The sequence below is a fragment of the Vulpes vulpes genome, chromosome 2 (genome assembly GCF_048418805.1).
Source record: "Vulpes vulpes isolate BD-2025 chromosome 2, VulVul3, whole genome shotgun sequence".
NCBI classification, from domain to species: domain Eukaryota; kingdom Metazoa; phylum Chordata; class Mammalia; order Carnivora; family Canidae; genus Vulpes; species Vulpes vulpes.
The window spans coordinates 32900277-33010071 of NC_132781.1; the positions used below are offsets into that span (position 1 = coordinate 32900277).

General features: G+C 43.0%; 3 protein-coding genes across 13 annotated transcripts; all 3 read right to left on the bottom strand.

The window, feature by feature from the left end:
• Positions 1 to 201: 201 nt before the first annotated feature.
• HSF5 (heat shock transcription factor 5) lies at positions 202 to 47469 on the bottom strand. The gene is made up of 6 exons (XM_025996240.2): positions 46842 to 47469; positions 40823 to 41197; positions 29218 to 29315; positions 26359 to 26880; positions 23732 to 23909; positions 202 to 2463 (listed from the first exon to the last, which is right to left on the bottom strand). The coding sequence occupies exons 1-6, from the start codon at positions 47467 to 47469 to the stop codon at positions 2393 to 2395; spliced, it is 1872 nt and encodes a 623-aa protein (XP_025852025.2). The 3' UTR covers positions 202 to 2392.
• Positions 47470 to 48734: 1265 nt separating this feature from the next.
• MTMR4 (myotubularin related protein 4) lies at positions 48735 to 76411 on the bottom strand. 5 transcript variants are annotated; one of them, XM_025996023.2, is made up of 19 exons: positions 75126 to 76411; positions 73627 to 73665; positions 69915 to 70004; positions 69444 to 69560; positions 68833 to 68915; positions 66270 to 66430; positions 66057 to 66153; positions 65766 to 65879; positions 64438 to 64634; positions 64060 to 64188; positions 63505 to 63616; positions 62826 to 63021; positions 62410 to 62595; positions 62151 to 62321; positions 61859 to 62013; positions 53707 to 55105; positions 51581 to 51691; positions 51260 to 51348; positions 48735 to 51042 (listed from the first exon to the last, which is right to left on the bottom strand). In XM_025996023.2, the coding sequence occupies exons 2-19, from the start codon at positions 73627 to 73629 to the stop codon at positions 50865 to 50867; spliced, it is 3588 nt and encodes a 1195-aa protein (XP_025851808.1). In that variant the 5' UTR covers positions 73630 to 73665; positions 75126 to 76411; the 3' UTR covers positions 48735 to 50864. The 5 variants fall into 5 exon arrangements, with proteins under 5 accessions (XP_025851808.1, XP_025851807.1, XP_072603681.1 ...); XM_025996022.2 differs by lacking the exon at positions 75126 to 76411 and adding an exon at positions 74852 to 75025; XM_072747580.1 differs by lacking the exon at positions 75126 to 76411 and adding an exon at positions 74295 to 74860.
• A 132-nt stretch (positions 76412 to 76543) lies between these two features.
• On the bottom strand, positions 76544 to 98836 carry SEPTIN4 (septin 4). Of its 7 annotated transcripts, XM_072747581.1 has the most exons (14): positions 97255 to 98836; positions 96563 to 96607; positions 95702 to 95709; positions 82358 to 82651; positions 81890 to 81983; positions 81364 to 81450; positions 80749 to 80872; positions 78237 to 78371; positions 78007 to 78124; positions 77816 to 77917; positions 77539 to 77635; positions 77288 to 77450; positions 77026 to 77125; positions 76544 to 76759 (listed from the first exon to the last, which is right to left on the bottom strand). In XM_072747581.1, the coding sequence occupies exons 1-14, from the start codon at positions 98834 to 98836 to the stop codon at positions 76700 to 76702; spliced, it is 3009 nt and encodes a 1002-aa protein (XP_072603682.1). In that variant the 3' UTR covers positions 76544 to 76699. The 7 variants fall into 7 exon arrangements, with proteins under 7 accessions (XP_072603682.1, XP_072603684.1, XP_025851810.2 ...); XM_072747583.1 differs by lacking the exons at positions 95702 to 95709; positions 96563 to 96607; positions 97255 to 98836 and adding an exon at positions 87658 to 87904; XM_025996025.2 differs by lacking the exons at positions 95702 to 95709; positions 96563 to 96607; positions 97255 to 98836 and adding an exon at positions 84836 to 85467.
• Positions 98837 to 109795: the final 10959 nt, after the last annotated feature.

A 109795-nucleotide genomic window follows, 5' to 3' on the forward strand; every position in this document is an offset into this window, starting at 1 on the left:
TCCCACGTCGGGCTCCCAGCATGGAGCCTGCTTCTCCCTCTGCCTGTGTCTCTGCCTCTCTCTCTCTCTCTCTCTATGTCTACCATGAATAAATAAATAAAATATTTTAAAAATAAATAAATTTTGCTATTATTAATAATAGTCATGATGACTGAGGTTTCTATTGATCACCAATAAAACAGTAAAAACAAGCAAGACAAGTTGTTGAAACACTCACTTTATTGTTGACTGATTGAAATTTATCATACTTAAGGTGCTGAAATACTGAGGTGCTAGTCAGAAACCTTGTTAGTAGATGTCAGACCCTACTGGCTAATTCACACAAAGAATTTATTCGATCTTTTGCCATTTTTCCCAAGTCAGTGATGATAGCTTTAGTTGATAGGTAGCAGGCATGTGAGTATAGCAGGAGATCCAGCTCCTTGGTCTGTTTTGTTCATATATAAAAAAGTTTGGAAAGCTGATAAAGGTATTTCATTAATTAAGCCTTAAAACCACTGAAACCAAATCCATGCCAAGGTTTCTGTTTGACACACATTCCTCAAAAGATATTATCTCTTTCAACATATACAAAGCCAAAAGGCATATTAAGGGAAGGAATGTCACCTACACAGTTTATCAGCTTTGCGACATGACAGAAAAAAGGCACAATTCCTTCATTTGGAAATTGGGTCTCCTCTTCACATACTCTGTCAAAATACATAGTGTGGCTAAAAGATGGAAGAGTCTTAATAATTTGTTTATCTTTTAAACCTTGCTAATAAAGATGAATAAATGCCCATCACATGGACATCAACTAGTCTAATCAGATGGACCAAACAGGTCACTTTTCAGAACCTATTTTCATATCTGAACTGAGTCACTGTAGACCAATACAGAACTCATTCTTTTCCACAAAACTACTATCTCTGTAAAACTTCTACAGTTTGACATCATTGGGAAGGCACAATGCAATTTAAGAAATGTATTGTTACACTCACAAAGAGTAGCATAGTATTTATGTCATATCACTAAGTACCTTTTCTTTTTAGTTTCATATTCCTAGGCTTTCCTTTTGTTTCTGCAATTCTTATTAGAATAATTGAAACAGAATCCAATAAGAAAGTTCTAGCCAGTTTAAAAGACTTTAAAATCATAAAGTTTCTTGCTGTCATTGGATGGGCAAGTAAGGGATCAACCACATAAAGTGGACACCCCAGATACCTCTCCTAAAAACCGGTCCCACATCCTACTATTTAATTCAGAATCCTATAGAGGGGATAAAATAAAAATGTTATGGTCTATCCCACTATCCAAAATTCTCTCAGAAGCTTAAACCAGACATAAACTATTAAAAATGCCAGAGGTACAGCTTCTGGTGAATGACTATTAATCAGTTTTTCCCAAAATTTGCACACAATATCTCATATAGATGAGAATTTATATGTATTGAATATAAAAATCTAAAGTAAGAAAACAGTGTTAAATGGCTTAATGTTTTTGTTCACACATTTTCCCCTTCAAAATAAGTATCTTACACATGCATCCTTTATCCTTCTATCCTTCAGTATTAATAAAAATATAAAGTTTTAAACCTTTTAAATCTACCAGCATTTATAAATATAATGAACAAATTAAATACTTTTCTTTAGAAGACATTTAAATAAGTGATATATAACAAAACCTTCTTACCATTTATGATAATGTATCATTAAAATTAAAGAAAGATATGAAAATAGAAGAATGCTCCCATTAATATAAAAGAATCAGGGGCTGTTAAGTGTGATGGATGGTCCAAGTCTGGATGCCTTGCTTTTGAAACAGAATGCTGGGTTAGGAAGTAAGAGCATTTCCTGGTTAATCACTTAGAAAATTAGCTCTTTCTGAAGAGTTTCTTCCCTGGAATTCCTGACCCATTTAGATCTGTGATCTTGGTGACCTCACATGCCTTTGTTTCTCACACAATCTTCTCTACAAGGATCACACTGTGACTTGAACCAGAGAGACTGAACTCCCCACTGGAGTTGTGCTGATTACAGTTTAAGAGTGGCAAGATGGCAAATCAGCACACACATCAGATTATTCTTCAGTACCATAGATGCAGCAGTTTTTTTAGATGCTTCTTGACTGTAACAGAAGGCCAGGACTTTTCATTTGAAAGGGATCTGGGCAGCAAAAAAAAAAAAAAAAAAAAAAAAAGACTGCTAGATGTTTAGTAGTTTGTCAAGGTAAATAATCTGAACAGCTGCAGCAAATAAAAAAGTCCCAATTCTCAATTAACAAAATTCTCAATTAACAAAACAAAAATACTTTTCCTTAACAGAACTGAAAAAATCCCAACAGTGTGTCATGTGCAAGGCTAATCTGCTTCCAGCTACAGCTAGTGCACAATGTCACATTTGTCATCCATTCCTCACTCTTTTAATTCTTCCTCCTTTGGAAAGTGCTCCTGCTTGCAGGCCACGTCCACCAGCAGATGGAGATCTAAAAAGAAAGAAAGTTTGTTTACTCACTCTTAGCCTCTAGGACTACAGAATTCAATAGATAAGTCTTCAGACAAGAAGAACAAGTTGCTCATGTTTAAATGTAGAATTGGTTCTCAAACTATATTATCTCATCAGAGTCTCAGTTTTCGGTCATCCCTGTAACTCTAAAGCACACAGATGTAGGCCAATTGTTAACTGAGTAAGACCAACAAAGTATACAGTTTCTTTCTTTTCAGTGATGTGTCTGAGCCTCTTTTCATTTCAACTACCTTTTATTTTAAATGAAAAACTAAGAAGTGTCAAAGGGATCAAAGTGAAATGTACACACATAAATCAAAATTCATTCCTTTGATACTATAAGCATGAGTGGGTGGGTGGCTTGTGGGAATTGAAAAAGTGGTGCCTTCAGAAATACAATGTTAGGGCAGGCCCGGTGGCTCAGCGGTTTAGCGCCGCCTTCAGCCCAGGACCTGAGTCTGGAGACCCGGGATCGAGTCCAACATCGGGCTCCCTGCATGGAGCCTGCTTCTCTCTCTGCCTGTGTCTCTGCCTCTCTCTGTGTGTCACTCATGAATAAATAAATAAAATCTTTAAAAAAAAAAAAAGAAATACAATGTTAAAATGAGTAATCACTATTTTTCCAAAGTTGATTTACTCCATAAAATTTCCACTTACTGAAAACACAGCTGATCTCTTGTAGAAACACCTATCTGAACTGTCTGTAGAAAAGAAACACCCCTCATAGTCAAGAGACAGAAGGTTCACTAAAAATGGAAAGAACTAGGGATGCCTAGGTGGTGTACTTGATTAAGCGTCAGACTCTTGGTTTCAACTCAAGTTGTGATCTCAGGATCATGACCTCAGGGCTCCACCTCAGGCTCTGAGCTCAGTGCAGAGTCTGCTTGGGTTTCTCTCTCCCCCTCCCGTTGCCCCTCCCCATCCCAAATAAAAACATAAATCTTAGAAAAAAAAGAAAAGAATGGAAAGAACTAAAAAGTGAACTCTCAGCTCAGGTACTAGATTTTGCAATACAAAAAACTAAGACCATGTATAGAAGTAGAGCTATGGGGCATTAGTAACACTGGCAGAAGTAAAAAGATCCTGGGATCCCTGGGTGGCGCAGCGGTTTGGCGCCTGCCTTTGGCCCAGGGCGCGATCCTGGAGACCCGGGATCGAATCCCACGTCGGGCTCCCGGCGCATGGAGCCTGCTTCTCCCTCTGCCTGTGTCTCTGCCTCTCTCTTTCTCTCTGTATGACTATCATAAATAAATAAAATTAAAAAAAAAAAAAAAAAGAAGTAAAAAGATCCTAATGTGGCTTCTAGACTCGAGCTAATTAATTAGTTTTCAACTTCTAGAGCAACATACGTACTTCTAGTTTATATAACTTCTAGACCACGGAACCCTTTTCAGTTTGTTTTGCAGTTTACAATTTTGCTGTAGAACCATTTGGGAATTAAACTAAACTATATAGCATGACTCCTTTATTTAATTCTAGTCACAAGACTAGAATTATTACATTTATTTATCATTACATTTCTAGAACACAGCTTCTGTGGGACTGACCCGCTGATTCAATAAAATAATTCTACCACCACATTTGAGAAAATCCAGAAAGCATACAGAATAATAACTAATTTTTGCATACCTTGTAAGAGGCAGACCAGTCGCTAGGGGCAGGTGAACTCATCTGGTGAACTGCACTACAATCTATCCATAAAGAACAAGCAATTTGGATGGCTGGGTGGCTCAGTCAGTTAAGCACTTATCTGCCTTTGGCTCAAGTCATGATCCCAAGGTCCTGGGACTGAGGTCCACATTGAGCTCCCCATTCAGAGGGGAGCATGCTTCTCCCTGTCCCCCGCACCTCCTGCTCGTGCTCTCGCTCTCAAATTTAAAAAAATATCTTAAAAAAAAAGAGGGGATCCCTGGGTGGTTCAGTGGTTTAGTGCCTGCCTTTGGCCCAGGGCGTGATCCTGGAGTCCCGGGATTGAGTCCCACATTGGGCTCCCTGCATGGAGCCTGCTTCTCCCTCTGCCTATGTCTCTGCTCTTCTCTCTCTGTATCTCTAATGAATAAATAAATAAAATCTTCTTTAAAAAAAGAATAAACAATTTATCCAGATGAGCCTCTTATAGAGGGAAAACATACCATCAATTTATCACTTAAGATTCAGTTCTTGTACATCCATAATCATGGCAGCATTATTCACAATGGCCAAAAGATAGAAGCAGTCCAAGTATCCAAGGGCAGATGAATGGATTTAAAAATGTGGTATATACATACACTGAGATATTAGCCTTAAAAAATTACAAAATTTTGACACATGCTACAACATGGTTGAGCCTTGAAGATATGCTAATTGAAATGAGTCAGTCACAAAAAGATAAATACTGTATAATTCCACTTATACGAGTACCTAGAGCAGTCAGATTTATAGAGACAGAAAGTGGGCATAGTGGTTGCCACAGGCTGCAGGCTATTATGGGAATTATTGTATAATGGACACAGTTTCAGTTTAGGAAGATGAGAAAAGTTCTGGAGATGGATGGTGGTGATAATAGTGCAACAATGTGAATGTATTTAATGCCATTGAACTGTACAAAATGGTTAATGTGGTAAATTTTGTTATGCATATTTTACCACAAAAGTGCTACTTTATAGTCTATATAATAACAAAATACAGTACTGTCTTATATTTATATAACATTTTTTTCAAGTAAAGTGTATTATTATAAAGTCATTTAATTAATCCTTAGGGATAAATTGATACCAGGAGCAAGAAGCTCTCCTCTAAGCTATATGGTTAGTAAGTAAAGCCAGTGGTTTCTAAACCTTGTTGCACACTGGAATCACTGGGGATCTTTTAAAAAATATTGATGCCTAAGGCTCTTACCTTCCAACATTCTGATTTAATTGGTGTGAAGTGCTACCTAGGCATTAGGATCTCTAAAAGCTGACGGAAAGATGTAGGAGAAACACCTAATTATGAACATTCTTCAAATACCTCAGCTCCATATGAGAAGGAAGCACAGGCCATTCGGTAATGGAACATGTTAAAGGTAAAGGCTAGTAAAGCCACTACAAATTTCACAAAGGGAGGCAGACTGAAGAATAGTAGCAATGAACTCTCTTTTTTCGGTGAATAAATGTCATTCATCATGCTTATTATGACTTTATCACATCGATATGTTTAAATCATGGACAAGAACACATCACAGACAGGAATATTTAAAATAGCAATACCCTGCATGGCTCTATAACACCCTCAGAATGAGTTATGTAAAGTAATGTGAGCAACAAACCCTCTTAACCTTAATGGCTGGGCTTTAAATAGCATTTGGCACACAGCTTCTAATAACGAGCATCTAAACATAGTAATTTTATTAAAATGAGCTTCCTTCATTAACAAAGTTGCCAGTTGAAAAGAGTATAGTGACTAGGTAGGTATGTCTGGGTGGCTCAGTTGGTTAAGCACCTGCCTTTGGCTCAGGTCATGATCCCCATCAAGCCCCATGTTAGGCTCTCTGCTGGGGGGGAGGGGTGCCTGCTTCTCCCTCTCCCTCTGCCTCTGCCTGCTGCTTACCCTGCTTATGCTCTGTCAAATAAATAAACAAAATCTTTTTAAAAGTGTGGGGCCAGGGGATCCCTGGGTGGCGCAGCGGTTTAACGCCTGCCTTTGGCCCAGGGCGCGATCCTGGAGACCCAGGATCGAATCCCACGTCGGGCTCCCGGTGCATGGAGCCTGCTTCTCCCTCTGCCTGTGTCTCTGCTTCTCTCTCTCTCTCTCTCTCTCTGTGTGTGACTATCATAAATAAATAAAAAATAAAAATAAATAAATAAATAAATAAAAGTGTGGGGCCATAGAGACCAATAAAACTATGCAAAAATATAAACTAGCCTGGTGCTACTAGAGGTTTAGATGACTTCCTTTATTTTTTTTAATAAATTAATTTTTATTGGTGTTCAATTTACCAACATACAGAATAACACCCAGTGCTCATCCCGTCAAGTGTCCCCCTCAGTGCCCGTCACCCATTCCCCCCCACCCCCCGCCCTCCTCCCCTTCCACCACCCCTAGTTCGTTTCCCAGAGTTAGGAGTCTTTATGTTCTGTCTCCCTTCCTGATATTTCCCACACATTTCTTCTCCCTTCCCTTATATTCCCTTTCACTATTACTTATATTCCCCAAATGAATGAGAACATACACTGTTTGTCCTTCTCCGATTGACTTACTGCACTCAGCATAATACCCTCCAGTTCCATCCACGTCTGAAAATGGTGGGTATTTGTCGTTTCTAATGGCTGAGTAATATTCCATTGTATACATAAACCACATCTTTTTTATCCATTCATCTTTCGATGGACACAATAGCCAAATTGTGGAAGGAGCCTCGATGACTTCCTTTAGAAGAAAAGCTTGCATACTCATCAGAGAAGGTAAGTATTTGCGGATGACGGATGGACGGTAGCTCAGTTGGTTTGAGAGCTGAAAGGCCTTGAGGGCCTTTGCATTGCATCTACTTGTTGGGGAAAGTTCATTCCTATTGAGAGCACCCTCTAGGGCTTCGGAGTGATTATCTTAATGAAATCTCATCCAAAATCCAATAGCTACAAAGTGGGAAGATCGTTCTTTAGGAATGACAACAACTTTGCTTATAAACATTCCATTTCCTTCAACCAGAAAGTAAATATCCCATCAAAACAGGAATATAGATTCACCATAAGATTAATACTTAAGTAAATCCAGTTTAGGATGGTATTACAGAAATTGGAGGAGCATAAGTGAATCTAGTTTTCTTTACTTCTTGGTATTTTTTATCCAAACCATATTTTTTTAAGTTAACATGTGCTCAAAAAGCCTACAAACAGCATGGTAGTGACTGTAATTGACAATTTCCTTCTAACTAAATACAATCTATTGAAATCAAAACAGTCTGGATACTTAACTTGAAGTCTCTTATTTGAAAAAATTTCAAAGAAAGGTTAAAGTGTGAGAAGATGCTCCTACTTAAACAGGGCAGATACATTTTCTTTTTTTTCTTTTTTTTGGGGGGTAGATACATTTTCAAAATAATTCAGTTATAGAAGGGCACTGAGAAGTTCTAGAATACCGGATGCCTCTGTTCAATGGGATATTAAACAACATAATGACATTTCAACAGTTAACGTTAGAATCATAGTGTTTTAGATTTTGGAACCAAAGGAGTCTTCAGAGGTGATTTCATGAAATTTCTTTATTTTCTATCATAAATAATGTATTGTAAGAGTTGAAACCTTATTGAGGGGAGATAATCCTAATGATAGTGACATTTGAAATGTAAGGGATACTTTAGGAAGTTTACATTTGGTTCCTATCATTACTACTTCAATCTTGGAGTTCAATATCAAAATAAAAAACATTTGGTCATCTAAACTGAACACTAGTTGATTTTGAGCCCTCCTCACAAGTACCTCCTTACTCTCTTAAAGGTTTCTCTGGTCATCAAGGATTAGAAGCAAAGAACAAGGACTTCCTAATACAGGTGCAATAATAGACTGAATGCTTATCTCCCCGAAGTTCTTATGTTGAGACCTAACCCCAGTGTGACGGTGTTAGAAAGCAGGAACTTTGGGAGGTCATTAGGTCATGAGAGTGGAACTTTATGAATGATATTAATGTCTTTGTAAAAGAGACCCCAGATGGCTCCCTCATCCATCTGCTATATGAGAGGCAGCAAGAAGATGGCCCCCTGTGATCAAGAACACAGGCTCTCACCAGACACTGAATTTACTATGCCTTAATCTTGGGCTTCCCAGCCTCCAGAACTGAGAAATAAGTTTCTGTTGTTTATAATAAGCTAGCTGCTCTATAGGATTTGTGGTATAGCAACCTAAACAGAATAAGATACACAGTAGGCAAAATTTTTCTGTAAAGTGCCAGGTAGTAAATATCTTGGGCTTTGTGGTCCATATGGCCTTAACTGCTTAACTTTGCTGTCGTAGTGTGAAAGCAGTCACAGACAATATGTCAATGAACGGGTGTGGCTGTGTGTTCCAATTAAAATTTATTATAGACACTGAAATTGGAATTTCATATCATTTTTATGTGTCTGAACTATTCTTCTTTTGATTCCCCACCCCCTCCTGCCAACCATTCAAAATGTAAAAACCATGCTTAGCTTGCAGGCCATATAAAAACAGGAGTGCGCTAGATTGGTTCACAGGCCATAGTTTACTAAGTTGTAGCACTCACTAGGGCTATAATCCAGAGAGATTTAACTCAATTGGAAGATTTCATCAAATAGAATACTGCTATAATAGTTGTAAAAAAATGATCTTTTCTCCAAAGAAGATATACAAATGGCCAAGAAGCATATGAAGAGCTGTTCAACATCACTAATCATTAGAGAAATGCAATCAAAACCAAAACAAGATACCACTTCATACCTACTAGGATGGCTCTAACAATAATAAAAAGTGAAAAACAACAAGTGCTAATGAGGATATGGAAAAATGGGAACCCTATACATTGCAGTAGGGAATGTAAAATGCTGCAGCTATTATGGAAAATAATTTGGTCAATAGTTAGAATTACCATGTGACCCAGCAACTCCACTCCTAAGTATACACCCAAAAGACTTGTAAACAGATACTCAAATACATGTACACATATGTTCATAGCACTATTCTCAATAACCAAAACAGCCCAAACGTCCATCAGCCGATGAATGGATAAATGAAATGTGAAATATATATATGATGTAATATTACTTCACCATAAAAAGAAAACTGATACAAATTCTACAATGTGGATGAATCTTGAAAAGATTATGCTAAGTGAAATAAGCCAGACACAAAAGGTGATATATTGCATGATTTCATTTCTATGAAATATCCCAGAAGAGGTAAATCCATAGAGATAGAACACAGATTGGTGGCTGCCAAGGGCTTGGGGGAGGAAGCAATAGGAATAACTGCTTAGTGAATATGGGGTTTTCTTTTGGAGTGATGAAAAATGTTTGGGAACTAGAAAGAGGTAGAGGTTGCACATCATTGTCAATATACTAAAGCCACTGAACTTTGCGCTTTAAAATGGTTAATTTTATGTTTTGTGAATTTTATCTAAAAATGTATATTTTCCTATTAATTTAAAATAACCAAAAAGACAAGGAAAGCAGAAAATGGCTACAAAAAATAAAATTCATAATCAAACATATCTCAGTTTGATTGAATTAAAATACTGTATTTATTTATTCATGAGAGACACAGAGAGAGGCAGAGACACAGGCAGAGGGAGAAGCAGGCTCCCTACAGGGAGCCTGATATGGAACTCAATCCCAGGACCCCAGGATCACAACCTGAGCTGAAGGCAGATGTTCAAGCACTGAGCCACCCAAGTGCACCTATATCTCAATTTTAAATGTCAGAGCATAATAACAAGATATGAAATGGCATCTTAGCAAGACACACAATTCTAGGTTCCAGAAGAAAAGAACTATAGAAGACACTATTTGTATGTCCCTAGTGTACCCAGCATGGTACCAAGCCCATGGCAGTTGTTCAAATAAGTACTTGTTAAAAGAAACCTGGGGTGTGGTTTGACTCCTCATGTGTTCAAAATTTATCTTTTGGTGGTTAATTAAAAGATTGCTCAGAGAGACAGAAAGTAAAATAGTAGTTTCTAGTGGTGGGAGTGGGGGGATATGGAGTTATTGTTTAATGAGTACAGAGTTTCAGTTTTGTAAAATGAAAAGAGTTTTGGAGATGAATGGTGGCGATAGGAGCAGCACAATGTGAATGTACTTATGCCAGGGAACAATACACTTAAAAAATGGTTAAGATGGTAAACTGAAGGGCTATGTATATTTTACCATAATTTTTTAATTGCTTTTTTTCCAAGGATTTTTTTAAAAAGTAGATCAGTAAAAGTGGGGAAAAAGCGATTCATTCACTTAACAAACATTGAAGGCCACAGCTAACCTCTTGGTGTTGAGCTAGTCCTTGCCCTCATCAAGAGACAAGAAAAATAATAAATAGAAAATGCAAACTAGTGATAAGCACTATAAAAGAAAAACAAAAAGAGATAAAGAATAGAGATTGAAGGAGGGTAGGACATGGGGAATAGTGCTATTCAAGATAGCACGGTCAGGAAGATTTCTATGATGAGCTGGCATCTGAGAAGAGAACTGAATGAAATAAAGGAACAAGCCATGTAAATATCTGGGTGAAGCATATTTCAGGCACAGAGAACAGCAAGTGTGAAGGCAAGAATGTGTTTGGTGTGTTCAAAGACTAGTGAAGAGACTGCTGGGGCTTGAATAGATGAGGAGGACACAAGGTGGTAGATGAGGTCAGAGCAGTTGCCAGGAGCCATATCATTGAGCATCTTGCAGACCACTATAAGGATTTTTAGATTTTATTCTAAATAAGATATAAAACCACTGGAAAATTTTAAACAGGGAAATAATTAATGTTTTAAAAGGATGACTGCTGTGCGAGGAAAAGGCTTTAGGGGCCAACAGTGGAGCAGGAAAACTGGTTAAGAAGCTACTGTAGTCATCTAGATGGCAGTGCTCAGACCATGGTGATAGAATGCAAGGGTGTTAAGAAATGGTCAGATTCTAGACCTATACTGATTCTAAGCTGATAGAATTTGCTGATGGGGGTTGAATGTGAGAGAACAGAGTCAAGATTTTTGGCTGACTGGAGACTAGAAGTGCTATTTCCTAAAATAAGAAATTAGGGAAAGGGTGGAATATACTAAGTTTGGAACATATGGGACATGTCCTATGGAACATCTAAACAAAGATGTAGTTTAGGCAATAAGGTATGCAAATCTGGAATTCAGAGAAAATTGAGATTTAAGATATAAATTTAGGAGTCGTCACTACACAGATGATAATAAAAGCAATGAGACTGGTTGGAATTACCTAGGAACTGATAGAGAAGAAAAGAGGTACAAGAATGGAGTTCTGGGACTCATCAATAATTAGAAGTCAGGAAAGACAAAAAAAGATTAAGTAAAAGAAACTATAGAGTGGCCAGTGAAAGTGAAGGAAAACCAGGAATGGGTGATATTGCAGAAGCCAAGCGAAGAAAGTAGTTCAGGAAGGGTGAAGTGGTCTCTTCAAATGCCACTGAGGTACAGCAAAATGGGGACTGAGAACCTGGCAATGTGGCACTCAGTGGAAACCTTGATATGAGCAGTATCAGCTGAGTAACAGGAATGAAAAGTCGAATGAGGAAAGGATATGCTTTCAAGGAGCTTTTCTCTAAGAGAAACACAAAAAATGGAGTAATAGCAGGATGGAGATATGAATGAAGGAAAGGCGAAAGAAATTTCTTTTATCATAGAACCTAAGATGGCATGTTTGTGTGGTGATGGGAATTATCTTACATAAAAGGTAAAAAGCGATTATTGAAGAGTAAAGGGGGATAACTGTAAGTGCTAAGTCCATTAAGTACACAGAAGTAGATGGGATTCTGTACACGAATGGAAGGATGGGCCTTTTTTCATTGTAATAGGAGGAAAGGCAGAGTGTGGGGTTATAACTGGAGACAGAGTGATAGATTTGTTGGTAGGAAAATATGAAAATTCTCTTCTAGTTGCTTCTATGTTCTCAGTAAGAAAAGATCACAGCTGAGAATGAAAAGAGGAGGGTGTTAGAAGGAGCAGAGAAGATACAGTAGAATGGCTTTGGAAAATGGGGAATATCCTAAGGAAATATAGGATGCTGGCAACACCAGGAACCCACATGAATTTAAAGTGATACCAGTAGGGATCCCTGGGTGGCGCAGCGGTTTGGCGCCTGCCTTTGGCCCAGGGTGCGATCCTGGAGACCCGGGATCGAATCCCACATCGGGCTCCCGGTGCATGGAGCCTGCTTCTCCCTCCGCCTGTGTCTCTGCCTCTCTCTCTCTCTCTCTCTCTCTCTGTGTGACTATCATAAATAAATAAAAAATTAAAAATAAATAAAAATAAAAAAAATTAAAAAAAAATAAAGTGATACCAGTAATCTGAAAAGCATTTAACAGTAATAAACATAATAAGTATTATGAAAATAATTATTGCTAAAATTCCATTGTTACCATGTACTGGTTAATTTCTATGTACCAGGCACTATACCAGGCTGGTTATAGGTTTTATATCATCATTATCTTCATTTTATAGATGAAGAAACTGAGGCCCAGTAAAGCAAATATATCCAAAATTACCATGGTAAATGCTTCTAGATTTTAATTTAGAACTTTTATTTAATTTAGCTTTTAATTTTAATGTAGCGGGGTTTTTTATTACCAAAAGCTTTCTTCCTATCAACTATGCCATATCGCCTATAGTAGATAGTATAAAAATCGTAACACTGACTTTGGTTAAGGTCTTCTAATCCCATAGAACCTTATATACAGCCACGTTTTCACAGACTGTTAGGTTAAGTTCTAACAAGGTAGAATAAATGTATACTTCATGAATTGTATTTCTGCTTACATTCTCATTACAAAAGCTAACTTTTTAGCAAAGAGGTTCTAGCTTAAGCATAAGTCATTTCCTCCTTGCCCCTAATAAAATGGAAATGTGATTAGATGTTCTAATACTGTCAATATGTCACAACTCTTCTATTTCACAGCAGGAAGGCAAGGTCAATTAAGACTTAGCTATCAGGGATCCCTGGGTGGCACAGCGGTGCCTTTGGCCCAGGGCGCAATCCTGGAGACCTGGGATCGAATCCCACGTCGGGCTCCCAGTGCATGGAGCCTGCTTCTCCCTCTGCCTGTCTCTGCCTCTCTCTCTCTCTCTCTCTCTCTCTCTCTCTCTGTGACTATCACAAGTAAATGAAAAATAAAAAATAAAGACTTAGCTATCAACACCACTGACCAAAGGATAAGATTTTACTTAGGGGAAAAAAAAACCCAACATAAAGAATCAAAAAAGATAATTAATGTGTTATTTTATCAGTTACATCTATAACCATAATAGTAAAAGAGATGAAAATATTATTTTAACAGCAGGTACCAGAGTTCCTCTTGAGAAGGTAACTGTATTTGCAGATACCATATCTTTTTTTTTTTTTTTTTTTCAGATACTGTATTTTAACAGGTTGTTTTGGTTGGGGAAGATAAAGCCTCAAAGACATTAGGAAAGAGAAGAAACACCTAACTTCTCTCCTTAAGTAAGAAAAAAAAGACCAGAGAAGAGAGGGTATACTGCTAGTACAAGGAAAGATGACAACATGGTGAAGGCCATAGTGATTAGTGACAGGGAAAGGTGAGAAAGTGGTAAAGTAACTGAAGGCCTTTTAAAAAGAAAGATGGAGAGGTACTGGGTGGCTCAGTCAGTTAAGCATCTGACTCTTGATTTCAGCCCACGTCATGACCTCAGGGTCATGAGATTGAGCCCCGCGTTGGACTCTGAACTCAGGGTGGAATCTGCTTGTCCTTCTCCCTCTGCTCTTTACCGACTTGTGCACGCACATGTGTGCTCTCTCTCTCTCAAATAAATAAAATCTTTTAAAAAAAAAGATGGATAACATTCCATTTAAAATTATTTGCAGTATTCTAAATGCAAACCTTCCTACTTCTCCTAATCTTCAGAAAAGTACTGAACACATACAAATGCCTAATGTAAATGCTTAGGGGAGGGTAGAAATCAAAGGAGGAGGGCTAAGTTCTACATCTGGTACAGGATGGAGCAGACAAGAGAGAAGAGCTGTAAAAGGTGAGAAATGGATTCATTTGGAATAAAACAAACAGAAACTTTAAAACTAAAAGCCACTATAAGCTCTAAAAATTCTATAAAATCTTGGAAAAGCATTTTAGGTGTGAAATAAGGTCAGCTTGAGTCAATCATATCTAAACCTCAAAAGTCAAGTTAGTGAGATACAGGGACACGTGGTAGTGCAGTAAGTGTAGCATCTACTCTTGGTTTCAGCTCAGGTCCTGATCTCAAGGTCATGAAATCGAGCCCTACATCAAGCTCCATGCTCAGTGTAGAGTTTGTATAAGTTTCTCGCCCTCTGCCCCTCCCCACTGCATGTTCTCACTCTCTCTCAAATAAATAAATCTTTTTAAAAAATAAATGGGATATAAATGTTTTTCCAAAATATTATTTAAGGGGATCCCTGGGTGGCTCAGCAGTTTAGCACCTGCCTTCAGCCCAGGGCGTGATCTTGGAGACCCGAGATCAAGTCCCACGTCAAGCTCCCTGCATGGAGACTGCTTCTCCCTCTGCCTGTGTCTCTGCCCCAATCTCTCTCTCTCTCTCTTTCTGTGTCTCTCATGAATAAATAAAATCTTTAAAAAAAATTCTTTAAATTTCCCATTCCTATTATTTTGATGCTTATATACTTATACTACAGGAACACTTTAAAATATTTAAACAATTTTAAATATTTTTAATTCTTTTTCAATTTTAAAAATCTAGAAAAAAACAGAAAAAGGAGTGAAAATTTTCCATTATCCCACCATTGTGTATATCCATGTGTATGGCAAAATAGTTCCTCTCTACACTTCCAATTCTACTTTCCCAGAGGTAATCACTGTTACATGAATCAGTTCATCATATACTTCCATATTTTTTCTATAATTACATAGTATATACTTTTTTCTTTCTAGAAAGGAAGTTGTCTCAGACATACTGTGCTGCAACTTGTTTCATCCACTTAACATATTATGAACACCTACTATCTTTCCAGGTAACAATATACCAAGCTACTTTATACTCTTAAATGGTTGCATAGTATTTAATTTTTTCATAATATCTAGGTTCCTCTTGTCAGGCATTTATGCTTTTTCCAAATTTTTGCTATCGTAAATGACACAATAGTGAATTCTGTAGGAGATATTCCTAAGAGTGGAATTCCTAAATTCCCACCTGGGCTGTCCCTCGTTATAGTTTTAATCTGACTTCCCTGATGATTAAATATGTTATATTTCTTCATGTGCTTATTGCCCACTTGTATATCTTTTGTGAAACGTCTTTCATATATTCCTCCCATTTTTTAATTACTTTATAAGAGTTCTTGTTACATTCTAAACATGTCCTTTGTTTTGACATATGTGTTATCAATCTTTGTTATTAGACTATGGCTTGCCTTTTCATTTTCTTAATGGTGTCTTTCAAAGAGCAAAAGTCTTATATTCTGATGAAATCCAATTTATCAATTTTTTCTTTATTAATCATGCTTTTTGTGTTCTAAGACATCTTTGTCCACTCCAAAATAGTAAAACTTTTTTTCTTATTTTTTTTCAAGAAGTTTTTTTGGGATGCCTGGGTGGCTTAGCAGTTGAGTGCCTGCCTTTGGCCCAAGGCGTGATCCTGGAGTCCTGGGATTGAGTCTCACTTCGGGCTTCCTGCAGGGAGCCTGCTTCTCTCTTTGCCTGTGCCTCTGGCTCTCTCTTTCTCTCATGAATAAATAAAATCTTAACAATAAAAAAAAAGTTTTATATGTTTGGGTTTTATATTTAGGTCTATAATTCATTTTAAGTTAATTTTTATTTATGGAGGTATGGATCAATGCTAATTTTTGTTGAAAAGACTTTCTTTCTCCACTGCGTTGCCTTGGCATCATAGTTGAAAATCAGTTGACCTCATATGTACAGATCTATTTCTGGACTATTTTGTATCATTCATCTATACGTCTATCTTTTTTTTTTTATACGTCTATCTTTTCACCAATGTCAAACTATTTTAATTATTGTAGCTTTATGGTAAGTCTTGAAATCAGATAAAATCTCTTCTAACCTTCTGTTTTTGAAAATTGCCTTGGTAACTCTGACTTTTGCATTTTCTTTTAAATCTTAGAATCCGCTTGTAATTTAAAAAAAAAAAAAGAGTCTACTGGAAGTCTGATTGAGATTGCACTGAGTTTATAGATCAATTTGGAAAAACTGTCACTTTAACAAAATTGGATATTTTTATCTATGAATATGGCATATCTTTCCTTTTATGTCTTCTTTAATTTTTTTATAAGTATATTCTTTTTTTTTTAATTTTTATTTATGATAGTCACACAGAGAGAGAGAGAGAGAGGCAGAGACATAGACAGAGGGAGGAGCAGGCTCCATGCACCAGGAGCCCAACGTGGGATTCGATCCCGGGTCTCCAGGATCGTGCCCTGAGCCAAAGGCAGCGCCAAACCGCTGCGCCACCCAGGGATCCCTCTTCTTTAATTTCTTTCAGCAAAATTTATAGTTATCAATGTAGAGGTCTTAGATATCTTTTGTTCAATTTATTCTTAGGTAACTTATGATTTTGGTCTTATTGTGTTTGTTTTTTTTTTAATTTCATTTTCCAATTGTGTGCTGCTAGTTTAGAAAAATACAATTGATTTTTGTATATATCAATCTTATGTCTACAACCTTGCTAAATTCATTTATTTGTTCCAGCCATTGCTTTGTAGATTCCCTAGATCTTTTTACATAAGTAATCATATCATCTACAAATACTTTTACTTCTTCCTTTTCAATCTTTATGACTTTTCTTTTTCTTGCTATTACAAACCCCACCAGTATAATACTGAATACAAGTGGTAAAAGTGGGTATCCTTGCATTGTTCCCAGTCTCTGACACATATAGTCTTTCACCATTAAATATGATCTTTGTTATACATATTTTAGAGGTGCTATTTATCAGCTTGAGAAATTTTCTACTATTCCTACTTTGTTTGGAGTTTTTACTATGAATAAGTGCTGAATTTTGTCAAGTGCCTTCTTTGTATCTATTTAAGTCATCATGAGGATTCTTAATTTTGAGGAAAGTCTTTGATAACCAATTCAACTTCCTTAATAGATGTAGGACTATTATTCATCTGGCTATTGTATGAATTTTGGTAAGTAGTATTTTTCAAAATATATGTTTATTCCATTTAAGTCGTGTTCATTGATGTAAGACTATTCCCCAGTATTGTTATCCTTTTAATATCCATAAATTCTGAGGTGGTAATCCCTTTTTCATTCTTGATAGTTATGATTTGGGTTCTCTTCTTTTCTTGATCAGTCTAGCTAGAGGTTTCTCAATTTTGTTGATCTTTTCAAAGAGCCAGTTTTATATTTGTTCATTTTCTCAACTGTTTTCTATTTAATTGATTTCTGCTCTTATTTTTATAATTTCCTCCCTCGTGTTTATTTTGGGTTTACTTTCCTCTTTTTTTTTCTAGTTTCTTTTTTTTTAAGATTTTATTTATTTGAGAGAGAGAACATGAGCATGGGAGAGGTAGACTCACTGCAGATCAGGGAGCTTGACACAAGGACTAGATCTTTAGGACCCTAGGACCACAACCTGAGCTGAAGGCAGACACTTAACCAAGCCACCAGGCGCTCCTTTTTCTAGTTTCCTATAGTGAAACTTCAGGTCACTGATTTTAGGTCTTAGTTCTTTTCTAATACTAGCATTTAAAGCTATACATTTTGGGGCACCTGGGTGGATCAGTTAAGCATCTGGCTCTTTGTTTTGGCTCAGGTCATGATCTCATGGGTTATGATCTCATAGGTCGTGATACTGAGCCCCACATCTGGCTCCATGCTCAGTAGGGAGTCTGCTTGAAGATTCTCTCCTTCTGCCCCTACCCCCACTCGTATACGTGTGTGCTCTTTCTAAAATAAATAAATCTTTAAAAAATAAAAATGTGGATGCCTGGGTGGCTTAGTTAAGTGTCTGCCTTTAGCTCAGGTCATAATCCTGAAGCCTAAGATCAGTCCTGCATCAGGCTCCCTGCTCAGCAGGAAGTCTGCTTGTCCCTTGCCCATGCCTGTGCTCTCAAATTAATAAAATCTTTTTAAAATAATAATAATAAATAAAGTTACACATTTCATGCTAACATTGTTTTAGATTCATCTCACAAACTAACGTGTTTTCATTGTCACTCAGTTCCAAATATTTTCTAATTTTTCTTGAGATTTTGTCTTTGAGTTACAAATTATTTAGAAGTATGTCTGTCACTATATTTCCAGATGTTAGAGGTTTTTCTAGCTACTTTATTGCCACTATAAATCTTTTTTTCAATATTTATTTATTCATCTTAGGGAGAGCGAGGAAGAGAGCATGAGCAAGAAAGGGAGAGGAGAGACAGAATCTCAAACAGACTCCATGCTAAGTACAGAACCCAACACAGGGCTCAATCTCATGACCCAAAGATCACAACCTGAGCTAAAACCAAGAATCAGATGTTTAACTGACTATGTCACCCAGGCATTCAATTGTTACTGATTGCTAATTTAATTCTGTTGTATTCAGAGAATACACTTTGTATAATTATAATGCTTATGAATTTATTGATACTTGTTTTATGGCCCAGTATATGACCTATCTTGGTGAATGTACTACATGCACTTGAAAATAATGCATATTCTCAAATTGTTGGATACAATATTCTATAAATGCCAATTAGATCAAGGTGGCTGATTATGTTGCTCAGATCTTCTATGTCTTTACTAATATTTTTTGTAGGTACTTTATCAATTACTTAGATAGTATGTTAAAATATTCTACTATAGGGAAACCTGGGTGGCTCAGTTGGTTGAGCTTGGTTTTGGCTCAGGTCACAATCTCATGGGTCATCAGACCAGGCTCCACACTCAGTGGGGAGTCTGCTTGAAGATTCTCTCCTTGTGCTCACTTTGGCAGCACATACACTAAAACTGGAAGATTATCTGCTTTTGCCTCACCCCCCACATACACAAGATCCAAAATAAATAAATCTTTTAAAAAATATCCTACTATATTGAGGAATTGTCTGTTTCTCCTTTTGTCAATTCTTGCTTCATATATTTTGAAGCTTTTATTACACAGAAACACATCTATAATAGATATGCTTCTGTGATGAACTGTTCATCATTATGATACAGACCCTCTTAATAATACTGTCTTAAAATCTGTTTTATCTATTTAAAAACAACCATACCAGCCTTCTCATACTTCCTGTTTGCATGTTGTATCTTTTCCCACCCATTTACTTTCAACCTACATAGCCAGCCTATTATAGGAGTTTGCTTTTTCATCCATTCTAGCAATTTCTGCCTTTGAATTAAAGTTTTAAGACCATTTACATATAATCATTGTACTGGCTGAATCTAGATCCACCATTTTATGTTTTCTCTTTGTGTTCTTTATTTTCCTATCTTTCTTCCTCCTTTCCTGCCTTCTTTTGGATTATTTCTATTGTGTTGGTGATTTCCCTAGAAACTACAGTATGTACTCTTGATTCATCAAAGCCCATATTAATCAATACCTTTACCATAGTTTCCTTCTACCCAAAGAACACCCTGTGCAATTTCCTTTAGTGCTGACCTGCTGTGGCACATCTCTCAATTTTGTGTTTATCTAAAAGTGTTTTCATCACCTTGCCTTCATTCTTTTTTTTTTTTTTAGATTTTATTTATTTATTCATAGAGACAGAGCTAGAGAGAGAGAGGCAGAGACACAGGCAGAGGGAGAAGCAGGCACCATGCAGGGAGCCTGATGTGGGACTGGATCCCGGGTCTCCAGGATCACACCCTGGGCTGCAGCCAGTACTAAACCGCTGCGCCACTGGGGCTGCCCATCATTCTTGAAGGATCTTCTTGCTAGGTAGACACTTCAAGGATTGCAGTTTTCTTTCAGTATATTAAAAATGTGATTCTACCCTTTTCTTGTTTCCATTGTTACTGTTCAGAAAAAAAAGCTGTTAGTTTAATTCAGGTGGTGGCAATCTGACCTCTGGGTTAAATTGGGCCCAGCACCTATTTTTTTTTCCCAGCACCTATTTTTGTAAATAGAGCTTTACTGGAATATCACCACAACCATTCACCTATGTATTCTCTATTCTACTATAGGGATACCTGTGCATCCAACTCTTGGTTTTGGCTCAGATCACAATCTCATGGGTCATCAGACCAGGCTCCACAACCCAGGCTGGTTTTGTGCTACAAGGCCAGAATTGAGAGGTTAAACAGATCATATGGTACTAGCATACACACAAACAAATAGACCAATGGTCTAGAACAGGGAGACCAGAAGCAAATGCTCACTTATATGATCCAGATGATCTTCCACTAAGATGCTAACGCCACTCAATGGGGAAAAGACAATCTCTTCAACAAATGGTACTAGGAAAACTGTATATCCACATGCAAAAAAATGAAGTTGGACCCTATCTTACATCATATACAAAAATTAACTCAAAAGGGACTAATGGCCTAGGTTTAAGACCTAAACTATAAAACTCCTAGAAGAAAACATAGAGAAAAACTTTATGACATTGGACTTGGCAATGATTTCTTGGATAGTACACCAAAAGCACAGGCAACAAAAGCAAAACAAAACAAAAACAAAACAAAACAAAAAAACGTGAAATAACAAAAAACAAAACTACCCAATAAATACATAAATAAATACATAAATAAATACATAAATAAATAAGAAAGACTACATGAAACTTAAAAGTTTTGTGTATCCACAAAGATAAACTCAAAATGGATGAGAGATCTAAATGTGAGACAAAATCCATCAAAATCATAGAAGAGAACACAGGCAACACCCTTTTTGAACTTGGCCACAGTAACTTCTTGCAAGATACATCCACAAAGGCAAAAGAAACAAAAGCAAAAATGAACTATTGGGACTTCATCAAGATAAGAAGCTTTTGCACAGCAAAGGATACAGGCAACAAAACTAAAAGACAACCTACAGAATGGGAGAAGATATTTGCAAATGACATATCAGATAAAGGGCTAGTTTCCAAAATCTATAAAGAACTTATTAAACTCAACAGCAAAGAAACAAACAATCCAATCATGAAATGGGCAAAAGACATGAAGAGAAATCTCACAGAGGAAGACATGGACATGGCCAACATGCACATGAGAAAATGCTCTGCATCACTTGCCATCAGGGAAATACAAATCAAAACCACAATGAGATACCACCTCACACCAGTGAGAATGGGGAAAATTAACAAGGCAGGAAACAACAAATGTTGAAGAGGATGCGGAGAAAAGGGAACCCTCTTACACTGTTGGTGGGAATGTGAACTGGTGCAGCCACTCTGGAAAACTGTGTGGAGGTTCCTCAAAGAGTTAAAAATAGACCTGCCCTATGACCCAGCAATTGCACTGTTGGGGATTTACCCCAAAGATTCAGATGCAATGAAACGTCGGGACACCTGCACCCCGATGTTTCTATCAGCAATGGCCACAATAGTCAAACTGTGGAAGGAGCCTCGGTGTCCATCGAAAGATGAATGGATAAAGAAGATGTGGTTTATGTATACAATGGAATATTACTCAGCAATTAGAAACGACAAATACCCACCATTTGCTTCAATGTGGATGGAACTGGAGGGTATTATGCTGAGTGAAATAAGTCAATCGGAGAAGGACAAACAGTGTATGTTCTCATTCATTTGGGGAATATAAATAATAGTGAAAGGGAATATAAAGGAAGGGAAAAGAAATGTTGGGAAATATCAGGAAGGGAGACAGAACATAAAGACTCCTAACTCTGGGAAACGAACTAGGGGTGGTAGAAGGGGAGGAGGGCGGGTGTTGGAGGGGAATGGGTGATGGGCACTGAGGTGGACACTTGACGGGATGAGCACTGGGTGTTTTTCTGTATGTTGGTAAATTGAACACCAATAAAAATTAATTAAAAAGAAGTTTTGTGTATCCAATAATACAATAAACAGAATAACTGTGAGTAGAATACTAAGTACGTTAATTAACGTGTGACCTTATGTTTGTGAACAACTTACTTATCCTCTCCCAGCCTAAGTTTCCCAATCTTTAAAGTGATGACAATACCACTTTCCTTGTTTATGGCATAAAAATGGGTATGCAGTAAATATTTAGTTACTGTCCTTTTATAAACCACCTTCAAATTCTATGCCATTGTCTTAAACATTTTCAGTGGTGAGAAATCTTAATCTTTCATCATGATTGGACCATATATTCAACTAAAAGTGACAGTGCAAGATAAGTTTAATAAATGAGTGAGCAAAGATAGTTCTTCATCTAAAAGGTGTTTTGCAGCAAGAATCCTATGAGTCTAAGCAAGATCTTGATCATATCACTATTAGTTTACTTTTTGGAGAAATTCTCACAGAATTTCTCAATATTTTTCCATTTTTATAATCTAAAATGATTGTCTGACCTGATTAATTCTATCTGGATTGCATGCTTCTGACACATATATAATTTGAGATTATTAAAGTTGGCCACTGGAGACTCTGATGACTTGTTTTTGGATCACATAAAGAAACATGTTTTATTAGATGTTACTATTTTCTTTGAAAATGGTTTTGTCCAATTGCCTCAGAAACAGCAGTACAGGGGCACTTGGGTAGCTCAGTCACCCAAGTGACTGAGTTAAGCATCTGACTCTTGATTTCAGCTCAGGTCATGGTCTCAGGATCATGAGACTGAAGCCCCCTGAGCAGGGTTCATGCTGAGTATAGAGCTTACTTAAGATTCTCTCCCTCTGGCATAGTCTATTAAATGTCCGACTCCTGGATTTGGCTCAGGTCGTGATCTTGCGGTGGTGAGGTAGAGCCCCGCACTGGGTTCTGCTTTCAGCATGGAGTCTGTTTAAGATTCTTTCTCCCTCTGGCCCTCCTGCTCATGTGCACGTGCTCTCTCTCTCTCTCTCAAATAAATAAATCTTAAAAAAAAAAAAATGTTTTTCTTCCTTTGTCCCTCTCCTCTCCATTTGAGTGCACTCCCTCTACTGCCTAAAAAAATTAAAATAAATGAATGAATGAAACAGTAGAACCAACTCTATGTGCTTAAAGCAATCATTAATTCTGGGTTCCCACAAACCACAAGAAAAATGATCTCACTGATACAAAGTCACACTTTATATTATCTTTATAATGTGCTCAGGATAATGTGATTAATGACCATCTAATTCTTTTCTGCCACAATTTAAGCACATTCCCTCTTGCCCTACAGTCTGTTAATAAGAGAACAGGTACATCAATAATTACAAAGTCTTTGGCATCTGAAGCACTTATTAAATCACCCTTAATCCTTGCCTTCTCCAAGTTAAACAACCCAAATTCCTTTGCGTTTACTTAATATGTTTTGTCTCTTTGAAAACTCAAATTTTTACGTGCAATATTAGGAAAATAACTTTCATATACCTTATAAAGACAATGAAGAAAACATATAGAATTAAAATTATAGTTATGTAAAAAAGCAATGTGATAAGTATAGTATAATTGTGAATAAAAAATGAAGACTCAGAAAAAAACTGTCATTCATTTATTAATTCTACACCATGGTTCTAATTCTAGTATTCTAGAGCACAATAATCCTTACCAGGGGACTTTCCTTGCTGTGAGTTGCTTCTTCGCTCTCTGTATCTGGCTGGAGTGGATAAACCTGCTTCTTTACTAGGCTTGCTAGCAGGCCCCATTTCTGAAATAAGGAATCCCATCTGTTCTGAAGGCAAGATATTCTCAGGTGGATTGGTCTGGCATTTTATACTGGCATCCACCTAAAATATTAAACCCATTCATTATTCTGAATTTACCCCAATATCTACTAAAAGTTATATTTTATCAGAGGAGATCTAGTACAGAAACATGATCCAACAAACATACCTGTAAAAGGCTTTTCATTCTTATGAGTGATACTACCTTTGATTTTGTTGAACTAATCTGAATATTCAGTAGTAAAATATTTTTTCCCCATGCATAAACCATTAAAATGTATATGGAGTTAAACATTTACTTATGACCAGAGGAAGATTAACCATGAAGCTTATTATTATTTTTTGTAACATGCACACACACAATTGGTTAAGACCACTATCTTTTTCCACTCTGGTATCCCTTCCATCAGATTTCCAACTTGTTGGTAATATTGAAGTGGTCATTGGCATAATCCTGTTGGGTGAGGTCAGTGGAGCTCAGGACACTTAATTTTACTCATTTTGTATTCTTCGTCTTAAAGAGGCCTTCAAAATTATAGAAGCTTCAGCCTCTATAAAATCTAGATCTGTTCTGCTTATGAGATAGGAGTTTCTTTCTTGGAGTTCCTAAGTTTTCTTTGGAATGCAAATCCCTTCATCAAGGTGACCAACTTCTGAAACAATCTTATTTCTTTGAATTCATTTTAAATAAAACTATATAATGAAATAAAGCTAAAAGTTAAAAATATGGTTTTAAAAAGCTCTGATGTTTTGGATGCCTGGGTGGCTCAGCGGTTTAGTGCCTGCCTTCAGCCCAGGGCGTGATCCTGGGGTCCTGGGATCAAGTCCCGCATTGGGCTCCTTGCATGGAGCCTGCTTCTTCCTCTGCCTGTGTCTCTGCCTCTCTCTCTCCTTGTCTCATGAATAAATAAATAAAATCTTTAAAATAAAATAAAATAAATAAAATAAAATAAATAAAATAAAATAAAAAGCTCTGATGTTCAGGGGCACCTAGGGGGCTCAGTAGATTAAGCATCTGCCTTCAGCTCAGGTCATGATCCCAGGGTCCTGGGATTAAGCCCCACATTGGGCTCCCTGCTCAGTTTCTTCCTCTCTCTAAGTCCCTCCACACCCCCCACCTCCACTCATGCTCGCTCTTGCTCACTCTTTCCAACAAATAAAATCTTTTTAAAAGACTTAAAAAATAAAAGCTCTGATGTTCAAACATATTTTTTAAAGATCTTGAAAGAATTATGTGAATGCAATTTTAAGGTATGAAATCAAGTATTTTGGATGTGACTATGAAGGAACAAAGACAAATTTTATGTTCTTTTCACAATCATATCTGAAAGATAATGGGCCTATCTTTGGTCTGAATTTATAGTATTTATAATATTATTTTAATCATGATATACTAGGTCTTAACAGTTGGGTCTTGAAAAAGGATAATGGGTTGATTGATACCCTTAAGACACTTGGATCTAAAATTAGAGCTAAAAAAGAATGCATTAAAAAAACACAACTGTCAGAAAGTTATCTTGGGAATCTAACACAGTGATATTTTCAGTTCCATTAGAGAAAAAAAACCCAAAATTAAAAAATATATATACATATACACACACATATACATATAGAAGCCTAAGATCAAGAAAAAATAAAAGTAGGAAAATCTAAGTTAATTCACAAAAAGTGATCTTAATTTAGATGTACTTTTTATTTAGAATCAAACTTTATCCATTTTCTGGTCATAAACCAGCAGCAATAAAGGAATTTGCGTCTACCTTCAGAATATATCTCTCAAACTAGAGTCTGAATTCTGCTTTAAGAATGTAGAGAACAACAAAAATAATGTAGATATTAGTAGTGAAATTCAAACACAGTATGCTCATAAGTCAAAAGAGAATTCAAATAATGCTGTAAGAAAGTATGAAAAGACCTCTAACCATCTCCTTACCTCCAAGCTAGAAATGGCTAGGAAAGTCCTGATATTATTTGCCAGATAAACCATCCTTTCTGAGTAGTGGATTTTTAATCAGCTAGGCACACCTAGTCCATCCATATTGAGAAAGGAAACAAAACTCGAGGGATGCATTTAACATGAAATAAGTTTTATATCAAAATGCTCAGACTGCCTCTCTAGAGGTTGACTTCAGACTGTAACATAGTAAGAAGATGTCTGGTGCTTAAGGTTACCTCTTTCTGAATTTTTTGTGCAGAATCACTGGGACATGATCCTTCTAGAAAGCAAAATGGGAGCACCTGGGTAGCTCAGTCAGTTAAGCATCTGACTTTGGCTTAAGGTCATGATGGCAGGGTCCTGGAATCGAGCCCCACGTCAGCTCCATGCTCAGCGTCCCTCTGCGCCCCCTTCCCCCCGTGCTCATGCTCTCTCTCAAGTAAATAAAGCTTAAAAAAAAAAGCATAATGAACTGGTAATAAATCCAAATAAAATGTGGACAAACTCTTCACTAAAACGGTCTTTAGCAAGAAGCAGTAGGTACTTTGAGCTTTTAGGACTTTTTCTTTGACTTACCTGATGTGTGCTGAATGGTAGCCCTTCCTGCACAAACACTACTGAAGATGGAGATGGATTATGACTTAGCTGCTCCTTCAGTTTGACATGAGCTTGTTGGATGGCTGCAGATTCCTGCATTGTAGTATTTTCAACAGGCTGAGCTGTGTGGATGGTATAGATGTACTCAGGTGACTGTGGTAGAGAGCAATTAATTGCTTGTTCTGTTCCGACTACAAAAGATGTAATATCTGAGCCTACAGGAGTAAGTTGCTCCAGCTGGCTAGCCTGACTTGTGGAAGATGCACTGCTGTTGTTTGAATTAGCTAGGACATGTTGGCCTCTGTTAGATTGAGATGTTGGGCACTGATTCTCAACAGGCTCCACCTTCACCATCTCCAATTTAGGGGAGGAATGCAATTCATCTACTATCTGAAAAACAGCCTCTAGGTTTACTTCTGTCTTTTTATTTTCATCAGTAGCACTGCAAGGCCAATTAGAAGGCAGAAATTCAACTGGATAGGAGGATTGCATTGGAGGATTCTGGGAAAAGAGAAAATAGGACTGTTTGGATAGAAAATTGAATATGAGATTAAGGAGGAAAGCAACAAGGTTTAGGCTGACAAATGTTAAACAAATAGATTAAATTTTAACTACAGCTAAGAAAACTTGAACACCAATCAACTATTCAGCAATGGTAGCTTCAATTCTATTGTTAACATTTACTTAGCAACTAATATATGTCAACTACTATCCTAAATTTAATACTGGAAAGGACCAATAATTCTCAGGCTTAAAGTATACAAAATCAAAACACTATAGTACCGAAATGCCTATTTGCTGATAAGATGTCTATATACCTAATTCTTCCATAAAAGTTGACAAACAAAAACATCACTTATATCTATCATATGCTATTTTAGGAATGTAGTAAGGAAATTTCAAACACAGGATGCTCACAAGTCCACCAATGCTTCTACAGATTCAGGGGGAGGTACTGATATTCTGTTCCAAATGATCTGGGGAAAAATGGATGGAATATCGAATGTCCTTTGGTTCCTGAGATTGTTTATTTTTAATAATAAAACAACAGATTTTTAAAAAGCTGTCACTTTTAGATGTATTCTTCATATCTTTAAGATGTATTACACATAGTTCTTCGCACAGAGTAGGCATTCAATTACATGTTTGGTGATAATCTCAAGCAATGAACATAAAATACTGAAGAGTAATAATTAAATAAAACATGTAATGGGTTGATGCTGCCAAATACACTACAAAGAATGTGTCAATTATTTGAAGCACATTATGCCAAATAATGTAAAATTAAATAGTTTAAGCATCAAGCCACTTTACTATAGCCAATAGCACCATTTATTGAGTTCTTACTAAATGTCAAGTACATGCAAAGTACTTTATATATATTATTCCATTTAATCCTCTCAAGAGGTCTATAATGTGATCATCTCCATTTCCAAATGATGAAATTGAAGTTCAGAGAAACTCTGTAATTTACCAAAGTCACAATGAAATAACTGACAGATCCAGGTTTTAAGCATAGGTTGCCTGATTGAAGAGCTCTTGCTCTTAACCATTACACTATAATGATCATTCATGCACACTCTCACCAGTATCTATGATCCAACTAAACCAATTGCATTTATTTCCAGAATTACACCTAAAATATGTTGTATTTTTTTTTTCATTTTAAAAATGCTAGGTCTACCTATCTCTATTTTCCTGTAAGGAACATGTATTGTCCTAAATAAGAAAAGGTTCTTTAAAGATATGTTAAATAATTTATTTAAAACATAAGACATAAACACCGTCAGAGTATCTCCAGTATGATCCAAGGAATAGAGTATCTGGATTCTCCAAACAATAGCTTCTAATTTGTGGGACAGATACATCCCTATGGTGAAGATGAACAGATTGGACTATCATGCTTGATGGCACCTGCTATTAAAAATGTCCAACTAAGTCCCTTTGATCTGATTCTACACTCTTCAAACACCAGTTGGATTATAATTTGACTTCCCATGTAATTTTCTCAGTAAAAAAAAAAAAAAAAGGAATATTCCTTTCAGTACTGGAATGCCACTAGTAAGATATTCTCTTAGAAATAGAAGCTATTGGGACACCTGGGTGGCTCAGTGGTTTAGTGCCTGCCTTTGGCCCAGGGCATGATCCTAGAGTCCTGGGATCAAGTCCCACATCAGGCTCCATGCAGGGAGCCACCCCCAAAGCATGGAATTTAATCTTATCCTAGAAGTAGCAGTCCAAAACATTTAAATCAACCCACTCACTTCTCAATAATAATGAGAAAATAACTGAAGAATAGTATTTATAATATGGGGGCAAAAAGGAATCACCACTTAAATTTCTCATTTTTTATTTCATTTTTTCCTTTCATTAAAAAAAAGTAATTATCTGTATCATCTTAGAAGAAACTGTCATTTGGTAACTTATATACTTTTAAAGTTTATCTGATATTCATTTTACCATAGAAGAGCCTAGACCAGCAATGCTCAAACTAACTTTCAGATATGATGAAAATGCTATCTGTGCTGGACAATTTGGTAGCCACTAGCCTGATGAGACTTTGAGCACTCAAATGAATTTTATATCTTATTTTATTTTAACTAATTTAAATAGCCACATGTAGCTAGTGCCTACTGTTTTGGATAGTGCAGGCCTAGAATACTCAGATATAACCCCCCCCCCCCAATTTTTTTTTTTTAGAACTCAGAAAACTGAAGCCATAATCCACAGCTTACCTCTGGCTACTCATTAAGATAAAATTACACTTTAAAACTGTGCAAGGTCAATAATATTCCACGTGAAGTACAGAGAATGTGTCCATTGTTCCAAGAATCTTACCTGGAAGTAGTTGCAGTGTGCATAGGAAGAGGCAGTGGGAGTGACACAACTACTTAGAGCATCCATGTGGGTAGAAGGAGAACAGCACTGTAGCACAGCTGGGACAAATTCAAACAGAGAAAAATCATCAATCAAAATTAACCTCTAGTAGCATTTAAGGCACTCCCCTCTTTCAACTTGGAAAAATTCCAAAAGTTTTCCTTTGTGGATGCAACAAAATTATATTTAGTACAATTAGTGCTATTATTTGTGGAAAACAACATGGTAATAAACTAATATAAAAATCATTTTAAAGGGTCATGTCTACTTTTTTAAATGATTTCCTTAGCACTAAACATTTTGTTACCTTTTCTAACCATTTATTCTTATTGAAATTTCATTTTTACTGAAAATATCAGAACATATTTGGAATCCCAAAATAACTGTTTCAATTAATTTAATAATAAACATTTGGAGGAGGGTGTGTTTTAAGGATAAGTGAAATACTCTACAAATAGTCCTACCATTATACAATGCATCTAGTAAAAATCCAGACAAAAATGCTTTAACTATCTAAACAAATGGTTAAGAATTTGAATCCAAGAGCCAGATTGTTTGGCTTTGGAGCCCAGCTCCAAAATTTTAATAGCCATGCAAACTTGAGCAAGGTTAATCTCTTTGGGCATCAGTTTCCGCATCTTAAAAAAATAGGGGTAATAATAGTACGTGCCCTACTATGTTTGTTGTGAGGAATGAATGAGTTAATATGCATAAAGCACTTAGAATAGTACTGGCATAGAGTAGGCAATCAAAAAACGAATAGCTAATGCTGGTATTATTTTAACTAAAGAAGTTAGTTTCCAAGCTTTCTCTTTATAGTTAGGATACCATGAAAAGATTAACTCTTTGTACTGGGATAGTTATACTTACAGATGCAGTCTTAATAATAGGTTGAGTCTCCTCTTTTCCAGAGAGAGACTCTCCAGAACGAATGAGAATCAGTTATAACACATCACACCTTTGGATTAAACAGAGGATGACATTTATTGAGCACCTACCAGGCACAGTACTAGGTGCTTTACATATATTGCTTCATTTAATCCAAACAACAATTGAATGAGGTATTAACATTACTTTACAAAAATAAGGAAACTAAAGCTCAGAGATGTTAAATAATTTGCTGAAAGTCAAAAAGCTAATAGTGACAGTGACAGCAATCAAACTTTAAAGCACATGCTCTTTAATGTACAATACTTCCCTAACCATCCCTTTTTCCTAAAATGTAACATTTTAATTTTACTGGAACACCACTAGATTAATATTTTTAAGTTGTCTTTATCATAATGTGACAACTTTCTATATCCACATTTTTCATATTTTGTGTATACTAATAAAATTACTAAACAATCTTAATCTATAATCCTTGAAAGTAAATTAGCCTAAGAACTGTAAAAATTTATTGCAATGTTTGTCTATTGACTACTGATTTTTAAAATGTCAGTTCACAAAGGTATACTAGAAATAATTTTTTTCTAATATGTGCAATTTAAGCCATTAAATTTTGCATATGGAAGTAAAAATTTGAAATAATGGACAGAATTCTACTGTAGATACACATATAAGGGTTGATATTTTCTGACTTACATCATTTTAACAATTCCAGTGATTTAAAAAGCCAGACATTACTAAGATGGCCACACAAATTCCAGGCTCTTATTACTTCCAAAATAGGTTAGGGTAATAAGCAAGTTTTCACACTTTAACCTCTGGAGATTTATCCATTCATCTTTCGATGGACACCGAGGCTCCTTCCACAGTTTGGCTATTGTGGACATTGCTGCTAGAAACATCGGGGTGCAGGTGTCCTGGCGTTTCATTGCATCTGAATCTTTGGGGTAAATCCCCAACAGTGCAATTGCTGGGTCGTAGGGCAGGTCTATTTTTAACTCTTTGAGGAACCTCCACACAGTTTTCCAGAGTGGCTGCACCAGTTCACATTCCCACCAACAGTGTAAAAGGGTTCCCTTTTCTCCGCATCCTCTTCAACATTTGTGGTTTCCTGCCTTGTTAATTTTCTCACTGGTGTGAGGCGGTATCTCATTGTGGTTTTGATTTGTATTTCCCTGATGGCAAGTGATGAGGAGCATTTTCTCATGTGCGTGTTGGCCATGTCTAGGTCTTCCTCTGTGAGATTTCTCTTCATGTCTTTTGCCCATTTCATGATTGGATTGTTTGTTTCTTTGGTGTTGAGGTTAAGAAGTTCTTTATAGATCTTGGAAACTAGCCCTTTATCTGATACGTCACTTGCAAATATCTTCTCCCATTCTGTAGGTTCTTTTAGTTTTGTTGACTGTATCCTTTGCTGTGCAAAAGCTTCTTATCTTGATGAAGTCCCAATAGTTCATTTTTGCTTTTGTTTCTTTTGCCTTCGTGGAAGTATCTTGCAAGAAGTTACTGTGGCCGAGTTCAAAAAGGGTGTTGCCTGTGTTCTCCTCTAGGATTTTGATGGAATCTTGTCTCACATTTAGATCTTTCATCCATTTTGAGTTTATCTTTGTGTATGGTGAAAGAGAGTAGTCTAGTTTCATTCTTCTGCATGTGGATGTCCAATTTTCCCAGCACCATTTATTGAAGAGACTGTCTTTCTTCTAATGGATAGTCTTTCCTCCTTTATCGAATATTAGTTGACCATAAAGTTCAGGGTCCACTTCTGGGTTCTCTATTCTGTTCTGTTCAGCAAGAACAGGTCTATGTGTCTGTTTTTGTGCCAGTACCACACTGTCTTGATGACCACAGCTTTGTAGTACAACCTGAAATCTGGCATTGTGATGCCTCAGATGTGGAAGGAGCCTCGGTATCCAACGAAAGATGAATGGATAAAGAAGATGTGGTTTATGTATACAATGGAATATTACTCAGCCATTAGAAACGACAAATACCCACCACTTGCTTCAACGTGGATGGAACTGGAGGGTATTATGCTGAGTGAAGTAAGTCAATTGGGGAAGGACAAACATTATATGTTCTCATTCATTTGGGGAATATAAATAGTAGTGAAAGGGAATATAAGGGAAGGAAGAAGAAATGTGTGGGAAATATCAGAAAGGGAGACAGAACATAAAGACTCCTAACTCTGGGAAACGAACTAGGGGTGGTGGAAGGGGAGGAGGGTGGGGGGTGGGGGTGACAGGCACTGAGGGGGGCACTTGACGGGATGAGCACTGAGTGTTATTCTGTATGTTGGTAAATTGAACACCAATAAAAAATAAATTTATTAAAAAAAAAAACTCTGGAGAGTATTCAGATATACAATTTCAGTGTTTTGGATTTGAATTTGATCTCCCAGAATATTTGAAAGCATAAATATCCCGGAAAGAACTTAAACCCAAAAAGGAAAACATCAAGGAGGGGTCTGCTGTGTATGCTCAAACTGAAAAAAAATAGGACATTTTTCTAGTTTTAACAGCTAAGGAAAACCTAGCCCCCTAGTGGCAGGAAAAGATTTCAGTCAGGAGGTGTAGGTTTTCACTCCTCAGGGTACCATGAAATAGTATTTCATTACAAATAAATCAACAAAAAGTACTAGGTTTATTTTTTTTATATTGTTCTGATTCCATTGCTTACACATTTTAAATACCTGTAAAAGTGTACTTTAAAGTAAATTTCTTGGATAAAGTAAAATATGCAACAGAGAGTATATTAATATAGCTGACCATACTGGTATCTAAAGAAATAGCAAAATGTGAATATCCTTTTAAGTGTCCAGTAATAAATGGAAAGTGGAAAGCTACCTGCATAGGGGGACATGAATAGATAATCCAAAAAGATTCTTCAATGGCTATTTCCTCACCAGTGCAGTCCTACTTTGTATAGTCAACAAAATAGAACAAAGTAAGATACTAGTAAGTTTGCTAAATATGAAAAACAACTCTAGAAATGCAACTGTGTGCTTTAATACATGACAAATTAAGCTAGTGTATATTATGAAAGCATTGTGAAAGCAATGACATTTATAAAACTGAGTTTATCACTATATTCTAAGGCACATTCATCTGCATAGAGATCTTCCATTGTCTTCCTGAGGGTAGTAGTCACTTAAGGCATAAACTGCACATAGAATGAAAAACTGGTAATAATGGACAGAATTCTATTTCAAATGTAAATATAAGAGCTAATGACATTTTTTGAAAACAATTCTGGTAATTAAAAAAATCGAGGAGTACTAAAAATTATCTTAACAGCAAAAATTTTCATTCCCACTATGGATTAGGAAAACAAGAAACAAGTTCATACTCTTTTATCCTATGGAGGTAATTCAAATATAGAATTAAAATGTTTTTGACTTGAATCTACTCTGGAATAGTACAGTGTCAATGGTGAGAAAATGCCCAATATAAATGTTCAACAGGAAAAACATCCTAATAGTATATTTAACTTCAAGATAAATTACTATACATCTAGAACCCCAACACTTTCTCACTTGTAGTAAGGTAAAGGTCTTCTGGGCATATACCCCAAAAAAGTGGTAACAGGCACTCAAATATATATATTTGTGCATCCATGTTCACAGCAGCATTGTTCGCAATAGCCAAAAGGTGGAAGCAACCCAGTTTCTATCAACAGATGAATGGATAAATTTTATGTGGTACTTAAAATGGAAAATTATTCAGCATTAAAAAATAAGGAAATTTTGAGCCATGCTATAGTTCCAATGAACCTTAAAAACAGTATGCTTAATGAATTAAGCCAATCACAAAAGGGCAAATACTTTATGACTCCTCTTATATGAGTTTCAGAGAGTTGTCGATTCATAGAGACAGAAAGCAGAATGGTGGTTGCCAGGAGCCAGGGGGAGAGGGGAATGTGAAGCTGGTGTTCAATGGGTATAGAGTCTCAGTTGGGGAAGATGAAAAAGTTCTAGAGATGGAAGGTGGTAATGCTAGTACAATAATGTAAATGTATTTAAATCCACAGAACTGTAGACACTTCTAAAAATGGTTAAAATGGTAAACTTTGTTACTTATATTTTACCTCAATAAAAAGAAAGGCAAATATAATTGTGCTTTTGCTTGGTTTCTTCTGATAGCTAAAGAAAACTCCTGGAGTATTTATGCCAAGTCCCTCTTTCCATAAGAACAAAATCAGGCCTTTTCAAAGAAACTAACAATAGAGGCTGTCTGAGCACAAGAACAGCAACATTGGAGAGCTCTTATAACTCCAGGTTCTGTATTTGTTTATGAACACTATATAGAATTAAAAGCCTAAAATAGAATCCAAATGTACTTTAAAACAGTAAAGGGGCTCTCCTGGGTTGCTCAGTCAGTTAACCGTCTGACTCCTGATCTCAGCTCAGATCTTGATCCCAGGGTTGTGAGTTCAAGCTCCACATGGAGCTCCACGCTGGGCATGGAACCTACTTAAAGTAACAACAACAACAAAATCCACAATAATAAGCAATTCTTTTTGCCCAAGATTCAAGTAAGAATAATTTTTAAAAATGATATATATACTTTTCAATAAAAAAATAAATGCATATGTATCTTACAGAAGTTGTATATTCTTACAAATCACTGTATTTAGACTTTCAGATGTTACTATGTAGGTCCAATTTATTTTTTTTAAGATTTTATTTATTTGGGATCCCTGGGTGGCGCAGCGGTTTGGCGCCTGCCTTTGGCCCAGGGCGCGATCCTGGAGACCTGGGATCGAGTCCCACATCGGGCTCCCGGTGCATGGAGCCTGCTTCTTCCTCTGCCTGTGTCTCTGCCTCTCTCTCTCTCTCTCTCTCTCTCTGACTATCATAAATAAATTTTAAAAAAAGATATATTTATTTATTCATGAGAGGCAGAAAGAGAGAGGCAAAGACACAGGCAGAGGAAGAAGCAGGCTTCATGCAGGAAGCCCGATGTGGGACTCAATCCTGGGACTCCAGGATCGCGCCCTGGGCCGAAGGCAGGCGCCAAACCGCTGAGCCACCCAGGGATCCCCTAAAGACAGCTTTTAAAATACTTTATCCTTTCCGTGTAAATAGTGTTTTCAATTTTATAAAGCCTATTCACAAACATTAAATTCATTGAATCCCTGACTTGAACTACTATTGCCACTTTATAGGAAGGGAAATTGAGGGGGGAGTGTCATGAAATAATCCACTGAAGAGCACATTGAATGATTAACTACAAAGTGGAGACTGGAATTATTTCATTCCGTTCAATAGACTACTTACTAGGGAATCATTACAGCTGAGCACTACACTAGGTAGAGGGTTATACAGAAATAGAGGCAGCCCCACTCCTCAGAGGCCCAAACCAGACCTCCCACTCTAGCCATGGGAGTACATTCTCACTGCTTGGGTAGGGTGAGTCAATAATCCAGGGTAATCCCACTGCCACCAGTAGAAGGGTGGGTCTTGCAGTCATTTTCTGTTATCTATGCTATCTGGGAGTAACTTACTCTAGGAAGAGACATACCAGGAAAGAGTACCTCAAAAGATAAAACAAAGAGCCCTCTCTGTTATAAGAGGCAGGCTGGTAGTAGAGCACAATGGCCAAAAGAATGGACTCTTCAGTCAATTTGCCTGGGTTCATTCCTCAGCTTTGCCTCTGACTAGTCATATTTCAGTTCCCTAATCTATAAAATGAGGATAATTACATTTCTAATCTTGGAAGGTTGTTGTGAGAATTAAATGAATTGATACTTGAGAATTCTCAGAACAATGCTTGGCCATAATGACTGCTACATAATTAACATCAGAGAGGGAAAAAATGAACCCAAGATAAAGCAAGACTAAAAAGAGTCAATCAATACTGGACCTAAAACATGCTGTCTTTGAAGGAGTGATAAGAGTGGAAAACACGTAGTGTGCTAGGCAAAGAAAATATGCGCTTCAAGAGAGGAATGACAAATGTAAGCCAGGATTCAGATGAGTCATTTTATGAGTCAATCTCACAACAATTTTCCAGTCTCAATCTTTGGCTTTACTAGAGAAATTAATTTATAAAATATTACATAACATTCAAAATTTACTTGTAGACTATCTGAAGACTAGATCCAAATTTGCTATCAATATAATTTTTAAATGAAGTCAGGTGTTGCTGTTTACTAGAATTTGATCCAAACCTCCAATTCTCCAAAAGGATTAGAGGACCATCATTCCAAAATTAGTTACTTCAATATTACTTTAAAAGCTGGCTTTGGGAGTGATTATTATCCTGCCCCTGGGAGTGATACTCCATTTAGCTTTGGAAAAGTCATTTGTAATGTGCTTCATAAACAGATACTTGCTAAATATTGGTTAAATTGCTCACTTTTTGCTTCCTTCACCTAAAATTTGGAGCAAATACTTCTACAGTATTTTTATGCCACTTTCTTTTCCAAAGCAAGTCTTTTGTATTTAACAACACAACCTTTTACTTATATAGTATTTCAGAATGTTCAAAGAAGTTTTGCTTATTACAGAACATCATAGACCCACTCTATGTATTTGATAATCATCATGAGATCATGACATTTCTTATTCTTACAACCTCAGAAGTGTTATAGTCATTTCAATTATCTCTATTAAAGATGAAAAAACAAAAATAAAGATAACCATGATTCTATATCACATGCCCTGTAAGCTTTCAAAACATCAGCAGCACTTATTTGTTCTTTGAATATCTCTTTGCTAGTCCTTACCTTGAACTCTTGGAAACATTTTTTAATTTATAATTTTACATCCAAGCTAACAAAATATTTTAAAAGTAACATACCCTAAATCATAATAATTCAACAAGTAGTATTTCTATAAATACTACTTGTAGTATTTTCTGGTATGTAATACATAAGTGGTTCTCATAAAATTTAGAACCAAGTGTTTCTAAGAGGATTATCTGGGACTTGAAAAATACATTTTCCCATAGAAATATCATCACAGAGCAGCCCAGGATGTGGTCCTGGAGACCCAGGATCAAGTCCTGCACTGCGCTCCCTGCATGGAGCTTGCTTCTCCCTCTGCCTGTGTCTGTGCCTCTCTCTCTCTCTCTCTCTGTGTGTGTGTCTCTCATGAATAAATAAACAAACAAATAAATAAATAAATCTTTAAAAAAAAAAAACATCATAAAGGCTAATTTGGCTCCTAAATCAGATTACAGCTACCTGTACAGCAATAAGTGTACAACTAATACTAATACAGAACCTAACCACCATACTTAATATGTCCGTAGGAAAATGCCTCCAAAATTACAAACTGGAAGGTCAAGCACATTTCTACAACCCTCTTGCTGCAGTCCTTCCAAATTTAAACTCCCCAGAAGCTAAATAAATAAATAAATAAATAAATAAATAAATAAACAAACAAACAAACTCCCCAGAAGCTTGAGTCTAGTTGTTTGAGGAGGGGGTTTTGGAGGAAGTTTAGGAAAGAGAAACACTTACTGGTTAAAGGAAGGAAGGTATTAAAACCTAGAGGAAGGCTTTAGGTATTAATACCTAAAGGAAGGTATTATCTTGATGGGCTATAGAATGTAAAGCAAGTATAAGGAAGACACAGACTATCTCTCTATATATATGTATATACATTCTGTGCATACCTAGAATATAGCTGAAATTATAATCTAGATGTTAATGTCTTACCTGTTTATTATAATGTTGAATTAAACTATTCATTAATAAAAATCTGACTTTATTTGTCACTATACATAACATCTAAAACTTTTTCTTTTTAAAGATCTTATTTATTTATTCATGAGACACACAGAAAGAGAAAAGCAGACACAGGCAGAGGGAGAAGCAGGCTCCACGCAGGGAGCCCGATGTGAGACTTGATCCTCGGACCCCAGAATCACACCCTGAGCAGAAGGCAGAGGCTTAACCGCTGAGCCACCCAGGCATCCCAAGATCTAAAACTTCTAACATGGGATCCCGGGGTAGCTCAGCGGTTTAGCACCTGCCTTTGGCCCAGGGCATGATCCTGGAGACCTGGGATCCAGTCCCACGTCGGGCTCCCAGGACGGAGCCTGCTTCTCCCTCTGCCTGTGTCTGTGACTGACTCTCTCTCTCTCAAAAATAAATAAATAAAAATCTTTAAAAAAAAACTCTTATTATTTTAATATTAAATATTTTGGGAAAATAAAACAATCCCTTTTACTGCTATATTTAGGTAGAATGCAGTAAGTCAATAAGAGAATACAGTTGGATATTACAGCTAGAAAATAGTGAGTCCTGTTACAAACAAGTTACCAGATTTATAACTTGTAAAAGTCAACACATTATTTTATTCCCTTATTGAATTTACATTCCTTCCACTTATTTTAGCTTTTGATTTCCTCCTGCCAGGGAGAAATGGTCTAACAAAATACCATTAGAGATAGCTTCCAGATCTACATATTTGAGAAAATTAATATTCCTAGCGTCTTTTTTTTTTTTTAAGTTTTTATTTATTTATTCCTGAGAGACAAACAGAGAGAGAGAGAGAGAGAGGCAGAGACACAGGCAGGAGAAACAGGTTCCATGCAGGGAGCCTGATGTGAGACTTGATCCCTGGTCTCCAGGATCATGCCCTGGGCCAAAGGCAGGCTCTAAACCGCTAAGCCACCCAGGGATCCCCTATTCCTAGGGTCTTAACACAGGAATGCCCTCTTTCTTCTCTCGCTGGTCTTTTCTGAAAGCCTTGACCCTTGTCTTATTTCCATTGCCCCATTTTGTCACTCAGTATTAAAGCACTCTGCATGATGAAACACACCATGACTATATGGTGCTCCTGCAAAATTGAAAATAACATTTGAATGGAAAGCTAAGGCTATTATCTTGCAAAACTGCACCCCTCCCAAAAGACACTCTCTTCCCCCAAGAAGCTAAACAGAGGGTCACTATCATAAGGATTTCTGATCAGTGGCTTGAGATTTACAGTATATCTCCAATGCCCCTTGGCTGAGGTCTAGGTCAATTGTCATGGTCAGGTTCTCTCTGCTACTCCGCAGTTCTTAGTTGTCTGGGATTAACACTGCAGGGACTGCACTGTCAAAACATACCATCAAGTTTTTACTAAAAGAATATAATTTTTTAAAGATTTTATTTATTTATTCATAGAGACAGAGACACAGAGAGAGAGAGAGAGAGAGGCAGAGACACAGGCAGAGGGAGAAGCAGGCCCGACACGGGACTCGATCCTGGTTCTCCAGGATCATACCCCGGGCTGCAGGCAGTGCTAAACCGCTGCACCACCAGGGCTGCCCAAAGAATATAATTTAGTTTTAAGAGATATTATGCTTTTTAATTAAACTTCATTACTGGAACACCTCAGTAGCTCAGCGGTTGAGTGTCTGCCTTTGGCTCAGGGCGTAATCCCCGACCCGGGAATTTAGTCCTACATCGGGCTCCCTGCGAAGAGCCTGCTTCTCCTGCCTATGTCTCTGCCTCTCTGTCTTTCTCTCTGTGTGTCTCTCATGAATAAATAAAATCTTTAAAAAACAAAAACAAAACAAAACAAAAAAACTTCATTACTGAGATACTAAAATTTCATTATGATATAATCTCACCTATAACATTAAAAAATACAGTATATACAGTTGACCTTGGAACAACATGAGTTTGAACTATGTGGGTCCACGTTGTTTTGATACAGTACAGTATTGTAAATGTATTCTCTCTTTTTTTTTAAGATTTTATTTATTTATTCATGAGAGACACAGAGAGAGGCAGAGATATAGGCAGAGGGAGAAGCAGGTTCCCTCCTGGGAGCCTGATGTGGGACTCAATCTGAGGACCCCGGGATCATGACCTGAGCCAAAGGCAGGTGCTCCACCACTGAGCCACCCAGGCATCCCATAAATGTATTTTCTATTATGATTTTCTTTTTTTTTTGAAATATTTTTTTAAATTTTTATTTATTTATGATAGTCACAGAGAGAGAGAGAGAGAGAGAGAGAGAGAGAGAGGCAGAGACACAGGCAGAGGGAGAAGCAAGCTCCATGCACCGGGAGCCCGACGTGGTATTCGATCCTGGGTCTCCAGGATCGCGCCCTGGGCCAAAGGCAGGCGCCAAACTGCTGCGCCACCCAGGGATCCCCTCTATTATGATTTTCTTAAGAACATTTTCTTTTTTTAGCTTATTGTAAAAATACAATACTTAATACATATAACATACAAAATATGTGCTAGTCAACTCTTTGTTATCGGAGGTAAGGATTCCAGTCAAGAACAGGCAATTAGTAGTTAAGTTTAGGTGAAAGTCAAAAGTTATACACGGATTTGCAACTGCATGGGGGGTCAGTTCCCCAATCCCACATTGTTCAAGGGTCAACTGTAAAATATATATAATTTTTTGTTAAAAGAAACAAAATGCTGCACCAACAGCAAAGTTAAAAACAAGGTCCCAAAGTACTATGTTCTAATTTCATTACTAGGACACATTTCGAAGATACCAAATTTTCACTAAAAACCATATACTTTTACGTACTCAACAGAATTTTTACAATCCTTAAGAACACAATGAAATTTTATATATCGCTTAAAAATATGCCCTGATGAGAATTCTTTGGCGTTTCTTAGGTGAGTATTCCTATTTTTAAGTATGCAGAAATGCATTAAAAATATAAATGTTCATAATAAAGTACTTTAAGAGAAGCTATTGAACTTGAATTTTTCATACCTGTTGGATAGTAGGCTTGGGAGTACTGCGCTGAGGGTGTGTAGTTATTATATTTTTGGGAGGAGCTGACCATTGTTTGAGGACCTTGCTGAACGTGTACAGATGTGGCACTTGGCTGCAGGGTATAGGTAACCTCAGTTGGAAACCTCTGCAGTACAGGAAATGGAACCCCTTTATCTGAAAAAGTGGGAGACGTTTCCACTTGTCCTGGGTGCATTCCAAGGGAGTTCTGCCATGTTCTAGGAGGAATCGGAGTCCGATCTAAACCTTTCAGAGGGAAAGTACTGTGGTTGTGGGATGAAGTCGATACATAGGAGTAAGGAGACAAACTATCTCTCCGGAATGACCGGTGGAATTGTCCAACAGCCACTGGTCCTGCATAAAAAAAGGAAGAGCATATTTACTAATTTTACATTAGATCACTGAATTAGTAAACCAAAAGTCACAAAATAAGAATATTTTGAATTCTCAGCCATTTTTAACACAACAGAAATTTAGTTCTGGTAAAAACAAGCTGAGAATCCAGAATACAACATTACACACATACTGCTTAAAAAAATAATCAAATAAACTTTGGCTTGTTTCTCAGTATTATTGTCATAAGAGACAAAGTAGCCAAACCCTAATATTAAATCAAATGTTAAGTCAAATTCAATATTCAAAGCCTTTTATAGATGATTCAGTCATCTTACCTTTTTACCTCAAGTGATTGACCCAGATTTCTCCAACCTGTAAACTACTTCATAGAAGTTTTAGATTTCCAATCTTTCAAATAATTTAGAAATCTTAATAATAGGCACGAAAGTAGACACTCAACCATATACATTCAAGAAATAAGTATAGATCAAATAAGAACTATAATGCAAACCAAAAAGAAAGTTAATGTTCTTTACTCCCTTTAGAATTTTTTTTATGATAATCTTTGCCGAAAAGTCAGGCTTGAAAACTTTGACTCAGTTCTTTTCTTCCTTTCTTAAACTAATCAAAATTTTCCATGGTCTTTTTTTCTTCAGAGTATCTCTAGTAGAGTCCCTTCCTATATATCAGTGACTCTCAAAGATGGACTTACATCTGAAATCACCTGGAGAGTTTGTTAAAAATCCACATACCCAGTCCTAGAGATTCTGATACTTGCTTTCTCTCATCTAGTAAAGTAGAAAGGAATTAAAAAGTGAAGGTGATGAAGAGAGAGAAAGGGCAATTCTATATAATGAGGAAAAAGAAAATATACATGTGGCAAACTGAACTTATTTTTCAGACTGTAATTCTTGAACATAAAGCTAAGCTAATTTATTCCAGGAAGGGTGTTGTGTATTAAATTATGTGGTTCACAAATTCCTTTCAATTTGTTTCATTAAATCAATCTATAAAACAGGGAAAGTCTAATTTAGGTACTACTCATCTGTTAAACTACATGATAAAAGATGACACTCAAAGACCTACTTTACCAAATATTTAAATTGTAAACCCATTCAATGTATTATGCATCTTTCATTCTATCTCTATGGTGTTTAATTTCCTCTAAAGAATAAAGCAAGAGGTGGTATCTGTGTGGCTAGGTTGGTTAAGCATTTGACTCTTGATTCTGGCTCAGGTCATGATCTCAAGGTCATGAAATCAAGCCCCACCTCGGGCTCTGCACTGGGTGTGGAGCCTCCTTAAGCTCCTCTCTCTCCCTCTGCCCCTTAGGCTGTCTCTCTCTCTCTGAAAGAAAGAAAGAAAGAAAGAAAGAAAGAAAGAAAGAAAGAAAGAAAGAAAGAAAGAAAGAAAAGGAAAAGAAAAAAGAAAAGAAAAGAAAAGAAAAGGAAAAAAAAGAAAAGAAAAGAAAAGAAAAGAAAAAGAAACAAGAAAAAAGAAAAAGAATAAAGCATTAGGAGCACTCTTAACCACTTCTGGTTTGGCACTGTTTGAGTCAAGTCAATTTTTATAAAATACACTCTTAGAAATGATAAAAAATTTTTAAAGGAATAAAGCAGGGCAGCTCTGGTGGCTCAGCGGTTTAGCGCCGCCTTCAGCCCAGGGTGTGATCCTGGAGACCCAGGATTGAGCCCCATGTCGGGCTCCCTGCATGGAGCCTGCTTCCCCCTCTACCTGTGTCTCTGCCTCTCTCTCCCCCCGTGTCTCTCATGAATAAATAAATAAAATCTTAAAAAAAAAAATAAAAAATAAAATAAAGGAATAAAGCATTAATGTCAAAAACAAGACAAATACATACATATATACAAACAAATCTAAAGCCCTGGAAATCAAGAGGTCTAAATCTAATGGAGAAAAACAATCTTAAGTTCAGAAGACTGTATTCAAATCATATATACCCCCTAAAAACTGCATTTCTTCTTTTCCTCTGAAGTACAAAAAATAGTTTTTATAGTATTTGACTAGCAATTCCATACATATACACACTTTGAACTACCAATGCAATCTTTTAAGACCTAAAGAAATATTTTCTGCTCCTTAAAACAGGTGTTTCTGAAGTCTAAAACTACCCACCACTTGATTCTTCCTTGGATCCTTCACATGTTAAAACTACATACTGGTACACTGTGTAATAGCTAACCCTTCTTCTACCTTCTTTAGAGTTAAGCTATTAATGAATTTGCAGACTGTCAATAACTTAAGCAGCTACTTAAAGAATTCTCTTTGAATTCTCAAATTAAAATATAAATTCAACTTCTGTCACGATCTCTGAGTGACAGCCAAATATTTACAGATTTTTAGATGCTGCTAACATAAGAACACTGATAGCATTACAAGGGTATTCCTTTACATTTGTTTTCTAAAATTAAGAACTAGGGATCCCTGGGTGGCTCAGCAGTTTAGCGCCTGCCTTTGGCCCAGGGCATGATCCTGGAGTCCGGGGATCAAGTCCTGCATCGGGGTCCCTGCATGGAGCCTGCTTCTCCTTCTGCCTGTGTCTCTGCCTCTCTCTGTTTCTCTCATGAATAAATAAATAAAATCTTTTTAAAAAATAAAATAAAGAACTAAAACATTTTCAGCTCTTATTGTTAAGGGTTATCTCATAGGGCTCTATTCTGATCAACTTCACAGATTATCACCTATATGTTTTCACAACATCTTTAGGATATATTTGGCAAAGTTTAAATCCATAATTGCAAGGCACAATGGATTTGTTTTTAAACATCCTATTCCTTCTATATAAATCAATCTGAGGGGCGCCCGGGTGGCTCAGCGGTTGAGCGTTTGCCTTTGGCTCAGGTTGTGATCCAGGGTCCTAGGATCGATCGAGTTCCACATCAGGCTTCCCAAGGGAGCCTACTTCTCCCTATGTCTCTGCTTTCTCTGTGTATCTCATGAAATAAATAAAATCTTTAAAATGAATGAATGAATGAATCTGAGCTAATCAATTCCCAGGAAAAAACCTGCATCTTGCCCAAAACTTGACTCTTGAGAGCTTGTTATCCCCAGGCTAAAACAGATTATGTACTATTGCTCAGACTTGTTACTTAGTTTAGAAAGTTTTAACAAATATTGTAAAATAAATTGCCACTTAAGAACAAAATAACAAAAGTGGACTTAAAAAAAAGGGAAAAACATGTGATCTTCACATTTCTTATCAAGTACATTCCTGAAAGGTGAACAAGACAGCTAGTTCAATGGATCTAGATAAGAGAAGTAGGTACTAAAACAAAGGATTCTATTATAAAAAAAAAAAAAAGTATTCAAACCATAAGCTGAAGTAGAACACAGTAAACATAAGTGGAAACTAAGAAGCAGCAGTATAATCCGGTTTAACTAATGAAAGATTGAAGTAGAATAAAAATTATATAAAGAGAAATAGAGAGCCAAGGGCTTAGAACATAGAATTAAAGCAAAGCTGGCCCAGTATTCTTGAACATAGAGTTATATCTTGCCCACACCAGTAAGACAATTCCCTAGTGAACCAAGCCTATGGTGTAGACAATCCATAAATGACATACCTTCTGCACTAACTGGCAGAACAGAAAAGAAAAGAAAAAAGTAAATACATGAAAACTACAATAATCTAGCTATATGTGGATTGGTGTATTACCAATACTGCAAAAGTATGAATTAAATTTATGTTATTCAACAAATAATCTTTAAAATGCTGACCAAATGAACTATAAGTGAAGAAAATCAGACCATAGGCAGCCCCTGTATTTCTTTAATTAAAATGGACTCTATGGGAGGTGCCTGTGTAGCTCAGTCCGCCTTCAGCTCTGGCCAGGATCTCTGGGGCCTGGGAGCTGCCAGCTGTCAGCTCAGGAGGGAATCTGCTTCTTCCTCTTCCTCTGCCACTCCCCCTGCTTGTGCTCTCTCTCAAATAAATAAAAATCTTTTAAATAAATAAAAATAAAATAGACTCTATCCTTAGAATACAACTCGGTTTAACATAGGTGAGGAGAAAGAAAGTCGGAGAAGTGAAAAAAGTGAGCAAGACCTTATTTTTATGTATTCACATATATATGTTTCTCTGAAGTGGTTATCCTATTTCTCCCAAGAACATACTACCCAGTCTTTTCTCCTTATGCCCACCAGATACACAACCTGAAAAACAAATATCCATGTCAGAGATTCTGCCAAATGGATGCCATGGTATTATCTCCATTGCCTTTCCCCATTTAATTCCCCACCAAAATCAATGGCCATCACATGGAAGTAGCTTAATATTCCTTTAGAATTCCTTTAGAACATTCCTATGCCACTGCTATTTTTCCAAGTTGTTGCTAGAACTCTAACCTAATCCCTTATCTTCTAAACTCCACAGACACACAAGCTTATGATCTCTTATCTTCTAAATTCCAAATGAACAAAATGCTTCCTCATTCATAACCCTGGGCCTCGGTTAAACTGAACAAAGTGTTACTTTTATTTGTATATTTTTAAAGTCTCCCATATCTGAAAAATAATCCTTACATATTATGTTAAATCCAAATTAACATGGTGAAAATGTTTCTACTGAAGGCAAAGAATGAATTCTCATTATTATATCCAGTTGCTGTCTTGGAATACTGCCTCATATCATGGACTCTAAACAGAGGGAAGGAATGTGGCCACCCTCACCTTCCTGGAAGAGTTCGGGGAAGAGCATCAGTAATCAAGTTTGTAAAACAATTTTCTATCACAGAGAATTTTTGAGCTTTTAGTAAATACACATTCATACAAAGTTATTTCAATACTGAAAAGTGTAGAGTGAAAGATTCAAAGACTGCAAATGTGAACTTTCTACAATTCTCTTAAACTACACTTGACAGTAATGAGAACCACTTTTGCCTAGTGTTTGCCTAACCATAACACCTTAGGTAAACATCGGCTCTAATTAGTTACAATGAAAGAAACGTTTAGCCAGTTCATTGTATGCACGAACAATATCTTATAAACAATTAAATATATTACTATGTTTTCACTCTTAGGATATGTAAACAATGTCGGCCTTTCCATACATTCCTTGGAACCTACCAGTACTGTCAAGGACATCTCTAATAAGATTTCTCGGATGTGTCAGTGAGTGGGTGGAGGATGGCCTGTCTCTTCAAGGACATGCTTCCACTCAAGGTGGTTGGTAGACACGTTCTAAGTTTTCCTGGCCGTGACTTGGTTCCTTCCCACCTTGGCCGTCATACTCTTACCCTCTACTGTAACTCTGCTTCATTTCCCATTAGTGCAAAGGAGACCCTTCTTCCCAACCTAATGCTTCAACAAAGGGCTATTTATTTATTCTAGATGTTCAAGGTAAGGCCGGGGTCTCGGGAAGGTAAGTGGTTATGGAGGCTTGGAGTTCAGGAGGGGCCGGGAACAGCAGAAAGCCTTCAGCAGACGTCCCTTGGGCCACCAGCGGACAAGTAACCAGAAGGGGCTAGATGCCCACGGCCTCTTTCCAGGGGCGGTAGTGGCGGGAAGCGGGGTGCTGGAAACCGCGGAGGCGCCGTGGCCTATCTCTCGGGAAGCACGGCAGCAAGGGGTTGGCTGTGCGAGATGCCCTCGGAGGTGGCGGTTGCTCCCTGACCCCATGTGCCCCTGACAGGTAAGGAGGACTCACCGTGTGGCTCGGGCCGGGGCCCCGCGGGCGGCGGTGGCTCCTGGTGCTGCAGCGGGGAGGTGGAGGCGGAGGCCGAGGCCGAGGCCGACGTGATGAGGAGCCTCTGGAAGCGGTTGGGCGGCCGGCAGGGCACCTCCAGGCCGGCCGCCAGCTTGGCCTTGTTGGCGCTGGTGAGCCTCTTGAGGTGTACGAGCAGCTGCGGCTGGTCGCGGCGGAAGTGCGGGCTGTGGAAGTGGTGGAGCGGCCCGTCGCCAGCCGGCCCACCGCCCCCTGGTCCCGGCCCGGGCCCCGCCGCGCCCGGCCCGCCCAGCACCACCTTGCGGAAGCCGTAGAGGTTGAGCTGGCGGATGAAGCTGGTGAAGTTGGTGGTTTTGAAGAGCTCGGGCTCGGCCCCGGAACCCCCAACGCCGCCCCCGCCGCCGCCGCCGCCGCCCCCGCCGCCGCCGCTCCCGGCCCCTGCCCCGGGGGGGCTGAGCAGCTCGGCCTCGAAGAGCGGCTGGTCGATGAGCAGCCCCTCGCCACGACCGTCCCAGCGGATCGAGCGGTACCGGGGACTGTTCACCAACCGCCACAGCTTGGCGGGGAAGTTGTTGGGATTGATGGGGGTGGAGAGCAGCGCCTCCTCCATCGCCCCCACCCCGGCTCTGGGCCTCGCCCCGCCAAGCCTGGCTCTCCCACCCCGTTCTCGATCCCCCCCTCCCCCTTCGCCAGGCCTTCGCTGCGCCCTGCCCCCTCCGGCCTGTGCCCGGCCGCCGCGGACCCTGGGACCGTTGGCGCACGAGCGCCCCGCCGCGCCTTGCAGCGCGGCCAATGGGGCCTCGAGTTCTCGCCGCGCGGCCAGACGCGGCACGAGCCGGCCCGCCCCCTGGACGCCGCGCCGCAGGGCACGCCCGACGCCGCGTCGAGCCCCGCCGCGAGCCCCGCCGCGTGCAGCAGCGTGAGGCGCTGCCGCGGCCGCTCGCGTTCCCTCGCCGCCGTCCCGAAACCGCAGGGCTTGGGAGGAGCCGCTGCCTTCCACGTCGCGTTCAGTCCTGCGAAGAGATAAGCCCGATTATCCGGCGAGGAATACCAAGACTCCTGTGTATCACCTCAGCCAGCGTGTGGGGGATTTAGAATTCCCAAAGTGTGCACTTGGCGATTCAAAGTTGGCCATTCTGGAGAACAAAGGGCCCAACTCTCTAATCTGAGTAGCTATAAACTAAGTATAAACGAACAGTTAAACTGTTTGTTTCTCCAGAATAAAAATGGCGATGGGGCTATGGTATCCTCCGGAAACGAATTCACCTTTTAGATAGTAACATTTTATGTGTTTTTAAATAGACCCTCTTAGGGCAATAATTTTGCTCAGCACAGGTTTACTCGAGGCGGAATGAGAACCGAGGGGCCTATGAGGAGGGAATCCGAAGACTATGAATACAATCCTGTGTGCCTGGTCAACCAGGTGGTGCCACCTTAGACATTAAACAGAAATAAACCTCACATGAGATGGGACAGAATTCTATAGTATCCATAAGGATAAACCCCTGTCCGATCAATAAATAATGTAGCAGGAGCTGTGCTGATAAAAAAAAAAAAAAAAAAAAAAGAAAAAAGGTCCATTTAGAAATGGAAAGAGGGGCAGCCCCAGTGGCTCAGCGGTTTAGAGCCGCCTTCGGCCCAGGGCCTGATCCTGGAGACCTGGGATCGAGTCCCACGTCGGGCTCCCTGCATGGAGCCTGCTTCTCCCTCTGCCTGTGTCTCTGCTTTTCTCTCTGTGTCTCTCATAAATAAATAAAATAATAAAATAATTTTTTAAAATGGAAAGGGTTGGGAGGAAGGAGTACGTTTTAATCAAAGAAAAATGATTAAGTTTTCTTAGAAATTAAAATGAATAAAAAGACCCAACAAAGCAGCACTAATATAGAGATTTTATTTAAATTGTATTGAGTTTTTACAGCACATTGCATGTTTGTCACAACGCAACTGCACAGTTTGGATTTTTGGCCACATCATGTCACTTACACCCACAAGAGCTCTGAAAGGAGTATTTGATGAATACCTCTGAGCCACCAGCCCAGAGTCTCTCTCCAAGGCCATGCAGTATGTTTGTTTACTGATGGGACAGTCCCTCAAAACAGCCACACAAAGTAGACAAGATACAGTCTCCTCAAATGTTACCAATCCTACTCCCCCTGAAAATGGGCAGAGTGAGGTGCAATGAAAGTCAAGTTAATTAAAAAGCCACTCGAAACTGGCAGTAAATTTTAATGATTGAGAAAATGCTTAGGAGAATTTTATGTATCAGAGACAAGGAATAGTTTGTTACTTTTTCAATGATCTCAGGAATTTCCCAGACACAAATCTCCATTATTCAATTCCATTTAAACAAAAAAAAAAAAGTTCTGCTAGGCTGACCTAAATACGCCAAAACTTTTTAGGTTACATCCATGACAAGTATAAAAGCACAGATGCTTCTCTGTAGGACTGAAGGAAAGGTCAGGACAAGTAACAATTCTTGTTCTAAATGCAGGTCCTCTTTATTTTCAAATGAAATTTTTTTTTTTCTAGGAAGCAACATGAAAGTAGCAGTTAGACAGACAGCTACCATAGTTTTAAAACAGGATAAGCCTAAGTGTAATTTACCTTTTATACACCAATGGATTAAGGAAAATGTATAAAGGAAATACTAGTGGTTTCATTATAGGTCAAGGAGACTATATCTGTCCCAACCACAGTACATGGCTCTATCACTGTATCTTTTGGTTAAGTGCCACTGGTACATATTAAGATGAAACAAAACAAAGAAAAACAATGTTTGGTCCAAATGGACACATCTCCCCCAATTTTGGTATCAAGGCTTTATTCTCTTCTGTTTGGGTTCCATTGTTAAGTGCACAGAAATAGACAGCAGCATTTGTACTGAAACCCTCACATACCAAACAGCATATTCTAGGAGGTAAAAACCAAATGCTAAATTCTACCCTTGAGGTGTCAAGTGTTCAGGATAAGAAGCAGTGTGACCCAGAGGAGGCAGCAGCCAAGGGAAAGACAACATGAGGGAAGTGGGCCGTGGAACAATAACAACAAAAAAACCATTGTTTTATTTTCATGCCAGGAGAGGATCAAGGTGTAACTCCTGTGTTAGCACCAGGACAACTAGGAAAAGTCAGGCGCAAAGAGCAGGGCACAATCAGAAAATATTTGACATGGATCATTTCTGCTTTTCCCTTCTCATTTCTCACAGTGCATACCTCAAGAGCTGCCACTGAGTAACCGCAACTACTGCCTTCACAGCTCAGAATAACTGATTTTTGCCCGGACTGAACATAAGCAGAGTTTTCCTCTGCTCCCAAAAGTGTCTCACTCTTTAGGAACTGTCCCTCTAAACTGAATATTCACTGATGCTGGCTGATGAGCCAAGTGAAAAATACAGCAAAACCTCCACTTGCTGAACCAGTCTTTAACCCAAACTCCACAGAAAGACAGAACTACTGCAACTAGAGGGAGTGCCTCTAAAGACTGAGCCTTCATGCACAGATACAGAGCACAGAGGAACAGGATACAGTTCATTTCAAATAGGATAGGAATTCCTATCTTATATACTAGAATCTGCTTTTTTTCAAGGTGGAGGAGAGATGGATCTGTTTATCACTTGGAGTTTGGTTATACATATGCCTTTCTATTGCTGTTTGGGGCACACGTCATCAGGCAGTATTTATGAAATCATCATCTTGTGACACACATACCCCCCACCCCATCCCCCCCCAGGAGAAAAGCGGGAGTCACCAACTCAAATGAAGCTTCCAGACTCTGGGTCTGGATCCAGGACCATTACCCCAAGGTGAGGGTCTCACCAGTTAAGACCTCCTGCCAAATTAGAATTCCTCTGCTCCAGTCTCATGGTACCAAGGAGGATTTCTCAAGACGGTATCTTTGAGCTCTGTGATTTCATGAGCCACCACACCAAGGAACCTTCAAAACTACACCTGAAGCAGATCCTCCCTTCAAACCTGCTAAAATTGGACAGGTCATCTCCTCTGGCATTCAGCTGGAAGCTGTAGCAATGGGTTTCTTCAGATGTTGGCTCATGAGTTCCCTGGCACGAGATACTTGGATGTGTTCGTAACATGAGTTACAGACGAGAACTGGGTCATAGAGTTGTTGATCAGGAATGGGCAACTTCAGGTGGCAGCAGCCAGCACAAAACACATTCCCACAATTTCTGCCAAAGCACAAAGAAGAGTTCATCAGAAATGCCTGTGTGCTGAGAAGGAATGACACTTGCAAAGGCCTTACATGAATAATAAAGAGAAAAGTTGGACGAAAACAAAAAAATTATCCTGATAAAGATATATCCGTTTTCAGATTAACTCAGTTTAGCTCACATACGTGTATGTCACTGATTTATGAGCCATACAGAATCATACAGAACATCTTACCTGCAGTGGTGTCTTCGTTTGGCCAACCAGAATTCACAGTCACAGTTATAGCAATGTGATGCCATATGGTCTGGAACCCAGCGAGTCACCTAACAGAAGGCACAAGGAAAAATTCCAGGTCCTTGTCAACCAAGTGGAAGCGCAACACTGCAGCAAGGAAAGCATCCCAGGAGACATCAACAAGATCTGTCTTTCTAGTTGGCCACTACTTGTCTAAAAAGACATTCATCTAGGAGAGAGCTTCGTCTATAGTGTGCCACTCATCTCTGAGAAATATGAGGACTCGATGCTTCATGTAAGTATGCATTCGCCTGCACATACCTCAGTCTCTTTCTTATCAACAGGTTCCCAGCTTGCTTCAGAAAGGCAGTCCTCACTGTGATCAGAGCCAAAATCTTCAATATCACTGCCATCTGACTCCTTCAAACATGTCTGAAGAAAAGGCAAAGATCTCAGCACCATCTTTACCATCACTAACATTTACTGTTTACTGTGCATCACGTACTATTCTAAGTACATTACATGCATGAACTTTTTTTTTTTTTAATTTTTTTTTTTAATTTTTATTTATTTATGATAGTCATACAGAGAGAAAGAGAGAGGCAGAGACACAGGTGGAGGGAGAAGCAGGCTCCATGCACCGGGAGCCTGATGTGGGACTCGATCCCGGGTCTCCAGGATCGCGCCCTGGGCCAAAGGCAGGCGCCAAACCGCTGCGCCACCCAGGGATCCCTACATGCATGAACTTTAATTCGTCCCAAGAATCTTATGATGTGTACTATTATTATCATCCCTATTTTACAAATAAGGAAACTAAGCCCTGAGAAAGTCAAGAGATAGTAATAAGCCTGAAATTTAAACCTAGTACAGTTGATCCTTGAACAACACAGGTTTGAATTGCATGGGTCCACTTGGGTGCAGATACTTTTCAAGAAATATAGTACATTACTATGGATTTTTTCTTTCTTATAATTCTCTTAATAACATTTTCTTTTTTCCAGCTTACTTTACTATAAGAATACTGCATACAATATATCTAACATACAAAATATATGTTAATTGACTGTATAATCAGTAATGCTTCTGGTCAACAGTAGGCTACTTGTGGTTAAGTTAAAGTTATATGTGGATTTTTGACTACACAAGAGGTCAGCCCCTTAACCCCTGAGTTGTTCAAGGGTCGACTTGAACTTTGGCTTCAGATCCATGCTCTTAACCAATATACTTTATCACAGTGTGGCGAGATATTTCTCATTACATTCTAAACCAGGGTTCACAAACTATGGCCCACAGGCCAAATCTAGCCCACTGCCTTTTTTGTAATCAAGGTATGTTGGAAGACAACCACACTTATTTATTGATGTATGTTTTTGGCTACTTTTATGCTGTAACAGCAGAGTCAAACAGGTGGGACAGAGACTGTATGTCCAACAAAGTCTAAAGTATTTAATATATGGCCCCTTATCAAAGAGAGTTCACTGACTACTGTTTTAAACCATTACCCCTGAATAGTAAGTTGTTAGCCCTGACCATCTCATCCCAGCAAGTGAGCGGCAGGCAAGTAGGAATGTCTTAACAGAAAAAAAAAAAAAAAAAAGGAATGTCTTAACAGGAGGAAGGGAAGTGTCTGTGTTGATGACAGGATATTGTGGCCAAGAAGGTGACTCCTAGAAGCTCCCCAAGAATTGTGTGCCCAAACTGTAGGGCTCCCAACACAGTGAAGCCTAGACAGTCCTCATCATTTCTCACTTGGATTATTCCAAAACATTTTAACTAGCCTCCCAACCTAGGTTTCAACTGCCTTATCCACTTGACACATTATTGCTAGGGGAGTATTATTAAAATACAATTATGATCATGATAGTGGCCAAAAATTCTGCTGCCTTGAGGGTAGAACAAGAAGGGATCTCAAGCTGACCTTTCCAATCCCTGTCTACTTCTCCAATATAAGCTCCTGCCTCACTACCCAACTCCCTCCCTAATGGTCCCAGCACATCTGTACATGCACGTGTACACACACACACACACACACACACACACACACACACAAACCCCTACCCCTTCGTCCAAGCCATCCCAGTGGAGTACTTATTGCCTCCATGCTTTTGAGAATCGTATTTCCTTTTCACTGTCTACCTAGTGAAAAATAACAAATTCTTCAGCACTCAACTCAAACTTTTCTTCTCAGGAAAGCCTTCACTCCACCCCAGCTCCCAATACCTGATACTTACTTCCATGGTAACACCTAAGAACATCATTCTAGTTGTCTGCTTCTCTCTCCCAATATACTGTGAGCTCCTTGAAAGCAGAGACTATGTCCTTCATCCTATAGCCCGACCACCTAACACAGTGCCACATAGCAAGTACCCAATGAATAAATGTTGAGTGGATGGAAGGCTGGATAAATAAAATAAACAAATGGATGGACAGCAGTGGTGAATACTTACAAAATCATCCTCATAGTCCATAGGGGGCTCTGCTGGAGGGGCACAGCAGTGACGGATATCCAGCCTCATCTGAAGCTCACGCACTTGTCGACGTAGCTGCTCCACCTCTTGCTTGTACCCTGCTTCAATTTGCCGTAATCTATGCTGGATCACATCCGTGGGAAAGGGGAGTCCATCATCATCCAGGTAAAGAGGAGGCACTGGAGAAGGGCAGCTCAGTGGAACAGGCTTTGTGCCGGAGACCTGCTTTGGATGACTGGAGAACCACATCCGGTTGTTTTTTCCTCCTGGACCAGTACAGTGTCCATTGGAATGACTAGAACAGACTGGTGACTTCACCCCTTCTCTCTGAGCCCACTGGCCCCCAAAGCAGGGCCCTGTTGCCCGCACTTGCTTGTTGTTTGACCTCTTGCTACAACAGCCATAGGAAAGCAGCCGCCGAGGGGTGGTCTCCCCACTTGGAAATGAAGTCACCATCCCTTGGAAGCTGTCCCAGTTGGATCCTAAAAAAGAGAACTCACTGATCTGGCTCTGAGAAATTGGCTTTCGGGTCAATTCCAATGGCACTTTGCCAAAGCGAGGATTTTCCAATAACTGCCCATTCCTATTATTCCCTCTTTTGCCAGTGTATTCCTCCCTATGAATCAGCTCTGGCACAGAACTAGGCTGTTCCTGGTGGGAGATACTTGCCACAGACCCTGGGGGATCCTGGTTGAGGAAGTCAGTGCTTGGCTCTGGAGGAGTTTGGCAGGTAGCACTCAGTGGGCTGCAAAGGGTGCCCAGACTGTGATCTGGAACGCATCTGGAGGGCACACCTAGCATGGAATCTAGCAAGGCCCGCTGGGGGGCACCAGGAAGGGAGTCCTGGGAAGACTCGGGAAAATCACAAACTCCATTACATTTGTTGGAAACAACTTCAGAGAGTGTACTGACAGCTTCTTTTTCAGGACAATGTTCAGGTGGCTCCTCCGTGCCATCTAAAGTCCTACTCAGCTCATTGGAGGCAGGAGGGTCTGGAGCTGGTTCCTTAGACTCTTCTAGGACTTTGATCTCAGGATCAGAGACGTTACTCTTCATTCCCTGGGGCACTGCAATACTAAGCAGTTTGTAACTTGGAGAACAGCTTCCATGACTCTTGAAAGGTTTATTGCTCAAGTAGTCTTTCTGGCTGCTGGGCAGAGAGGAAGGAAGACCTATTTCTCCTATGGTCTGCTGAGGACCTCCTATCCCAGATTCCACAAAGGTCTCTGATCCCTCAGGATTGCTATGCCAGGGCTCCAGGCCTACTCTGGTCTCCTGACAGTGGTTATTGAGGTTAGGGTCACTGGACGTGCGGGTCAGGGGGCTGCTTGTGTCACAGGCAGAAAGCAGATCATCCATAGATCTGGTTTTAGGTAATCTGGAACGACAAACACAACACCTCCAGGTCAGTAAATGGGAGCCATCTGCAATATATAGAATCAGACCATCAAAGCAACATCAAAGCCAGAGTTCATAAGAAATCACATTTTAGATTACAAAGAACCAATGTTCACTGCAACAAGTTTACTGTGCAAAAAGCGAAGGACATGAGCTCTGTCCTCCAGAACCCAGGATCCATCCCCAGCTTTTATCAGTCCTCACCCTACACAATCTCCCTGGACAATCTCAACCACTCCCATGATTTCAATGCCCTCTATATCTGCAATACCAACCAGGACTACACATGAATCATAAATCTCACAACCAACTGCCTCTGTCACACACAGTAGGAAGGAAAAGTTTTGGAGCTAGATGATATTGGTTCTGATACTGATTAGCCGTACAGCTACAGGTAAATTATTTAACCTTCTAGACGTGATTTCCTCCTCTATAAAATGATTATCGTAAATTATTCCTTATAGAGATGCTATGAGGATTCAAACTACAGGCAGCCTACAACCAACTTACTAAGACTACACTCACAACTTGTCATTTTTACTCCTTTCTTTATTATAAATGATCCCTTCCTCACAGTAGTAACCAAGACAGCCTTTTACAACCAACTTAGCAGCAGTGTATGTTTGGAGTCCTAAGTCACCATAGAAACTTCCCCTAGGATAAAGTACTCAAGAGTTCTAGAGGCATTCATGCACACCAAACGGGTAACAGACATTTTCAAGAATGTCTGATTTTTAACACATTTCAAAAGTCCTTAGAACAATAAATGCTTCAGGGAAACTTGCCAGGTAACAGTGGAGACTTAACTAGACTCCTATTTCCAGATGCTTTGATCAGTTCCACCCATACAGAAAAATCCCTCAAAGTTTGAGTTAAAATACAGCTGATTTTTTAAGTGTTTGGCTTTTGAAACTTAATATGTTTTTTAAATATTTTTATGTGTGATTTTACTTTTGGGATCAATTTTGATGATTTATGTGTTTGTTTGTTTGTTTGTTTTGTATGAAATTCCAGGAAGGCAATAGCAATGGTGCTGATTATAGTCTCTGGAGTCCCATAACCCGGGCTCAAATCCCAGCCTGGCAAATTTTTAACTATGCAACCTTAACTTCTCTAAGCCTAGTTCCCTCAGGTAATAGTACCTACCTCTTAAAGCCATCGTGAAGATTAAACAAAATAATCTACTGCAAAGCACATTGCTCAGTACTTCCCATATTGTTGTACTTCCTGTTTACTTGTTTATCTCCTGCTATGAAAGTGCCTTGAGGGCAGCTCTGTCTCTGATTTGAATCCCTAGCACCAATCAAACAATTTTTTTTTTAAAGATTTTATTTATTTATTCATGAGAGACACAGGCAGAGGGAGAAGCAGGCTCCATGCAGGGAGCCCAATGTGGGACTCAATCCTGGGACTCCAGGATCATGCCCTGGGCCTAAGACAGGCACTAAACTGCTGAGCCACCCAGGGATCCCCCCAAACAATTGGAGAAATGAATAAACGAGCTTAAAATCTAACATCAAGTGTCCACTGCTAGGTATCAACTGAATGAAACAGATCAGTAGGGTCAATGTTTGGTATACATTAGGGGCTCCTATAAGTCTTCTAGATATACGAACAATCAGGCCCATCTAAGACCTGTGAATAAGAATGGCGAAGAGTGAGAACCGTATATCTGTATATTTAAAAAGTACCACGTTTTGGGTTTTTGTTTTATTTTTTTATTATGGAAACTTTCAAACATACAAAAGTAGAAAAATATAAAGACTTCCCATGTATTCTTGACCCAAATTCAACAATATCAACAATCTGCCATCCTCCACAGCTGATTCCTACCTGCACAAAAAAATTAATAATTCTGGCAGAATAATAATTCTCTTCTGGCAGAGAGCCACTTGGGTGGCTCAGTTGGTTAAGCAACTGACTCTTGGTTTAGGTTTAGGTCACGATCCCAGAGTCATGGGTTGGAGCCCTCTGTTGGGCTCCACACTAAGTGCAGAGTTGGCCTGAGATTTTCTCTCTCCCTCTGCCCCTCCCTCTGCTCACATATGTTCTCTCTCCCTCTCTCTAAAATAAATAAATAAAATCCTTTAAAATAATAATAATAATAATGCTGGTAGAGAAAATAATGCCTGAGGAGATTAGAACAAAGACAACCCATCCAGCTAGGATGGTCAGGGAAGGCTACATAGAGAGAGTAGGATTTGAGCTGAGGATAGCAGACTGTGTTGGGACTTCTTTTGTGTGTGTGTGTGTGTGTGTGTGTGTGTGTGTGTGTGTGTGTTGGGACTTCAATGGAAAAATTAAAAAGGGCAGGACATTTTTGATCTAGGGAAAGAGAGAACCAAAGGTTAAGTCAGGTGAGCTGTTAAAACATTTTTTTTTTTTGCATACTACTTGGTCCCCCAAATCTATCTCCATCCAACTCTCCAAAGGCCTATAGCCTTTGATAATATACCAATCGCAACCTGCCTATATCTTCTCCTCCTGCCCAAACTGACTTGTCTTCTCAACTTCCCAAAGTCTTTCGGTTGGTATTAATATCCACCTAGTTTCTAAACTCAGAGACTTAGGACCTGTCTTTGGACAGGCACCCTCTACTCTACACTTCTACACTCCTCCCACATTCAGTCACTCCATAGTCTGCTAATGCCTTCTCTATAAAGTCTCCGATTTTAATCCTTTCTCTTTTCCAAACTCTTCTATCTGAATTACAACAGTGTTGGCTGATCTCTGTGCTTCCAACTACCCACCTCACTGACTCATTCTCCAGAAATCCTATTGTCACCAGGTCACAATGACTTCCTACAGTGCATTACTATTGACAAGTGAATCAAAATAAACTCCTCAGGGTAATATTTAAGCCTTCAATGAACTATCCTGTATTTATTTCTATTCCTCAAAATGGCCCCTTTCTAGTCCCTCCCAGCTCTGGAGAGGTACTTTTGCTCTTAAAACTATCTTTCATGTAACCAATTGTTTTGTTTTGTTTTGTTTTAAAGATTTTTTAATTTATTTTGAGAGAGAAAGAGAGTGCACGAGTTGGGGGCAGAAGGTAAGGGAGAAGAAGACTCCCCGCGAAGCAGGAAGTCTGATGTGGGGCTCCATTCCAGATCAAGACCTTAGCTGAAGGCAGATGGTTAATTGACTGAGCCACCAGGTGTCCCTATCAAATTCCTTTGGACCCCTCTCCACTACCTTGTTACCAAGCTCACAACTCCCTTCATTCCATTCGTTTGTTCATTTAAGCATTTATTTACTAAAGCACCTATTATGTGCCAGGCCCTGAGCCAGATGCTAAAGACACAAGTAGCCAAGGTTCCTGCCAGGTCTTCCATGAAAACTTCTCTAAGTGGGCAGCTCGGGTGGCTCAGCAGTTTAGCGCCACCTTCAGCCTAGGGTGTGATCCTGGAGACCGGGGATCGAGACCCCCATCAGGCTCCCTGCTTAGAGACTCCTTCTCCCTCTGCCTTGTGTCTCTGCCTCTCTTTCTGTGTGTGTGTGTGTGTGTGTGTGTGTGTGTGTGTCATGAATAAATAAAATCTTTAAAAAAAAAAAAAAAAGAAAACTTCTCTAAGTAAACAGTCACCAAATGACCTCCTTCTAAATTCTCATTTCTCCCAATAGCTTTGAACTACACATATTCTTATTTGCTTAGATGCTTAGAACTGATCTCTAGTTGTCCTATATCTGTCTTATTACAGCTTTTTAAAAGTATCCTATATAGGGCAGCCCGGGTGGCTCTGCGGTTTAGCACTGCCTTTGGCCCAGGGTGTGACCCTGGAGACCCGGGGTAGAGATCCACGTCAGGCTCCCTGCATGGAGCCTGCTTCTCCCTCTGCCTGTGTCTCCGCCTCTCTCTGTGTGTCTCTCATGAATAAATAAATAAAATCTTAAAAAAAAAAAAGTATCCTAAATAGGATCAATATCTTCTATTTCTTTGGTATCGCCCAAAACTTGTACAGTATTAGGCAACTAATAGGTATTAAAGAAACATTTACTGAATTGAAATATTAGATATTAGGGGCACCTGGGTGGCTCAGTCGGTTAAGTATCTGACTTCAGCTTGACTGTGTCAGGATTTCCAGGTCCTAGGATCAAGTCCCACATTGGACTCCCTGCTGTGCTGTGCTTCTCCCTCTCCCAGTGCCCCTTGCCTGGCTCATGCTCTCTCTCTCCCTCTTAAATAAATAAATAAAATATTTTTTTTTAAATGGGAAAAATTAGATACTAATTTAAGGGAGTGATTTTTAAATAGGTGATAGAATGTACTGAGAATTTGATAAGTTCTGGACCCACTCCCTGGAAAAGTAAACTTACGAACCTGTACCCAAATTATGCATAGTTTAGGAAAGAAGAAAATCACAGAATTCCTGAAGCCTATCCGTGAGCCCTTGACCATGGACTCAACATTCTAAAACCAATAATTTAGAGGGGTGGGGTTTTGTTATCCTTTATAATATTTAACCAACAATTTTTTTAAGATTTATTTATTATTTATTCGTGATAGACACAGAGAGAGAGAGAGGCAGAGACACAGGAGGAGGGAGAAGCAGGCTCCATGCCGGGAGCCCGATGCGGGACTCGATCCCGGGACTCCAGGATCGCACCCTGGGCCAAAGGCAGGCACTAAACCACTGAGCCACCCAGGGATCCCCTTAACTAACAATTTAAGTTATATTTTAACTTTAAGAATCTTCCACCAATGAACAAAGATCGAAATTTGAAATGTACCTATCCCTTTAACTTTCATTTCTAGGAATTTATCTGGCAAAAATATTAACAAATGCAAAGATACACATATAAGGTAATACTAGTGAACTATATACTTAAAAATGGTTCAGATAGTAAATATTATGTGTATTTTACCACAATTGTTTTTAAGAACATACATATAATTAAGAATGTTAATTATAGCATTCCCAATAATGATATTTGTAAAAAGCCAGAAATCACCTAAATTAGCAATAGGAAACCGGTTATATAAATTATGCTACACTCTGATTTTAGACTGTTAAATGCAGCCACTAAAGCAATAAAACAGGGTTATATGTGCTTTAGGGGGTGACAGCCTATTACAACATGGGAAAAACAACTTGCAGACAACATGGGAAAAACAACTTGCAGAACAGTATGCAAAATATGATTGTTTTTGTATCTTACAAATGTTTCTTTTTTTAAGATTTATCTATTTATTTGAGAGAGAGAGAGAATGAGCAAGCATGGAGGGAAGGGGCAGAAGGAGAGAGGAAGAGAATCTCAAGCAGACTTCCTACTGAATACAGAGCCCAATGCAGGGCTCGACCCCATGACCCTGAGATTATGACCTGAGCTGAAATCAAGAGTCGGAAGTTCAACCAACAGAGCCACCCAGACACCCCAAAAATGCTTCTACACGAGAGTGTGACAGTGTGGCTATATCTATGTAGTGATAAACATCTAGAAGGACAGGCACCAAAATGTTAGCAATGGATGCCTATAGGGACAAGGATTTGAGAGGGAGGGCTTTCATTTTCCTTGGTTTTGTGTTTTTTTTTTTTAAGATTTTATTTATTTATTCATGAGAGATACAGAGAAAGAGGCAGAGACATAGGTAGAGGGAGCAGCAGGCTCCCTACAGGGAGCCCGATATGGGACTCAGTCTCAGGACCTCAGGACCTGAGCCAAAGGCATATGCTCAACTCAGCCACCCAAGCCCCCCAGACTTTCATTTTCTACTTTTACATTGTTCAGCCTTTTTAAATATAGGAACATGCATTACTCTTTAACCAATACTCATTCTAATACCCCCAAATATTAGAAGATTAATTTTTATGTCTGCCTTTCAATTCTGGTGTTTTTCTGAGGGAGAATATGAAGGCCACCCCTCTTCTGGGAACCCACTTCCCTGAGAATCAGATGCTTCTGGAAGCTATTGGTGCACATAGCAAAGGTCACTACTAAGATAGTCAAGTACCCCAATGTCTTCTATCAGTATACCTAAATCAAGACCATTGCCACAAACCTTCCTGAAATAGTCCTTTCTATTTTGTTCTCCTCTCCCCTGCTGGCTATGACACATAGGATAGCAGCTCCAGAAAAGAAGGTAACCAATCTTATCTTAAGAGAGGACCTTGAAAACACACAGAGTGCACAAGTCCTGAGCCAAGTTTCTCCTTCAACTGAGGCAAGAAGTTGCTTTTAAATATCTCATAAAAGGGGATCCCTGGGTGGCTCAGCGGTTTAGCACCTGCCTTTGGCTCAGGACATGATCCTGGAGTCCCGGGATCGAATCCAGTGTCGGGGTTCCGGCATGGAGCCTGCTTCTCCCTCTGCCTGTGTCTCTGCCCCTCTCTCTCTCTCTCTCTCTCTCTCTCTCTCTCTATATATATATATATATATATATGTCATGAATAAATAAACAAAATCTAAAAAAAAAAAAAGTCTTTAAATATCTCATAAAAGGGGATCCCTGGGTGGCGCAGCGGTTTGGCGCCTGCCTTTGGCCCAGGGCGCGATCCTGGAGACCCGGGATCGAATCCCACGTCGGGCTCCCGGTGCATGGAGCCTGCTTCTCCCTCTGCCTGTGTCTCTGCCTCTCTCTCTCTCTCTGTGTGTGACTATCATAAAAAAAAAAAAAAAGAAAAAAAAAAGAAAAAAAAATATCTCATAAAAGATGGAGAATATTAGGTTAGGCACAAAGCAACCATTGCCTTCCTGGTGGAGAGGAGGAGAGAGCAAGAAGGACTCTTCTTACCTGTCCAGAGAGCGGCCAGAAAACTCCTGGCTCTGAGCCACCGGGGAAAGGTAAAGATCCATGGTCTCCTCCCCAAGTGTACATGGAGATGATGCTGGCAAATAAACAGCTGTCCAGAGGTGCAGGGCCCGGACGTGACACACAGGATGCAGGACCTAGGGAAGCAGCCCCGTGCTAGTGTCTTGTGAGCTGTTCCAGGTCCCTCTTCCTTCTCTAAGCCTGCCTTCTCTCCCACTGATTCAGCCCATTCGCCCTGCAGGTCTCCAAGCAGCACCTATAGGACAAGACTTACCATGTCTGAGCCAGGTGTGTAGAGGAAGTTATGAAAGTTCTTATTGCCAGCTCGCAGGAGAGCCCACACAGAGCAGGTCCGCTTATAGATGTTGCGCTTCTCTCGTTCACAGGGGTTGTTGGCCAAGAATGTGCCATAGAGGCAGGAGTACGTGTGCTGCACCAGTTTTACCTAGAGGGCCAAGACAGTTTGCACCTGGGAGCCTGGGCCGCCTTCCTCCATCCCCACCCCGACCCTGGTCACAGGCTTCAGGACTCACCAGGAATGCTTCATTAAACTCAAACAGGCAGGGAAACTGCTTGAGCAACTGATGAACAGAATCAAGCCACTGCAAGAACACAGGGCATTGCTCATTTTGGTCCTCTGCATTCTCCTGGTGACCGCAGCGATCTCCAAACTTGTGACCAAAATCCAGCCAGTCAGACTCTACTAAAACTTGGAAGCCCTGCAGAAAAGGGGATAAGTATAGGGCCTTTCTGGAAAGGCTGGTGTGCTACTCCCTAGGGGATGCCCAAAGCAGAGAGCTGGCAGCTTCAGAGGAGGGCAGAACTGATGCTAGAAGACTCAAAGCCACCAATGTCCTCTACTGAAAGATTCCCAAGACAGATCCAGAGGGCCCAACACCTTCCCCACCTCCTTTCCCTCTGTTCTTTCCCACCCAACTCCATTCAATACCTCCAGCGTCCTGTAGTATGGGTCCAGCAATATTTTGGCCAGGGCAACGATTTGTGGCGTCCGGTCCCAGCCGTCAGAGCAGTGCACGAGCACAGGCCGGCCTTCCCGGTCTACGGTATTAGCCACAAGCACAGCTGCCTTGAGCATCACCGACAAGTGCTGCAGCCATTTGGTGCTCTCCAGGGCCGACAACCAGCTACACGAGAGCAGAAATTGAGTCTGTTGCCAAGGGCGCTAAGGCTCCAATGGTCTCTCTACCACCCACAGCCAGCTACTCCTAATGATGTCCCTAGTGAGGGCTGAAGCCAGGAGGTCCAGCCATGGCCTTTCTGCCAGGAGATATCTGGCAGGAAGGTAAAGAAGACAAGACCTGAGGCACCCAAGAGACTGAGGACTGAGCGAGGAATGGGAAGCATCACATGTACATTGAGCCATTCTTTCCCCAGTTCTCTGTGTTCTTTAGGTAGGACAAACCAAAGAAACTCAGTGTACCGTGGCTATTCCAAAGTGCTGGCTGAGAAGCAGAAGTGCTCTTAGAACTGGCCCATTGCAACAGGCCCTCAGGTCTCCTGTACCTCCACACTTCCCATCTCCCTATCTCCTCTTGTAAGAACTAAAAGAACTGAGTGAAGACAAGACGAGTGAAGATGGAACTGGGGGCAGGTAGGGACCACCTTACTTGCTGGGATCAGGCATCTGGCTACACACAGCCCGGAGGTACTGGAAGCTGTTCCGGATGGCATGGATGTTGGCCATTCCCATGAACACGACCTCACAGTTCGGGTAGTATTCTGTAGACATACAGAGGAGGGTACAGCATAAGAACATGTCCTAGAAACAGGCATCCAGGACAAGAGTGGTCCCTGTGAGCCAGGCTTCTCAAGCAGGGCGGACCACTTTGCTCTGGATGCTCAGGTGCCATACACTAACAATAATAAGGATATTACTGACAAATGATAGTCACGGTACTACCAGTAATGAGGACATATAGTAAGCTCTCAATATATAGTAGCTGCGCTATGCAGGTAATTTTTATTATCATCCCCGTTTTACAGATAAGACAATAATATTTGGACAGATCAAGCAAAGGAGTCATCAATAGTTAAGTGGCAGAGTCCTGATTCCAAGCCAAGTTTGTTTGGCTCTTTCCACTATGCAAATTGCCCCCGGGCCCTTCCTCACTCAAGCTACCGAGAGCACAGACAGGTTACAGACACTGGGCTAATGGCGATACCTTCGCACTCACAGCCTCCACCCTTAGCCCGGTTGGCCACTGCCGCTGTGTAGGATCGAGCATCCAGGATCAGCAGCTTCTGGGTGGCTGCTGTGCTCTCCACTCCAGAACATGCAGTCAAGGAGGAATCTAAACACACAGCAGGGAATAGACCCTGGGTCAGCCAGCCCAGCCTCACCCTGCCCTGGAACATTCTCTTTCTAAAGAAAAGAACTTACAACTGGAGATCCTCGTCCCCCCACAGCCTCCCAAAGGGCAGGGACCCTGGCACCCTATGTCATCATCTTCCCATCCTCTCACTGGGGGCTCTCTGAAAGCCAATGAGGCCAAGGAGGGAGCCTGCTCTCCAGGGGGCCCGCACCACCCTCGATACCTTACCGAAGTCAGTGTCACATGCCTCACTGGCATCACTATTCCCAGTGCTGAGGGGGCCCCCAGTGGCCCTTGTCCCCGGGTCCAGAGCACAAGCTTTAGCGATGGACGTGACCAGGTACTCATCATCAGCATTGCGCCAGCCCCACCAGCTGATCTCAGGTTGGCTGCAGCGGGCGATTGCAGCTCCATTGCGTAGGTGTCTGACAAAATGCAAGAAACCATCATGCCCTCGCCATTTGCAGCCCCCTCCACCCCACCCCACCCCCGCCCCAGGCCTACTACCAAGGCCTCAGGAGGCCAGACCAAGATCTCCAGAGCCAACAGGGGCTACCAGCTCACCCACATCACAATAATAACAACCAAAAGCCCTTGACATATCTAGAGGGCTTTATAGTTTACAAAGTTTATAGTTTACACATTTCTCAAATGATCTCTGTGTTGCCAAGGTGACCCTGACTTCTTAAATCTGCACAACACCTGCTCCAGGTACAGACACCCAGCAGGAGAACAAGCCTTAGCCCAGGGCAGAACAGCTCCAAACCCCATAGCTACTATCTGTCTCACAGTATTTTAGCTACAATGTTCTAGTGCAGGGGATTGGCAAGCTTTTTCAGTAAAGAAACAAACAATAAATGTTCAGCTTCACATGTCACAGCCAGTCCCTGTCACACATTCTTCTTTCTTCTTGGTTTAAAAACAAAAACCAAAAAACTAACCCTTTAAAAATGTAAAAACCAGGCAGCCCGGGTGGCTCAGCGGTTTAGTGCCACCTTCAGCCCAGGGCCTAATCCTGGAGACCCAGGATCGAGTCCCGTGTCAGGCTCCCTGCATGGAGCCTGCTTCTCCCTCTCTGCCTGTATCTCTGCCTCTTTCTCTCTCTCTCTCTCTCTGCCTCTCTCTCTCTCTCATGAATAAATAAAAATCTTTAAAAAAATAAATTAGTTAAATTAATTAAATTTTAAAAAATGTAAAAACCATTCATAGCACTAGGCTGTACATAAAACAGGCTGGATTTGGTTCACAGGCAATCGTTTGCCAACCCTTGCTCTAATGCAACAATTTACACACACAACATTGTACACACGTTAATGCAACATTTTACACACACACACACACACACACACACACACACACACACACACATTCTCCAAAAAAAGTAAAGTGATCTCCCAAAGCCTCATCTTTGAAAGAAAAAAGCTGTGGCAGTTTTTGATTTGAAATTATTTCATTTCCTGCAGGATGTCAATTCCCAGTCAACCAGGCAAAATCTCCACTTCTGACTATTATTGCATAAAAAGTGTCCTCCCTACTTCCTATCCCCTACCCCTCACCTATACACAACCACAGGGATCCGCTTCCAGGAGCGGAAGGTAGCTACGTTCTCCAGCTCTTTGTCTGTGATCCACACAGGAACCAGCAGCTTCTGGGGGTAACTGGGGCACAATCTGCAGAGAAACCAGATGGGGTCACCAAGTGTGATCCAAGACTTGTAATAACAAGATCCCCAGGGATGGCTTTGTGGGAAGAGAGACCAGGAATCCTCTCTTACAGAACCAGGGCCTATGCCCTGCAAGGTCTAAGTCTGGATTGGTATTTTGGTTGTCCACCCCCTGCCCTCTCACTTGTAGTTGCTGTTGATGTGGGAGACTCTCCAGACATTCTGCAGATCAAAGCCCATCCTCGTGAGCTCAGCCTCCTGCCGACATCGTATGTGCTCTCCTGCAACACAGTCCCCATGCCTGCCTGTCAGCATCCAAGTGCACCATGTCCATGGGTGGAAGAGGGTTAAGAACCAAGAGATATGAAGTCTCCCAAATAAAACAGCCTGGCCTTACCTGGCTGACACAGGTGGGTATGCTGGTCCTCCTCAGTCAGGCCCAGGCACCAGGCATGGTAGGCGAAGGCAAAGAGGTCTTCAGGCTTGGCAGGTCTTGCCGTGGCCCGGCTTAGCCGTGAGAGCCACTCTTGGCACTGCTTGAAGGTAGAGAAGTGGCACCTGCCAGGCAAGAAGCCACAGAGTGAGACAAGAGGCAGGTTTGCATTGGGGCCATGAGGGTCAAAAACAAGGCCACAAGAAGGCTGCAGGGAGAGGCTTGCTTTAAAAAAGGAGGTAAAGGGATCCCTGGGTGGCGCAGCGGTTTGGCGCTTGTCTTTGGCCCAGGGCGCGATCCTGGAGACCCGGGATCGAATCCCACATCGGGCTCCCGGTGCATGGAGCCTGCTTCTCCCTCTGCCTATGTCTCTGCCTCTCTCTCTCTCTCTCTGTGACTATCATAAATAAATAAAAATTAAAAAAAAAAATAAAATAAAATAAAAATAAAAATAAATTAAAAAGGAGGTAAGAAAAAAAATAATGGGGATCCCTGGGTGGCGCAGCGGTTTAGCGCCTGCCTTTGGCCCAGGGCGCGATCCTGGAGACCCGGGATCGAGTCCCACGTCGGGTTCCCGGTGCATGGAGTCTGCTTCTCCCTCTGCCTGTGTCTCTGCCTCTCTCTCTCTCTCTCTCTCTGTGTGTGACTATCATAAATTAAAAAAAAAAATTAAAAAAAAAAAAAATAATAAATAAATAAAAAATAAAACAGGAGGTAAGGCATGGAGTCCCTGGGGAGGGCCAGGGACACTGGCCAACACCCAAGAGAACTTACCTTTGGACAACTGTTTTCCCAAGAACTCTAGTCCTTGGGACATACTTGTCCCTTCTAAAGGGGCACTACCATTTCTTATATCAGATCTAAACTCTGCCACACATCCCTGAATGTCTGCTACTCCATGTTTTCTCATGACTCCTGCTTCAGGCAGGAAGTCCTTTTCACACCATTCCTGTCTCCCTATTTTTTCACTCCACTTGATAACGCCTCCTCTGGGCCAAAACACATCCTACTGATACTCTGAACCCCCTCTTCTTTGAAGCCTTCCCAGCCCACTCCATTTTACAGACCCCCTCCTCCCTGATTCTTAATATGCTTAGAGCATTAAACTAAGTTTTTCCATAGCAAATTGTCACTGTTGAATCTTCCTTTAGCAACCAGACCTCAACCTCCTTGAAGGGAAGACCAGTGCGATTCTCCTTCTGAATCCCTACAGACCCGAGTACATGACAGACTCTAAGCTGGACACTCTTTTAATGTTCTTTGGAGTCATTCCAGACTCTTCTTTCTCTCATATCCAATCTGTCAGCAAATCCTGTCATCTCTACCTTCAAAAATCTGAACACTTCCACCAATCTGAACCCTAGCCAGGCCACCGTGTTCTCTCACTTGGCTAACTACAATAGCTTCTTAACTATTCCTTCTGCTTTTGCCCTTGTCTTTGCACCTGAACCCCTTGTATCTATTCTCAATATAGCAGCCAGAGGGATTCTATAAAACATTAATCAGATCATATCTCTCCTTTGCTCAAAACCCTGCAGTGGTTTCTCATTTCCCTCAAAGTAAAAGCCTGTCATTATAACACCCTGACATCCCCCTTACCTCTCAGATCTTATAACCTACCTGCACTCCACTCCAGCTACACTAGCCACTTTGCTATTCTTCCAATACACCAGGCATAACACCTACCTCAGGGCCTTTGCACTCACTATTCTTTCTGTCTGGCACCCTCTTCACTCAAATGGTCACTTCAGGTCTTGACTCAAATGTCAGTGCAATCTTCTCTGATACTATTGTTTATTTTTTTTTATTTTATTTTTATTTTTTTTATTTATGATAGTCACAGAGAGAGAGAGAGGCAGAGACACAGGCAGAGGGAGAAGCAGGCTCCATGCACCGGGAGCCCGATGTGGGATTCGATCCCGGGTCTCCAGGATCGCGCCCTGGGCCAAAGGCAAGCGCCGAACCGCTGCGCCACCCAGGGATCCCTGATACTATTGTTTAGAGCTACAACCTTTACCCCCATAGCACTCCATATCCCCCTTCCTGCTTTATTTTTCACCTTTACACTTACTATCATTTAACATATTTTACTCATTATTTACTGCTGCCATCTACCCATTGGAATATAAGCTCCATGAAGACAGGAAATTTTTCTATTAGTTCTTGCTGTATCCCCAGTGCCTATAACAGTCTGTCATAGAGTAGACTGCTCAATAAATGTTAAGCAAATTAATAAATGAACCAACAATAATGTGAGTGCTCTATGCCAATCCTAGGTGCATTCACATTCATTATCCAATTTAAGCCCTATGATAACTCCACGAGCTCTGCTTTATCCTCATTTACTCAGGTCAAGATACTGTGGGTTAGTAAATTGACCTCCCAACCTAGACAGGGCTTCTACCTTTTCTCCCAAATGGGGAAAGGGAAGCAGTATTTTTCCTTCTTGCTCCAGAAAAACCCTATATCAGAGAGGTCCGGGTAAGACTAGGGCCAGAGGATGTGAGTCCATCCACACTATTCTCACCTCACCACTTTGGAGTCCTTGCAGGCAATGTGCAACTGGAACATATCACGGCTCTCGACGCTGTCAATCATCCGGAGGGGGACCTTCAGAGGAAAGGCAAACTAAAGCTCAGATCCCCACTCTCATCACTCATGCCCACCTCAGCCTAGATGCTGATGCAGCAATATGAGGAAGGAAACCAACATTTACTGAGGGCCAGTTAAGTGCCTGATAACTGTTCTGGGTCCTCTACATATGCGACCTTAAATAATAATCATGAGAAACATGCAGAGCAGATAGTTTCACACCAAATTATTAGGGAGGAAATAGAGCCTCAGTTGGGTGACCAAACCAAGGTCACACAGTTGGGAACTGGCACTCTTCCAACAATGCCGCTATACCTCTTACAAGGGTGAGCAACAGAGTGAGGGAAAGAGAGAAGAGGAGAAGGAAGAATAAGAGAGGCAGAAAGACCTATAGCTAGGAGAAGGAGGCAGGAAAATGAAAAGTTATTGAAAAGAAGGGCACCCCAACTTTTTGGAGACATGATCAAGTCCAGCACTGGAGCACTCACACTTGTGAACCAGGCAGGGATTCTGCCTTGGGTGTGGGAGAACAGGACAGGAACTCACGTTGATGACAGAATCTTTGAACTTGATATGCAGCCGGTAGTTGGAGATAGCAATTAGGGCATCGGCTGCCCGGCCCAGGAACTCCACTCCCTCACCCTGCAGCACTGCAAAGGGCACCTGTCGAGGGGCAGAGGGACCTTCAGTCCAGAAGTAAGTCACCCCTCCATCCCCCTCCCCAACCTTGACCTGTGGGATGCCCACTGGAAAAGTTGGGCCAAGGAAAAACAGAAGAGTCCTCTCCACGGTAGTGGCACCAGGCAACAGCTGTACAGGAAAGCTGCCTTTCCTTCCCTGGGGCCAAAGGCTCCATAATGCACATACACAGATTCCCCTCCCTCTAGAGACCCGGAAACAGGAAGCCAAAGCCCCAGTACTAGATCCCTTGGAGATATTGTTTGAAGGGAGGGAGGGAAAGGTGTTTTTAACTGAGCAGAGAGCTCCACCCACCCTGGGCCCCCAACTCCTCCTTACCTGCAGATTCTCCTCCTCTTTCACTAGTTCCTTGGGGGGGAACAGATCCTTGGCTTGGATGTACTCCAGGCTGGGGGGCCCCTCCTCACCCTGTGGGGAAGGCTTCAGGCCTAAGTCATCAGGCTCCACTTGGCCCATTAGACCTCATTCTGCTCCCCTCCCCTCAATAAACCTACATACACCCCACACACACTAATAAAGGTTTGGTCACCAAAGGATGGACAAGAGGCCAGGCTTGGTAGGAGGGTGAGGTGGAGGGAGTACTGAAGCCTATTAAACCAGAGAGGAACTGGGAATCTGTATTCGTCAAACAGCAGCAGAACTAAATAGACACAAAATTTCCCAAATGGAGGAAGAGAGAAAACTAAGAAAAAGAAAAAAAAAAAGTGAGGGTAAGACAGAAGTGGGAATAGGAAGTGCTGCCCTGAGAAAAAGGAACCAGGTATAGATGTTGCTTATAGACAGGAGGGAAAGCAGGCACCGAAGGCCACAGACACTCCAATCGGATAGGTGAAGGAGACAAAGAGGAGTGGGTTGGGGGATTCAGTCCCATGCCTCTAGAGGGCCTTCACGGATGCTTTCAAAAGGAGGATGTGTTTTGGAACCCGAGCTTATCCTCCAGTTAGGTCCACACTGCTAAAGAGCCCCTACCACCTGCCAAGCTGCCCTGCCTGCTGATGAGAGGGGAATTCCTAAGGAATACCCATAGCAAGCAGAAGTAACTCCTCTCCCAACCACCAGGAAGGGGTGAAGAGGGGATCCACGGGCCTGGGAGAAGCTAGGAGACCCAAGGAAAGCCAGGGGAGAGAGAGGAGGCCTGGCAGCCAGCCACGGGGGTGGTGAGGGTGGGGTAAGGAGGGAGGGGTGGGAACAGGAGAGGACAGATGGGGGAAGCTGGGAAGGAGCACGAAGCCAGAGGGGGGAGGAGGGGAGGGCTGGGAATGATGCAGAGGTACGGAGCCCTGCAGAGGCAGGGAAGATGGAGAAGAGAGGCTGTCTGGGGGACAGTCAAGGAGAAAAGACTGGCGTGTCAGGTGAGGTATGGAGTGCTGGAAGGGGGAGGGGACTGGAGCCAGGGAAACAGCTTAGACATCCCGTGCTAGCCGGCTGGCCCCCTAACATCCCTGAGCAGCCACATCCCACATCCCCCAGCAAGGATGCGGCGGGTGGGACCAAGATGGAGAGGCGGAGGGAAAGGGATGTACCCCTGCAGGGCGGGGCCTGGAGATCTGCAGTCAAGGGCAGCGGCGGCGGGGCCAAGATGGGTCACAGAATTTCCACCCCGGGCTTTCCATCATCCCCGGCACCCGAAGATGAAAGCAAGTTCAAGAAAGAAAAGGGAATCCCCCTCCGCTGCCTGGCAGGGGCAATGGGAAGGGGGATGGGCTAAAATTCGGAATCGCAAGGGCTGGCCCTGGGCGGGGCTGCGGGTGCAGCAAGCACTGGGACCCCCCCCCCCCGCTCCGGCCCCCGCCGGCCAGGCCAACACTTACGAAGCAGCTGAGCATGGAGCAGGAGACGCGGGCGGTCAGGCTCATGGTCGCGGGCGGTCTGGGCCAGCGCACATGTCCCCGGAGCCGCTGCGCTGCCCGCCAGTGCCGGGCGCCCGCCGCATCCCGGCTGCGGGGCCCGCCAGGTGCAGCCGCGGCGGCCAGGAGTCGAGATCCCTGGCTGCGGGGCCTCGGCGCGACTCCCGCGCGCCTCTCCCCTCCTCTCCACAATGGAGCGAGCCCGGCTCCGCCCTCAGGCACGAGCGCGGAAGGGAGGGGAGCCAGGCGAGGGGAGCGCCCCAGGCCGCACGGCGAGGGCGGGGGTGTGGGGCGGATCTCGCGGCCCCGCCCACGGCTCCAGACTCCTCCCTCCTCGCGGCCCCTCCACCCGGTGCGAGGGCGTCCTCGGGGGACGCTGTGGGACTGCCCCCAGACCGCGTGAGAGGGTAAGGCAAGACCTCCTATATCTTTTCATTTCCCATATTTCCCGGGTGAGCCATCCCACAACTCCCTTTTCACACCCTGTCCCCATGCCCTCCCCACTCTGAGTTCCCCCAGTACCTGTTCCGAATTCCCAAGGTAAAGCTCATCTACAGTTTCAAGGCTTCCTCCCTTCCCTACAAAACCACCACCCACCATACCCCTGTCCATCAGTGTCCTTATCCTCCAACCCCCTGACGTCACTAAATCCACTCCCTTTTTTGCCCCGTAGATCGGACACTGGTCTTTGCCAGCTTGGTCGCTCCACACTCCTGAAAGGGGAGTTCTCTGAGTGTTTTTATTCCAAGGCCCCCACCCAACCCTACTCCGTCAGCTCCATCTTCCCCTTGTTTCACATCCTCTGATGTCTGGGTAAGAACATCTGTCTTGGAGAATTTTTTAGGCTGAGAAAGAGAAAACTAAAACTATGGAGCTATGCAAAAACAAAACCCGAAACCCAAGAGTAGGGTATAGAGGGGGTAGGGTAGAGGGCCAAGGAATAAGGAGCAGTGAGGCTCAAAGTGTCACCAAGAGTCACAGAAGGAACTGGTTGGAACCCCATGCTTCGTTGCCTGGAAACTTTCAGAAACCAGGGCTTTGGGGGACAAGGAGATATAGGAGAAAACCTGACATTGTATTAAGCATCTACTATGAGCCAGACATGTTTCAAACATTACATCACTAAAACCTTTCAACTCCCCAAGAATTAAGCTTTATCCTTTTTTGCTGGTGAAAGGTCAGGCACAGAAAGAAAATATACAATTTACCTAAGCTATTTAAGCGGTGATGAGAGGATTCAAAATTAGACTAGGCTAACAAGGAAGCCCATGGTCTTTTTGGAGTGTCGCAGAGGAGAAAAAGGAAAGCGGCCACCAGTTGGTGGGGACCAAGACCAGGAGGCTTTCTAGGACAAGACGAGAACCACATCCCCACATGCCTATGGAAGGAAGGAGAGAGTCCTCTCACCAACTGAATTCCTTAACCTGCACAAGGGACACATGAAGAAACGGAAAAGATACAGCCAGAGCAAGGGCCTGGTATGGGCCAGGGCCTGCAACTCTCCACTCTCTTTTTCTCTCACTGCTTCCTCCTCCTAGTTCTCGGGGGTTAAATAAGGGCTTCCCTGAATTCACCTGAGGTGACAGAATGGTATTTCAGAAGGTGGACAGAATCATTATCACCCTCATCCCCATCCCCTGTGCCAACCCAGTTGATATTCTGGGCACCTTGAGGCTGCTATCCTGCTATATATCCATTGAGGTATTGAGTGCAGTAGCTTAAAAGAAGCGGTATCTTAGAGCTGGAGAAGCCTCACTGTTTTGGTGGAGTCACTCCTGATACAGCACCAACAACATTCAAGAAACCCACTGGGAAGTAGGAAAATCTTGAGATAAAGGAGGCCTGGTTTTCCAGACCAGAGCAGAGAGCTTCCACCAGGGACCCAAAAAAAAGCAAGAGAAGGGCCATTATGAAAGGTTAAGAGAGCCAGTGGGAGTATCCGGAAGGTATGGCATACATAGCACGTGCAAGAAAAGACTTCCAGAGGCTTCCTGTCCCAATGCTGTATACTGGTTGATGTTTTGCAATCTAAAGAAACCCTAATTTATTTCCAGGACAGATGAACTTATTTAGAGGCTGAACAGAGTAGCATGGAGCTCAAGGTCCAGGAGGGGCAGAGTAGCTTCACAGAGAAAGAAAGATTACAGAAATCACAAGGGTCTGAAGAAAGAGAGAATACTCACCATTCTACTGTGGTGAGGGTCCTGGCTGCCTGCTTCTTACTATAAGAAAACGGAGAAACATAAGATTAAAGAGCACCATTAACATTACCTTAGAATCAGCAAAGGACACACATCTACTCCTAACCTCTACAGAGAATTTCACAGAGAATCCAGCCTCTCCACAAGTCCCCATGCCAGACAGAGGCAATGTGAGCTACATGGGAAGAAGGCAACAAGTAATTCTGCAGGGCATGGAGTCGGCCACAAAGTTCTGGAGCAGGAATGAGTGTCATCCAAGATTATTCAGAACTCAAAGAGTCCTGATTTCCAGACCAGAAAGAGAAGAACACTCCAAACACTGTTTTTTTGGGGAAAGCAAGACTGCCAACTCTGAAAAGAGAGGCTGCCCAACCAGGACTTACTTCTGGCCTTGGAGGGACATGAATCCACAGGAATGCTCTGCCAGCCTCTAAGTCTGGGAGTAGCACCCACCTGACCTGTTTACTGGGGGCAGAGTCCAGAGCAGAGGACAAGAGGGAGGGAACCACAACCTGTGAGCAGAATGCCTTTGGGCAGCAGGACTGAATAGGTCCTGTTGAACGTATATGACACCAAGTGGGAAGCAGGTATGTGGGAGGAGGCCACACTACAGTGACAGTATCAGGCCAGCCCAGGCCTCAGAGCAATACCTGTCAACTGGGCCCAAGCAACAGAAATTCAGGATAGGCCTCCTTGGCCCACTTAGGAAGCCAGGCCCAGGTTTTACTGACACTTTCCCTCATGCCCGCTATCCGAACTCAGGAACGGTCCAGCAGCGCCCTGCAGAAGGCTGCGGGGATAAAAGCTTCCATCTGTGGTCCTGCCTGCCTTCCTGCCTTCCTGATCACAGCGCACCCTTCCTCGCGGGGGAGCCAGCAAAAAGCAGACCAAAGGTGCTACCTCACCGCCCACTGGCACGCAGCCTCAGGGAAATGGAAAGAGGGAAGGAGGGACAAGGACCAGGCCTGGGATGCCCAGGGCTCTCGGACCAAGGGGATCTGTCCCGGGGGGGGCGTGGGGGGGGCGGGCCAGGCTGGCAGGAGAGCCCAGGTGTCCAGGTTCTAGAGGCGGAGCCTAAAGATTCGGAGGCGGGGCCCCGAATGACAGAGGGCGGGGCCCATGTAAGCCGGAGGGGCTGAGGAGGGGCGGGGCAAGATGCGGTCGTTGCGGTTCCCAGACTGGCAGTGCACGGGGCACGGTGACTCACCCAGGCGGCGTCCGCCCGACCCTCCGAGGCCGCGCTCTCACCACTTCCGTCTCCCCAGCTGCCGAGGCCGCGCAGCTTCGACCCCACCACAGTGCCTCTTTCCCCAACCAATCGTATCTCTGGTCTGTGCCCGCCCTGGCCAATAGCCACACCAAGTCCCTCCCTGCCCCCACCACGCAGCCCCCGCCCTCACTCTTCACTCCGCTCATTGGTCCAGTTGGGCAGACGCCCTCCCAGCCTTTAGCCTATCGGGTGACGGAAGACAAGACAGTACCTGGAAGGAGGAGGCACGGCCCGGAGAGGAGGCTCGACCAATGGGAAATCACAGCGCGTCCCTGCGGCAGCCAATGAGAGAGCAGCAAAAGGGGGGTTGCTGGATGAAGTTCCAGGGGCCGGAAGTGGGGGTGGCTGTCGCCTACTGGTAGCGCAGTTAGAGGCGGGGCCTTGTAGGGGCACAGGCCTTACAGCCACTTCCGGCGACGACCACGCCTGGGGTGTAGTTCTCAAAAAGGTCCCCGGTGGCACCTGTTTATCCATTTCCAGTTTTGGTTTCGCTGCGATCATCTCGTCCCAAACCCGGAGAGAAAGGACCCCGCAGGCTGAGAAGGAGGGAGGCCTGGGCGCGAGGCTGTCTTCGGTCTTCGGTCTTCGGTCTTCGATCTTCCACTGGAGGCGGGAGGGTGTCCTCTCTTCTGCGTCGTGACGGGTTCTTCCAACCCTTACTTCGCATCAGCGAACCGACCCTGCTGTCCTTCAGGACCTGCATGGTGCCGTCAGCCCTAATCTGGGCCTCAGATTACCACTAGCCAGCTGCCACCTCTTAGTCGGTAAAGAGAGTGGGAACAGGACTCTGCTCTTCGCTCCTCCCTTCCTCTCTCCCCTCTGGGGAACCAGAGAGGGCAGCATGGCGGAGGGTGGCCGCTGGAGGTCGCCGTGGCCATGCGATACCACCAACGCGGCAGCAATGGAGAACCGTTGAATCGCTAGCGTGGAACAGCTAGCTTCACTTTGGGAGCTGGCCTGAATGCTTTAAATACCAAGCCCCGGGGCCAAGATGTCTTCACGTGTCTGTTTACTGAACTTGGAACTTTTACTACAGCTGGGAAATTCCAGCAAAACAGGAACTTTGCCCGTGTTCACAGCTTTGACTCCAGCAACCTCGCAGATGCTTTATATTTGTTACAGGAATATTGAGCTCTTCCAGGACAGCGATTGTACTTTGCTCATTTCCAACACTTACTATAGTGTTGGATGATCACAAAGGTTTCACTATTTGTTCAGGGCTCTATTACAGGCTTCCTAGAATGCAGAGCTTAATTCTGTATATACGCTTCCCAAATCAGGGGAAATAGGAAGTCAGGAAGCTGCATGTAGGTAATACCATGTTTTACCAAGAGCAGATATTAGATCCAAAGCTTCTATAGAATTGAAAATTCTGTATATGGGAAAGATGGGAGAGAGGATCGGGCCCCAGATAAGAGGGGCAGGATAGATGTGGTCAGTACCATGGAGAGGCCAGGTTGGATCCTAGGCAGAGACTGGCATAGAAGAGGAAAAGTTTCCCCTTTTCCCCCTTTCCTACTTAAAAGCCAAACACCAGCACCCTCCTTCAGCACCCTTTCAAAAGTGGGTCCTAGGATATTCTTGGTCCCCAGGAGCTGGTAAAGATACAGTGACACCAGAAGGCAGCTATAGATTTCTTAAACTTTATTTCCTCTGAGTCTCTGGGGAGGCAGCAGGGATGTAAGGCGAAGTGGCAGTAGCTGCAGGGGACTGAGCAGAGCTGGTGCTGGGAGGGGCCGGCATTGGGCAGGACAAAGAGGAGATTTAAATATCCAGGATTGAAAACTAATGGGTCTCCTTCATCTGTCTTTGGATTTTGTGCAGCATCTCCTGCATCCGCCGCAGCTGGAACAGGCACACATAGCAAAATGGGGCCTTTTAGAAAGTCCTACAGTGTTAGGGGAGTGCCCCCAAACTCTTATCCCTTAGCCTGGGCATGGGCATGGTAGTCCAGATAATGTGATGGAGACCCAGGTAGAACAATCAATCCACGACCCAGGAAGGTACCAGGGCCAGGGATCTTCCTATTCCCAAACCAAGAAATACTGACGTTTATAATTAAGCAGGGACCCTCCATACTGTCAATCCCTACCACCCCATACTGCTCTCACCTCCTCATCTTTCTCTCGGATCAGCCTCTCTGTTTCTGGATCTGTCCCTGGTGGGACAGCAGGGATGGGGAAGTCAGTACCACTCTCTCGAGTCAGTTTGCTAAAGGGAATGGGAAAGGGGGCTTGGTAAGGCTAGGGGGACCCTGGCACCTGCTTGGATTGAGTCCAGGGCCTGCAGAAGAACAAAGGAAGGGCTTGCTCTCATCCAAGGCTGTGCTTGGGACCCCCTCCCGGCCAGCTCTGTCCTGGCTGCTAGCCATACTTGCGATTCCTTTCTTTCACCACCAGGCGAGTCATGCTCTGGATGCACTGTGCCCGATAGTTCTCATAATGTGTCTCCCGCGTCACATCCTTCAGGTCCTGCATATGAGTACGCACCAGCATTGTCCTCAGCTTCACAAAGTCGCAGTGTCCTGGGTTTTCCACTGCATGGCAAGGCTAGGGGTCAGCCAGAAGCATGGGGAGAGCCACTGAGGGCAAGGAGACTCCCTGGTCGCAAACTCAGTGCTTTACCTTCCACGATGCCCCAGGGGTAGAGCCGGCCCCGAACACGCCGCCCTCTGGCCTCTACCACAGTGTTGCTGCCAATTACAGCAAATGGGATGCTTTCCTGGAAGAAGTGGGGAGGGCCTGTCAGTACCCCCCATTCTTACCTGTTCCTTTCCATCTTTATTTTCTCTGCTTCACTCTAGGAAACCAGGGTCCTCTCCCACCCCTTAAATAGAATTCTACTTCCCTCTTCTGCCCAGAAGAAACAAAATGGAAAAGGGATGCCCTGGGCTGGCCCCACCTTTAGGGCTTGGTCCTGTAATTTGAAGTCCTCATCCTCATCAGAGTCACAGTCGGGGAACTGATAGACCTTGATTCCAAAGCGCTCAATCTCCTCTCGGATCTGACAAACACATGAGGGGCCCACAGTTTTGGCGACCCCATCCTTTCCAGAAGCCCACCTGCTCCCCTCCCCCCACCAGCTTCCCTCACTTTGCGTTTCTTGCGCTCCACTTCAGGAGGTGTCAGTGTGTCCGCCTTAGCCAAGATAGGCACGATGTTAACCCGCTGATGCAGGGCCTTCATGAATTCAACATCCAGTGGCCGGAGCCTGGGGAACAGGAATCTGTGACCACCTGCTGGTGGCAGCCCTGCCCTGGTGCTCTCAGCCTGTTCCCTTTGCAGCACCTGGTGGTGTCAGGAGCCTCAGGCTCGGACCATACCCGTGGCCGAAGGGTGAGATGAAGTACAGGCAGCAGTGCACCCTGTTGTCTTGGATGTTCTTGCGATTCAGGCCACTCTCGTCTCGGAAATACTGCTCAAACTGCTGGTCGATGTATTCTGCCACAGGCTTCCAGCTGTGGCAGGGACAGAAAAGCAGAGAAACTGTGGGAGTGGAGGCTGCCTCATGAGCTCTGGGGCTACAGAGTGAGCAGTGTTCCCAAGACTTTGTTATTCCCTGGCTTGCTTTACTACATCTTTACTATATCCCATCTGGGTGGGACGGGTGTATCTCACATGCCCCACTAGAAAATCAGACTGAGCACAAAGTTCAGTAAATACTAGTTTGATGAGAGGAAAAAGCCTAGGTGGCCAAACAAACCATTAAGAATAAGGTACCTGCAAATGAACACCAACTGGAAGCCAGGGCAGCCCTTAGTCAGGTTCATAGTCCAGCCTCAGAACCTTTGTTCATGGGTTCTACCTTCTGCCCCACCCCTCTGAACCACCCTATCCTCCTCAAGGCCATATCTAAGAACTATCTCTTCACCCCTTCCAGTGTACATCAATATACACTGACTGCTCTCCCCTTCTCTCCACCACACAGTAAAATCGTGTACATATATATTCAAGAACTCCCAATTTTCAAGTCTTTTTGCTTTTCTGTTATTTAGTTTCATCCTCACTGATAGGTGCCCTGATAGGTGGACACATAAGCATCATCACTTTCACGTCATACACGAAGGAACTAAATCTACAGCATCTAGGAGACAATCCATATCATTTTAGCTAGCAAATTCTCCCCACTCAAGCCCTTGGCCTCTGACTCTTCAACATGCTTGCTGCTACATTACCTGACCTATTTACTAACTTAAGTTGATTGACCCACATGTGAGAGAACTGCTGCCCCCACTCCTCCTACCCCTACTACTAGACCATAAGCCTCTCAGTGACAAGGATGATTCATACTTATTCTGTGACCCTTAAAATGCCCAGCACTGGCTGGGCACCTAGTATATGCTCAATAAACTCCTACTGGTTACTAAATAAGCATATGTAGAGGTGCACTGTGTACTGTGAAATGCGAAGCAAATGAAATTATTATTAGGGAAGGGAAGAGGAGATAAGTAGATTGACTGAAGGAGGGGATGATACTTGTAGAAACCAGGTGTTGGTTGGGGTAGAGTTTCATGGCAAGCCCAGGGTGCTGAGACATACTTAGCAATGATGACACAGAGGCCACCTCAATCCACCAGGAATATTTCCATCAGGAGACCACCATGAGCCAGAACAGTGCCAGGGCAATAACATAAGAAGAAATGGCCCTCCCCTCAAGGCTAAGACCCTGATGTTGAAGATGAATCCATGTGCTAAGCCAAACAAACAAACAAACAAACACACATACAGAAAGGTCTGTAAGAGTCTAATGCATCTGTGAGGCAATTACCCAAGGGTCAGCTTTCTGGGCGTGCCACGTGCAGTCAGCATGGGGCCCTGATCTCAAAAGGGCCCATGCTTGGTTTGCTTCTCTTCTGTGGCCATCTTGAAATTCATAACTTTCAACAAGGGGTCCCACACTGGTGCTGCAATTATAATCTTAAAACCCATTAGTGTAACGTAAACAGCTCTTTACTTTCATTTTCAATGCACATTCTCATGCACCTCATGCATCTCATTGGGGTGATTTTCAGATCACCTGGGCAAGGTGATATGACCGGTATGTTCCAGCTAAAGAAACAGTAATGCAGTCATTTGCTCAAGTCCACACAGTTACTAAATGCTGAATCAAGATCTGAATTCAGTCTAGTGGTCTTAGCACCCCTTGCCTAACTTCATCAAAGGCACCACCTTTTCTCCTGTCTTTATCACTCATTCTCCTTCTCATCTACTCACTTAGGTCTGACAATTATCTAAGCATCCCTCCAGTTCCTGAAAAAAAAAAAAAGCCAAGAATGATGGTGTACGGATAAAGCTGCCTTTTCTAGCAGTTAGCCTAGAGGGTGCCTGGAGTTTAAACCAAGCTCAACCCATTTGTTTCCCCTTTGCTTCTTCTTTCTCCTCCTCAGCCTCCCTCAATGCACTCTCATCCCTTAAAAAAAAAAAAAAAAAAAGGTTGTTTGTGGCACCTAAAGTGTTGCTGGTAAAAGAAAAGGAAGGAGGGTAGGTGATGTTTATTGAGCACCTACTGGATGTCAGGCCTTGTGCTACATGTTTTCATGTGTTTGTTTTTCTGAGGCTCTTCTTTCTTATCTTGTACCTTCACCCCATTATAGAATTATAGGTCAGAGTCAGAAAGGACATCAAAGAACATCTAATCCAACTCCTTCCCTCTCACTTTCCAGAGGAGACAGCTACCCACTAAGGGCACAAACTTTCTTCCTGACAATTCTGGTTATGTCTGTGCCTATGTGTCCACTCGTGTGTGTGTGTGTGTATGTGTGTGTGAGAGAGAGAGAGAGAGAGAGAGTGTGTAATGGGAAGGGGGCAGCTGGGGCTGTGCTTGGTCAGACATACCACTCTGTGTTGTTGACTGCATCCCCAAAACCCGGTGTGTCCACAATGGTGAGCCGCAGCCTCACACCCTTCTCTTCTATGTCCACTGCATGTTTAGTGATCTCCACAGTTTGCATGATCCGCTCTGGAGAAAGGGGAAACTGAGGCCAGGGCAAGGGCAAGGACCTGCCCAGTCAGGACAAACAGCCCACCCCAACCAGCTCTGCTGCCCAGACTGCCTCATCCACACTGCCCCCCTTCCCACCCCAGGCTGCCTGGGGGCCTGTTCTCTGGGAACCAGCAAGGAGCACATTTCCCAACACAGGAAATGCCGGTGGCTGTTGGCTCTGGCCCCAGCCTCTTCTCTGCTGCAGGCTCTTTTCTTGGATTCCTGGAATCCTTTGGGGGTCAGAGACTCACTCAGAGAGGAGGATTCTGGTCCCTGCCCTACTCCAGCACCCAAATCTTTAGGGAGCTGGCTGGTGGGCTGCCAGGCTAGATAGGCCTATCTCCATAGGCCACCAATCCCTCTAGAAAGCCACGGTTTCCCGCCTGCTGGGGAAGGCCCCAGCCCCCAGGCTCTGGCACGAGTCTTGATTTCCAGTGCCTCTCTTCAAGCCCTGCTTCTTTCCTCACCTTCTGCACTGAGAAGTTTCCGGTCCCGATACAGATCAGTGAGGAAGAGGCTATTGACAAGAGTGGATTTCCCCAGGCCAGACTCTCCTGATGGGGGAGAGAGAGCAGAAGATACGGGCTTTAGCCAAGAGGCAACCCCACTAGAACAAGGTGTGGTGGGAGCTGCTTTCTTATCTAACTGGGAAGAGACAAGTGAACCACAGCATTCTAGAGCTGGAAGGAAGCAGAGAGAACAGCTTGTTCAGCCTTCTTATTTGAATGAGGCCCAGAGAGGGAAAGAGATTGCCCAAGGTCACATAGAAAAAGGCAAATATTAGAAAACTGTTGGTCAAGTGTTCTTTATGCCATTTCAACACTCCCCACCCCCTACATATACACGTTTGGCCACTCATGGTTCATGGCTATTTTGCAAAAAGATACCGTCACTGGCTGCTTTCCCCTTCCTAACCCACCCCACCCTTCCCCATATATATACCATCCCTACTGGAGACACCCCCTCCCCAGCCCAGCCCTTCCCCTGCTCTACCTGCCACCATGAGGGTAAAGTCAAAGCCCTTCTTCACGGACTTTCGGTGAACTTGATTGGGGAGGGTCGCAAAGCCCACATACTCCTTGTCATCCTAATGGACAGGAAGACAGAGTGCATTAGCGAGAGGCTGGAGGGGCCCCAGGACCTAACACCAGCCTTCTGTCTCCCTCCTAGGTCTTTGCCCCAGCCCTAGAGGAACATTGGCAGACTCCTCAGAGGACCCATCTGGGGCCACCAGCTAGGCTCCTGATCCTAATAGTTTCCAATGCACATGGGGGTCAACACCATAGAGCTGGGGCTGACACAAGACAGAGAGGCTCCAGCTCAACATGCAGGCATGCGTGTACACACACCTATACATACACACAGGACATACATGCACATACACTCAGGATCTCTCTGCTCCCTCCCTGGGTCTTCCTGCACCAGCCCACTGAAAGACAAAGGCAGGGCTGGAGGCTCTACCTCAGAGGAGTCATAGGGATCAAGCTTGCCCCATGGGCTGCGGGGCCGGGCTGAGGGGCTGAGAGGGGCCGAGGCAGAGAAGTACTGCTGGCTGTCAGAGGGCTGGGGCCATGAGGGGGGTCTGAACTCCAGGTCATCCTGGCAGAGGTCCGAGGCCTGGGGCTTTGGCTCCAGGACTTGGGGCCTGGACACCCAGGTCTTGGCCTCTGGTTGGTGGCAGCTCTCGCTTCCTGGAAAATCCTTCACAAACTTGTTCAGTTCTGCATCATCCGTGTCCTCCAGAAAGCGCTTGATCTGAGGGTCAGAGGGTGGGGTGGGGCAGGTAGGTAGGTGCCATGAAGGGAAGAATGAAGGAGGAAGACCAAAGAAGGCAAAAGGGAGAGAGAGGAAAGCACTTGTGGTTAGAAGGGAAAGAAACTGCAGTAGCAGCCAAGCCTGAGGAAGTGCTCACCATCCCTCCCTCACCTGCGCCTGTGCCTCCCCAGCTGAGATGCCAGGAAAGACCCCAGGATCCAGGAGCAGCCCTGGGCAGCCCCCAGAGTCCTTGCAACTGCTGTTGGGATCTGAGTAGCTCCAGTCCTGATGCTCCCTCTCAACAAGGTGCTCACCGCCCTGCCCTTCCTGGGGGTCTGGCCAAGCCAGGGGCCAGGGACTGCTCAAAAGGCCAGGAAGTCAGACTAAATAAGGGGGAGCAATAGAGGCGTTAGAGCTGAGAGGAGGACATGGTCCAGGATTTAAGGGGAGTGCAGACAGTCAAGTCAGAATGGGGCAGGGGCAGGAGGGAAGAAGGGAGAGTTGAAGGGAGCTGCTAGCCCAGGTAAATCAAAAGCCAGCAGGGGGCTCTGTGCCCGCTGTCACTGCAGGTCTGTGAGCTCTAGGACCAAGGTATAGACTCTACTGGAGGTGCTCCCTTCCCAGGGCTCACTGCAAAGAGCTCAGTACAGCTGATCTGACACCCCCCTTATTCCAGACACTGTGCCACATCAGAATCTGTGCTGAGGCCCGAGGACAGAAGGGCAAACCTGACAGTGGAGGCTGAGTGCAAGGTGGAAGGGAGCCAGGAGGGACCCAGTGAGGGAGGACAGGAGGACACTAGGCTGCTGGCAGCCCCTAACTGTGAGGGAGAGATAAGAGGAAGCACCCATCAGTTGTCTCTTGCCACCTCTGCCTGGAGTAAGCTTCAGCCAGCAGTGCCAGGGGGAATGTGGACTAAACCGAGAACCACAGGGGTTGGTGGGCAAAGAATGGCAGGCTGCTCTGTAGAGACCTGTCCCCGCCCCCCCCATCTCCAACTTGGAAGAGAGGCTGCTTCCCCTCACTCCTGCCATCAACTCTAGACCCTAAAACTTTCCCTCTCCTTTAGGAGCCAGCTTCCTTTGTAGAGTGCCTGGCACTGCTGGGCTCAGCTCTGCCTCACAATACCCACATGCCACCTCCAGACAATGGACAAGGGCCGGCTTCAGAGGCTGACTCACTCTCTGGGGATTGGCTAAGCCAGTGGGGGCTATCCCAGACCACTGTGGAGTCCCGGCGAGGGCCAGGAGAGAGAAGATGGCCACAGTCTTCTGCAGGTCCCCATTTTACAAAGGGAAGAATTGAGGGAGGCAGACATGCCCATTGCCAGGTTTATGCCAGAGGGAAGGGACTGAGATAGAGAGGCTGTGGGGAAGTCTCTTAAGAACTACCTCCAGGCTGTCACCTCAAAGTCCCCATACCTGCTTGTAGCCATAGTCTCCAGGGCCCACCTGGACAGAGGGAAGGAGAGAAGCCCTTTAGCCTGAAACTAGAACCAGCATGTGGGAGTTTAGGGACCAAAAGACGCTGTCCTGAAGCAAGCCAGCAGGCTTTTCTCATCCATAATATTTGGGGGGGTCCAGTACAGTAACTATACATCTTAGTTTGTTGTCCTAGCATAAGGATTAGTTGTGCCCCTTCCTTTTCACTCTCAAAAGTGTCCCAGCTTGGACAATTAACTGTATGGCAACAGAGAAGAGATGGGGCTGGGGGGGGGGGGGGGGGGGAGCGCAGCAGGTCTTGTTTTCTGGCAGCTAAAGTCTGGGGAATTCCAGGAAATCCTGCCTCTCTGAATAACCCCACAGTGACCCAGCACTTGGTCTTGGTGAAAGAGGGAAGATGACTGTGCTCCACCTGGTTTCCCCAAGGGCACTGAGCACAGGAGCAGCAGTTAAAGGAGGAAGGAAGGCATTGATGGGGACCCTACCATCCCCAGTCTGCCAACAGTCACCAGGAACCCAGCATTCCTGGGTTCCCTGCCAGTCCTGGCTGCTCATCAGCAGAAAGGAGCCCACAGGGGCTCTAGACAAGGAGTCAGGACACTAGGGTCTTCACCTTCTAACTGTCCCTCCCCACCCTCAGCTCTGACAGTGACTAAATTATTTTTTGACTTTGAGCCCCAATCCCAGTCAAGGAAGGAGGAAGACAGGTCAGGTCCCCCCATCTCCCAGAGCAGTACCTTACCCCAGCTTCATTCCTGTCCTCAGGGACAGAACTGCCTTGCCATCCCAGTGAACGGTCCATGTCCCACGCTTCGGACACCCTGGCGGCAAGCTCTAGGTCTAATTTTATCTCCCAGGCAAAGTTCCTCACACACAGAAACAGCCTGGTCTTGATGTTCTTGTAATACAGCTTCCCGGCTTGCTCCTTTCCCTTTCTCTTTGACCCCCCTGTCTCTGTCAGGGGCCAAAAAAGCCTGTGGAATGTCATTCCCCACCCCCTCCTCCTCCCTTTCCCTTGGCTCCCACCCTCCAAGGACAGCTCAGCTGCAGCAGGATCACTCTGTTTCTCTGCAGTCCCCTCCTACTCTGATTGGCTATCCCATGACGCCTGCCCGCTGCCTACCCCGGTGGGCACAGCACCAGCCTCCCAAGTCTGCAGCACAGGCTCTTAATCAACCTGGCCTCTCCTATGAACCCCCAAGGACACCGAGGCCTGCCAGAGTGTCATGAGCTGTCCCCAAGGTGACCTGGCCCATCAGTACCTGGGAACACCCACCCACGAGACTCCACACCCAAAGGAATCCAATCTCTTTCACCTTAACTAAAGTTAAGCAGTGCTGAAGTAGGGTAGGAGGTCTTATAATCCCCTGGAAATTTGTTCTCATGGGAACAGCCCTGCTTTTCTTCCCTTGTCCTTTTGTGTTTTCCCAGCAGAGAACCTTACTGTCTTCAGAAATCTGCCCCTAGATTCCCTTGCAGAGTCCCAACCACAGAGGGACTCCTCCCACCATAGGATACCTGACCTCTGACTCATGGGGACCTATATCACTTCCATCACCCCACTGCTTCCAGAGAATCAGTGGAGGAGCTATTAGCACTTGGTCTCTGAGGGGCAGGAGTTCCGGCCAAAGGGAGGCTGGCATCCCAGAGGTTTCAGAAGTGCCAATTAGGTGGGAGACAAGCACAAGCTGAGGGATCTGGCTGGGAGTATGCACATGGAGTCAGAAGGCCAGTATTTCTGGTTTGGTGAGAAACATCCTCTGTGATTTTGAATATTGTCTTAATTTTAGGGCCTCAATGTCCAATTGTGAATGGCCCTGCCTTGCCTCCCAAGAAGGCTGGGGAGAGATACCTCAAGCTGTTTTGAACCTGAGGAGAGAAGGTACATTTCAAGTCACAGGATTATTATTAATGTTGACCTGTCATTCCTTTCCCATGTAAACCCCATTGTGCTCCTGGGCTGGGGAGCCCTCCCCACTGTACCCACCGACCTCCAAAGTAGCTGGGACACTGATCTCTTTTCAGAAAGAGACCCCTTCTAGAGGAGTCTGGCTGGACATGAACCAGTCAGCCTAAGAACTAGGCCTAAAGGGCCTACAGCTAAGGACTCTAGCAATAGTGGGGTGTCTTTAATTAGAGGGGAACAGGGTGGCTTCAGCCAAATTGAAAGCACCATGACCTCAGCTGAACTGAACTTAGTGTGTGGCAGAAAAAGCCCCTCTTGGTCCCTGCTGGGCTTGGCACTATGCTCCCTCAGGCTTCTATCACTGGAACAATCAGTGTATCCATACCCATGCGGGGAGAAGCAGGGCAGGGATAAAGACAAGCACCACTTGGCCTCTCCCAGGAACCCCACTCTGGGGAAGGTCACAAGGTCACCAAGACTTCCTAGCCAAGGCTTGGGCCTCATCCTGGACACAGCTTGAAAGACAAAAGCCCAAAAGGTTGGCCTTTCCAGACCTGGAAGCTTCTGATTCCAGTGGGCCCAGGGAGTTTCCTTCTGGAGGCTGCCCACAGCCAACATCCTGCCCCACAGGATGGTCATGGATTTTCTCCTTCTGTAAACAGCCTGTGCCTCCCAATGTGAAGGGCAAGGGTTGGGGGGCTTCCAAACTGGGAGGAGAGGCTGGCATGGCGCCTGGAGGCCCTGACATCCAGCATAATGTGTTTGTGGCAGGCTCTGGCAAGGATGGCAGGAGAAGAGCTGGAACCCTTACAGTCAGACATCAAAACTTCCTACCTGGGGGCCTCCGGAGGCTGGCTGGGGTTACTATTTCTCCTCCAGACAGGTGGCAGGGATGAGTTCCCCCACCCCCCACTACTGCAGAGGAACCTGGTTTGGGAGCAGGGTAGTGTAGGATGCAGCAGAAGGAAGCTTCCCCATGGTTCCTGTCTCAGAGGCAGAGGGATATACCTGATCCCACGGGTAGGATGGTGAACTGGGCTGCCCTCTCAGGGGTCCCCAAGCAGAGGGCACAGTGGGAAGAGCCTAGGAGCTGCTCTTTGCCAGGCTGCAGGAAGGAGGGCCCAAGCGTCTCACCATCCCTCTTGGGGAAAAAGGCAGTGTTTGCAGGCCTTCTCTGTGTTTTCCAAAGGAAGTTGATACTGGCCCCTGAACCCAGGGTAGGTGGGTGAGGAGGGGTCATCCAGGTAACAGCTGACCCAGGTAAGGGTGGGGGAACCTCACCTCCGCCTGTCGCTGACGCGCCCTCCCCAGCCCAACCTGCGCGTCTCTGCTGGCCGGGGTGGGGCGGGGGGTGGCCCCCCTCCGCTCACCAACCCACCCCTCCGTCCAAGAACACCCGCAGCACCCCAGGGCCCGGGCCCGCGTAGTCGCTGCTCGGATCAGAGGGAGAAACTTGGAAGCGGCGACGCGGCGCCGTCCGTCAGCAGTGCCCGCCTGTACCCGCAGCCGGAGAAAGCGCCTCCCGCCCCGCACAGCCCGGGCCGCGGCGCCGCGGGTCCCCGCGGAGCCGCCGGGAGCAGCGGGCCCTGCGCGCCCCGGCCCTGCCCCGCGCCCCCGCGCCCCCGCGCCCCCGCGCCCCCGCGCCCCCCGCGCCTTACCATGGCTGCAGCCCGGGCCGGGCCAGCTCCTCCTGGACAGCGCCCGAGCGACCCGCCGCGGGAGCTGCGAGCCGACCTCGCCGGACCGCCGGCCCCCGCCCGCCGCCCAGAGTGCGGACCGGCCGGGGGCGGGGCCTGGCGGCGGGGGCGGGACGAGCCGGCCCTGGGGCGGGGCCTGCCCTCAGAGATCGCTGGCGCCTGCTGGGGTGCGGGCGGCCCGCGGTGGGTGGCGGGTGGTGGGTCGGGGTGGATCTAGCGGCCCGCGACTCCGGGAAGCGCAGGGTGTGCAGAGGCGCTGAGGACAGCGCCAGTCACCTGGCTCTTCCTGACTCAGCCCCTAAGAGTGGTCTCTTCAGGCAGTACATCACAGTGGGTGTTTGAGCAAATTCCCAAAAAGGAAAGGCCCACCTGGCATCCCTAGGAGAAAATGTCTTTGGAAGGAGAGGGGGTTTGCCCCACGAGTTGGGAGAGAAACCTTTAGTTACCCAAGGTTTTCCAGAAATGACCCGAGCAGATGTCCAAGTTAACGGACTGTCCCTCCCCACTCCACACCTCCTAAGGTAGAAAGTCAGATGTTCTCTACCTTTACCCAAGCTATGAAGACGACACAAGAGGTTCCCTTCCTGCTGCACCCTAGATTAAAGGTTAAAGAGGATTTGCTGCATAAATTATCCAGGGATCATCAGCTGGAAGGGTGGAAGGAAAGAGGCCTAGTGGCCTTTATGGGGCTAAGGAAAGTGGGAGGGCCTCTGGAGAGGCCAGCCCAAGCCTGAGCCAGTCTATGCTGGACAAGCAGGTGAGATGCTGTGGGGACAGATGCTCCAGCAGCTTTAGAGGCATTAGAGGCTCAGGAGTGTCATCAGCAGTGAGGGAGAAGTAGATGCTTAGAGAGTTGGTAGGGATTTCCTGAGCTAATACTGGTCTGAGCTGGTCAAGTATCTCTCCCTGACTCCCAAGAGCCTTCCCCCAGGGCAGGCTGACTGGGCTGAATACACTTTAGACAAAACTGAGGCCCACAACATAACCCTCTCCTCTTGGTAGAAGAGCCAGAAGGCTGCCTATCCTATTTCAGTCTGATCTGTGACTAATGGTTATGGTTGGGATCAAGTTAGAACTTAGCAGAGGGAGGGAAAGTGGCCTAGGTATGCAGATGAAAACAGGCTCAGAAAACATGGCATGGCTATTGGAGATGTTCTTGAATATCTGGCACTGGTGGACTGAAGGATGGAAGGCGGGGTGCAACTGCTTAAAGAAATCAAGGGAATTCATAAGCTAGCACGTTGAAGAGAAACCCTCCTAGCTGGGTGAGCTTGGGCAGCTCATTTTACCACTCTAAACCTCAGTTCCCACACCAGAAAATGAGCGGATTAAACTAGGATAGGAGCCAGAAGCTTGGCTCAGACAAGAGAAAACCTCTGAAGGTATAAAGAGGTTCCTAGAAAAGGCCTGGGCTAGATCAAGAGATCTGAAACTATACTCAGGAAAAGAAAGACATGTGTTTCTTACGAAAAAAACCAATGGCACTGGAAGGCTGCAGAAGTAGCAGCAGATGCTGCCATCAGATCCAAACATCAAACAAAGCCCCACTGTTGAGAACTAGCTGTAGGCTACTAGTACTCATGTATGCACTCATAAGACTGCCTCCTGGGTGCTTCCACTGGCATTCTGCATGGCTTGGGCTGGGGGTGCTGGGCCAAGGGAAGAAAGCCTGTCAAGGAAGACAGGCCCCATCACAAAGCCTTGTTTTCCACAACTGTAAATTCCCTCCTCTCCCTACCCCCCTAGTCCTGGCTGTAGTCCAAGTGTGGACACAGACACATCTCAGAAAGCAACTCGGATAGCTCATCCTCAGCTGCAGTTGGAATCCCAGCTCTGCTCTGGCACCTGCTGCCCAAGCCCCAGTGAGCCCTGTGTGCCCTGAGGCATGCTGGTGCCAGTTTGTTTGAGGGAAGTGAGCCCCTATGAGAGGCCCGGGACCATGGAACTTATCTCTAAACCCCAGACCCTAAGAAGGGTTTTGATGCTCACAGTACCTTTGTAATCAATGCATCAGGCCCAGCAGGAGCCACGCTGGGCAAAATAAAAGCTAAAGGCAGACTTTGAGTCATTCCACCTGCACAAACCTCCCATGCTAACCCTGCCACACTCTGGATTTATGAGAGAACTTGGCCTAGGCTTAGGACCCCATGCCAGCTTTGGTGATTATCTCACTCCTGAATATCCCTTCCCCTCCCTGGGTCTCTGCTTCCCCCATTGAAAGATAGGACTGGACTCCTCACCACTCCAGTTCTTGTGATCTGTGTCTGTGCAAAGAGAGTCTGACACCTACTCAGAAGCAGGGGAAAGATATGGCAGCCCTTGTGTGAGTCACAGACCACTGAGTGCTCCTCCCCACCTCCAGTTAGCACATGGCCTGGCCAATCTTTCCTGAGTGTCCCTGCAGCTCTTGGAACTCTGGACTCTTCCTTAGAAATCACAACCCCACCGGAAATTGATATCTTTGACTAGAGTACAATTTCCCAGGCACTCCGAGAGTAGGGTATTCAGGCCAAGAGTCTGGGGAGCAGACACTTGGTTTGGCACAAAACAGGACTCTTCTGAGAAACTCAGATCAGCACACACCTCCAGCCTGCTACCCAAGTCTCCCTCTGCTTAAGTCAGGCCAACATGGTCTGTGTGAAAAAACTCCTGGTCCCCTCCATTGGATCTTTCCTCCCATGAGTGAAGGTTGTGTGGCACCAAACTAAACCAGGATGCTGCACTTGGGCCAAGCCAAGCCCAGGTACAAAAGCCAAGAATAAATAGTGATTACCACAGGAAATCAGGATTTCAGTCTGTATGACTAGCAAAGGCCACTTTTGCCTCTCAGCAGACTGTCTCTTAAGTGGTACAAGAACTAATTGTACCTCCTTCCTCCAGAGGTGATAAGTCACTGATGATATAGTCAGAGGGCCCTAGTGGGGTCAAAGGGCTAGCACTGGGTTGTGTTTGTCAAGGAAACTTAGCCAGTGTCCAGAAAGGTCTGTGGCAAGAAACCAAAATATCCTAAGCCCCTCCCCTGCCCATAATCCTAGGGCAGGCATGAAACATGGGCGGCAAGGTCAGGGAGCACTGTGTTTCCTGCACCTGCTATACGGCTGTGGTGAGGGGCAGCAGCAAAGTGCTAGAAGCCAGCCAGAGGGCCTTTCCAACACCTTTTCTGCAGTAGGGCAGGGCATGGGAGAGATGGAAGGAACTTACACATGCATTGGAGTATGACCCCCCCTTCGAGAGCGCCCACCTTACCTCCCAGCTTCTTCTTAAATACTTCCCATGGCTAAAAACTCACAGACTCAACTCCACTGCCCTTCAATCTTTGGGTAGCAAGTTATCAAAGGTCTTAATTATACAGAGTCAAAATTTGTGTCTCCCTGGACTTCACTCTCCAGGTGTTTCCATGCTAGAAGCTTTGCTAATTCATTTCACTGGACTTTATTTTGTTCTTTGATGTCCACACCCTTTCAAGTGACATGCCTGTATACTTTTCTCTCCCAAACTAACCACAAGCCCCTCAAAGACAGGGAGTATGTCTTCTATTTTAATTTCTACTCGTTTTAATTCAGTGAACATGTGACATAATGTCCTCCTGGATGACCCAGGAGGTGTCTGATCAATATTAATTGACTGAAAGGATTCATTGATTAGTTTTCCATTCTGATTTTGGAGCACAGACAAGCCTTGAGGCTCTGGGCTTCACTGACCCATAATTTGCCCTTCATTCTGGCTGCTTACCAGCTCATACTCACCCCCCAGCCTCATAGTTCACATGCAAAGACACAAATGTCCTTCCCTTTATAATTTGTGATATCCGAAGGTACTGCTCAAATATTGAGAAGTTACTTTCCAGGAAGATGTGGCTATGGAAAAAGGGTTTCTACACCATGTGTGAATTCCTGGGGCAGGATGCTCCTTAAAGTGCTCTCAGTTTTGAGAAGCCAGTTCTGAGCCTCAGTTTCTTCATCTGTGAAATAGGGAGGAAAAATCCACCTCATAAGGTTGCTATAAAGATTCACTACAGTAACATACTTACAATGGTGTAGCCACTAAAATGAGTGGCAGGTATTATCTTGGCTAATGAGAAAATTATCAACACCAAATCAAGATTGTCAACTGTGATAATTTCAAATGCTTTCCCTCCAAAAAAAAAATTAGGAATGTGCATGTGCATGGATGTAGAGGTATGGGAAAAGAGCCTTAGACTAAAGTGACACTGGAACGACCATGCTGCCACCAACTGTAGAGGCACCTTCTCTAGCTAAACAGCACTCCACCTCTAGAAAACAGGTCTTGATTTCAGATTTACTGAGCCAAATTCCCAAAAAACAGCCATTTTGGAGATTTCTCAAGTTAAATGACTTTGCCTGTGGTGGATGTGTCAAGGAAGTGACTTTGGCCAGCCCTGTCCTCCCACCTTCAGTGTCAGAGCCTGAGCTTCTCTCAGGAACTGCCTCACATTCTGTCCCTTTCCTTCAGCCGTTCATTCAGCCCCTAAGATGCAGCTGTCTCTTGCCTCTCCCCTCATGGCAGCTGGGCCAAAGGCAGCTGAGCAGAGAAGGGTAAAGGGACATGGTCATTTCTGTCACTCAGGATAACCTTCCTGTGGCTGAGCAGCTGTCAGGGTGGCTTCTGTTTTACAGATTTTCTTCTTCACCCAAGTATGCTCCCTGCCCTCTGAAGTCAAGCTCCCTAATCTACCCAGGCCTACTATTTCTTCTCTTACTTGAAAAACCCACCATCTCAAACACCACCAAACTACTCTGACAGCAAGACACAATGTGGGAGATGGGTTCCAGGCAGGAAACCAAGGAGCTTCTGGAAATACACGCTAGTCCAAAATAAATGTGGCAGATTCTTCCATATGTAGGATCATTCTGAGAAGAACAAAAAACCAAGGGATTCTGGCCTCTGTTCTGCCATCAAGCCCAAGGGAGAGACATAGGAGTTTTTGTCCCCATTTCATAGGCAGAGAGAGCAATCTGCTCAGGGCTCACAGTGAAGGCAGGATATCATTCCCCTGCCCTATGCTTCCAGTGGCTCTTGCTGAGGTAGTCTGCACCATAGCCTGTCCTAGGGTCAGGTCACCCTTTGTTCTAGTTTGCCCAGATCTGGTAGGGGTCCCAGGACACAGGATGCTAAAACCAGGAACATCCCAGGCAAACCCTGATGAGTTAGTTGGTCAACCTAGCCTGTCCCCAAAATAGCAATTGTGGGTCAGAGGTTACCAGCCTCCCATCCAGCTCTGGACTTCACTACCCATGGTAGCTGAAAATGAACAAGGCACCATCTGACAAGAAAAGAAGCTGGGTGGCAGGGGTCAGGCTGCTATGAAAAGCCTCCCGAGGTGCCCTGCCCCATTTTCAGCAGCTCTGCTGCATTCTTTCAATTCCCCTCTCTTTTCAACTATAAGCCTCTGTACAAAGCAAGAGAAAATGAGGGGAGTGGGAAAGATGGTTCTAGGATTCCTTTCAAACAGCCCATTTTCTGTTAACATTCCCGTGAATGCAGAGCATTCCTGAATAGCTCCTAGACTCTGGATTTTTCTCTGTCAAGGAAGTCTACCGGAGCACAACTTCCCCAAGGCTCAAGAGCCAATAGGAAGCTGGCCATACCATCCTCAGAGGCTAAATGACATGTCACTTTAGACACCGAAGTCTGCCTTAGGTATCACTGAGCTGACCTCCCCTAGTTCCTGGCCTGTTTTTCAGAGTTGGTTTCTTGCATAATTGATAGAGATAGAAGGGAGTAAACCACCTTGTCTGCTGACAGCCCAAGAAGTCATTTTCAAGGGCAAGTAGGTCAGGTGCCTTAAGGACAAGGATCTCAGGGCCAAGGCAGTCCCATCCATCGGGGGTGTTGTAGCCCTTCCCATCAAGAGCTGCTTTATTCCAAGGAATTCCCCAGGGCCCTGTGAGAAGACAGCCCGAGTTGACACCATAGGGCAGGACTTTCCTGTTGAGCTTCTGCTAGTTCTGATATCAAAAACAAAACCATTAGGAATGCATCCCTCAGCCCAGCATAACCTTCTCTGGGGAGATTCCAGCCCCTAATGTACCCATCCAAGGATGAGAAGCATCTGTAAGCCCTGTCCCTTAGACAAAGGGCCTTGAGGAGCCATTTGGGAGGAGACTGACACTTAAGAGAGAAATGGTTGAATCAGGCTCTGTCCCCAGCTGTGGACCCAAAGGGGTTTGTGAAGCTCAACAAGAAACATGCTGCCATCCATGAGCCAGGAGCTGTGGCTGGCCACCAGAGAATTCCTGCCAGGAATGGAATCTGGAACAGACTCTGCAGTCAACCATTCCCAGATCAGAGGAACCAGAGGCCTTCAACACCAGCACCACAGATTCTCAATTGTGGGATGGCTGTGGGCCATGCAGCCTGGAAGACAGGCTGGGGAAGGCCTAGCACTATCATGCTTTGTGAGGAGTCCCTGGCTCTCTTCCATGCTATCCCACTTCCAGAGAGCCAGAGAAGACCAACAGCCCCAGCTAGTCCCTCCTCAGTTCCTCTTCCCAGTTCTGACGAGCAGCCCTGCTGCTGAACAGGGCTGGAGAGCTGCAATTATCGAGACAGGATAAGAGCTATTTTGGGGAAGGAGCTGTCCTGCTGCCAAGGCTTTTGACTTCCTAAACTAAAACAAGATGCACCAAGAAAGGGGGTGAAGGTGGGGGAGAACAGGGAGCAACTCACTCAGTCAAAATCATCAGATCCTGAATGAGGGAACACACTAACCCCTTCCCAAAGGTATATATGTGTATCAAAGGAGTGAGCAAGGGGCTAGCTGTTAAGATACTCCTGGCTTTGAGAAGGAGGGGGTAACTTGGTCACCCCCCCACACACACATCCCCTGATGACTCCCTCTCTCCTAAGATCCTTCAAGAGGACATATTCAGTATGCTGTATTTATTTGGACATTTGAGCACAAACTATTTCATATTGTTGTTTAAATGTTTCCTGTCCATGTCTTATCTTCCCAACCAGATGGTAAGTTTCTCATGGCCAAAGAATGTGTATGCTCTGAGGTTTCAATGCTTTCCCCAGTAGTGCCTAGCAGAGTGCTAGCCATCTGAATGAAATTTTTATGGAAGTAAGGGATAGAGGGAGGAAGGAAGGGAGGAAGGGAAGAGGGAGAAAAGGTTTACAGTCTTGTATGGAGGTAATCTCCAGAAGTAGTTGTTCCCACCCACAGTTGAGCTCAAGGCACAGGACTAAATTAGAAGCCCAAGGCAGAGAGGGTGACAGCCACATTTCTGGCACCTCTCCTTCAGCTGTTTTGTTATCTGAGCTCAGACTGTGCTGCCTCCACCTCCCTTGTTTGTTTTCTATCTGTAATTAACTGTCCATCCTGGGCTAGCCCATGGAAGGGACCCATTAGAAGCCATTCTAGGCTTTGGGTAAGGAAGAGATAGGGTGAAAGAAAGAATAGAGTCAGGAAAAGCTCAGACTATCTTATGAAACATGGGCCAAGAAGAACTAAAGTACTTATAGGAACAATGCACTGTGAAATCAGGACACTCTGCCAAATTCAGGACACAGGGCTGCCAAAAGCAGAGTTTACCTTGTGCCTTTCCAAGTTGAGGACTCAAAAAGTGTGTAACCCAGAAAAGTGTTCCCTTTCTGGAGTGCCCTAGGGTGGAGAGAGGAAAGCCAAGTAGAGACTGATCCAATGTATGGCTTCCCAGACAGCCTTCCCACAGAGCACTTGACAGGATTTATCATCTCTCCAGGGCTGCAACTAGCTAATATAGTGCCTTCGTGCAAATCTTGCTCTGTGGAGATGCAGCTGCACAGGTGCAGAGTGTGGCAAGAGGAACACAGGCTAGATTTTAGCCCCCACTTGCCCTCTCTGTTAGGTCCCTTGTGCGGTGAACAACTTGCCCAACCATAGGAAGCAGTTCTGTCTGTCTCCCTACATTCCTACTTCCATGAGAGTTTAAGAGAGGGACTTGGATAAGGGACTTGGAGCACGGGAAGAATGGAAGTAAATTCCCAGGGGTGTTCTTACCTCTTCATCTGTCATAATGGAGAAGTAGTAGTCAGGCATTCCCAGGGAGCAGCAAATGGAATTCAGAGAGTACCAACAGGAGGGGAAGAGAATTTTACTAAAGATGTTCAGTGGACTTTGGCATAACCTAGCCCAACATCCTTCCTAGTGCAAGTGGTACCAAAAGCTATCATTTACTGAGGGCTCACTCAGTACCCCTAAGAGGTAGCCATTGATCTCATTAACAGGGAAACTAGTTATTGGAAAGATAAAATAACTTAACCAAGGTCACTGTGAGAAAATAGTACAGGGCTCAAACCCAATACCGTTAACTCCAGAGTCCATATTCTATTAAACCCCAACTTTATAGAGCTTTGCTCCCTCTGAGGGGCAGGGATGCCCTTCTCTGCTCTTTGATGCCCGTCACTCAAAAGGGCTTATGCTGGTTGGGACTGGATTACATTTTCAGGGCTCTCTCCTCCCCAGGAACTTCCTAATCCAGAGCCCTGGCCCGTCTCACGCTCATAGACTAAAGCATATTTGGGGCTACAACATTCAAAGCAGGAACTCCTTGATACTAAGATTCACTAAACTGAAAGGCATGGGCTTAAATTGTTCTCCATTCCAGAAGTGACTACTTCCCATTGAAAGAAGACTCTTAAAAATGAGGAAGGTTCCAAATCCCAAAGGAATGACTCTAATGGTGGAATTATTGGCCAGGTAAGAAGTTCCTCTGCTCCTTCAAGTCAAACCCCCAGTATAGACGGTCCTGATAGTCCTAGCTCTATAGATACAAAGAAGTCACCTTCCCACCTGTCCTCCTGCCTCCCAAAACCTCCTGCCTCCCAAAACAATGGACCCATAGGAGGGAAGAGCACAGACCTTTTAGCCACCAGATGACACGATTGTACATTTCCTCAGAGACATCTGAAAGTAAGAGATTGTTCCTTTTTTTCACTCTGTGGGATGTATATCCCTCCCCCCATGACTTAACCTCTCCTTTTCTAGCTCCACATTTCTTCCCCAGGATGTGCCCTCAGCCCCTGACTCTCTCCAAGAAGCCCCTGCAGTCTAGGACTAACCTCCTCCCTCCCTTTTCTCCACCCTCTTTGTGCCACTATTAATGCATTTCCCCTCTTCAAAGTCTGGATCCTAGCGTATCTATGCCCACCTTCTCTCCACTTTGTCATCAAAATATTTACTTGAAAATTTTCTTTTCTTTACTTGTCTTTACCAGCCCTCACCCCAGCTCAGTTCTTCATCTCCATTCTTGGGAAGCACTTCCCACCCTGCAAACCACTCTCTACTACCTTCCATTGAAAGGTTAAGCAGCGTTGCCTGAAGAGTCAATGCCTGATGCCGGCCCAAGCATCGTCACCGATGTCATTAGCTTGGAGCTCAGAGAAGCTGGCAGGGAAGGAATGACCAATGGGCTCAGGGATGGGACTAGCTTTAGCACTGGCAGGAGGGCAGCTCTGAGGCCCGGAATGAAGAAGGGGCCTTTCCTGCCCACCCCAATGTCCCACCTCACTTTAAATCGGGACTGCACCTGAGCAGTCTGCTTCTTCACATACCCAAGAAGAAAGCACTAAACCTTTGAATGGGTTGTTTGGAGGTGCACTTGAGGGCCTGTGGTGCTTCCCTCAATGGGGCCCTGTTTGGAGACTCCTTTGGCGATGACCGTGGTGGCGGTGTTGCTGGTGCTAGTGGTGGTGATGGACTTGCTTTCTCTCTCTGGAACATCATTTCCTCACAGAAAGGACTCAAGTCCATTTCAAAAAAGGACAATAAAGGATCTGAGGGAGGAGGAGACTTAGACTCAAAATCAGGTGTTGTTGGCCGGCTTTGGGGTGTTTCAACTTCAGGATTGAGTAAGGTCCACCATGAGGAATCAGGCCCATACCTAGGTAAGGACCGAGGGGGTAAGGGCCGAGGGGTCAGTTCCAATTCTGCATGGACAGAGGGCTTTTGGGAGGGTTCTGGATACCTGAGTGCAGGTCCTGGGGACATGGAGACACATTCTGAAGGCTTTTGGGGATGCTGCTTATAGCTGTGCTCTGGAGTGACAAATATAGATTTTTGGGGGCTCTCAGATGCTGTTCGAGGTGTCACATGGGAAGCTGAGTGTATTAACTGTCCCTCTGGGGAGATGGTGACCCTACGGCCAACCTCGCTGTCTCCTCGGGTTGAGGACTTCATGTTGGACTCTACTTCTGATGATATTAAGATCTTTGGGGAGGGCTTGGTGTCAGTGTAGACAGAATGCTTGTGGATAGATTCAGGATCTGGATGCAGAGAAACTCGGTGTCCACCATCCAAATCCTTAAGGACAGAGAGTCTGAGGGATGATTCCAAGTTCATATTCCTATGCAAAGCCTTGGGTTCTGTATAGATTGAGCTGAGACGATTCATTTCATACTCTTGGCCAGGGATCCTTCTCTGGGCTGTCCGAGAGTCTGCTCTGACACGGCCACTGCTATGCTCTGGGCTAGAGGGTCTCTTTGGAGATCTGATCTCGGTAGCAGTCAAAATCTTTCGGATGGGCTCAGTTTGGACTGCTTGATCCTTTGGGCAAGCCAAAGTCCTACGGGGAACTCTGACTCCTTGTGGGTACTGGACCTTGGAGGGGGGGTCTTCTTCTTGTAAGATTTGTAAGTTATCCTTCTGGTCTACAAAACTCAACCGGCGAGAGGATTTGGCATCTGGGGTCAATGAATAGCGATTACTGATGTCACGCCCTGTCTTGCTCTCACCCCCTTTTCGTGTTGATTCCTCTCTGCATGGACTAATGTTCCTTTGCATCTGGACAGTATGGGAAGCTGATGTCTGAGTTTGCTGGGTCTTTCGATGAAGAGAGGGATGGCGGTATGTTTCTGATTTTGATCGAGTCTCACTTCCTCGAGGGATGGATGTTCCAGCAAGACCAGGCCCTGACTGGGGGGAGACAGATCGAGGATAGTCTGATGTTGAATAGAAAGTGGTGAGATGCCCAGCTTCTGATCTTTGATGTGGTGGAGGGCTTACCGGGGCTGCAGCACTTCGTGAGCTCGAGGCAAGAATGTACCCTTGTCCCTGCTGATGAGTTGTGTTAGTATCTTCAGACACTTTTGGTGCTGAAACTGCTATGTTGGACCCAGTTTTATTAGTCTTGACCATCCGATACACTGAGCTTCTCTGGGTAGATCCCATGATTTACTGGCTGGCTATATTGAGAGTCCTAATGAAGTCTGAATATTTACGCTCAGTTTTAAAAGCTGCTGTTCTTATACTCCCACGAAAGTGACTGTAATTCTAAGAGTGTCTCAAGTAGTCCCCTTAGCTACCTGCCTTGTGATGTCATAAAGGAAGGAGCTTCCTACTAAACATCCTGGCATACAGTCACAATTTTTTAAGTAGGCTCCATGCCCAGTGTGGGGCTTAAAATCACAACCTTGAGATCAAGAGTTGCATGCTCTACTGACTGAGCCTACCAGACACCCCTTCAGCCACAAGTCTTCAGAGAAACTCAAGCAGTAACTGCAAGGAAACTGAGGATTTGTCTTTGGAGTTGATACCACCAACTCTTGGACCAAGTTCTTAGCAAAACCAGATTTTCCTAAATGGAGAAGGCTCCAGACTTTCCCTTATTCTCCCCAGATTCTAGGAATTCCCAGATTCATCCAGAGGAGGAATCAGCCTGAATATACTACTAAGGTATGGCTACTCAACTCAATCACTCTGTTAGTTCCAATTTTAGTAAAAAGTACAAAGTTGCCCCAAGTTAGTTTGGAACTGCACATGGAAACACTTCCAGGTTTCAGAGGTGGTTTGGTTGACTCTGAGGTAAAAAATCCAGATTGCTCAAATAATAAATTTTTACATTCTTGGCCCACAAGTGAGTGTAGGATTGTAGGAAGGATTTGGAGTTAGTCACTAGTTTCAGTCATAAATGACTAGTTGTACACCTTAAACAAGTTACTTGATTTTTCTGAGCTTTGGTTTCTTCAGCTGAAAGCCAAGTCTGGTAGGTATCACATAACAAATGTTAATGTCCTTTCTCATAATCCTCTCCTCTCAGCTATTCTAATTAGATGGACTCTGGTTCTTTCTTGATTTGAAGGTGCCTTTGCATCTTGGATGACCATTTTGGATGAGAGACACTATCATCTTTCTCTCTCTTTCACAGGCTTCTCTCCACCGTATCCACATCCCACTATTAACTCTGAAGGGTCATCGTGATTATATGATGGTCAGATTCATTGTTTCTGAATCTTTAAATTCATCTTGATTAAAAAGACAAAGTTTAAACCAAAACCAATACATTTGGGATCCCTGGGTGGCGCAGCGGTTTGGCGCCTGCCTTTGGCCCAGGGCGCGATCCTGGAGACCCGGGATCGAATCCCACATCAGGCTCCCGGTGCATGGAGCCTGCTTCTCCCTCTGCCTGTGTCTCTGCCTCTCTCTCTCTCTCTGTGACTATCATAAATAAATAAAAAATTAAAAAAAAAAATAAAAATAAAAAATAAAAAAAAAAAAAACAAAACCAATACATTTTTAGGTAACAAGAATCTTAATAGACTGAGAAACCTCAAGCTACTGACATAAGTTTTAGATTGTAAAACACTTGGCTAGCCGTTGTATCTTGTTTTACAGAAAAAGATAAAAGTAGAAAAATATTACAAGTCAAACATCTCAAAGGGTAAACCAGATTGAAGTGAAGAGGTTTCCTATTTACACTTAGTTGATATCTTATTATAAAATTGAGACTGGCTGACTTGGATAAAGCTTTCCTATGAGATTCTACTTTCTTTTGTTTTTTTAGAGACAGGGAGGGAGGGCCAGAGAGATGCTTAAGCAGGCTCCAATTCCACTGTGGAGCCTGATGGAGCCTGACACAGAGCCTGATGGGAGTGCTTGATTTCATAACCCTGAGATCATGACCTGATCCAAAATCAGGAGCTGAGATATTTAACCAACTGAGCCATTCAGGCACCTCTGAGTTTCTACTTTCAATACAATAACTTATTGATATATAATCTTTAACCATGAGACTTATAATGCTTATTTGTTTGTCTGGGAAGATTATATTTCTTTTTATAAATTTCAGAGAGAGAATTTTAATTTCCCCATTAATATGTAACATTAAGTCTGTTTATCACTTTTTTGATCTTATTAAAATCAGCCTAGTTGTTTGAATAATTGTATTCTCTTAATATTGGGGAAAATATACATTTTCCTTTCAGTCTTCAGTTTCAGAAAAAGTAAGCACAGAAGGATAATTTTTTGCAAAAAACACAGAATCTTGATATTTTCCTCATCATAAATAGTCTAACTTGAAACAATCTATGCCTGAGTCTAACTTGAAACAATCTATTCCTGAGTCACAGGTGGGTTCTTTGAGGGTGATCCTCCCTCAATTCTCTTGCTTTTCCTACAGGCAGGGGTATGATGAAGACAAAATGTGATGACAGGTGTAAAAGTGATATGAAACTGTTTTATTTTGAATGGAAGGCATATAGCAAGGGACAGGATTGCCTGAGATGGCCCCTTGGTTGATGGGCTCTGTGGTAGTCTGTCTCCAAGATGACCCCCAATGATTCTCACCTCCTAGTAGTCATATCTTTGTGTAGTCCCCTCTCATTCTGAGTCAGGGCCTGCCCTCTGTAACCAACAGAATATAGCAAAAATGATGGTATGTGATTTTTTTTAAGGATTTATCTATTTAGGGGTGCCTGGGTGGCTCAGCCAGTTGAGCATCCGACTTTTGTCTTCAGCTAGGGTCATGATTTGGGGGTCCTGGGATTGAGCCCTGCATTGGCTCTGTGCTCAGCAGGGAGTCTGCTTGAGGATTCTCTCTTCCTCTCCCCTCTCCACCTCCCTGCCAGCTAGCACTCCTCTCTCTCTCTCTCTCTCTCTCTCTCAAATAGCACAAGCAGGAGGGACAAAGGGAGAGGGAGAGAGAATCCCAAGCAAACTCTGCACCAAGTGCTGAGCCCAATGCAGGGCTCGATCTCAAGACCCTGAGATCACAACCTGAGCCCAAACAAAGAGTAGGACACTTAACCAACTGTGTCACCCAAGTGCCCCAACGGTATGTGACTTTTGAAGCTAGATCATAATGACATTGTACCTTTTGCCTTGGTCTGTTGAATTGCTCACTCTGGAGAAAACCAGCTGCCATGTAGTGAGGACACACAATGGGAGACCCAGGTAGAAAGGAACTGAGGTCTTTAGTCAACAGCCAAGACCAATTTGCCAGTCATGTGAGTGAGCCAAATTAGAAATGCATCAAACTGCAACCTCAGAAGAGACCCTCAGCAACAACTGCCCAGTCGAGCCACTTCTGAATTCCTGACATATAAAAAACTGTTAAAGGGACGCCTGGGTGGCTCAGTGGTTGAGCGTCTGCCTTCGGCTTAGGGCATGATCCCCAGATAAAGTGCCACATCGGGCTCCCCACAGGAAGCCTGCTTCTCCCTCTGCCTATGTCTCTGCCATTCTCTCTGTGTTTCTCATGAATAAATAAAATCTCTAAAAAGTAATAAAAATAAAAATAAACTGTTAGAGGCAATAATTGGTTATTGCTGAGGCACCTGGGTGGGTCAGTCGTTAAGCATCTGCCTTCAGTTCAGGTCGTGATTCTGGGGTTCTGGGATTGAGCCCTGAATAGGGCTCCCTGCTTAGCAGAGAGTCTGCTTCTCCTTCTGCCACTCCTGCTCATGTTTGCTCCCTCTCACTCTCATTCAATAAATAAAATAAAATAGTTACTTCTCTTTCAAGTCACTAAGTTTTGGAGGTGACTTTTTATGTAGCAATAGATTATGTAGAATCAATCTTTCTAATGTTGACTCTCAATCAACTGTTGAGCTGATTGGAAAGCCAGGTCATTCTCTCCCTATATATAGACAGATCAATTTCAAGAGGAGGAAAAGTTGCTTAGTGAACATGGAATTGGATCGAGAAGTTAGTATTATGATCCACAAGAGGGCAACACTTGTCACAAAGCACTAGACATACCTGGTGCACCCCTCATACAGCCACCCACAATGCTTTAGCTGAGCATCCAACCCGTGTCTGGCTTCTAAAACTTCATTTTCCTATGCTTTACACTAACCATTCCTTTCTGTTAAGCAGTTTTTCTTCAAGTGAGTCCTAATAAAATTGACTACATTTATGATTACTTAAGTATAAAGACATTATAGTCTTGCCTCCAACTAACTTAAGTATTCCTACACCCTTCTATTCTCCAAACTGAAAATAGCTTAAATTATACAAAGTTGAAATCATCTGAAATGACATTTTACTACTTTCATAAGCATATTTCTAGATATGTATGCATTTATCACATATAGACATTTATTAATATAATTTTCATGGGGTCATAATGTACCTACTAGCATAAGTCAATAATATGTCATGGACACATTTCTGTATCAGTAAGACTGTATGACACAATTTCTAATTAGCCCACTTAGGTTATTCCATAATTTATAAAAATTATTGTTATGTTACATAACATTTACCATCTTAACTATTCTGAAGTGTATAGTTAGTTCAGTGGTATTAAATACATTCACACCATTATGCAAACATCATCACCATCTATCCCCCTTTTTCATCTTGTAAATTTACCATTTTAGCCATTTTTAAATGTACAATGCATTGGCATTAAGTACATTAATGATGTTGTGGAACCATCACCACTATCCATTTCCAGAACCTTTTCATCAACCCAAATACTCTATACCTATTAAATAGTAACTCCCTATTCTTCCCTCACCCTAGCCCTGACAACCACCACTATACTTTGTCTTTAGCATTTGGACTAAGTAACTCATATAAGTGGAATCAAATGGTATTTTCTTTTTGTGATTGGTTTATTTCACTTAGCATAATGTCCTCAAGGTTCACATATGTTATACATATTACAGAATTTCTTTCCTTTCTAAAGCTGAACAATATTCCATTGTACTTACATTTTGCTTACCCCTTCATCCTTTTATGGAACCTGTTGGTTCCACATTTTAGCTATAATGCTGCTATGAACATTTGTGTAGAAAGATCTGCTGGGAGACTCTTCTTTCAATTGTTTTGGGTACATACTCAGAAGTGGAATATATTGCTGGATCATATGGTAAATCCATTTTTAATTTTTTGAGGAACCACCATACGGCTTTACACAATAACTATACCATCTTACATTCCCATCAATAGTGCCACAGGGGTTCTAATTTGAAAACATTCCAGCCAATACTTGTTTTCTGTTTTATCCATAATAGCCATCTTAAAGAACATGAGGTGGTATCTCATTGTAGGTTCCCTAATAATAAGTGATGTTGAGCATCTTTTCAGGTGCTTATTGACTATTCACATATCTTCTTTGGAGAAATGTCTAATAAAGTCCTTTGTCCAATTTTGGATTATTTTTTGTTGTTGCATTTTAGTTATATCTATATATTCTGGATATAAATTCTTATCAGATATGTGATTTACTTCTTCCATTCTAAGGGTTGCCTTTTTACTCTGTGGATAGTGAAATTTTAAATTTTCATTAAGTCCAACATGTCTACTTTTTATATTGTTGCCTGTACCTTTGATGTCATATCTAAGAAATCATTGCCAAATCAAATGCTATAAAATTTTTGTCCTATATTTTCTTCTAAGAGTTTTGTTTTCGGCCTTAGGTTTAGGTCTTTGATCTATTTTAAGTTAAATTCTTTATATGGTGTTAGATAAAATGTTAGAGAAGAATCTCATTCTTTTGCATGTATATATGCAATTTTCCCAAACATCATTTGTTTAAAGAGACTATCCTTTCTCCATGGTCTTGGCATTCTTGTCAAAAATCATTTGACCATTAGTGCAAAGTTTTACTTATGGGCTCTCTCTTCTAGTCCATTGATCTATATGTTTGTCTTTACACTAGTACCACAGTGTTTTGGTTACTGTAGCTTTCTAAGTTTTTAAATCAGGAAGTGCGAGTCCTCTAATTTTGTTGTTCTTTTGCAGGATTGCTTTGGCTATTTAGGGTCCACTGAGATTTCATATGAATTTCAGGATGGATTTTCCTATTTCTGCAAAAAATAAGTCATTGGGATTTTGAAAAGAGATTGCACTGGATCTATAGATTGCTTTTGGTATTTTTGACATCTTAACAATATAAAGTCTTCCATGACACGAACATGGGGTGTGTTTCTATTTATGTCTTCTTTCATTTCTTACAGCAATGTTTTATAGTTTTCATAGTACAAGTGTTTCACCTCCTGGTTAATTCCTAAGTATTAAAAAAAATAATAATTCCTAAGTATTTTACTGTTTTTGATGCTACTGTAAATTAAATGTTTTTGTATTTCCCTTTCAGATTTTTCCTTGTTCATGTATGGAAATGCAATGGAATCTTGTACATTGCCTCAGTATCCTGCCACTTTGCTGAATTCATTTATTCTAACAGTTTTTTGGTGAAATCTTTAAGGTTTTCTACATAATAAATTCATATCATCTGCATTTGCATCATACTGTATTTACTTTTTTCTTTACAATTAGGATACTTTTTCTTTTTCTTGCCTAAATGCTCTGGCTAGAACTTCCCAGTACTATGTTAAGTAGAAGTGGTGAAAGCAGGCATCCTCTCTAGTCTGATTTTGGAGGAAAAACTTACAGGCTTTTAATACCACTGAGTATATTTGCCATAGGGTTTTTACACGTGGCTTTAATCATAATGAGATTGTTTCCTTTTTTTCCTAGTTTGTAGAGTGTTTTTGTCACAAAAGGGTGATTTTGTCATGTTTTTTCTGCATCAAATTATTTTTTTTAAAATATTTGTAGCATCTGTTTTTTTTTTTTTTTAAGATTTATTTATTTATTCAGAGAGAGTGAAAGAGAGGCAGAGACACAGACAGAGAGAGAAGCAGACTCCATGCAGGGAGCCCGACATGGGACTCGATCCCGGATCTCTGGGATCACACCCCGGGCTGCAGGCGGTGCTAAACCGCTGCGCCACGGGGGCTGCCCTTCTGCATCAAATTAAAATGATGATACTTTCCTCCCTCTTCATTCTATTGATGTGGCATATCACATATTACATTGTAGCATATCAAAACAGGACATATTAGGATTTTCATACTTTGAGCTATCCTTCCATTCCAGAAAAAAAAAAATCCCACTTGGATATGATGTATATTCTTTTCACTATGCTGCTGAATTCTGTTTGCTAGCATTTTGTTGAGAATCTTTGTATCAATGTTCCTAAGGGAAACTGATCTGTGGTTTTCTTGTGATTGTCTTTGTCTGGTATCAGAGTAATCCCAGTCTCAGAATGAGTTAGAAAGTGTTTCTTTGGGCAGCCCCGGTGGCGCAGCAGTTTAGCGCCACCTGCAGCCCAGGGTTTGATCCTGGGGACCCTGGATTGAGTCCCACGTTGGGCTCCCTGCATAGAGCCTGCTTCTCCCTCTGCCTGTGCCTCTGCCTCTCTCTCTGTGTGTGTCTCTGTGAATTTTTTTTTAAAAAGTGTTTCTTTGGGGCACCTTGGTGGCTCAGTCAGTTAAATGTCTGTCTTTGGCTCAGGTCATGATCCCATGGTCCTGGGATCAAGCCCTGCATTGGGCTCCCTGCTCAGTGGGAGCCTGCTTCTCCCTGTCCCACTCACCCTGCTTTTACTCTCTCTCTCTCTCTGTCAAATTAAATATTTTAGGTGTTTCTTTTTCAATTTTTTGGAAAAGTTTCAGAAGGATTGGTATTAGTTCCTCTTGAGATGTTTGGTAGAACTCAGCAGTAAAGCCATCAGGCCCAGGCTTTTCTTTCTTGAGAGGTTTTTTATTACTGATTCAATTTCCTTACTAATTAAAGGTCTATTCAGATTTTTTCTTCATGATTAAGTCTTGCAGGTTTTGTGTTTCTAGGAATTTGTACATTTCATCCAAGTTATCCAATATATTAGCATACAATTGTTTAGAGCACTCCCTTATAATCCTTTTTCTGTAGAATCAGTATACTTTTTAATTTTTTTAAAGATTTTATTTATTCATCAGAGACAGATAGGCAAACACACACACAGGCAGAGGCAGAAGTAGGCTCCCTGTGGAGCCTGATATGGAACTCGATCCCAGGACCCTGGGATCACAACCTGAGCCAAAGGCAGATGTTCAACCACTGAGCCACCCAGGCATCCCATATCAGTATTAATATATCCATTTTCTTTTTTTTTTTTTAAGATTTGAGAGAGAAGGTGTGCAGTGGGGAGGGCCAGAAAAAGAAGGAGAATCTCAAGCAGACTGTGCTAAGCGTGGAGCCAATGTGGGGCTCAATCTCACAACCCTGAGATCATCACACCTGAGCTGAAACCAAGAGTTAGACACTTAACCAACTATGCCACCCAGGCATCCCCCTCTACTTTATTTTCCGATTTTAGTAATTTGAGTATTCCCTTTTTCTTTAGCCCATCTAGCTACTGGTTTGTCAGTTTTGATGATCTTTCTGAAGAATTTTTTGTTTCATTGATTTTCTCTATTTTTATAAACTCTATTTCATTTAACTCTGCTCTAATCTTTATTATTTCCTTCCTCTGCTAGCTTTGGGCTTAGTTTGGTGTTTTTTTTGTTTTGTTTTGTTTTGTTTTTTTGTTTTTTTTAGTTCCCTAAGGTGTAAAGTTAAGTTATTTGAGATCTTTTTTATTTTTTAATGTGTTTATACTTATAAATTTCCCTCTTAGCACAGCTTTAACTGCATCCCTAAGTTTTGGTACATTGTGTTTTTGTCTTCATTCATCTCTAAATATTTTCTAATTTTCTTGTGATTTTTCTTAGCCCTTGGTGGTTTTAAAAGTGTCATTTAGGGGCACATGCATGGCTCAGTTGGTTAAGTGTTCAACTCTTGGTTTGGGTTCAGGTCATGATCCATGGGTCTTGGGATTGAGCCCCACATCTGGCTCCACATTCAGCAGGGAATGTGCTTAAAGATTTTCTCCCTCTGACCTTCCCCCTACTAACGTTTTCTCTCTCGCACTCTCTCAAATAAATAGATAAATCTTTAAAGCACCCTGGAGTAAAATGATTATCTTCCTTTAAAAAAAAAAAAAAAAGGGCAGCCTGGGTGGCTCAGCAGTTTAGCACCACCTTCAGCCCAGGGCCTGATCCTGGAGACCCTGGATCAAGTCCCACATCAGGCTCCCTGCATAGTGCCTGCTTCTCCCTTTGCCTGTGTCTCTGCCCCTCTCTCTCTCATGAATAAATAAATATATTTTTTAAAAAGCATGGGAGTGCCTGGGTGGTTCAGATCAAGCATCTGACTCTTGATTTTCACTCAGGTCATGATCTCAGGGTCGTGGGATCCAGCCTCATATTGGGCTCTGTGCTTAGCATGGAGTCTGCTTGTCCCTCTTCTTCTGCTCTTCCCCTCCTGCACTCACTGTCTCCATCTCTCTCTAAAATCATCTTTTTTTAAGTGTGTTAATTTCCATAATTTTACAATTTTTCTAGTTTTCCATTTATTGTTAATTTCTAACTTCATCCTGTTGTGGTCAAAGAAGATACCCTGTTATGATATCTATTTTTTGAAATCTATTGAGACTCAAATGGCCTAAGATACGTCTATCCTAAAAAATATCCCATGCATACCTTGAGAAGAATATGTATTCTGTTGCTGTTGAGTACAGAGTTTGTGTATGTCTGTAAGATCTAGTTGGTTTGTGTTAACTCCTCTATTTCCTTAATTCTCTTCTGTCTGGTTGTTCTACCAATTATTTTAAGTGGATTTTTGAAGTCTCCAATTGTTATTACAAAATTGCCTATTTCTCCCTTCAAATTTGCCCATTTTTGCTTCCTATATTTTAGTGGTCTGTCATTAAGTACATACATATAATTGTTATATATTCTTTCCTTATTGAACCTTTTATTAATATATAATCCTTACCTCTTATAACCTTTTTTGATTTAAAGTCTACTTTGATACTAGTATAGCCACTCTTGCTCTCTTTTAGATACTAGTTGCATGGAATATCTTTGTCCATCCTTTCACTTTGAATCTGTGCCTTTGGATCTCAAGTGAGTCTCTCATAGACAGCATATAATTATATTATGTCTTTTTATCCATTCTGCCAATCTCTGTCTTTGGATTGGAGAGTTTGATTCATTTATGCTTATACTAATTACTGATAAGGAGGCCATACCTTCTTTCATTATGCTATTTGTTTTTTATGTTTTATTTTTTAAAGATTTTATTTATTTATTCATGAGAGACACAGAGAGAAGGCAGAACACAGGCAGAGGGAGAAGCAGGCTCCATGCAGAGAGCCTGATGTGGGACTCAATCCCAGAACTCCAGGATCACACCCTGAGCCAAAGGCAGATGCTCAATGCTGAGCCACCCAGGCGTCCCTTTATATGCTTTTATAGCTTTTTTTTTTTGCCCTACATTTCCCACATTACAGTCTCTTTTGTGTTTAGTTGATTTTCTGTAGTGAAATGTTGAAATTACTTTCTAATTTTCTTTTGTGTATTTTTCCATGGCTATTTTCTTTGTGGTAACCATGGGGATTACATTTTGCATCCTAAATTTATAATACTCTAATTTGAATTTATACCAGCCTAACTTCAATAACAATCAAAAACTCTCCTTTATAGCTTCACCCCAACCCTCTTAGTTGTTGCTGTGACAAAGCTACATTCTTACACATAGTGTGCTCCAAAACATAAACTAATAATTTTTTAAAAGATTTTATTTATTTATTCATGAGAGACACACACAGGGAGAAGGGCAGAGACACAGGCAGAGGGAGAAGCAGGCTCCATGCAGGGAGCCCGATGCGGGACTCGATACCAGAAATCCGGGATCATGCCCTGAGCCGACGGCAGACACTCAACTGCTGAGCCACCCAGGCATCCCACCACAAACATAATAATTCTTTAACATCAGAAACTTTGAAGGCCAGAAGACAGTGGGCCAATATATTCAAAGTGCTAAAAGAGAAAAACTTCATCAACCAAGAATCCTATATCCAGCAAAGCTGTCCTTCAAATGGGAGGAATAAGTTAAGAGAGTCCCAGATAAACAAAAGCTGAAGGAGTTTGTGACCCCTAGGATCTACTCTGAAAGAAATGCTCAAGGGGAAAAAAAAAAAAAGAAATGCTCAAGGGAGTCTTG

Excerpts from the sequence above, each read along its gene's own strand:
- HSF5 (XM_025996240.2), bottom strand. The coding sequence starts at position 47,469 with ATGGAGGAGGCGCTGCTCTCCACCCCCATCAATCCCAACAACTTCCCC. Across the intron at positions 41,198-46,841 it reads GCCCCGGCCCGAGCCACACG|GACCAGTGGCTGTTGGACAA; the intron begins GTGAGTCCTCCT and ends TTTTTTATGCAG. Across the intron at positions 2,464-23,731 it reads ACAGCAAGGAAAGTCCCCTG|ATCTCCATCTGCTGGTGGAC; the intron begins GTAAGGATTATT and ends CTTTCTTTTTAG.
- MTMR4 (XM_025996020.2), bottom strand. The coding sequence starts at position 71,452 with ATGAGCCTGACCGCCCGCGTCTCCTGCTCCATGCTCAGCTGCTTC. Across the intron at positions 62,014-62,150 it reads ACACACCTGGCTCAGACATG|GTCCTGCATCCTGTGTGTCA; the intron begins GTAAGTCTTGTC and ends CTGCTTCCCTAG. Across the intron at positions 51,692-53,706 it reads TGGACTATGAGGATGATTTT|ACATGTTTGAAGGAGTCAGA; the intron begins GTAAGTATTCAC and ends CCTTTTCTTCAG.
- SEPTIN4 (XM_072747581.1), bottom strand. The coding sequence starts at position 98,836 with ATGGTCAAGACTAATAAAACTGGGTCCAACATAGCAGTTTCAGCACCA. Across the intron at positions 78,372-80,748 it reads GCAGTCAACAACACAGAGTG|CTGGAAGCCTGTGGCAGAAT; the intron begins GTATGTCTGACC and ends TCCCTGCCACAG. Across the intron at positions 76,760-77,025 it reads TCCGAGAGAAAGATGAGGAG|CTGCGGCGGATGCAGGAGAT; the intron begins GTGAGAGCAGTA and ends TGCCTGTTCCAG.